The sequence below is a fragment of the Pholis gunnellus genome (genome assembly GCF_910591455.1).
Source record: "Pholis gunnellus genome assembly, chromosome: 7".
In the NCBI taxonomy this organism is placed as follows: domain Eukaryota; kingdom Metazoa; phylum Chordata; class Actinopteri; order Perciformes; family Pholidae; genus Pholis; species Pholis gunnellus.
The window spans coordinates 9097977-9242155 of record NC_136533.1 but is presented as its reverse complement, the minus strand read 5'-3'; the positions used below and the strand labels follow the sequence as shown (position 1 = coordinate 9242155).

Sequence of the window (144179 nt, the reverse complement as noted above, 5' to 3'; positions counted from 1 at the left end):
CGTCCTCTCTGTACAAGCTACACGGTGCTTATCATACATGCACAACTTGGGTTTAACTCCTCAACCGTTGCTAGCTAGTGTGTGATGTTATCATTGTTTGGTAACTGCGTGAACACAAACAAGGCAATGAAAAATGCATCAAATTCCATTATATGACTTTTATCTATCATGTATTCATAATATAAACCTCCCAGACTCCCCAGGGTGAAGAAACATCCTGGGAACTTCGTCACTTCAAATTGGCGACACTAATTCGGCGTGCAGAGATCAAGGATCTCTAAATACACTAATGGTCCATAAGCAGCACCATTGAAGCTGTGAAAAGGCGTTCGCTTCTCTGTGCATGTCTTTGATCAGAGAGAAGGACGTGAATGAATGAATGAGTGTCATTTTGTTCTGCACCATAAACAGTTGCATATCTGGTCTATAGTACAGAGAATATAATAAACAAAACCGCACTTTGATGCTTTACGACAGTTTATTAATGTAGTAAAGTTTACTATTGAGGAATAAACCCCAATGAAACGAGTGAGACGTGTGTTGACCAAATGTATTGAGCCATAATCTAGTAAACTGTGATTTGTAAGTGCCTTGTAACTAACTCTGAAAAATACAACTTTCCATGAAATGTGTCTGAGCTTATAGAGGAAGATCTTAAGTATCAAGCACTACCTTTTCTTATTAAAGACTACTATAATACTCTGTCGTATTTACTTTAACCAAGCAACCAAGCTACTTCCTGTTTACACCCTCTCCCGCCTGCCCAGTGTACGTGAATAGTCACGTGATATTTGTTTTCAGGCTTGCTCGTGTGGACGGAAATCATTTTTACAAACGATGCTGAAAGACCCGTGTGGACGTAGGTGGTGTTAGTGTGGCTGCTCTCCTCTGATGATGCAGTTTATTAGGACATCGAACTTCCTTCCTGCTGTTCCATATAAAGTTGAGTGCGTCAGCGACATACACGTTGCTGCTTTGTTATGAACTTATTACTCCTTTCGACACTGGGATCTTCAAGGCCTGGAGCCAACCATCAATCCAGACTGGAGGCCCCCCCCCCCCCCCCCCCCCCCCTCCCCCCCAGTAGCTCTCCCCACAGAGGCCTCACTCACAATATACATTTCTATCTCATAAAGAAGCAAGCCAAGTAACGGTCTCCTCTGGAAAATGCAGTAAATCCATTTGTCTTTATTTGGCTTGGTGTGACTGAGTCTTTGGGTGGAGATGTCTTTGAAAAGTGCGTTTGGGGGAGGGATAGGAACACTTGGGTGTTTATATGTGTGTGTGTGTGTGTGTGTGTGTGTGCGTGACATGTGTGTCACATGACCTCCCCCCCCCCCCCCAGTGCATCCCTCCTGTGCCTCACATCCATCAGAATCTAATAACTCATCAGTACCACGGCACACTCGCTCTGACATGTTTACGGTGACTCCGGATTGGATCGGGCAAGTGAGCGTGCTCGCACACAAACACACACGAGTGTTTACTGCATATATATATATATATATATAACACTCAGCGGGTCCTCGTCTGTCATCTGAGCTTCGGGTTGCACAAGGACACTAACTCAAGACGAACCTAAACTTTGAAGCTGCTTTGAAGGGAACTGTTTCTTGTCTCGTCCCTGCCTCTCCTCAACTTCCTCTTTCTTCCATTCCAGACATTAAAGGGGACAGAGACACTTTGAGCATGCACTACAGAATAAAAGTATAAGTATATCTCATCATATATATTTTAGAAATGACCAAAAAAAAATGCTTTTACCAACATTACAAATATTTCTTTATCCCATTAGTGCTTATCCACACATAAAAGCAAGTTTCTGCCATAAGAGGATGTGCGATCTCTGTTAGTGAGCTTTTGTACATTAACATGGGCCACTTCCCTTTGTTTTATTTGTACGGTCAGTTCTCTATCACCTTTCCTCCTTTGTTCTCCATCTCTTACCTGCACCCAGTTGAGCTGACGGTGATGCATGTGAAGTGCAACCTGCACACCGTGCTCCTGAATGGGCTGACTAGGCATGTGAATGAGTGATTTGGCTGGGTGTGCTGCCTGCTTGCCTAACTGCCGCCTGCAGTGAGTGAGTGAGTGAGTGAGTGTGTGTGTGTGTGTGTGTGTGTGTGTGTGTGTGTGTGTGTGTGTGTGTGTGTGTGTGTGTGTGTGTGTGTGTGTGTGTGTGTGTGCGTGTGCGTGCGAGTATGTCTGCATCTCTGGGGGCTCCTGTGATGACGCACATGGTGACGGGGGGAATGTTGGGGGTGGAGACGGAGTGGGGGCTGGAGGAGGGAGGGGAGGCGCCGTCGACTAGCAAAGCTCTTTGTTTCTACTGCACCTCGACCGGCCATGCCAGTGCTCGCACACTCCCTTCTTTCACGGGGGGATCGCACTGCGTTCAGTACAGTCGGGTTCACCTCAGCAGTACAGTGCATCATGTGCACGGTTATTTGTACTTCAAGCTACTTTCATGTTGGATCATTTTAAATGCACAAAAACACTCTCAAATGCACACAAGCACGGGAGGAGAGTATGCTCCGTCCTCTGTGTGTGTGTGTGTGTGTGTGTGTGTGTGTGTGTGTGTGTGTTGGTGCTTCGGTCAAGGCCATGTTTCTTATGGAAACATACTCAGTGTTCAGAGGAAGGTGTTAACATGTGCGCTGGACTCAATGAGGCTCTTTGTCCATCCATCTCACCCCCTTTTCTCACTCCAACCCTCTTTTCTCTCCCTCTTTCTTGTTGGAACTTCATCCCTGACCACATGTCTTCTCTCTTTGTGTGTGTGTGTGTGTGTTGTCTTCCAGACTACCTGACGTGTGGGTGAATGAAACGGAGCGATCTCAGCTGAAGTCTAAAGTGGTGCACTTATCCCAGTTACCACAGGACGCTGCCGTGCTGCTCGACCCAAACATCTACAGGTGAGTGTGTGACGACACCAGCGGCCTCACACACAGACACACACTGCTGCTGATCCGTTGTGTGTCAAGCCAAACACATGTTACCCATGTGTAAATGTTATCTAATGCTCAGTAGGATTCGTTGTGTGAAGCATTTAAGTGTTTGAAAGTGCTTCCACTGCCCTCCACACCTCTGTGTGCGTGTGTGTGTGTGTGGGGGGGGGGGGGGGTTATGGAACCCTTAAGGAACCCTTAAGGAACCCTTAACACGTTGTTCCACCAGGTGGCACCAACTCCTGATTTCAATAATTAGATTAATTAAAAACGGCAGCGCAGAGAAAATACTTTTTGTTTGTGTGTGTGTGTGTGTGTGTGTGTGTGTGTGTGTGTGTGTGTGTGTGTGTGTGTGTGTGTGTGTGTGTGTGTGTGTGTGAGATCAGAGAAACATTTTACACTGTACAACCTGATCAAGTAGGTCAGCTGCAGTTGCAAAACTTCACAAATCACAAAAACAAAATAGAAATAATGACCGTTACAGATTTTAAACCAGGAAAAATAATATCTTGCTTTCATGCAAGATGTCCGATATTTTTTCAAGTGCATGACGTTCCTCTAAACATTAACTATGATGTCATTTGAATCCCGTGCAGACTTGGTTCACTCATCACCGAGATGCAAAAAAAACAAGGTTAGCTTTTATGACGCACCATAAAAGGCTGAGAATGAATCCTGAAAGAGGAACAATGTGCCTAAAATAACAAGAGTGGTCATCTTACCGGAGATATATGGCTCACCAGTGCGCTGATCGGCACGCGGGCCGGCTGATTTTAATTAGACCTGAAGGCTCAGTAACTGCAGGGGCTGCCGCCGGACTCTGGTTTCATAGTTGAATATAACCGTCAGCACTCAGCCAGTTTATGTCAAGGTTGTCCTAATGCATGAAATCCCCAAACAAATGAGGTGGTCGGTGCCTGTGGCAGTAAACACAGCCGTGTGTTTGAACCCCTCTCCATGTGAATGGGGTGGCAGCAAGAGACTGACGTACGTAGTGGCAGTCTAGGATTATATTATTTCAACAACGTTTCCATGTTGACATTCTTGCACTTTGTCACAAGTCCTACTGGACTTAAATCATCTCTTCACACACCATCACATTGTGAGAGGTTTCTTTGCACAGCGGCCTCACAAACTCTTCCTGTCTTTGCAGAGCACTTCCTCAAAAGCGGCTGAAGCGCAGGTAAGCTGAAACAGTTCATCATAGATATACAATGATTTACATTTAAAGGTCTATTTAGATATCTACACACACACACACACAGTACAGTGGTGTGTGTGTTTAGCTGGAACACGGTCCTGTCGTAGCTCTCAGTCAACAATTAGACCCAATTACAGTAAGTGCACAAGTTATTTGACCTGGTTATTGATGCCGACACGTTTACCAACAAATGCAGAATTTAAAGTGGATACTTAACAAAAAGTACACAACCTCATACTGTATTGTGTCAGCAAGTCACACTATACTGTATTGCCGCCCTAAATACCCATTACAAGTATATCGGAATAGAATGTGTGCAATGCAACTATTGTGTTTGCATTTTTCATGCACACAAATGACTAAAATCTTCTTGATTTTGCTAAATATATATTTCTTTTATAAGGGCAGTATTTGCATAGTTTGTAGCAGCTCTAGTGCCGTCACTGGATGCACAGAAAGGGAAGGCTGATGCATAAAATGCTGAGTGATTTTTTTTTAATCAAAATCCGTGCACAGCTTTTCTAGTTCACAGTAACGTTGGCCTGTGTATGCAGACGACACAGAGCGGCAGCATCAGTCTTGCTTCACAGCTCAACTATCGTGCGTCTGTACTGTCGTACCGTACGCTTTAAATCGTGTATATTCTTTGTGTTCTAATGGAGATCAAATAATGCTGATGCCTCGATGGTGTGGTACTAATCGTGCATCCGCAGTATTACTCGTGGCTCTGGCTCCACTGTGGTGAAACATCGTGGTAGATGATTACTTATCGCCCACAGTTCCTTTGCTTCCTATGGACCGTGAAGCCAGTTAATTAGGAAACCGGCCAGTTTGGAGGCAGGACCCGTGGCGTTCCCTCGTCTCACTCAAAAACGAGGTCATCTTTGGCCGTTGTTCATTATTCCATTAATTGACCTCAGTAGTTGAGTGCGGCTAAAGCTCTAAAACACACAGTGTTAATGTGTCTATAAATGAAGCCAGCTCAATGTCTGAACATCCAGGATAACGCCTGTTTCTCATACTGTAATCGCTCTCATGACATACTGAGAACAACTCATTCTCTCCGTCTCTGTGTCTTTCTCTCCTGTCTTTGTGAGCAGCCTGTAGGGAGTCATCTGTGGACTCGATACTTAAGAGGAAACGCTTGTTCATAGGAGGTTTATCTGTATGGGATGGGACGCTCTTCACCCGTCTCTGAGCTGAGTGAAGTGGCGATAAAAGGAAACCAAACTGGGCTTTGCTGCAGATTTTTCTCTCTTCAGTTTTGTATTTCTGAACAAGCCGAGCGCGGCGGTAAATGGGACTAACAATTTTTAAAAATGTTGTGTTCATCAAAAATTCAAAAGTTCACCAAACTGAAAATATTCTTATTACCCAATGGTGTAAAAAAAAAAAGTTTTGTGTTACCATGTCAGAAAATACAGCATATTTTATAACTGTTTTTGTGTAAACTATTTATGCAGATTTGTAACTTATTTTTATACCATGAAAATGCTGTTATGTGGATTTTTGTGAAGGTTTTAAACGGAACCGTATTTACTGTGATAATCTATGTTAACTGTCACTTGTAGGCAGGATTGGACATTTCTAGTTGTAACTAAGCTGTACATGACAGAAGTCTTAACACATGATCCTATTTATACCTCCTGAATGCAGTACTTTTACTCGTGTAAATGACAATGAAGGGTGAGCTTGTGCCAGGCATAATCTTAATCTCAAATTTAAATCACCATAGAAATAACTAACATTTCATCACACACTTCCTCTTCCCCAAGTAACATAAACTGTGCATATCATCATAGTTGTGATAAACTTACGTTACTGATATTTAAGCACTTAAAAAGTTATTGTTAAGAAAAATGTGTTTTTTCTACTGTATGTGATGGAAATGGAATACTCTGTAATAAAAAGAGGGAAACAGATGTTGATGAATGCAAGTTGTTTGTACAGATGATGAGCATGCAAGGTGTTTGAATGGCCGCAAAAGCAGCAATGCATCCATTGTTGTACCAATATGAGTTCCTTATGTGTGCGTTGGAGGGATTTGGCCGGCTTACTTGGCGTCCATTAGCGGAGCAGCTTTGGGAGCGTGCTGTGGAGGAGCTAATGACTGGGCCGGCAGGGCAGGACCCCTGCTGGCCTCAGCTGTCGGTGAACATGCCTGCAGAGAAAACTGGAGTTCAGGGAGAGGTCCTTTACAATATGGCTGAACTGCTCCTCACTGTCTCATGCACTTACACGCTCCCACATGTCGTGGGGAGGCTATAATGAGGCCTTCAGGTGTTCCATTCTTTCGTCGGGGAAAGCACTGGACGTTTTTTTTGGCACTCTGTTGTTTTTTTCTGCGCTTTGTTTTATGTCTTTCTCACGTCGGCAATGGTCTGTGGCGGCTCTTAAACTGTTTTTGTGGTAAATTGATAAGAGATGAGTCCAAGATTAGCAGGAAACGCATATTGGGGTCATTACAATGAGGCCACCACGAGCCCGACTTGTGTCGCATAACTTTAATACTCTAAAAATAATGTGCCAGTGAAAATGCATAGCCGATACATGAGCCATAATGATAAGAAAAAATGTCCAATATAGATGCAAGTCCAACAAGAAGCTATTAATATAATCAAGTCAAATACATATTTCTCTCTACAGCACTGATTGAACCATATGTGAAAGAATGGAGCATTGAGATGCCTTGACTGTGAATTTCACTTCATTTTAACTGCCTGCATTTAACACGCACTTATTTTTTGCGTGCAGTTTTAAAAGTAGAGTGTTTGACTTATCACAGGATCACAGATCGGTGAGCAGGAAGTTCTCAATGATAAGCATGTACTGTGAGGTAAGAGTGCGCACAATTATTTACAACAATTCAGTAACTCATGAGTCCGAGTGCGAGACAGTTGAATAGGCCGGTTTCTTGTATCCGTGAGTGAATAACATTCCCACAGTTCTGTGGACAACACTCGATTAATCAACTGCAGACCATTTGGCTGTGACAAAGTTGGAATCGGGGTTACAAACAGGAAGTAGGCCACATCTGCAGTGCTTTCTCCGATTTTGATCAATAAGACCGGCTCCTGTTTGCAGTGTGCTCTCCTTGGTGTGCTCTTGCCTTGAGATCTCTTGTTCATACTTACATGAACCTTTACTGGTTGTCCCTTTTTTCAGGAATGTCAGGCATCAATGGATTTTGACACATCCTGTGTGCCTTGATCTTAAGTCTAGCAAAGAGCTTTACTTTTTCTTTTGTTACTGTCAGAATTACTGTTCGTAGTTGCTGTATTTTTCTTTACCTCAACGATCCATGTGTGCCCATTCAAACCGGCAGAAATTTCACTATTCATGTTTGTTTTTTTAAAGTAGTTTTTACATACCATAACCTAGAACTGGAAACCTCGAGTTTGATGAATATTATTGTATATCACTAGAACGCATCATATCCAACTTTGGAAGCATTTCAAGGTTCAACGATCCTTGCCATTGGAGTGAGTATCCGTGTTTATTTAATGTCTTCATTCTCTTCGGAGCATCGCATTTCCAACATTTTGCAGGATGTTTTAAATGAAACAATAGCGCATTGTACTCGAGGTTTTGTTCGAACCACGACTTCAGACGTGACATCAGTTGGAGCGGAGCAGAATGATGGATAGAACGACTGGCAGGCAGATTTAGAAAGTGGACAGCAGCTCTGCCTGCAGAACCTAATCCTGCCTCAGCCCGTCTGTGAAGGAAACGCTGGGACTCTACCCCGAAGTGATGTCTGTTCACTCAACCCATGAGATGACTTTCCCTCCTTCAGCTCCTCTTCTTCCAAGTATATGATGCCAATCCCTTCACCTCTATCTCACTGGAAAATCCCAGATAAATGGTTTTGTTTGTGTTTTGGATTAATTTTAGCATTTTTGCTGATGTGAATTTATTGACCTCACATTCTTTAATATTGATTTCACATATTACACCCGTAATGGAAGTACATTCTGTCCTGTGACGTGAACCTCATTGAGCCGGTCCATTAGTCATGTGTGACGACGTGTCTGTACGTGGTGTCCACGTTAGTTGTGTGGTCCGACTGCTCAAACCTGAAACTCTTCCATTGGCTGCAGCTCTTCTTACGCGTGGTTGTGAATCATCCGTCTGAGTTTCTCATTGTGCACAAAATCTTCCCTTTGCTTTGGCTACATGCATCGCTGTCTGCGTAAAGGAGGAAGGCATTGCGTCAAGAACAAAAGCGATGAGCTGCTGCTCCAAATCCTGGACTGAAATTGTTTTTTTCCACCCTGTTTCTGAAATTTCCGAGTAAGAAATTCATGCAAATGAATAGGACTTGTTCACTGGTACACCTAGAGAGTTCAGTTACAAGTATTATGTGATAAGCTGACTAATAATTGGGGCCTGCTGGGAAAAAAAACACTTTTTATTTGATTAATAATTGATAAATTGAAGTAATAATCGACAGATGCAGCCCTAGACTTGCATACTATAAAATGTCACTGCATACATATATGGTTTAGAATAACATATTGCTTTAGCTCCGATATTTCTATATGCCTCTGGTAAAGGCATCTCTTTTAATCAACAACATCTAGCTTTGATCATATTGCCAGTTTCACATGCATCCGTGTGACAACGACCCATATAAGGGATTTTTTTTGCAAGGACCTGGAGCAAGTTTACACACATGGTGCGTGTCAGCAAGAAAGAGGACAAGGGCATATCAGCTGCAAGGGTATTTGTAAACTGCCTCGCTCTTCCTTTTGTAGATATCGTTTTAATTGGGTTTCCGTCATGTTTCCGATTGTTCTGCTACAGCAAGAAGCCCTAATGGGCTTTTTATTGAGTGGCCTCTCTATCGCACTGTTTCTCTTTCAAGTCTTATTTGATATGCTGCGAGTCTGTGTTGTGTCATAACTGTTCATCCATAGCTTCGACTCCTTGTATTATTCATTGTGATAGGTTATTCAGTTGTTCAAGCGTTGTGCACAAATATATTTTGACAGCTTTGGACCATTCCATTAGGACAGACTGCATGGAGAAACGGTCAATAATCTGTCCTTAAGTGGCCCTGACTGTTGACCCCTCCTGTCAACACAGCGATCTGATCCTGTCTAAACATCTTCCAGCTGGCGTCCGTCTTGCTCCTGTCGTCGTGGTCGCTGGCTCGCTAGCCACCAGGTTACATTGTATCCCTTCCTTTCATTTTATCTCAGATTTTGTGCAGCTCAGGATTCTTCCTGTCCTCTTGGAGCAAATTTAACAAAAATAATGGTGGGAGGGACTCTTGCCACAAGTTACTTGAACTCTCTGATGCTGAATTTGCAACTGAAATGGCCGTAATGTGCCTTTCTTCAAGGGTAGGAGTCATCTGCGAGCGTTCGATGAGAAGATTGATACCACTCTCATAGGTCTGCATTTAGTAGGGAGCTGGGGGATAAGAGGCAATTAGCCTAGCTTAGCATAAAGACTGGAAGAGGGGGAAAAGAACCTAGCTCTCTCCAAGCACCTCTCAAGCACATTGTGTCTCAGTAACGTCCCTATAAAGTCTAGGACAAGAGGGTGAACTCATCTGTAATATTTTGTCGCTTGGGCAGAAGCCCAAGGCCGGGGACAGCCTTCTGTGTGGTATCTTGATGCAGGAAGGTTCGTGCATGATCAACGTTTTTTTAAACTGTTGCGGTTAACGTTGTGATACGGTGGCGGTTAGGTCAAGGCAACAATAGCACCTGATAAAGGAAAGGTTTGTAAAGTAACTTAAGCTACGAGCGTAACGCCATCACGTAGCATCACGTAGCATCACGTAGCATCACATGACATAATGCCGTACCCCTGAGCGGTGTGCTGCTGTCCTGTGTTTGTTTGACCCATCCTCCCTCCGCCCTTAGCAGACTTTCTCGCTCTTAATACTACTTCTGATGTGTCTAATAATGACGCGGATCTGTTAACATTGGAGTTAGTTGGAAAGCCTGGTGCGTCTCATACAGACGCTAAAGAGGGCCACAGCACTAGTGTACATAAACCTTTACTTAATCCATACACAAACAGAAATGTAAGCACAAGTTTGGGAGGACTTAAATGCTTGTTTTTCAAGAAATAGTTACGCCAAGTAACTCCCTGTAAAGCCACAAATTAAAGAAACAGGATACATTGTGTTCATTTGTTAGCTTTACAGGTGTTGGTAGGTGTTTTGAGCTTGGGACAGAGGCAGGCTAGCTGTTTCCCTCTGCTTCCAAAATGTAAGCTGAGTTAAGGTAATCACCTCCTGGTTCAAACTTTATACTTAAAAACAGAACAAAAATCCTTGTATAGACTAGGATAATAATCCCTCTCAACCATCACCACTAAAACACTAGAACTGTGTGGCACCAGGGGTAAGATCGTGAGCACGCATCCAAGTGTACTCTACGAAAATGGCGGACACAGCGCCAAAAACGCCAAGCGGGTGAAGCTCGTTCCAAAGCGAGAGTGAATCTGGGGCTGGCGAGCACCGTAAACCTCCTTGAGCCGGGGAGGAGGAGCCACCTTTGAATGTTGTATTTACAAACCGCAACCGCCAAATCCTACTCTGTGTGCCTTTAACGCACAGTAGCGATTTTTTGTCTTCTCATATAACTCTCGGAAAGATCATGAATAAGCGTATTTCTCAAAATGTCAAAGTAATCCTTTAATAAATAATCAGCCTGTCGGTGTCCTTATAAAGACTGTCCGGCCCAAAAGATGCACATGGTTGCTCCCTCAGTACAATCTGTCCAATAGACTCCGTTGACATAAAAATATCACAGCGTGACCCTCTGGAGTCAGTGTTTAGTGGTTATGTAAGTCATCATTACGGTTGAACTGCAAGCAATGGGAAAGCAGGCATTAATGAGTTAATGTCAAGCTCTGTCTTTGTGCTCTCCCGAGACTCATTCACTGCTGATTCAACATTCAGGCCAAAAGGACCATTCGACACTGTGGCAGACGTGCAGAGAGTCCGTGGCCATTTACCCAGCATCACACTCCCATCGGGCTGTGCAGCTGAACAATAGTACCAGCTTTGATGTACAGATGATAATATTTCATCAGACTCTCAGTGTGTCTTCAGCACAGGAGGAAAAACAGCAAGCGGTAAAATCACAGTATCCATGATTGGGGCATTATGAGTTTTCTATTTCAGCTCAAAATACTGTTCTGTGTTTGGATTTGTAGTAATAATATGTTCATATATCATACTGTGTCTGTTTTTAATGTTTGTTTTCTGGTTCTGGTGGGAATAAGAGACTTGTCTGGTTGGATTAGATTCTGCAGAGAGATACAACTGTCCGACCTCCAGCTGGGCATCATCACAAGAGAAATAATCACCAACATAAACATGAACCATTCACTCTCCACTTTGAGACTAAAATATATTAATGTGTCTGGCCTCTGCTTATGATTTACTGTTCTGATATTTGTCCATTTATTCTCATTTGTTTATCTGTAAATCAGGTTTTTCACAGTTGTGTACACTGCCTACAATGACGAGAGAATACATTTACATCCTTCAGATTAACAGAGGCTACACAATTCAGCAAAATGAGCCCGTGTGGCTACATTCCAGATTCAGTGTCGGCACGTTTGAGTCCATACAGAACTTGTCTCGAGTCGTAATGTTGACAGGTCGACGTGCTGATTCATGAGGGTCAAGGGAAGCGGATGGGATGATAGTGAATGCTGTGCGCTGATGACAGATGCAGAAATAAATGGTCCGGACTGTTTTCTGTGTTCTGAACTCAGACCCTGGGGGGGGGGGGACCAATTAGTGGAGGCACATTAGCATCTCTTCTACCTCATCTGAAATAGAATAAGTCTCAATCCTTAAGGTATTGGGCCGTAACATATTTCCCATGCATATACATGTATGTCTCTGGAGGTTGAATGTGTGTGATTGAGGCCGCCATATGTGACTAATATGCTTCATATCTGCCTTCAACCAATTCCCTCACGTCAGATTGCTTGGGATCGTCCTTAACCTCGCAGAGAACGTAAGCTACTTTCTCTGTTTTTCGAAGAGGACACATGACAAAGGTGCAACACTGTGCTGTTGTGCAAGATAATGTCAAAGGGAGTTCTTCACAGGAAACAAAGATGTGCGCTAATCATTGCCAGAGCAGTTCGGCTTACGCTCATCAGCATTATCTTCACATCATCGGCATCTCCGCCATTGTCACAGTACAGGTTGGTGTCAGTGGAGTCATTTGGGATTTGCTCTTGTATCTGAGCTCAACCTCCTTTTTTTTCTGATGATTCAATATATATTTGTCCTTAAAATGTGATTGGGCTGCTGCCTCTCCTCTTGCAGCCTCCCATTTTGCAGGCTTCAGCGATTTGTCAGAGTTGCTGCCCAGCTTTCTGTGTGGTGTCCCTCTCTCTCTCTCTCTCTCTCTCTCTCTCTCTCCCCCTCTCGCCCTCTTTCCATCCCCTACTCCCTTCATTATCTGCTTATGATATCCAGCATTACAGGCACTGACAGCTACAACTCTATTTCCTCCTCACATTAGGCAATTTCTTAGAGTTGGATGAAAGTCCATCAATCCCTTATGGATTTGGCAGGCCCACCAACAGGAAATAGAATACGACGTGTGGGATTTACAGTGCGTGAATTGCTCGGTTATTGTACGCCAGCATGTTTCTTTGGTTACACAGCAGTCGTGTACACATCGCAGTGAATGTTGACACATTGCTGCCATGTACACAACAAACAAAGCAGAAGACGTGCTGCCAAGATGTTAAATTAGGTCATGTTATGGATCTCAGATTGTGCAGTGATACAGCGCTAATGACAATAGTTTATTTGAAGCTAAATATCTCTGAGCTACTCATTTAATAATCTGTGTGATAAATATTGAAGCACACATTTTTACCTTTGTGATGGCAGAGCAATCCTAGAAACGGCAAACAACCTTTGTCTCCATTTAAAAGCACACAAGAAGTTACATTTCCTGGCAGAAGATATGCACACCGTACTGTTGACTCTTAATAAATGTAATTTAATAGAGCAACATTGCAAACCCAGAGAGGTCTTTGTCTTGTCAAGTCACCGTGCAGAACAGCCTCATTAGTCAGGTGCTTGCAATCTGCATAATTAATAATCAATCTGCTCCCAGACAAAACCAATCAGAGCAGCAGTAGACAACACTGTCTGATTCACAACCAGAGGATGAAAAATGTGCTTCTATAAAAGGACGACAAAAAAAAAGAAAAAACGTATTGAATCTGAAAGGGAGCAAATGTCATTGAAAATAAAAACATTAAAAGACAATTATAGCAAACAGGTAAACCAGATATATACGATTTATAATATACTCGTCTTACTACTTCATGTTGTTATGTTTTTTTTACTATAATTAAACAGTAGAGACGTCGGAGAGGTAGTCAATATGTAACCATCTTAAAACCAGTAAAAGAAAAACAAGTTCTGTTAATCACACTCGGCTTGTCACAGTCGGATCTCGTGCAAATGAAACCGTTGAGCTGCGCTTGTTAGATCCGGCTGACTTGCAAGTTTAGTGTTTAGATGCCTGTTCAGGTCAGATTACTTTATGCAGTGGTGACCAGTCTCCCTCTCTCTCACACACACACACACACACACACACACACACACACACACACACACACACACACAGAAGGAATGGGCATGTCACGCTAACTCTGGCATGGGTGCTACTGCTTTCATCTAGGGGCCAGCCCACCTCTCTGAACGGGCTCCCCAGCGCCAGCTGCATTGCCTCATATGGAAATAACTTGTGACTGTAAAACTGTTGGTGTGTAAGAGAAGATGCTTGTGTCTTTTTAAACCATCGAGCTAGCCTAATGTTGAAGACAAAAGTCTTGTTTGTGCAGCACTCTGAGAGACAGGATCATGAAGTTCTGTTGCCATGTAGTTTGTGTCTTTCCAAGAATGGCTGGGAGGGTTTTGTACTTGTCAGAATTAGCCGTGTTTGCACACAGGTAATAGCTAACTCAACCGTTAGCCTCTGATCTTTCTTGCTAGAAGTGACCACTTGACAGCTGTATCCTCCAGATAGCATCGCGAGGGCTCAGCTCTTCTTCCATTAAAGATTTTTCCTTGAACACAACATCAAAAGATATCTAATCTCTGATGACAAAGCTGTAAATTCTGAGCACTATTTCACTCTGCTTTCAGCTGACACTGTTGCTGATACAAGTCCGACATGGAGCTTTTAATGGACTGTCTCGACTGTTAAATGTTGCTCTTTTTATTTTCCTAAATCTGTTTTCCAGGACTATATGTCATGTTTGTTATTTGTTATTGGTCCCACTTGTGCTGTAAATCACAGTTGGTGAAACAATGGTTCAGCATGTGGACTGAAAAAATGGAGGCTTGTATAAATACCTGAGCAGGATTTATGTTGGCCATCTGTCAGTTTTGTTTTGGTCCGTGCATTTTCATCCGAAAGGAACAGCAACCAATCAGATTGCAGATTCCAGATCAGAATATAAACATTGACGTCATATTTGCTCTTTTAATGGATCCCAATGGAGGACACTGCCAATGAACAATTAATGGAATATTTGTACTCCGAAGGGTTTCCAGCTCTGCGCTCTCTCGTCATCATGTCATTGTTGGGGCCAGATGATCTAACCTTAGCCTCACGATGAGATACATGACATCCGTACATAGCAGCAGTGGCTAAAGGCATGATGACAAGCTGTCTGCTGCTCTCAGAGAGACTGAAGAAGGACATTGACGATAAGGGCCGAGCACAGATGTGTCTTTGTGCCGCAGTTGGGGACGACACGTGGAGAGCGGCCTTTGCAGCCTCCTGCCTCTCAGGGCTCCTTTGGCCTGTGTATAATTGATGAGTGGAGTGAATAAGGGATGAGTTTGTGACTGTCAGCCAGCCTGATGGGGATGGACAGAGCTCAAGTTTGGCTCTCCTCATCTGGCTGATGATGACAATGATGGCGATGATGACTCTGCCCGGGCTTCTTCCACAACACTGTCCTGGACTCTGCCCGGGCCGCGCATCACCACTATCGTCACCGCTACCTCTTCTGGATGGCAACACAAAGACAGAGGGACGTGCCAGAAAAGAAGAGAGAGAGAGAGAGGCAAGGAGAGGAGAAAGAGGAGGGGGTTGGCGTGTGGGGGAGACGAAGAGAGCAAGAATAGAAGTGGGATAAAAAAGGAGGGCAGAGGATAGGAGTGGGGGAGGGGAAGAAAGAAACGGCGAGAGAGCGGGGAAATTCACTCAAAAAGAGATGATATGCAGATCAGGCTTAGAGGGGGATTTGGTTGCAGTTGTGGCCTATAAACTGACCGGTGAAAGATATTTCTTCATTCTTCATCAATCTCTTCACTTGTATCTCTGAGGAAAGGGAGACAGTTTGGGTACATACTGGGGAGGTCTTGTACGTAGGACATGTCTGGACAGCAGCGGGCTGCCGTGGTGTGAATATATTACTGGGGTCGTCCCTCAATCATTTTCAATCTGTGTCCCCTTTTTAATAACAATTCTGCCATTCTGAGACAACAATTTACATATCAATGTGCTCCTTCGGAAAGGGATTAGCAACAGAAATTGAACTTGTTACAGATTTGATGGAAAGAAGCATTCCACAAATGGCTCATTAAGGAATGCAGTTTCTTTCTCCCTGACATGAATGCTGATGCTACGTTGTCGTTGTAGCGTCCAGCTATAACTCAGCTATGCACAAAGCTGCTGCCAGGTAGGTTCTGGGTCAAAACTGTGATTGCATTACATTGTAAGATGGGCTCTAAGCGTTAACGTATTTGAAAAAAAAAAAGAAAAGAAATGCATCCACCTGTAGAAGCTTGTTTTCGGCAACTAGCAAATTCGGGAGAAGAGCGAAAACATGTTCTTCATCCAGAAAAGCCTTCAGTGCTGTTCTTTGCTCTTCTATCAATGAAGAAGTACTTTCCAGTTCTGACATGACTGTTGCCATTGCCGCATCTACGCTAACCTCTTCAGAAGCCGCCATTGTTGTTTTGAACAAACAGTCGCCTCTCTTTGCCGTTGCGTCGCGCACCTAAAATGCCCACATTTTGTTCACACGATATGTTGTGAGCGAAGTAGCAGACTACCATCGGCACACATTTATTCTCCCAAAGTGATAACCCGTTCTGACTTCTATGAACCCGTGACCTTTTGTCTGTAGTGCTTTACACAGTAATTCTCTTTCCACGGATATCTGATGTTAGATATTTCTGTTCCAAATGGACATGCACGTATCATTTATAGCCGTCTGTCTGCCCCATCCTTTGAAAATGAAATGGAGACATGCTCTGGGATTCTGCTGGTTTAGTGGATAGCTGTGGTGGTGCCACGGAGAAAGAAAAGTCTGCCCTTTACACAACCGCTGGGACCGGGTGACTGACATTTCTGCTAATGCCATCACATGAGCCGTGCCATTTCAGGGAAGACATGGACAGATGCCACCCTCTGCTCACACCACTGTGACCACACAGGAAACTCCATGTCTCTCTGTGTTTTCAAGTGAAAGCCTGCGGAGGTAGATTCTCATGGCCATCTATGGAAGTGCGCCGCCTCCATAAACGTCACATGTTGAATTCTTCAAATGATCGATGAGTGCAGGTGACAGCACGGAGGAAACGCAGTGCAGTATAGGCTCGGCCATGGCGTGGCCGCGCCAAACATCACACGGCGAAGCTTTTATGTGTTGCACTTTACGGCTTCAAATGAACCTCAGACATGTTGCGTGTCTGAATGTCATTTACAGCCAGCGTTTTGCAATGCGTCGACTTCAGACGGATCCCGTTCGTTAACAATGCATGGTCCACTTTTACAGCACTCCTTGTGGTCTGAGGGGAGTAGGAGCTTGCAGAGCTCAAGGTCTCTCTCTGATAGACTGTACTCTCCCTCCTCTACTTTGTGTCTTTTGGGGGAAGGTGTTACTCAGATGTGAAGCAGGCGACTAGGCAAGCAGTGTAGCGAGGAGAGCCGGCAGTTTCAGCTGAGTCCAGCGTTTTTCTGTCCGCTCCCTGATGGCTCCCAGATGTTTTTTAAAGCAGCCGCTCTCTCTGCATTTGCTCTCTTTCTACCCCCCCCCCCCCTCCCCTGTGTCTCTCTTTCTCTCCTTTCACATATTTTGCCCCGTCTTTCTGCCTGCCCTTCCAATTTTCCCTCTCTTCAGGGATCACACCCTTCACAAAAGCGCTTGCTTCACCGTGTCTGATCGTAATCACCCCTCGTCAAATAAACAGTCGTTCTCCACACTTGTTCTCTTTATTTCTCTTTTGCTTCTCCCTCCTCCGTCTTTGCTTCTTCCTCTCCTCCCTCATCCTTCGTCGTTCGTCATTCGTCTGGTCAGCTCTTGGGCCTGTGCATTACGTTGCTACTACAATATACCGGACAATGTTTGCAATGCAGTGTTTGACTACAGAACCAACTGTCCTCACCATCAAATGCGTTGCCCATGCAGAATTCATGTGATTCAAATGCACTCGAGCGCGAGTAAGTTTCATTCACCAGGAGTCTAAAACATGGCAGACAAGGACCTCAGCCATTGTGTTTCAGAACTGAAAGGCCTTCGGTTCAGGTGCAGAAATAGCAGTTGTGCTCGACCTGTGAGTGCAATGTGAAAGCACCTCTCCTCAAGCATGAATGAGTGTGTGTGAACATGTAAAGGTATAGATATAGAGAGGAAAGGAAGAAAGGGAGTGAGGAAGTCATAAATAAGAAGCCGCCCCCCCCCCACCCTCTTCCTGAGCTCTCCTGAGAAAACAGGAACTTTACTTCTATCAATAACAACAACTGTTTTATTTTTCATTTAATTCATTTACTATAATTGTGTGCACAGTCTTAAAGGAATACACCAGTTTTTTAAATGGCTCTTAAATTAATTTACCTGCAAAGTAGTGAGGGAGCATCAACATCCCAATCCGGCTCAACTAATGCTATTCATGAAAATCAAAAAGTAAGAGTACATGAGCACAGCATCGGATATATACCCGATATACTAGTATTGGTATCTGTGCATCCCTATACGGTAATATGTTTTACTTCAACTCCACACCATTATTGGGCCCATAGTCATTACTGCTGTCATGATTTTCAAAAAACTGATTGCTGCAACAGTAGAATAATAAGAGGGACATCGCCTTCAGACTGCATGACCGCAGTTCCCCCCCCCCCCCCCCCCCCCTCTCTGTTCCACATGAGTGTTCACCGACAGACAGAGACGTTGACTGTAAACACTGTGATCTGTTTTGATGACGCACAACCCAGTGCAAGCTCAATGATATAGAGGGGGAACTGAGGGCAGGAGCTTCCTCATCAGCAAACACATTCCTGTGATGTTGACCGAATGGACTCCAAACTCTACCGCATAGAATTTAAACTTGTGTGTTTGTGTGTGTGTGTGTGTGTTTGTGTGTGGATATGCATTAATGACACAAGGCCTAAAAGAAAAGTAAGTTGACGTGGACAACTCAAGCTGTTTTGCTCCACCCTCATAGTAAATAGAGTACATCTCAAAAAAGGCTTTTGTTTTTGAGGTATCCCTGAGGTAGAAGAAAGCACAAGCATGTTTTTTTCATAGTTTTATTATGTCTAGTTTTTTAAATGAAGGGTTGTATATAAATGTTTGTTTATTTGGTTGATGTTTGGGTCCTCCCCAAAAACGCGTCTGCCTTATCGCATCTGGAAATAATGATCAGAATGTCACCAAATGTGGACTGTATACCAAAGACTGTTATGTTGAAACCATAGACTAAAAAACACAATATATTATAACCATATATTATAATATATATACATGTCTCTATCATTCTAAATTCATTCTTTCTTTACCTTATCTTTAAATAACAATGTGTATAATGTTACTCTGAGCCAACAAGCATGACACAATATTAGATTATGTGCAGTATATATACTGAGGTCCTCTGTATATCCAACTTATAGTCCCACATTTTGGAAGTTACGTTTATCCACCTACCTGCAGAGAGTTGGAGGATCAGATTATCCCCATATGCCTCCAGTCTTTACGCAAAGCTAGGCTTTTTGCCTCTTGGCTCTAAAGTCATACTTGTTTAGATCTTCTCATCTAACTTGCCGATTTCCCAAAAACTGACGTGGTGTGATTAGATTTATACAATCGGTGGCCACTTTTTTTAGGTACACCCATACAATTTATTGCAATTTGATTTAACCGATCACTCATAAATTGTTGTATTTGTAATTCTACCTTTACATGGTTAACGATGTTCAGTTTTTCCTGAGATTGTTAGAAATGTGTAAATTCCTGTTTGTTACTGAGGTAATTTCCATACACGAGTGGGGCACAACAAACCCTGCTGAGCTTGCTGGATGCTTGCGGGGAGTGACGAGGTTGCGGAGTCACTCGCTGAACTCTGAATTCCCATAATTTGTTTCGTGCGAGTTGCGTGTCTGAAATGGTGTCGGTGCAATTATGTATGTGTATTCACACAAATATGCAAACATACGAAGAGAAAAGGCTAAAATGTCTCACGCATGCCTTGAGCAATTAGCACTTTTTCTTTCTTTTGATTTGTGTTCCACATAACTTTATTCATATTTTTAATCCTCAACCCCAAAAACCGTGAATGAAAAGCAGATATGTTTGTGTTGATTCCACAGTTTTGAGCAATGTGATGGGAGAACTCCGTAGGGAGACATTTTCCTCTTCAAAAGAGACGGGCGTGAATGTAATTATCACACAACAATGCTTATAATTAGCAGGAGTACAAGCTGGTGCACAATGACGAACCTTGCTCCAGATTCTTTGAATCATATTGCTTTTTCTTCTTGTTCATTATCATATGATGAACTGTGGACCTGTGCTCATACTGCTCACACATCACTCTGTTTATTTCTTCCCTTCTTGTTCACTTCACTCCTTTTTTTTCTTTTTGCATTTCTATTAACAGAACCCTGCTGTTTTTTATGCCCTCTCTCTCACTGATTACCACTTACCGTAAAGAGTGCTTTACACAATCTCTCCCGCTCCATCCCTGCTCCTCCCTCTGTCCCTCCCTGTTCTTATTAAAAACTCTCCCACTTTAGTGTCGCCCTGGCCCAGGTCCCACTCACCTCAACTAAATCATCCAAGGCTTCCTTTCTATCCTCCTTCCCTCAGTAACTCCTCTCCTCATCCACCCTCTGTCCTTCCTTCTCTCTCTCTCTCTCTCTCTCTCTCTCTCTCTCTCTCTCTCTCTCTCTCTCTCTCTCTCTCTCTCTTGCTGGCTCGGCATGTAAGGAGTGACGCACAGCCCTGCTGTCAGGGAGAGATAGCAGACCTGACTCTGGCTGTGACGTCACCAGGTTATCTCCAAGCTGTCCTTCTGCAGAACTGCTACACAGGAACAGACACACTCACACACACACACACACACACACACACACACACACACTCGCATCAATAGTATTTGGCTTAAAACCGTCAAGAAGATTATGGTGCTTCTGCTTGTACAGTATATGAGAAAAATGCGCACACACACTGTCACGTTTCACTCCTCCAACCTCCGAACCAATTACCAGTACGCATGTTTTAGCGCCACACTCCTGCACGCCAGTCACAGAATATATGTGTAAATCCCTTACAAATATATGAAATCATTAACACTCAAGATTGATCCTTTTCCCATATGTGCAGCGACAGTGACATGCTCACAGTGATTCTTGGGCCTCTAATTCACCACCCATCAATAGATAGAGTAGGAACCGACATGCTGCAAATGCAAGAAGGATGACTTATTACTTTATACGACAAAATCTCAAATTTCCTTTTCTTTCTTTCCTATATTTCCAAAGCTTACTTTTATCTTCATGTTTCATATGATCATTATCATTGACCTTGAATTGAATCTTATCAAAACATGGAATAAATATCATTAATCACCAAACAAGAGAAATTGGAGAAAAGTTATGGATATTTGTGATTTGTCACTGGTTCTCAAAATGTCGTACATCTGACAAATATTAAACATACCTACATGCAGTGGTATTAGTATTTGTATATAGTTTTATGTATTTATTGATATATTGCAACTAACAATTTTCGTTATTGATTATTATGAGATTATTTTCTTAATTAATTGATCAATCATATTGTTGACAAAATATCAAAAGACTTCCCATCACAATGTCCCACGACCCAAAGTGACAGCGTTCGACTCTTACATGGGCGTAGTTATATTCTAATGAGCCTGCATGTGACATAGGAGGGAGTGACACATGTCAATGGCTTGTTAAATCACATGTTTTCTGATCCAGGCAGCCCACAAGAAACTGAGTGGGTTGTCTTATTTCACAGTTTGTGGGTTGGTAGTAGGGACGGGCATTTAAATCACAAATTGTATTCAATATTCACTGGGATCTATTCGACCCCCTTTTCATGATATGTCTCCTTTTAAGAGGCTGGTACCGTTTTATTTATGCTTTGAACCTGAATCAAGAGATTAATCAATGATCAAAATTGTTTGCAGATTTTCTGATGATCAACCAATCCAATAGTTGAATCTGTATCTTTAACTCTAACAAATGTTAAATAGTTCAAATGAGAGCAATAAAGGAACCAGTATGTGATGAAATTGTTCCATCAGAGAATACACGACAAGCTGTCAAATGAGGCCCTGCTCCATAATGGAAACGTATCCCAGCTGTTCCACCATTATTGGGGTTATTTTGGAACCAGTGAGCTCTATTGCTGCACCATCTCCTCCAGTAATGAGAGGAGAGCTGTGCTGTGCTGATGTGCGTTTTCACATGTGGGCAGTGGACCCAGACTGTCCATGATTGATGAAAAAGAGGCGTACCAACCGATGGACAGCTGTTTAAATAACACTCTCAGCTTGTAATAGGTTCTATTGGATACTAATGAGCATTTAAATTTGTAATTGTTTGTGTCTTGTCTCGTTGTCTGTTTCCCTCAACAAGTATAGTTTTTTACAGTTTTGTCCCAAAATATCAAATATAAAACAACACTTTTTAATAGTAATGGTTTAACAAGTCTAAGTGGGTCAAAATCTAATTTATTCGGCGTTCTCCTGGGGATCGGTCCCTTTTGTCCCATCCAGTTTGAACCTTCCCTAACATGTCCTGCTTCTGATACAAAGGTATCAGCGTTGTTCCTGTTCTTTGTTAATGTGACAGCATTTGTCCCTGAGGTGCTGTCAAAACTGCACTGGCTCCTCAGAGAGCTCCACAGGAAGAGAGAGAGAGAGAACAAAATGTGCAATACCTGAATTCACATTTACAGTCAGCCTTAGCGTAAAACACAACCACGGAGTCCCAAACCGATTGGAACCTTTACTGAAAAAGCAGGAAAAAAAAGGGCAACTCTCAAAGAATTCATTTGAAGTGGAAAATCAGGCGAAGTTCAGTGGGTTAGGGTGGGATGAATAAAATTGGACGGCCTGCTTTTTTCCATTTCATTGAATTCAGATCAGGACATGAGGCCAACTCTTAGATGTGTCGCAGAATTTGGCGTCGCCAGTGATGGCAGAGACAGCTGTATCCAACGGCCCCCACCTCCATTAGAACGAGAAAAAACTCAACCTCCCACCACGCTCCTGCCTTTTGATCGTCCTGTTCTGGATCCTTCTCCGTCATCCGATTCAGTCTCTGCTGCTTTCTTTGAAAAGAGTAAAGAGTGTTCCAAATGTCATGTTGCTGTTCTCATATTGCATACAATTGTTCTCTCTTTGTCATCATCATCTTGCCCAGCATTGGGCTAAAAGGGATTCGCAATCTTTCCAAAAATTGGGCCAGCCAGAGACCGGCAGATGTTTGGACTGGTGTCTGGGTGTGGCCAGGGACTGCATTAGGAGACAAATAGAAACCGCAGGACAGGCTTCCCCAAAGTAATGACGTCAAGCATGAGCCGCTACGCTTTCTTTTGTGTTCTCTAGCTTACATCAGCCAGCCATGATGCAACATGGCAAAGGATAGACGTTGCAGTGTTGCAGAATAGCACTTTGAACGTGAAGCCCAATGTGACATTTTGCAGCTTCTCCGGAGAACCCGTATCAAAGTTCTCTTTTTAGCGCCAATAGTGCTCTGATCTTTTAATCACGCTGTCCCTCTGTTCACCAACTTTTAGTTTAGTTGAGCTCCGAGGGGCAGAGAAAATGTTCAAATTTGTATGAATTAAGAAATGCTTGTAGAAAAAAAAGAGGTTTGTCACACATTTGCACTAGTGAAGAACTTATTAATAATCACATTTTTCCATTTAAAAGCAGAAACCTCACATCGCTTGTTAACTATGCAGGGAGACGAAAAGAGGCCAACATTCTCTTTAAATGAATGGTTTAACATTTTGGTAAGCATGCTTATTTACCTTCTTGGTGAGAGTTTGATGAGAAGATTGATATCACTCTCATGCGTGTGTGTAGAATATGAAGCTATCGGCAGCAGCCGGTTGGTTAGCTTAGCTTAGCACAATGACTGGAAACGGAGGCTAGCCTGGCTCTGTCTGAAGGTAAACAAACCTGACTTCCAAAGCTCATAAATGATCACATCAGTTCCTGTTTGTTTAATTAGTTCTCAACATGATGAACTCTTCCCCTCAGGTTTATGTAAATTGTAGTTCATTATTGGTCTTGGCAATAGCAGCTTTACAAAACAGTCTTACATTTTGAAGTTTTTCCGAAGCTTTTCATGGTCTTTATCCACGGATAGAGTTTGAAAAGTTGAAAATTTGATAACAATATATCAACAGTAAAGAATCACCACCTGTCACTTACATTCTTAATCAAGCTCTCCATTCGCTCGCCATGTGTGTCTTCAGTGTGTTTGTTTCTGTTCACTGTGTTTGTATTGTGGTTTGCTGCAGTCGAGCCATATTTGTGCAACACACAAGGGATGAATGAAACAACTCTTTTACATGAGTCATGTGCACCTGGGGTCCAGTTCTCTTTAAAAATGCAACATGCGTTGGTCTCTTCCATTATGGTCTTTATCAGTGCACCAGTCATTGATTTATAGGAGCCTATAAGTAATTCAGAAGCATAAACAATTCTCCACAAACAGTGCATGCGTGTTTCAACTGACAGAAGGGAAACAGCGAACTGATTAGACGGAGAATGGATGGGAGGAAATCACCTGAGAATGCTGATAGTCACTTCTGATTACATTAAAGCTCTCACCGTCATAATATATTCATCATCTTAGTAGAAGCAGATATAAAGACGTGACACTGAAAATAGATGTGTGGACTCAGATGGGGAATGCTTGTTCTTTCATGTTTTAATGCTTCACCTCGACATTCAAAACACACTCTGAGCAGTTCTGTCAGGATGGATTCAAGACTTTCCACAGAATTAGAAGCCAATCCCCCAAAAAAGAATCAAAGTATAACAATCCAAATAAAAAGTGCTCAAGTTTGATCTTCGGAGTTAAATGGTAATTTTATGAATTTGTGTCATCCAACTGTCCTGTCACGTCTTATAATGTGCAGTGCACCTTGATGATGAGTTGGATTCTGGCTCTGAATTGTGAGATACATACAAATAGCATTATTATAATGCATGCAATCATGCGTGATCTTTACTCTGGCCCACATGAACCAAAGAGAATAATGTAGGGTGGAAATGGGAATAGCTTCTAAGATGCACGAGTGTTCTTTCCATATTTCCTGGGCTTTTGCTTCCTGATTGGTCAACACATGTGACACGGCACCGGGCAATGTGCGGCTCTCACTCGCTCACTGCTGGCCTGATAGTGTGATTCATTGCTCCTCTGATAGTAAGTCAAAGGAAGGACAGAGCACGGAGAGGGACGGCGACCACAATCCCTCTGTGGCCTCAGATGTGCCAGCGAGCCTTCACTTCCCTCCTTTACGGTGTGAAGTGAGAACAGCGCTGATCTGAGAAAGGGGAGTCTGTCTCTTGCGCTCCTGGCTGTTAACCTGGCAGACGGCTGCGAGAGTGAAAAAGAGGTTCTTCGCAGTGATCAGAGGCGTCACAAAAGACACAGACGGTGCCAGAGCTGGGAAACAATCTCTTCATTTTCTCGACATCAAAAGAATGTAGTCTGCAAAATGAAACGACTCTAAAGAGGACAGGAGAGAGATTAATGCGGAGCTTAAAATGGGAGACAGATAATCGTGTCCTCAGTTTGCTTTGGCAAGGTGCTTTCCTCGCTGAGCCAAAAAAAAATCAAACAAGTCAATGAAGTATAGAGACAGATATACGCCCCAAAACAACCCCCAGCCAGTTTCAACTTACCTCTAACTGGGTTGTATCTCCATTCAGTGAAAGCTGTTGCCCAGTTCACTTCATGGTGACAGATTCAAAACCATGTCCAAACATTGTGTTCTGACAACAAGCCATTACTCCAATTGAAGAAAGATGATGTTTCTAAAGGTTTTTATTGACTATTGAAATGTCGCTGTGCTTCCTGTACTCCTGCTGTCCTGGGTCTTGGGAATTAGTTTTTTGGAATAATACTTTTATTGTTTATTACAGATGAATGACATATATTAGTGATTCAAACTACTGTGTAATTGATTCACAAGCTTCTAAATTATGGTTTTAGTACAAAATGCAAGCGTGTTAATATCTGTTCCAAATGGCCACATGCGAGGGTGTGACGAAAAGCCTGCCGTCGTAGAGAAACATTCAGTGAATAGTGTAAATGGGGATAATGGTCCATACTTTTGGGCAAACTCGCGTGTGCACCCTCAAACCTCCTCTGCAGCTGCGTAATTGGGGCTGACGCGCAACCGTGCGTGTGCTTTTTGAAAATTGAAACAGCCATCTGCAGCTGTGCCAACTGTTGATGATTGACTAGTTTGTCTGTGGAACTCAAGATCAAATCACTTTCTTTACACGTCCTTCCAAAACAGAAGTAACTAACTGAGGCGTTTTTATTTCTTGGTACGTTGCAGTTGCTCTTTTATGCGAGCATAAAGAAATACAAGAAAAATAGAAATATAAGACTACGTCAAATGTAAATAATGTACATAATGCTACATATACCACAATATATATATAGAGAATATAGGTAAATAAAAAAAGACATATAATATAGTTTTATGGTCAAAGCTCACTGTGATTTCTCAAAACATGTTTTGGGCCATTACTCAAGAATCAATGTGCTAACTATGACAATTTCACACAAACCTCTGACAGAATAAAATGTTGAAGTGATGACATTTTGGACAAACATGAGTTTAAACTTAACTGGTGGAGGCATGCAACTGCAAGCTTATACAAAAAATGTTGCATCTCTGTGACAACTGAGCAAAGTTCTCCCACTGTTGAAGACTCCAGGTGGACATTAAGTAAAGGTTTGTTTGTTCTTTGATCCAACTATGTAAACGGAGGATGTCTGAGTAATTTAAACAAAGAAGTCAAGCAGTTTTAAATCCTGGTTTTGTTTACATTTCGAAATGTTTACCTGAAATTCTACACGTTCGTGGGCTGCCACCCTTCAGGTTATCCAATGATCTTGTAGATAATCCCCTGGTGTTGACAGCACGACAGTAGAAGGCCAAACCCAGAGGTTGCTGTGATAGATTACCGTGGCGCCCTCTACACTGTTTATCAGACCTCTTTCTTTTTTACTGCCTGCATCTATCAGGCTCACAGTAGTTAAATACTGAAGATAAAAGCATATAGCGCAGGGCCCACATAAAAACAGCCACTCAGTTGATTTATTAGGTTGTCCTCCACCAAAGAGCTGTGATTCTCAGGGCCACAGTGCAATGACTGCCCTGTATAACGGGCCTTCTTGTGTTGTATCCACGGACACCACTGTGCCTCCTGGCAATAATCGTCACTGCCTTAATGGCTCTGTTTTTCGGCGTCGATGCGTTTTACTCATGTTGGTGAAACATGGAGCTACTTGGAACATGATGTTCTTTAGCTGGCCGGCTGATGTCCGCAGCCTAAATGCCAGCCTGTGGCACATGTTGCTTCACAGTCCGCTGTGCCACAAGTTTATTTTCTATTCACTCTTAGAAATTCAAAAATGTTTTCTGGATTTGATAGGACTTGAGGAAACACATCCCCCGTGTCCTGCCCGTTGGTTAATCTGAAGCTGACACCACAGCGGTTGTTTAAAATGGGTCGCCTGCAGTTCTTCTTCTCTGTTTGATTGACATTTGGAGATAGCAGCGGCTGATGGAAAGGTTCTGTTTGTTCACAGCGAGAGAGACGGGAGCAGATAGACAGAGAGATTGAGAGAAAATGGGAGAGCAGAGCATCCTGAACCACGATAACCTTAAGTCCTCCTCTGATGACACATGCTCCCATCTCTGACTGGGTTGATTATGGTGACAGCAGCCTTTGCTCATCTCAGTCGAGCCTCCGCATCGCATTCCTGTGATGAAGACACTGGAAAAGAAGCACAGTCTTTGTTGTTGCTCTGGGAGAAATGCCTCTGCGCATCGTTGCCTTTATTTCGTCTCGCTATTGAAGACGGGGCTCTTTTTTAACAGAAAGAAAAATCTGCTTTTGATTCCATATTTATTAAAACAACTTAACAAACAGGTTAAATCCCTTAACCTGAATTATTTATTTCGGAAAAATAAATAAAACATAGAAGAACAAAACAATTCATCACAACACCCAATTGACATGGATACTAGAATTGCGTAAGCTTCTAACAGTTGTACAGTCAAAGTGTTGACTTTTTCTAAAACCTGACGTTAATCTGTGAGAGGAGAATAACCAAACAACAACTTTATTTATAAAAGTCTAAGAGGAAGTGTGCCGTCTGACTGGAGTTAACTTTGTTTGAGAAAATCTGTACTATGGACTCGCTGAGAGCTTTATGATTTTATGATGACGCTACATTATTACTGTAATTTTCACTTATCTGGTTTGATCAAATTCCTATCATCTCAATTATTATGTGTTAAATAGTTAGTGTTTATTATCTACTGTGATCGCATGTGTGTCTATTGATCTCTTGACGTACATGTTGTCCTTGTCTGGGGCCAAAGCCTTCGTTAAAGGAGCTGTTTTTAACATTCTGAACATTAATATAGCAGCAAACAAGTATTATCTATGTAAAGATATAGTGGAGTAATGTCTACCTGAGTAGAGATTGAAGTCATCTCTCTTTGTGTGTGTTGTTATCCGAGCTTCTCTGAGTTTTGTTTACATAGCCGGGCTGGCTGCGCGTGCATGTGAGTGCATGTGAGTGCATGTGAGTGCATGTGAGTGCATGTGAGTGCATGTGAGCGTGCCCAGCGTGCGAGCACCCACCCGCCAGTTCCCCGTCAGGTAAACACTGTTAGTTCCATCAGCACTTTCGCCGCTGTTTGCTTGTCGTTGTTAGTGCTGTTAGTTCCATTAGCTGTGAGCCGAAAGCTCACGTTGTTGATAGCCTTTGAGAAGCAACCGAAATGCTCCCAACCTCAGATCTTGAATGAATGGCGACAGTAAGAGTTTGTGTTCGGCAAATATGTTGAATAAGATAGATTAAAAACATATTAAATGTATTATTCAATCATGTGCATCACTGTTTGTTACTGTAGCTTGCTGGCTCCATCGCATGACTGAAATGTTGTGTGTGTGTGTGTGTGTGTGTCATCATCGTTGTGAATATTTAGGTGTGTGTGAGAGATGGTTTTGTCTTATGTTTTATAGATCTTTTTCATTTGACTATTGAACCAGGATTGTTTCTTGGGATTGAAATCTCGGCCAAAACTGCATGTTACACAAACTTACACTCAAATATTGAAGAAAAGTAAGACGAGACTAAAAACAATGCGAGACATTATACGACGTCAATGGGGCCATTCATGTATACTGCATACACTCATTTGTGCGTGCAGTTGAATGTTGTTGCATGCACGCATGTCTCAGTCTCAAGAGATTCCTCACTGCCACTGGCATTTTTACATTGCATCATGTCGTTGAATGTTCATGTCCGTTACATTTAGTGGAATATGATTCTTGCATGCATTTCATTTCCATCTTGTTCCTCTTGTTATTGAGGACATTTGACGTACATGCTTTCAGCTGCAGTAGACGCGGCAGAGCCGGTATGTGATAAGAATCCTTCATCCTGACCACAACCACCACTGCCGTCACCACCGCTGCCACAGTGTTTCTAAGAAATAGATCACCTCCAAATATTGTGTTATGTAACCTTTAAACAACTACAGATTTCTCTCTCTACTTCGTTCTTGAGAGCCACGGGACCACAAGCGTGCCTGGAGGCCAGATGCAGATGATGGTCTGTTAGTTTGCGGACCCATGGTCAGGCCATCGTGATGACATTAACACTCCAAGAATGTCTGTAGCACTCACTCTCAACCATCTTTCCACCCTCAGCTCGAGCAGTGTAGGCTAATTCTCCCCTGCAGAATGTGGATTGTTATGAAGGATTGCTTGTACAGTATGTTTGTTAAACCGCAGCTCTCGCTCGTTAGGTATAGGGCCTGCCTTTTCTTTGTGGTGTGTGAAACTCCTCGACTTCTTTATATAGTAGGATGCACAGTATGGTGTAGGCTTTTTCTAAACCTTTAGGATGAAGCAAAATATGGAAGATTTTCCTTCAGTCACCAAGCACTTTTGATTTGGGGCTTAAACATCTACTGAGTTATGTGTGACATGGTGGCGACAGCAAAGCTATCAGCTAGTTTGGACCACTGGAGCAATGCCGTGCAGCATGGGGGAGTGTAAGTGAGGACACATGAAAAGGCATTTTTCATGCATCAAAGAAGTCCCTCTGGATATGCTCATGACATGCACAACAGCTTCAAATACTTTGAGGGGGGGCGGTCAAGCTCACTTCCATTGGCTCAATCTCACCGACCGATTCCAGTCTCCTCCTCCTTCCGCTCTCCCTCTCACTGACCTTTTTTTGAGATTGCAGCCGTGATGTGGCGAGGGTTTTGTGAAAGAAATATTTAGACAGATCATAAGCTTGCGCCCGGGCTTTGAAGCCCACGATGGCGGTGTTGACAGCAGCTACTGGAGCGCCTAATTAGGCTGCAGAGACTGCACCTCTGTGAGGGCTTCTCTGATGCAACTTGGAAGGCACCCAGCTAATGCGACCACGCTGCAACAGTGTGGAGATCAAGGGTTGCAAAATACCTGATTCGTGTTTGTATTGTGTCACTTGCATCTCAAAGCATGGATGTCCAGTCGGGCTGTAATCGCTGACCTTTTTTTGTGAATAGCCGGGTGAAGTTGTGGAGTTGTTGGTACACTGATCTGAAATTTGAGGTTGGCAGGGGTGCAAGAACAGGGCTTGGCGTATCGCTCATGTTAGACGTACAGCCTGCTGTGCTGGTCATAAATCTCGGCTCGGAGTTCCGTCTTGATAAAATGTCAGAGGCAGGAAACTGGAATGGCTGTCGCCTGTAAAGCCAGCTTTCTGTACGGAGCCCCGCTCTGCTGGGCTTGTATGAATTAAACATGGACCAGGGCCATTATAAATGACGGGGTCAGAACAGCCAAATAGGGATGTTGGAAAAACAATGCGACCAACAGAATCTATCATCTCTGCCAGCTCAGTGAAACTTTGACTTGTAAGGCCAAGTCAGCAACTATAAGACTGCAGCTCCAGTGAACAATCTTGTGCTGAAATGAACAGAGCCTCATGACAGTAATGGTTGAGGAGGGGAGGAGTGCAGTGACGTCGGCTGTGTACTGTGGTATTGCTTACTGGTATGTTGTGAATGATAATCTGATACAGGCTGTTCATCACCCTTTTATTAATCCACACAAAAACGAAAAAGATGATACACTCCAGTATATCCCTGACAGGCTGTCCCGTGTGTGCTAAAAACCTTGTAGGTCACCTACATCAGGTTTTGATAATGTAGATTAGGAGACAAATGTGTGGTTAAATATAAAGATTAGACTCGAATTTAGGTATTTCCATATTTACTATTAATCTCAATGTTTTCTAGGGTTGCAACCATAGACTGTTTATGATATGGACTTCTCCTCCGTGACGTCACCCATAGGTTCCTGAGGTGAGTGGCTCCAGCCACATGGAGCAACGTGGAGGTCTATGGAGGTTGACTTGCCTTGGAGCTTTAGCCTCAAGTGGACATTTGAAGAACTGCTAATTTTGGCACTTCATTGTTGCTCTCATTATTCAGCACGAGACGTTGCCGCTTAATCAATTTTTTCTCCACATTCTCAATTAATATTTTGATTATCTATAAAATGTCAGAAAATAATGCCCATCACAGTTTTCCTCAGATGTTTTGTTTTCTCTGACCAACAGACCACAACTCAAACACATGTATCATTATGAAATGCTTAAAGAAAATGCACATTATTGCATTGAAGAAGAAGAAACTGAATTTTGTTCCCTTTTTTCTTAAAAACCTAAATGTGAGTATTTGCTGCTTTGCTTTGTCATAAATGTAAGTAAACTGCTTATATTTGGGTTTTGGACTGATTTTGGCCAATGCAAATTAACAATAGTTTAACTTGACTTTATCTGTACATGGTAGATATTGATTGGGTCAAGCTCAGCTCATGTCCAAGGTGTTTGTAATATCTGTGCATGTGTCATTGTTGCAGCGGCCTTAAATGCACTGTGGTATAGTTTCCTCTCTGGACATCGGCTCCTCACATTCATCCAGCCTCTCTCCTGCTGATGAGCAGGACTCCGGGTGCCAAGAGTCTAGCCGCTACTTCCAAATCTCTCACCGGGTAAAACTTGGACTCCCTGTTTGTTTCATATGCCTGAGCTTTGTTATCTGGACTAGGAACAGACACATTGATGAAGTGGACCCTTGAAAAACAGTGGAAGTTGACCAGAACGCATCTGTCTCTCTAGTCGTGGAAATACACCAAACAAATATATAATTAACACGGAGACCGGGGTGATCCTTACTGAGCTTGGCTGAGCAGTAAACACTGTTGGTTCTGTTTAATCCTGAGACATAAACAAATTACAAGAGAGGAAAAGAAATCCTTCATAAGATACCACAGCATTTACCAGCTAAGTTAGCTTGATTTGATCCTAGATCCAGGTCTATCTGTGGCTTGTAGAGCGTTTTGCTTGACTTTAATGTGTATAAGTATAGGCTGATTCAAAGTTAATTTCATCATGACCAACATGGTTATGTTTACTCCATCCCTACCTACGTTGCAGTGATTGTGGTTTTTAGAGAAGAGAATGTGGGCTACCAAGAGCTACTCGTGTTTGAAAGATACCTGTGTTGAATAATAACTATTTTTTTTACAATAGAAATGCATGCACATGGAATATATTTAAGAAGTCAACAGAATGAAACAATGAGGAAATCATTAACAATTTAACTTCATGGCTGTATTGAAACTCTGGTAGCATTTTAATATATTACTTACATACTAATACAATATATTTTTATTTAGAGTATTAATTGTATTCAGTTAATTTTATTCAATAACTTTAACTATATGTCACATCCATCAATTTTAAGGTACATTAAAAAACGTAAATTAGATTGCTGTGTGTCAGTTTACACAATTAAACACACAGCTTTGCTCTCATGTTTTAATCTGTAGTTTAGAGTTCAGATATGATTTGGATAAGATATGTCCCTGAGTATAAGTATAATAGAATATAATAGAGTATAGAATAATGGTCATGTAGTGGCATCTCAGACTGTAGCTAGCTTTCACACCAATGATTCTGAGTCTAGTGATGAGCATAGCATTTAATTTGAGATAGACTACATCCTTTACATTATTTACAATCTATTAGCATTTCCTCAGAAAGGTGTGCTGAAGTGTCTCAGAGCTAACAGTAGAAAGCTCTATTATAATAATAATCCACCAACAACAAAGATCTCTTTTCATCCCTTCACTTTGTCTTCTCTGTTTTTATAAATCTAGTCTCTCTCTCTCTCTCTTACAAAACACTCTAAAAACCATCTAATTGTACATTGCTAACCGAACAGATTCCTTCGTTGATTGTTGCACAGAGCAGACACACGGGCCAGCTGGAAAGTGTCTCTTCTAGATTTGGCCCTGAAGTCATAGGAGTGGAAACATTGGTGGGGTAACATGGTGGCAGGGTAGCCTCGTGTTCAGAGACACCCTCCCCAAACCCAAGGAGCAAGGATTTAATTTTCACTCCACCGCAAATGCAGGATCACCCAAAGCCGTCTGTAAATGACTAGAACAATTCTATTCTATCAAACTATTGGAGTTAGATGATTTAATGTCTGATCATATGAAAAAAGTTGGCCAGGCTAACACACTGTCTTAGTTCTTATATCTTATATAGATTATTCCAAACCCTTATTTTCCTTTTTCTGCTGTAACATTGTTTTATATGTGCATCACACTGTGGGTGTCCTGCAGTGTTAGTATGACTGTATCTCTCACATTCTTCCTTGTCAGATAGACTATCGTCTAGTGTGGTCTGAAAGGTAAACAGGACCCAGGGGGGTCTGGGAGTTCCAGTCTGTATTCACTCCTCAGTGTCAGAGTCAAGTGTCGGCTAATGGAGCCTGTCAAAATCCCTGTAGCCTAAAACCACCTGCCTTGAGAGGCCTTGTGTGTAGATGTCACGTCACTGTAGTAATACCCACCAGCCCCGCAGCAAGACTCAATACTGTGCTGTCACACTTGATTTATACACTAAGTGGAGAGCAATAAATGCTACAATTAATCTTAATTAAGTCTTGGTAATCCTGACAGAACTCTATTAGCTGCGACTTGTGTGACCTCTAAATTGAAAATGCCTCTGTGCTGACTTGGTCAGTATGATAACAGGTCTGCCATAATTTAGATATGAGAAGCAACTATGTGGCGGTATTTTAATGTTTTTTTCTAAGAATTTATTTGTAACAATATATTTGATATTCTGTAATTATTTGATTTTGATTTATCATTATTATTGAATGCTTTATCAATGGCTGGGTAGATAAGATACTTTAACTGGTCCATTATCAGAAAATGAATTGGCAATTATTATATATTATTATATATTATTAACCAATAAATTGTTGATTTTTTTTTCAACAAAAATATCATCAATTACTTGTTTTTATGGCGACAAAAAAGCAATTTGAAGATGTGAACTTGGAGAATTGTTGTAAGCATTTTTCAGTATTTTGTTTATAGAGAAAAAGAAAAAACAATTGGCATATGAATCGATAATGAATATCGATGTTAGTTGTAGCCCTGCACTGGTACTAACCATTAGGATTCACCGCTGCCTTTATGTTTGAGGTGAACGAGCAACTTGGCTCAACCAAGGACTAATTATTCCCTCTGTTGTCTAAGCAGATTCCTGTGCTGCGTCAAATGTATTAGTGTTCATGTCATTCTTGTTTTAGCTTGTTTAGTTATATTACATTTATAGTTGTTTCACTCATAGGGACTTGTAGCATTACTATTGCTTATGAGTTACTGCAGGTGTATAATCCAACATCCCTAAACAAACACAAGTCCATGCTCACTCTCACATCCACACACATGCTCGCACACTCCACACAATTACATTGTTTTTTTCTTTTCTTTCTTTTTTCTTTCGTTGTTTGTTTTGCTGTAATGTAATGTCTTATGCATATTTTATGTTTGTAATTTTGTGAAATTGTAATATTATATAGGTGGAGGCTTCAAATACGCCAAGTTGGCTTTCTGCCTCTTCCTGCACTGTGATATTCATTTATCTCTGTTGTTTGTTTATTTTAAATTTCGTTGTTTGAATTGTGCAAAAAAAAAAAAAAATAAAATACCGTCGCGGTTTAAGGTTCGATATTCAGAGCATTAATATAGCAGCAAATCACTATATGTATGCGATGTAAAGATGTAGTGGAGTAATGTCTGCTGCTGCCAGTTACAGCTGAGTCACTGCAGAAGCGTAGCGTTCACTGTCAGATAAACACTGTTAGCTCTGTCAGCACGGTTGCTGTTTGTTTGCACTGTTTGAGCTGTTAGCATTGTTTGAGCTGTTAGCATTGTTAGCTGTGAGTCGACGGCTCTGCTGTCACCATTTGGAGAGTCATGGGTTGGCAATCCTTTTGCTCTGATCATCAAATTCAGGAACCAAACTATTCCTTTCTTACCTCACTAACAACAGCGAATAGCTGATGTGTGTTCTAAAGTGATTATCAACGTTGTAACAAAAGTAACAACTATTTGCGTTTGGAATATTTATCAATATTTACCACACGTCAACAAGGTCACGAATCAATATTAATGCACAATAACTAACTAGTTAATTATTTAACAACGTAAAGTATTTCAACGGTATTGGGGGAAGCCATATTACAAGGTAAACTATATCAGTCAACATCACTGCAGTGAAGTGCCATTAGCGTGTGGTATACATACAGTATATCAGCCCTTGTTCTTGTGTATTGGTGAATGAATGGACTTCTAGTTGCCTTTCAAAATTTTAGACCACACAAAGTGCTTTAGGCAACATTTACACACACATTCGTACACATGCTGCCATACAAAGTGCCACCTGCTCATCAGATTCTAAAGCACACTAACGCACACAGATTAGCCTTCGGGAGCAATTTGGAAGTCAGTATCTTGCCCAAGGACAAGGGGTTTGGAGGAGCCGAAGATCAAACCACTGACACAATATAGATCCGCTCTACCTCCTGAGCCACACCCGCCAACTCTTACCTTACAACTCTTTCTGTGACAATTAATCCACGAGTCAGATTATTTCCTCCTCAAGATGTAGAACATCTCTCTGCTCCTGGTGTTCACACATGCAGTGCTCATTCATGCTGCACACACACACTGCCGGTCGGTTGACTGAACCTGGCTCTCAACTTGCATCACCAGCAGCTGTTATGTAAGCTGTAGAGTGCGGCAAAGTAGCTGCTGCATGCTCAAAAAGTCGAGTAGTTGTAGCTGGAGAGTTTGCGTTTACCACTTAAGTTAATTGTATTTTCTTTTATTTATCCTGTATTAATTGAGGCGAGGTTAGCTGAGCACACATTCTATTTTACAGCTGTGCTCTGCTTACAGAATGGGAATGATTGTCAAAAGAACAGACAAAGATAAAGCTGTTATCGGTAGGGTATGGAGTGATTATTGCACATCTTGTAGTTATGGAATAGTATACATGTGTTGATTTTAGGTGGTTTTGTAGATTACTCCATGATGTCAGTGTGCTTACAGTAAAAGCTCTCTCTCCTATATCACTTCTAGCATGGGCTCCTTAAGCATCAGCCAATTATTGTAGTGACTTAACTATGGACCAGAGTTCCAAAATGGAGATATAAGATGGCAATTTTCCATGAATTTAGATGAATAAACACCAGCAGTTATCATGTCTCTCAGTCAGGGAGGACCAACCAACATTACTCTATAAAATGCAGTGGAAAGTGTTGTATTTATCTCCAGTAATGAACCTGGCCATGTCTACAAAAATGAGAGGAAAACTCCTTCAATAATAATTTTTTCTGTACAGAGGAAATGTAATGTTAGGTCAAGCTGAATGAGGAATAATCCAACAACAACCGTAATGATGGCAGAGAACTCAGCCGCAGAAAGAGTACCACCGCGACCAAACAGCAAGCGTTTCGTTACATCATGTAAACAAACCATGTACGTATCAGCTGTACCCTCGAGAACAAGACTGGAGAAATCACTGGAAATACAATATAGCCAACAGGAAGTAGGAAACTTCCAGACGATCTCCCTTCAGCCAGCAGCCACCTTATTTAGGTTTCTGTCGTGAAATGAGGAGGCATCGCATAGATAACATTTTAATTTCACGAAGTACCCGTTCCTCGTCCATTACAGGCTTTCAAAGTGAGCGAAAGGAATAAATAGAACAACAGCGTGCTGCGTCCATTAAGGCTGCTGTCTGCCTTCACCGACATGGACAAAAAACGTTCCTTGACGTTGCCTGGTGTAGAAACATAGAAGTGACTTCACACTACTTTTCTTACTACTGCTCTCTCTGTTCAAGATTGTCATACATAAAAGGGTTAGGTAGTTGTAGTAATCAATGCTCCCTGTGTTCAATCAAATGGATTGGTCAATACATTTGCCAATGCGCCGCAAAATCAAGCACACAGTGAAGAGTCAAACAAACAACTGAAGCGTCAGCTGAAGTGTATACTTCCACTTGATTGATGGACGTTGACCTCCTCTCATTTTTTAGGTGGGTAGAATAACACCTGGGTGTGTTTACGCTGAATACGTGTGTATATGTCCTACCACACCTTGGGTCAGCCCGCTGTCAATGAATGAAGTCACATGATGCCAATGTCTCCTACAGAGCACACTACACAGCAAGTGTTTCTCCTTCCTCACGCAATGGAAACTCCGTACAGCTTCTCTGCCAGTCATGATGGATCAGCAAAATATACAGCCAAGGAAACTTGAAAAGTGAGAGTGTGTTCTTCCCAGATGGTGTGCCTTCTGTATCAGCCAAACATGATGTGCGTGTGCCCTCAGCTGCACATATGAACATACATAAATTGCTCTCATGCACATGCAAATATGGCTGCAGGCTTGATTTGTCACACACACTCATGGTTACATACATCTATCCACAAGCATACGTTTCCTTAACAGACTTTGTCTTCAGATTCCTGAGCGGTTAGTTAGTCTGTAGGGTTATCACGGCTGCTGAGGCCAACATCCGGGCACAAGGAGCACTTTCCTCTTGCACCGGAGAAATAACAAGCTGTGCTGGGTTTTCTTGCCCAGCACAGATTAGATCAGTGCCAGGGCCTGATGGTTTGGTCTGTCTGAGAGCTCCAAGTCTTTGGCTTTTACCACTTGGACTATGTTTAGGCCCCCTCCCCAGGGAACTGTCCAGTTGAGGCCAAGCAGAGTGGAGGGCTGCAGGGAAAGTCCAAGTCCAACACACACAGGTCTGCGCACCAGACAGGAAATGACCTGGGCCTTTGGAAGTCATTAAACCCTTAATCTGATACCACAGGGCTAGGACACACTTCAGCAGCTCCCATCGCACTCTCCTGTAGATATTTTATTCAGTATTTCCAGTGAATGTTTCGGGGGGTTTTTGCATTAGAGACTGTATTTGTTTGATTTGATTTCTGACGATGTCTTGTCTAAATTATTAAATCCATTAATATGTTATATCTTAAAGCCCATAAATCAGATAAGAATGATCTTGTCGCCAACACACTTCAGAGAAAACATTATCATAATTATGTCAAATAAAAGTATAAGAATAACTCGCACATTAAGTCAGAATCAGAATTGTTTCCTGATGTTTTCCATTTCTTTAACTCGTCTTTTCATCTCTTTTCGGTTGTTGTGTGACAATGTTATTTGTGTCCTCTTGAAGTCGCTATGTGGCGCATCCCAGCATGCACATGAAACTGGTAGAATAGTGAGAGGAACAGTCCAGCGCACAAGTAAAGCAAAAGGGGGGGGTGTTTAAATTTTTAAACATATGCCATTTTAGCACTTTAATTATTGAAAGCTCCCAGTGAGCCGTGAATAACTTGTGCATAATGCAGACCCAGAGAAATGTTTCAGCAGCACCATATATTCTGAGAAATTTAGCTCATGTCTGTACTCAGTGTACTGTAGTACTTATTACAGTTTCCTGAGAGAGAGAGAGAGAAAAAAAAGAAGCAGTCAGAGCGTCACAGGGTTCACAAGTCAACGAAATGTTTTGTCAACATGAAAAAAAAATTCTTAGCAAAGACGACTGTGACTTAAAACTGATTCATTCATAAGAGCACTTGTAGTTGAGTGAGTACTATTGTAAATGTGTTGAAACTCATTACAGAGGACACACTAGGAGAATCCAGATGCCATTGATGTCTTTAACCTCACTGTAGTCCTACAGATTCAAACTAAATACTTACTGACTGTCTTGGAATATTTTGAGAGGAAGAGTACACAATGTGCAAAGTTATAACATTTTCTATATTTGACTTATATCCTGAGGAATGTACTACAGTGTTTCAGCTCGGGGCAACGCAGACCAAAACATGTGTACCCCTCGTTCTCAATCACTATTTCAACAATAACATGTATCTCCGCAGACTTTGCCTTTAAAGGGTAACACAGGGATCTGTTGGTACAGAGTGACTGTGCACACGGTTCTTATAAACACTCGTGTTCAGTGTATCCCGGGGCACACATGCCTTCTGTAAATTGAACCAAATCTCTTTTGCTCTCAACAAAAGAGGAGTCAGAGAAAGCTTCTCATCCAGTAACAGCGAAAGAATACAGGAAAATAGTACGGCTTTGACTCAAGAATTAAACATTTTGTGATTTTATGCCTTCAAAAGTAGCAATTTAGAAAACCTATTTAGGGGTTTAATACTTAACCAACTGAGAGAAAGTGACTTGACACGAGAACATGAAGAAAACAAATGTAGGAAAACGTGGGGAGGATAAAGTGCTTCGACAAACACGAGAAGTGTTTGCATTGTCACCGCCATCAGTTTGACATTTTAGTCAAAACATTCTAACTGTTTCCTTTTTCCTGGCCAGCACCTTTTGGGTTTTGTGACTCAGTAATGCTTGGATTGTATACAATTTAAATACGGGGGAAAGTTTGCTGTTTTACTCAAGGAGGAAAGGTGAAATAAAAATATAAAAGTGAGGTATATGCCCTCGCTCTGTTTTCTCCTTCAGTCCACCTCTACTGCACATCTGGATTTGCAAAGCTCATTATAAAATTGTAGCTGCTGGGGTCAAGCTTTCACTTATGAATGATGTTTGGATGTCTGAATCTATAACAGGGTGTTAAAGAATTATCGAGTAAGACGTATTTCATTCCTGTGTTATGAGGTACATTATTAATAGGCTTTAAGATTCTGTTGTGTTCAAACTTAACGCTTATTGCTTCATGAGCGGCAAAGATCACGTACGACTTTTCCCTGATGTTTACAACGCTCAGGCTTAAACCAAATGACAACTGTAAGCTGTTAGAGAGGTTTCTCATTTTTGTCAGTTTACTTAAGGCAGCCTTTCCTCCATTAAATGACGTCAAATAGCCACTGGGAAGACTAAATAGGGCTTTTTAAAGTCTGTTGCCGTCTACACAACTGCCGTCATGCAGTTCTTAATGGGAGACTTTTGGTCCCTCCTACTCAGTTGATAAAGGGAGTAAAGAGAAGGGGCGGAGATGCTTTATATTCTCAATTTAAGAGGCAAAAACGTTGCCTTAAAAGTCTCTGTTCAGTGTATCAACCATGTAGGTGTTTCTCATAAAATGTTATTGATAGAGAAGGGAACAAGAGCGGAGAGTGAGAGTTTGTAAATGGAGGCCTCAATCTGCCTGCTTCCTCTTGAGGGACCACACACTTTACAGATCACTTCCTCCTCTTCTCTGCTCCAAGACAAGCCTGACGTGTGCCGGCGCCACGCTCTGTGATGGCAACCAGGATAAACGGTACAAACAGCGAGGGATACATGGCAGCTTAAAAGCCTCTGTCCCAAATAAAAGTCACACAAAAAGCAGAGAGAGGGGCTGTCAGAATCTAGAGATGAAGACCAGCCATGTGAGATTGGAGCTGATCGGACAGAGCCAGGATGAGGCTGAGGGGACAGGAAGTCTGCTGTGGTGTCCTGTCTTCTCTCTGTCTTGATGCCAGTCTGTTGTCTTTGTATGTCTGCATTTTTTGAGCGCCGACCCTCCAAAGGTCAGCCAACATCGAGCTGAAATCTCATTCTTTCTCTTTCATCACAGGGCTAAATCGTGTTTTACGGTAAATCACCTGACAAGTGATTCAGAAAAAGTGACTTATGAATGTCTGAAGTTTGGAGGGTTTGGCCCCAGGAGAGGAAAGTTGACTTGCATGCTTCACTGAAAGCCCACAGCTGTTGGCTGAGTACTACCCTAAATTGTTCCGTTGGTTTTCATGCTTGATAATTGTTTGTGTCAGGCCTTTGAAAGACCAATAACATGTTTTCCGGATTCCTCTGTGAATGAAGTCCTCCCTAAGCCGCCTCTTGTATACCTACTGCACTGAATTTATTTGGATAATCCGCATGTAAGGTAACATGAGGCTGTAACGTCAAAAGACAACATTATCGAGAAATGGTGACATTCATTCACCATAAACTACTTTTTGAACCTGCATTAACATGTTTTGGTGACTTGAGGCAGCAGAAACCAGCTGTGAACACAGCATCAACAACTATAATTAACAACTGAAAACTTTTTCAGTTGACATGGCAAACATGTTGGCAAACCCTTACACATCCAACAGACACAGGGCAACATTATCATTAATTCAGTTGTGTTCACGTCCATGGTGAATATAAATATATCCAATATTAACGCTCTTTTATCTCTGTTTTTGGTCTCTACCAACTCCGGGGGGAAATATCTGCTCTTTAGCTGCTCAACGTTCCACTGTGTTTACCAGCTACTAACTTTCTTTGTCTGACATTTTGTGCTAAGCAGGTAGTTACATTTTAGAGTTTTTTTACAGTTGCCTTCTGCTGCCTGAAGCAGAGCGGACGAGAGCAGTGAGAGTGAACCAAAGCAGTAAAGTTGTCGTGATCCATTATTGATATTGAAATAGTTTGCATTAATAATACACGGTTTATGAGATTGTGTTGTCATAATGCATCATCCTTAGTCATGTATTTGACCATATCATTTAGAAAAATAAAAACAAACTCTAAGCATCTACATTTGTCTGTTCAACAGGTCTCAGATTATTCATCAATCACATTTTGTCGCTACGAAGTGAAAACTTGGGTCTCTAAAATGTCAACGGCTCAAAGCCTAAAAAACAGGCTTGTTTTTAGCTTGACAGTCATTTCAAGCTAAAAACAGTCTAAGCATTTTTGAATTCATCCAGTTTCATCAGTCCTGGGATTGTGTCATCCCTTAAAGGTCCTCGTGATCTTTCAGTTCAAGTAAATCATCACAGTTTCTCCCAACAGTGATGTATGTTTCAGGGTTGTTCCAAGTAATTAGTTATTTAAACATACAGAACAAGGCAGAAGTATTTTGCAGTCAATAGGAATCTGACTGATTGTTTGTGATTATGCTTTTGGAAAAGGTTGTCCATTACCCTCATCCTTTTTTTCCCGACTGGAAAGTTGCCGTGAAGCACTTTACCCATGACCCCCTGTTTCCTTAACAAGTGAATAGAGCCTAAGGATCTGTTTCTGGGCCTGAGCTCCCAGCAGCATTCCTCATGTTTAGGAAAACATGTAAACTGACGTCGAAAAAATAGAAGTGAGCAGTCAGCTCCCTTGGCCTTTCTCGCCTGGCCCAGATGCCCATATGAAAGCTGACTTTTGTGTGCTGGACAACTCTCATACAAGGTGGACGGCCGGTGTTTTTCCTGGCATGTCTTGAACAAACATGGACCAATTACACTGGGCTGTCTGGTGTGTGGAGCCCTGATCTACAGTTTTATTTTGCATTATTTGAGAAGGCTTAGGAAGTAAATCTGTACTCCGTAGAACAAGAGAGACAGAGATATATAATACAAGTTCCTGCAGTTTCCCCGTGTTAGCATAAATCCCAGGCTCAAGCAGATATCTAGCGTCCAAGACAAGCAGCACGTCCCACGCCAGCTAGCGGCCACATGGTCTGAGCGATCTGTGGTGGCAGAGCAGCTTTGAAAACTTTGACATAAAATATTCAAAACTCATACATGCAACTCCCCTGCATATATATGCAATACAATTTGTGGCTCCTTTCCCACTCAAACCTTGGAATTACATTATTCATCTGAGGCAGTGTTTCAACTTTCTCTCTTTCTCTGCCCGCAGAGCTCCCACCCACACCAGTGAATTAAGTACCCGTCTTCTAATTCAATCCCAATATTCTTCCCCGTCATTCTCCAAAAACTGAGCCCCACTAGTGTGCACACGTTCTGTCTGTGTGTGCACGGTGGGGACATATGAAACCTTTTTACCTAAGCATGCCACGTTGATGTAGGATGAGTTTGTCCATAACAAAATGTGTCTTACTTTTCTATTAATGAGACCTTGAGCTGCCAAAATAATTAAATTAGCTTGGGCTTTGGTGAAGAGTTTGTGTCCCATCGGTTGAATGTAATTTCAGACGAAATATTCAGGCGGTGACACTTTTTCTGCCATGAAAACGAGCAACGTTGAAGATACTGAATCAAAACCAAAACAACTATTCGCAGTCTCTGTACATAGTACAGAATTTTCATTGCCATCAGTTTTCAGAAATTCATCTGCTATATCCGTGTGTGTGTGTGTGTGTATTAGTTTGCATGTGCCTGTACTGTATTTAGACTCCTGTTTTAAAGTGACATTTTATAACCCTTCTTCTAGATACAGTATGTTACAGTTTGTCATGTCTAAAGAGTCAGCAGTTTTATTTACCAACAAACAGGAGACAGAGACAGAGCATTTCCTCTTCAACAGTAGACTATAGTGGACTGTAAGCAGCGGATTATTTTAGTTATTGGTTCATCTGCAGATCATTTTCTCGATTAATTGGAATTTCCCGAAGCTGATGGTGCAAGTTAATGCGTCAATTACCTTGTTTTGTATGACTAACAATTCAAAAAAACAAAGATATTCAGTTCACTATAATGTAAGACAAAGAAAAGCAAGTCCAAACATTTGATAAACTGGGACCATCAACTGTTTGAATAATCAAAATTGTTGCAGATTAATCTTCTGATCGATTAATCGCGTCATTGTTGCAGCTCCAGATCACATATTCTTGTATATTCTTGCCATAAAACTAGAGGAGAATTACAGTTTGCATTCATTATATTGACTTTGTGTCATCATCTTTGGCTCAAGCATTTTATTTCATTAGATGGAGGATTAATAAAAGTGTATCGAGACATCTAAATCCTGTAGCTATATCTTGTGCCAATGAATCCCTGGGTTGTACATGATTTATATTGGAATATTGATAGGAACATTTTGGCGGATGTTGAAATCATTGACCCAGACTCATGCATTATGCAGTTGGCTCTGCTGTAGGTTCCTGCTCCGTTATTGCCGTGTTTGTGTAACACAAGAAAGCACGGACGACTAATTACAGTTTGGGTAACAACGTAAGGTCGGATCCATGTCTCTAAAGAGAAAGGAAGCTTGGTGATTCCTGTGGGTGTCCAGCCTAGAAGGCCCCTGTTCTGTGGACAACTGTGTGTACACACACAGGGGCAGATAAATGACTGTGTCAGGAAGTGTATGTGCACGTGCATGTCTGTGTATATGGTGGCGGGAGACGGGTGTCCACAGCACCTTAGTGGAAACTTGGCCATGAGCCGACCGTTGCCCATGAGGGCTGGTAAAAACGCTGCGATGGATCTCACTATGCACACAAGTGCCAAACACAATGTAAACTTGTTTCCATCACTCTATTCAGCCTCTTCTGTCCCTCTGATTTAGTCTTTCAACTCTGAATCACGCTGTAACCTCATTACAATTCCTGCCAAAGTGTCAGAGACAGCTCCTCTTGATGGATAATTCTGTTTCAGATTATTGAAAGCTATTTACAACCAGATTTGCCTGAAGTGTAGATCAAGTGTGAGTTAGGTCATCAGTTCATTGTCATGTTGGATATGAGTACAGCATGGAGGGGCTGCATGGTGAGGGGGTTTAGTGGTGAACAACTCTGCAGGACATTCACACTTCCTGAGTATACATCAGATCTGTCAGGCGCAGTCCCAGAGGCCAGCGTAGGTCATCAGATGACTGCCCCCCCACGCTGCCGTCAACATTCAAACCACATGTTTGATTAATTGCTCCTCATGAAAAGATTCCTCTTTTACAATGGACCGTGACATTGCCAAATAGGGCACGACAGTTACGTGTGCATTCCCCAGTCGTTAAAATCCTTACGGGTAATTCAGAATGGCCTCTAGACGTGTTTGTAGGGACGACCAGGATTTGTTTTTATCCACAATGATCTTGTCCGGAGATGCTGCTTGCAGTGGTTGCTGAGAACTGTGGTGATTCATCTTCATCTGAACCACAAAGTGATGCTTTTCATAGGAGGAAGATGCAGGTTATGATGAGTTTCATGCATGGCCATTGACAGTTTGCAGCAAAACAAGGACAGCTGTTGGCTTTCACAGTTGACACACAGGTTTTGTTCCATATTTCACATCTGGCAACACTGTAATTTATTTCTTGTTTTCCAGCCTATAACATAACCTGCATCATTTCACATTATATCACCACACACTGATATAGTTATTTTGGACAACCTTTTGGCCCTGACATAATGGATTTGCCTCTGAATTGTAAATGAGGACCAACAACGTCACACCATGAGTGCACCATGGGATCCAAGAAAAATGAATGCTTGTATCCTGTTTTCTGGCTGACTTCAACTCCTCTCTCCTTAGTCATGTCTCTTATCTTCTGTTTGTAAAGGCAATGTTTCTGTTCCCGTCATCCATGAAATAAACCATTCAGATAAAGCAGTATTGTTTCAACTCTTCCAAAGAAAAGTTACCCATGGGCTTTGATAAGATGTAAAAAAAACAAAGATGTTGTCGCAAGAATCTGCTCCTACTTGGAGCCAGCAGCTTCCCTGTGTGATGCACTGCATTGAAAGAGCTGTCTGGCACTCAGTGAGCATGTGCTGAGAGGTGACGGACAGGACCTGGCCTCCTCCTGCTCCTATCGCTCCCTGTTAGCGCTTCTACTCCTCCCGTGCCTCCTGCTAATCACAACCGACAAGGGATACACAGGACTCTGTCTACACCGATAGATAGAAGGAGTCCCGCTGACCTGTCTCAGCCGGGAATGAGCACAGGTAGAGAACATCAGCATCACAGAAATGAGTCCTAATTAGCTCCTTCTCTGTTTTGAGGGTTGCAGCAGGATTTCCATAAATGAATGAAGGACTTGGGGTTGCAAAAGCAAGAGCGTGGCATGATAGAGCATTGTCTATTACGCTCCGACCTCATTTAGATGCTGAGAAGACCAGATGTTGAAAAGCTTCAGGGCTAAAGAAAGTCGAGAAACAGACTGACTACACAGTATGTGCGTCAGCTTCTTTGTGTTTGCATCAGCAAACGTGAGCGAGATTACATGTGCATGCTTGGCTGTAGATGTCTAAACTGTATATGTGAGAGGGCGTGATCCCATGAGAGCGTTGCATATGAGGGTACACACGTGTGCCTCCTGAACTGTGATGTACTTTTTGCCCACGGAAGATCTGCATGCTGAAACATTGATGGAGACCTTCCACTGTGACGCAACACATCGTCGGTGACACTTAGAGTGGGATGAATATTTCAATGACCCGGTAGAGTGGGGGGGCATCAGGAGTCAAGCTGGAGGGCAACCACAAGAATTTCACGGCAAAACAGTTTGCATAAAGAGGGCCATTTCTCTAATCAGCATCTATATTCTTCTCTCTAGTTAAAGATCAATTCATGGCAAGACAGTTTAAAGCCCTCAGTTTGGCTCGGCCACCAAAAGCACAAATCTAAATTAAATGTTTGTGCCTGAATACACCATTTTAATCCATTCAGAGTGGAACTCACTGGGAAAATATAGGTCAACTCCATTTGATACAAAAACAGGTTTTGTTGCAGTTTGAATAAAAATGTCAACAACATAGGAATATACGGGTGTGTGTGTGTATATATTTTAAACAAATAAGACATTCAAAAATGTTGAAGAGATAAAACCAATCTAGACCAAAGTCAGATGTAATGAGGACAACGCCTGCTGGTCTTTCTGAGGAAAGATATGAGGGGCTTCATTGCTGCTGCACTATCTTGCTCCCTGCGTGGAGTCGGAACTCGGGGGTGTGAATGAGCAGAAACTCGCGACTGGTTGGAGAGCTGGTGACCAGCAGTCCGGATTAGCGCCTTCAAAACGCTGAGCAAAAACCTGACGGACTCTAGGTCAAACTGCTTAAATTACTCAGCAGCGTTTATCCTCGAAAGAAAAGGGAAGCCTCTACTTTTTCAGGAGGGACCGGGAAGTGGTCAAACAATGGACAGGGAGAGCGCGTTTTATCGCTGAATGCTCATGGAACGGGACTGATGTTTTGTAAAGACTGCCGCTGCTGCACGGACCGGGCCGTGGAGGAGCCTCAAAGCGAAGAGAAGGACAGCAGAAGTCAAAGAGACGGCGCTCCACAAAGGAAGGAGGGCAACGCAGGACGCGTGTGTGCAGAGAAGCAGTGCCCTAGATCTGAATAACTTCTGAGTTGCTCTGTCATCCAGGGCTCCGTTCATGCCATTTTTCAACCCGCACCTGGAAAAACAAAGGGAAATGCGTTCAGTGGCAGCACATCTCCATGCGTAAATGGAGACCCGTCGGCGCGTATTCGCTGCACTTTTTCAGTATAATAAATTACGGCTGTCACTAACTCTTGTCCTGTCCCATGATCACACTGCTATAGATGCATTATAGACTTCCTCATACTTCATATCTACCATGAGTGATGGCGATGCCTGCAGAATCTGACAGTGCCGGTGCGCAGAGCGCTCATGAAAAAAGCTTCGGCGCACCGGATCGCAATGGTTATGTGAAAACATGTGTCATCCCACTGTGCAGTGACCGAGATTACGAGTCGTGGGTGAGGCTAATGTTCACAAAAATACGGAGTTCCCAGAGACTCCTGAGTGCGGTGTGTGTGGGGTCGCTCTCTGTTTTTCTCGCTCTGTTGGTCAAATGTGCAGACTGGAGAGCTGAAGCCAGCAGCAGCAGCGCGGACAACAGACCCTCGCATTCATCGTCTCTCCTTCACTTCGTTTCAGGCTGCGCGGCGGAGCTGTCGCAAACTTGCTGGAGTGTTGTTTCCTCTTTGTTCACCCTCGTATGTGCCTTCTTTTGGGTCGGTGTCTACTTAATCCGCTGCGGAGTTCTAATCCAGACCGCCCTCTCCCTCCTAACCTTGTGCCACCTGGGCGAAGCAGCGGCGTGGTCTCTCCTGGACGGGACAGATGAGCAGCTATTTTCATTCACGACAGCAGCCGTGGTCGTGCTCATCTGCGTGGCCACCGGCGCACTCATGGTAGCGCGGCTGAATCAGGGCATATCTGTGGTCGTTTTCATTAGCCTAGTCAGGACTATCTCACTTTTCTCGCTGCACAAAGTACGGGCCACTTGGAGACCGTACGTAGCGTACCTGGTTGGAGTGCTGGGCATCCTGCTGGCGAGGTATGCTGACAAGCTCCTTCCCAACCAAGGGAGACACAAGGAGGGCTGCACCCCCGTGACTGGAGCTAGGGAAGAGATCCCTGTATTTAAAAGGCGCAGGAGGTCCAGTTCTGTGATAGCCTCAGACATGGCACACAGTCAGTCCAACAGTAAGTCACATCGCCGGACCTCTCTGCCATGCATCCAGAGGGACCAGGTAAGAAGTTTCTGTCCCATTCAACTTTTCTATTTCTGCCTTGTTTTCTTCTTTCCAATGATGAGTTTTGTGTTTGAGGCGAGGCGAAATTCGGGAGCAGTGGAATGGCAATTTATAAATAAGGACTTTTATGACTGATTCGAATTTTCATTATTATTATTATTATTATTATAGCTGTTAATGCATATAATATTGAGGGTTGCATAATTTTTTTAAATGATGTATGTCACTACCATGTGTAGTGTAGCACACAACAACAACAACAACAATAACAAAGAATGAGAATAATCATATCAATGATAGTAATAATAATAATAATTAGCTATTATTATGTGTTTACATGTCATGCTCCTGTTTTACATTGCAGTGTGTATTGTACAGTTGTGATTTGATCTCTGCTCAGTTGTTTGTCTCTGATCTGCACAGATCCTCTTTGGACTGATCTCTTTTCATATTCTGTGGAGCCACTTGCAGCCATTTGAAGGCAAACATGGAATTATAACACTTTACAATGTTTTTTCTTATTATTTGCCTTCTCAGGAACATTGTTATACACAGTAATGCTTCATTAGATGTTTTTTCCTAAGCAAATGATACATCGTCTCCGACTAAAATGACCAATTAGGCCACATTTTCCAATTTTTTTCTCTAAAAACGTTGCACCCATTAGACCAAGGTGGTAATTTATTCATGTAGATATATACAGTATAATTTACATTTGGTATTTTGTAGCTGAAGGGAGGCTATTTTAGTAACAGCTTTCAAGTGCTGATGAGAAAGGGAAGCTGAGGACACGATTCCAATGATTCATCTCATCCCTAATTATTTATGTCAAACATTCTCCCCAGATGATCTCTGAGCCACTGCCACAACACTGACAAGTGCATTATTATCTTTCTGTCCTGGACTTTAATACCACTTGCTCCTCATCACTTATCGGGGATTGCAGTCCTTAAACTCCAGGAATGTAGCAGCTGGCTTTTAAACCTCCTGTGATACTGATACACATGCATACCTGTGTTAAAAGGAGGGGAGCTGACTCATATCAGCTCCTCAACCCTCCTTATGGAAAATCAATGAGCATGCTGAGTATGTGAATTGGAAACAGATTTTTGGAGTGATCAAAGCTCTCGTTGTGACCTGTGAGTGCGGTTAGGTTGGAGATGAGAGGCTGCACCGTCGGCCCGGCCACTTGAAAGATGCCCTCAGCTCTCAGGGCTGGTTAGCGTTGTAGTGTGCTTGTTTGTGTTTCTTTGTGGTGTTGCTCACACACTCCTGCGTACACAAATCAGATATGAAAAGATTCTTCGATATTTTACAGTTAACACTTCACTCTGATTTAGGTTTTGATGTCTCAGCTGAAGCTTGTTCAAGTGTCAATCATCATTCATTTGATATCCAGTCGTTGGTTTGCTGCAGTGGTGGAGTGAGGATCTTTGTTGTTTAAATGAGTGATGAGTTTGAAGATGTCCGGCTGTATAGTTTGCATTGAAGAGTTACTGTACGGCTGTAAACAAGCACGTGCACAGATAGATTGTTTTACACTCTGCTGTGTTTTAAAGATCAATGTTGCAAGTGATGGAAAGAAACAAATGCTCATAACTTACAAATATGTATTTACATACACAACGATAATATTACGTTTTGTATACTTCTTTGTATATATTTGTTGGTGTTGTTGCATTAGATAATAACGTTATAGCTTTTTTTCTATAATCTCTGATTACCCAATAAAAAAACAAGAAGAAAACTGGATATACGTTTAGAAACAAAGAAACATTTATTCCACTTCACCAAGTAATGTTTCCATTATGGTGAGAGCGAACATGGGCATTAGACAACCAAGCTGTAATAAATTCACTGCATCCCTCGCAACAACGCACTATTTCAAAGACACCAAATGTGTAAAAAACAAGAGGATGAATGCCATTGCTCTTGGATTCAGACTCCTTTTACTTTAAGGACTTCAAGATGGAGTTACTCAGAGAACAATAAAAACAGCCCTAAAATCAAGACATTAGTCGTAAACAGCTACTATTGATGCAACTGTGGAAATTCACACGTTTCTTTTTGTGCTTCAGATTTATTTTTTCCCAATAAAAGCCGAGCAGGATGGAACCGCCAGACAAAACAATGTAGACAATGTCATGCAAAGATGCTCAACATTTCCAGCATCTCTGACTCCTCTCTGGTCCGTCACCTCGGCCAGGCTGGAGCCCTCTGCTGCGTGATGATCTCTATTACATGTCTCCGTTGTGGCACATAAAGACAGTGCTCTGACATTCTTGATAGTACACGTGAAAGTTAAGAATCCATTAGATTTTCTCGAACGAAACCTGAGTGTTCTAGCGTTTGCTCTCATCTTTGGTGGCGGTGCTAAGCAGTTGAGCAGTCATGTCCTTCCTGTAATTGAGACACACATGGCGGACATATGCTGTCTTAACCGTGTCTTGTCTGTGTGGTCTGTAATGTGTAAACAAGCCCATGCTGACCCACACTAGTCATCACCTCGCTCACACGGGGCTCTGGCCTCCCTAAGGGGGGTCGACACACGTTTGGGGGGCCACCATGCAACCACCACATGGTGACGGGAGCAGCGCAGCATAACGTGTCCAACTGACTCTGCCTGGGGGCCAAAATGTAGGCTAACTGCAGTAGTGTGGCCAAAATTTCCCAAGTACCGCTTCTCAGCGAGATGATCTAAAGCGGCGGACTGACGTTTGTGTTTCTGCTGTGTTCAACAGAGTTACGATGTTTTAAAGAAGCTGTAAGAGCGCCGTGACAAGGAGTAGATCTGCACTTTGTTGACGTGACAATGTTTGCATTAGTGCTGTCCGCCTGAAGAAGTGTGTGTGTGTGAAGTGTGTGAAGAATAGTGCGAGGCCGGAGGAAGGATTACAGTTGATACTTAACTTTTTTATTCTAAGGAAGCTTCTCCCGCAGACCTTCGAGTGTTATATAAAGGCCCTTCAGATTGATAGTCACTGTGTAAAAACAGTTTATTCAGAAAATAAATAGAGCAAAGAGGAATCCTTCTGTCTCCTCTTCCTCACAGGCCTTAAAGCTGCCATGTTGCCCTCCGCCGCTCAGCCAAAAACTCTGAGGCTATGCTTCACTCTGCACAACTGTAGATTTAATAAACAACCATTTTCCCTCCTTTTGATTACAAATTGGCTGCCAGCATCTATCAGCTCACTTAGTCGGTGCATTTCGCAACGCTGGGGTCGTCCTTCCCATCATGAGCGTAATAAAAGAAAGTCATTCTCAGCTGATCTGATAGTGGTTAGTGGGGGCCTCTGTGGTGAGTTCTTCTTGGGTTAATACAAAATGACAGGCCGGTCTTCTGTATTTCAGCTGGCGATATTGAACTGGAGGAAGAGGTGTGGATCGCTTTTCACAGTGTGTCAGGAAATTTGAGTCCAAGGCTCTCCTGCTGCAGACATCAGCACTGTCGTAGAAATTCCGCTGCTCTCATGCAGAGGAAAGCGGTCTGCCATGTTACCAACACACATCGAATGTTTTTAACTCAACCTACCTGAGCTGCAGAGCTGATTAGCCAGGAAGGGGAGTCGACATGAGCAAGACACTTCTGCTTTTTAGCTGATTCTCTTTAGGAGGAGTTTCGAAGCCACTCCCTTTTCTGTCAGTAACTCCATCCCTCTCCCCAGCCCTCGACTCTCTGTCCTCTCACTGACACCAACACAAATATTATCCCACCAGAGGAGGAAATTCTTTCTTAACTTGGATGATGAAGATATTCTTGAAATCTATGGTAATGACTTCCTGTGGAATTGGATCCAAACACAATTACTGTTGCTGTTGTAAATGTTTCCTGTTACTCTATTTTTGCTGCACAGTCCATAATTGAATTGTGTTTTGAATGGAGGAGGTTGTTGATAGCCTGTAGGGCAGAGATTTACCACTGGGCCACTGCACACTCTCATCCCAAACAGCTTGTTTGTATTCCAAACACATAGCCTCGTGGGATGTGATGTGATGTTTTTTTTTTTTTTTGACTGGACTGGCCTCTGGGCTAGAAACGGTCTCATTGAGCCTCCCCCTACGTTTGGAAAGGAAGCTGATATCAGCATGGGGCTGTGTGTCTTGTGATTGGTCGATCCAGTTCACACTTTCATTCCCCATTCAGTCTCAGTCTCTCCGCTGCGCTGTGCGTGTGTGAGGAGGCAAAGGGTGGAGGTGCTGGGGTAGGAATGAAAGTAGGTCATTCAAGGTTTTGTTCAGTGGCCAGGCAATACAGCCAGGCTTACCCCCCCCCCCCCCCCCCCCCCCCCCCCCCCCCCACACACACACACACACAATATGGTGGAAGAGAGGGTTTAAACCAAAAGTGAGAGCACCTGGATCTATTGGCATACATGTAATACAGTGTTAATAAGTATGTTTTCTTTAGTGTATGATCACATGAAATAATAATCACTGTGTTTTCGAAGCATTAGAATGAGCGCTTCATAGCTACATAACTCCTCTTCACGGAGTCCACCATGTTTCTACAGTAGCCCAGAACGGACAAACCAAACACTGGCTAGAGAGGGACATTCTTATTTTCAAACTTTTGCCTCGACCACAATAGTTCTGCTACATGCTTGGCACACGAGAGGAGATTTAGTTGGTTGCAATCTGCAACCACACCGCTAGAAGTCGCCAAACCCTACACACTGCACACTTTAATGCTGAACCATGCCATTTTCTCTAAACTCTGATAAATGTTCACAACTAACACTTTCTTCCCAAGAAGTCTAAGCGGGCCTGTTTAAATGAATAGTTCGACATTTTGGGAAATATTGTCATTAACTTTCTTGCAGTGAGTCAGATGAGAAGTTTAATGTACAAAATCTCATGTCTGTACAGTCAATATGAAGAAACAGCTCGTGGTTTATTTGCTTAGCTTTGCATAAAGATTTGAAACAGGGAGAAACAGCTAGCCTAAATTGTAGCGCTGAAGCTGTGTGATCATCGAAGGAACCCCATTTGAACTCCTTTTAGTGAGTTTGCTGTGTTCCTAGATCTCAGCCCTTAACCGTGTGAGAACAATATTGTTAAAACCAATAGCAACAATGGCAAAAAAAATTAAATAATAAGACCCAAGTTGTAGTAAAGCGGAATTATCCTGGAACTCTACATAGTTCACCCATCTGTGTCCAGTTCCTTCATTACCTTAATTTAAAGCAACAAGAGTAGCTCGTATTCTGGTTCTTGCCCTGTGTTTCTGATCCCCTATAAGCCAACCAAACCAGAAGTCCAGGACTAAGCTGAGTGCCCCTCTTCCCTCTCTTCCCTACCCCTGGCGCAACCACGATCTGGCTCCCTACTGATTACCATGGAAATTATGGAAGGACGTCTGTGTGAGCATGTGTGTGCATGTAAGCGTGTGTGTGTTGCCAGCAGCTTGATGGCTGCCAGCTGCTGCAGGCTGAGAGGTTGAATCCGCTCATAGAAACACGGAGGGCCTCAAACCACAGACACAACCCAACGCAGCTGGAACTGCTAGACAGGCACAGGCCTCCAGTCCTGACACACAGCACAGATATTAACACCTCAGGACCCTAATAACGGCCTCACATTTGAATAGAACAGTATATCTGATGCAAATTATTGATGTGTGTGTGTGTGTGTGTGTGTGTGTGTGTGTGTGTGTGTGTGTGTGTGTGTGTGTGTGTGTGTGTGTGTGTTGAAGGGTAGATTACAAGCTGTACTTTTGTTCTTCTGCTGTCTGATCTAAACTATGTCACTCACGTTTTCTGTGTTATGAGACTATTTCAGTGATGGAGGTGAACAGAATGTTCCTGGCACAAATGTGTGTATCCGTACAGTACGTGGGTGTGTGTGCTTGTGCATGAGTGTGTTTGTGAGGCAACGATAGAGACAGAGAGGCGAGAGAGAGAGTGTGTGTTTGTGAAGAATTGGATGCATTTGCATATGCACATATATTAGGTGTATGCATGAATAGGGCTGGGTATTGTTACCATAATGATACATTTGTTGATATATTTTACATATTTTAGAAATGTGGAAGCCAAACTTCTCAAATGTTAGATTAGAAAACCCAAGCAGGTAGTAAATACATGAATAAACAAGGCTACATGTATATGCAGACATGTGGCGTTTGAAAGTCAATTTCAAGTGTGATATGCCTACAAACGGTTCTGAGTACTGTTAATACTACTAAACTACTGTACCTCTCACTAGCAAAAACAATCACAGCTTTATCAAATACAATAACAATATGCAGCACTCTGATAGGAATGCTGGATCGGACAAATGTAGAAATAGACGACTTTAGAAAACGGTGAAAACCGACTGAAAGATCGAAGAATTACACAGAAACTACACATCTAGACAAACAAGCAACACAGAACGTGACCACAGGAAATGTCGACAACAAGTTGCTTCTCTAGAGACAGAATACTGCAGCAGAAATACTGCTCATTCCAGCTTCAAATGATGGTTGTGTGTGTTGTGCTGTACTGGAGGAGGTAGTCTGTCAAGTGGTCTTCGCCCGCTGTTCAACTTCAACTTTCACTAGTTTCTTGAAACCTCTTGACGAGGTTGTTTGAAACAATGCATCTTTTGCAAGTTTTTAGTTTACCGAAGCACACTGAATATTTGTATACTTAAACAGTTAAACGGGTAGATCCCGAGGGCATCCCAGTGCGTAGATTGGACTGGATCAACTGGGAGTAGGAGAAAAAGCTTCAAAGAGAATCAAACATCTATTTATTTCTTGGTAGGGCTAAAGCCTTCTCCCTCCACCTTGGTGCCATCTATGAGCATACAAGAGGAATATGAATGTTGTTTTCTCCCAAACCCTTTTTCATTTAGCAAAATACACCTAACCTCTAACATCTTAACACAATAGCCTCTTGGGACTACAGATGAAAAATAGCCTCTTGGCTAACTCTGGCGCATTTACAGCAATGTTTTTATTAATGTGCATTGTCCCTTATCAAATAAACCAAAAAATAAATACAAACAGTTCACTGATTACAACACAGTCTGAAATTAAAAAATGCTCTTTTTAAAAAGCTCTTTGTACGCAACAAGCTTGTGTTTGCAATGTTGAAGCGGTGTTTTTTGGTCTTTAAAGGATGGGCAGGTTGATGGGTGCCAGTAGGTATCCGGCAGGGCAGCACATCCCTTTGGGGAACTGAACGCAGCATGTTCTGCTTTCATCTCTATTTATCCTCCTGAAGGGCTTTTTCAATCACACGAGGAGCCCACCTTTAAGACAGTGATCCTTTACATGAGGGGACATTCCTGTGCTTGCCCCGGCGCTAAATGAACTGGAATGTGCAGGTTGAGCAGACCCTGAAGGACAGGCCTGTGGGCCCATTCACCCAGCATCCCCCCCCCCCCCCTCCCCTCCTTTCCCCGTTCCTCCTCTCCCCGCACACACTGACCTGAGCCAACACCACCATCCTGGGCTGTCACCAGGTGTGCAGCTGGCCTCTGACGAATGAATGGACACTCTCACATCGCCCCGGGAAGTGTGTGCGTGGGTGTGTATGTGTGCATGTTTGTGAGAGGAAGGTAGCAGCAGAGAGAGGAGGGGGGGGGGGGGGAGAGTAGTCCTAGACGTAAATAGCTGCAGTCAGTAGATGTGTGAAAAACAAATGGAAGAAACAACTGTTAATTTCCCATCTCAGAGTGTTCACGTGAAGCGGTGTCCAAAAAATATTGATCTCATGTGATTGGTGTCGGAGAGGAAGTGCAGCAAGTCCCTCAGGTCCAGTCTGGCCATTTTGTCTCCATTAGAAGCAGAGCAGGCCACAGTCGCTGCTGCTGCTGCTGCTGCTGCCATCATATATTTAACCAGCAGAAACATTGTATTTAGTAATCCACTGCCTGGTTGGTTACTAATGGCTTAATCTTTATGAACAGATTGTGCATATGCAAAGTAGTCTGTAGGCAGCTGGACAAGATTTTGGCATCGGAAACGTTCAGGTTTTTGTTTGTAGTCCAAGTAGTGTTGACCAATCACGTTTAAGAAAGCTTTGTAGAGGCCTTTGTGGAACCCATCGGCTACGGTCTGACCATGATTTAGCTTTATATTGGCTTAAAGTTAGCTTGTAAACAGAATGCGTTATATTTTATAAACTGATCTTGTGTTTTGTATAAAATCTGGATCTGTAAAGTAACTAAAGTAACTCTCAATGAGTGGAGTAAAAATATATACATATATTTCCCCTCAGTCAGCAGGCTGCATGTCTGTCTAGCTCGATGGCGTGGTGCGAGGAAATGTGTTATTGTACCCTCTGCCTGGTGAGCCCCCCCCGTCCGTCCGTCCAGCCCGCTGCCTCACTGGCTCGCCATGAGCCTGTCTGTCCCTGCAGCCAACAAGGCTTCTGCTGTTCCCTGCTCAATGCCATGTTTTACTCTCTAAATATGTTAGAGAAAAAAAATCAGTCTGTACATCTGTCTGTCAGTCGGGTTATTTCGCCCCTTGCAGCGGCGAGAGTCTTAGGGTTTGGGTTAAGGGCTGTTTTCGTGCAGTCACTGTCAATTAGTCAGATATCAAAAGCAGAATGTATAGCTGCAGTGCTGTGCTGGGTGATGGTATACAGTGTCTATATGATTTAGACTTTTATGGACACATAGTGTGTACGAACAAATACCAATGTTGGAATGCTGGTTATGATGCTGAGGTAAACAGTGTGACGTTATTTTTGTACCTTGGTCACATTTCTGAATCTACTCTGCAAACAGAAGCCGCTTATGGTCGGCTCAAGGAAATGAGTTATTTTCATTAATTCAAAATAGCAATCTGCTTTTCTAACGTTTCCTATTTATCTGTATTTGTTAGCACCATTAATTGTAAAAAGGTCTGTGCACATTATCACTTATTGATATGCGGCACTAGAAAAAGTTTAGAAAAAGTCCCCCCCCCCCCCCCTCAATGTGCTCAGCTCAATGAATATTTAATCATATTTTTAAAGTGAATGTCGTCTCAAGTTAACTTCCACGTGTTAGGTATTTGGTTAGGACAAGACATCCAGAGGGCCCTGAGATATTCCCACCACACTTGCAAGAGTTCAACTACACACTGACTGTATTATTCAGTCTGGAAGTGTGAGTCTCTACTCGATTGTTAGAGAATCGGTGACATGAAGGCGGGAGCTATGGCTCGTTTCCCCTCAACCTTGCTTTGGCCCTCGGCTTCTTGTCCATGAGGAGTATGATAAAGTGGTGACCCCCCCTCCAGTTTTTCTCTTCTGTACACTGTAAACACCTGCTAATACACACACACACACACACACACAGGGTCCAGCAGACTGGCTAGGCAAGGCCTTATTGATTTGTTGCTGCTATGCTCTGCATTGCCTGGTGACAATAAACGATGTCAGAGCTGACGTGTTCTTGTGTAGGTGACATCCGTTTTATACTCGGCCACAATCGATGGCTATGAACAGCAGGCTCTTCTGTGTGCATGTGTGTGTGTGTGTGTGTGTGTGTGTGTGTCTGTGTGTGTCTGTGTGGTCAGACAAGTGCTGTGTAGTGGAGATAGTGGTCTGTTGGTTCCAAGCAATCATTCCTGCCAAAGATAGCCAGGCTCACCCGTTAATTGCTTTGTGGAGTGCTGTTTCAGGTCACATCTCTGCCCGGAAAACAAGACGTGAGAAAAGCCATTGTTTTCAGAAGACTTCAAATGGATCCGCAGCCCTTCGTCCACCCAGATAATTCATAGCCACATGCTGTATGTCTCTGAAGAGTCTCTCTGTGTTATAAAGAGAGGGGACAGAATATGCGTACTGAGCCTTTATTTTAATGCTTCCGTACCTCAGGTTTCTCTCTACACCATCTCTCTTTTTTCCATTAGCTCCTGGTCCATTCATACTCTCGCTGACCTTGCGTCGTGTCCTCCCGGGACTGGACAGCTTAAATTAAATCTCTACACCTACTGTAGCAGACCCCTCTTCTCTTTTTCCCCTGATCTGTCCTCTCCATGGACAGTGGAAAGAGTTTAGTGTCAGGTCTTCAGGCTCAAGGCGGTTCAGCAGCCTCAGATCCTGCATCACAGTGATGGCTCTGGACCACATTGCAGATTAAATCTTTTAGTAGAGTAGAGGAGTGTGTTGACATTTTTTTATCATGTTTTTTTTTTCTCCCCCCCCCCTCTGTTAATAATCAACCCTTCACCTTGTGTCTCGCTGTCATGGTCAGACCCACTTCAGTGTTAATATTTGAGAATTGTTAGAGGTTTGGCAGGTGATTCATCAAGGCTTTTTGGAGAGAGCCTTTCCATTGTCAGGACAAGGAATGGCATGCGGTGGTTTTGGCAAAGCTCCACAAACTGGAGAGGCAGAAGGACTTTTGACGTCATCGGGAAACGTGACCCACTTCTCAAGAGGCGAGGAGCCTTGGGCTGGTTGAGCAGATGTTGCACAGATGAGCCTGCGCACACTCACACACAAGCACACACACACACAAGCCCTCACACACACACAGACGCGCACGCGTGTGCACCTACACTGTGTGCACACTTTCTACTCTGCCTTTATGTCCCATTAAAATAGCCACAGAAAAAGAAGCAACCGCCTCATTTGGGTTTGTGGTTGTGCACAGGCGATTAACTGGTGTCGCCGTCAGCGCGTGCGCTTGCAAAAGAGGTACATCATGACAAAAGAGAGGGTGTTAGTGGGTCATTTAGGTCGTATCAGGTGGGTTTTCACGAAACGGGTCTCAGAGGGGCTCTAAGGAACCAGAAGCAGCTTAATGGCTTTCAGCTACATTGCTCCTGTTATGAATGGTGGATGAAGGGAAGACAAGGTGATGACGGGCCAGAGAGAACTGCTAGTTTAGTTCTCCACTGGCTCCTACTACCTGTCAGCCAGGGGTGATCTCCTCCTCCTCCTCCTCCTCCTCTCTGCCATCGCTCTGGCTCTTTCAGACGTTACATAATACCTTTCTTTCTGGTCTGTCACTTAGTTTGACGTGTGACGATAGGCTCTCTTTATCTCTCTGCTATTTTGCACCTTTTATTATCTCCGCCAGGAGAATCATGCAATCGCTCTCGTGTGTGCGTTTCTGCTGCAGCACACTGCATAATATTTTGGGTAGCCAGTTATGGCTGCACGCTCAAGGACCTCTCGTTATTGCGGTATAGCTCATACTTTCTCAAAAGACCTTTTGTTGCTCGTTTTATACTGGCATTGATGCCGGCTGTCTCCTCGCTCACTAATCTCAACCAGCCCCGGCCGGTAGGGCCTATGAGTGATCAAACAGCTGAGTGCAACGCCGAACCCCCAGCCGCTGCTCTGCAGCCAGAGACCAGTCTTTTTATTCAGCACCTCACATTCACACCTGTAATGTTTACAAAAATAGAAGCATTTAGCATTTAGAGAACCAATTATTTACCTCAGGATTCGGTAAAGACCAAAACAAAGATAAAAGTGTAAAATATGTACGCAACATTCGCAAACATGTTCAACGTATCAATTTAAATGGTGATAATATTTAATTGCTGTATTTACAGCTTGTTGCCCCAAGTGGGCAAAAAATATGCTCTTGCAAGATTTAGAAAAGATTCTACATTTTTTTTTGTCAGTTCATTGTTTTTTCATGGGCCACCATGTGGATCAGAACTCAGTCCCCTGTGGGAGATGATAGTGTTTCATCTGATCTAATTTCACCTCCTAAACCTGGTACTCACGTCACAATTTGTGGTGTAACCGATCTTTTATATAATTTGTGGTAATGAGGGGAAAAAACTCTCTGGCATTTGACACATTTCTGTTGATTAAATCAAATTGTGTATAAAGTATGTTCACAATCCTTGCAGCAATTTTGTCTTTGTTGGATACGGTAGTGGGCTGAACGGTCCAGCCTGCCATCTGAGAGTTCATGTGATTTGTATGTGAACATCACAGGTTTGACGTATTCTCTATACGCACACCTAATTTCAGGGCATTTTCCCTCGAATCTTTCTTTACAATCATTTGGAGCACTTTTGCTCGATATTTTTGGATTTCATCTTAGTTGCATGTAAGTCTCTTTGTCCATAATGGGGTCAGAGTATTTATCCATTGCAAAAAAAATGCATTTCTTGCACTTTCTGCCAAGCCGCAGCTGGCAGTCCCATCCTGATTTCTGAGAAAAATCGGATGAATATCCCGGATCTATGGAAAAGGGAAACATCAAAGTCTATTGCTCTCAACCGTATGCTTGGCTGTGTGCTATTTATTATATGTTGGTATTGTTTCGTTTTTTATCTAGCTCCTTTTGGCAGCCGCGTCCTCTTCGTTTGTTTTTTATTCCCCAGGGACAAGTCAAAGGCTCTATCGTTTCAGGCCCTTTTTCTATGTGTTCAGAATTCAGACAAAGTCCCAAAAAACAAAATGGTGGCTCCTCCAGTGAGAGGGTGCTCACGCTCTCTATGATGAGCTCATTATTTCTGAAATGTCAGTGGTAATGAAGATTGGTCACCTTCAAGAAGCAACCCAATTTACTGTGACTGAGGCCTTTACGTTTCTCGTCACGCCCTGATCCTCGCCGTTGTGTACTCTGTTGCCGAGGCACAGTGAGCTGAGAGCGGACCCGACAACATTTCATGCTTATAAAGATTAGCCCTGCTTCATCTCACATGTGCCGATATTATTGCTTGACGGCAGGAATGCGCTTGGATGTCGAAGGAAGTAAAAACATTCATGAAACACACATTCATGAAACACACACACACACACCTGCGTAAAAAGGGGCCGGAGCCTGTGATGTTGCCACAGATGTAATAAGCACTCATTCATTTCCACGTTGGCAGAATGTTAAGACTGATTCAGGGGCCGGTAGATGAAAAGGTCAGCGGGCTTGTTTTGAGTGAGTGTAAGATTTCCATCATCACGCCGCACGCTCTACCAGGCCCAGTCCAAACTACACAAACAGTGTCTCTAAAGCCCTCGACAGCCTCGATTCTGCCATTAAGTCAATAATCGGCCCTCGCTCTCTCCTTCTCGTCCTGCTCTCTCCTCCCCTCACGACTGACCTGCTGTTAGTTTACGTACTTCCCTTTTTACTTACCCTCAACAACGCTTGTCCAAACAGCAGCATAACTTTCCCCCTTATGTGTTTCACTTTCTCCCATCGTGCCATTTTCCACAATTCTTCCACTTTTTCTCCCCTCCCCACTTCTCACCCAGCACCGTTCATTGTTTCCAGACAGTGGTGAAACATATTGAGGGAAATGTGTGGAACCTTCGAGTCTGTTTGCACGGAGAAAGACAGACACACACACACACACAGGAGTAATTGTTCCAGGAAAGTGGCATCTGTGCAGCCCATTAGACAGGGATTCAGTGGACCGGTGCGGGCCTTTTACATATGGTGGTCAGCTGCTGGAAAGGAACTGGAACCAGGGGTCACATTTGAGAGAAAACATTAGGGGATATGATGCATGTTGGACACAATCACACACCCACCCTTCAAAGTCCTGTAGTGCCCTTCGCCGCGTCCCCGGTACTGTAGCGTTGCTCTGGCCAAGTCGTTCATATCCGCAGGGCCTGGGCTGCAGGTCGGAGCAGAGAGCTACCCGGAGACTTGCAAATAAACCCTCACTCGCTCACATTTGGAGCCTCAAAATATTCTAACACTCATCTCGTCCAGGGTCACTCCTCGAATCAAAGGCCCTGAAGAGTTTGACGTTTGTTCATGAGTAAAGGGTGTGGGAGAAAGTGAACTCTGAGAGGGCCTCATCAGTAGCAACACAGTTATTATTGCAGCAAAAACCCACCCTACTGTAATGGCTGCTGAAATGGCTCTCTAGAGTGCAGGTCTACTTGACTTTAGTGAGAGAAGAGGAGTGATTGAAGAAAAGAGAGTGAGGGAGTATTTTGTAGAGGTTTTTTTTTTGGGAAGTTAAGTAAGGAGGAGTCTTTGTCTTTGGATGCTACAGCTGTGATTCATTAGTATATTTGTGTTGCTAGGTCTGAGTTGACTGGACCATGTATGGACCCAGGCCAGGATACTTCCTACTGGGCCAACTGTTCTGCCCCCATATATTTGAACTTTCCTCACTGTTTTCATACCAGAGTGCATAGAGACATTCCTATTAAATGTGTAATGGATAAAACATGATGATCTTTGCACTGTATTTATGGCTCATAATTGAGTTTAGCTTTTCTCATCTACTGAGCATGACATATTCTTTTTGATATTTGATGTGACATATTTGTTGCTGCACTGGCATCTGGTGAAAGGAAGGTTCTTGTCTCTCAGCTCAGTTTTGTTTGTAAATATAATTGACTTGACTTCTTGTGGGGCAGTGAGTTACGTGGTGATATTGCAGCATTTAACTGAGCAGATGTTTGGTTCCTCCTACATTGGTTAATCATAATGAAATCATTTCTCTTGAACGGCATCTGACATTGATCTTGTAACCCATGTGAAATGTTACACTTTTTAATGCAACATTTTCTATGCATTATTGTTGAAGCGAAAATCCTGTTATTATAACATTGAATTGAGTGTCCAGAAACATAAAGGCGCTGATTAAAAACATTATAGACACACCACATTTGGCATAACTTCACATGAATATGGTGAGCTTGGTAGTAGCAGTTTGAGTACTTTAAATAATTTCACTCCCATGAAATTGGAATAGATTGCCCATTTAACTTGAAATACTACAATTATAAATGCAGTTGAAAGCAATATAATCGTATGCAATGTGGTTATTCTTCTCAGAAGTTAGTCAGTAGTAAATTACTTTTGGAAAGGTAACTCAATTACCCTTTTTTCCAATCATTTTTTGTCGAGCCGGCAACATTTTAAAAAGTTAGTTATGGTGAGGTCATGTTATTAGACCGAAGGTCTAAAGAAAACTGCTCCTTCTGGGTGGTATGCAGTTGGTCACGGTGATATTACGAGAGGTACAACCCTCTGGGAGGATCCTGCTCACGTTGTTTGAATGTGTGTTGTGTCACAGCACCTGGTCAGAGCCTCAGGCAGCGGATGTGGCTGCGCATGCTGCATGAATACGAGACTCATTAAGTTCACTGGCCTGCCAGGTGGACTGCAGCTTGTTCCAGCACATACACACACACACACACACACGCGCGCACACACACACACACACACGTTGTGCACACACACTCGCATGCAGCATGATGCATGGATGTGTACATGTGTGCCTGTTAACAGTTGCACAAGTAAGACCCGTTCACACACTTTGCAGGGACAGACGGAGGGAGGGAGAGCTACTGGGCTTGTAATCAGATCAACTCAGATATGGTATCATTGTAACCAAATTAGTGATGATGCAGAGTATAGTATATCAGGTTTTGGCCAGAGCTCAGTCACATTTGTGGCAGTGAAGTGACACGGAGCACTTGTGCCAAATGCAATAACTGAACTTGCGTCATGCACATTAAGGACAGTTGAAAATAGAGATACTGCAGAGGAAGATAGACTGACACTGGATGAAGCTCACTTGTGTAACTTCACGTACAAACAGAGAGAGACCGATACTTCTGACTGGAGCTGCGGTTGCAATGTGTCTTTTGATCAGTGCTAATCTGAAAAAAAAATGAAGAGTGTCATTACAAAGAGAGGCATCAGTTTGCAGTATTTGATGTGTTTTTACTGTAAAATGACACTCAAAGTTGAAATAGTATTGATGTCCTGGCGAGACATTTGCTCATAATTAGAGCTCATTATTGTTATTTTAGCGTTTAAACAACTGTGAATATCTCTGCATTTATTATAAGCACCGCACTTTAAAAAAACGGTGAACATTTGTGTTAAAAATGGTCGGACGCGAAGCACTGATGTGGATGACCTTAAATATGCATCTTGTTCGTCTTATTAAGAACAATGTAATACACTGGTTGATTTTTGTTTTTGTTCTCTTCTCAGTCCCGGACGATAGAGCAAGAAAAATGTCACAACCACACTAACCAGCAGTTGTTTGTATTGGCGCCGAGCTGCCCATGTCATGATGTCATTTTGTTTGTTTTCAACAGCAAAATACGTTTTAAAATCCATCATTGAATCAGCATGCGAGAGAACAGAGAAAACCTCTTCTCCCTTCATTTCATTACTGTTCAACTCACTCCGAACAGCTGTTTATCAAGATATCATACATGTGCAGCTGTTTAAATTTGGGGCACTGTGCATCAGAGAACATTATTTTTCTCGACACCAGAGACACACACAGTAGACATTTAGGGTGAAAACACAGTTAATATGATCACAGCTGAACTTACTGGAGCCAGTCTGGCTTTTTGGGTTCTGGTGACCCTCGCCGTCTGTCTATTCCCACCTAATGGTCTTTCTGGTGGGAAAGCGTACGGCCTCAGTAATGGAGTCTGGATCACTGTTTGTCTCGGCATACTCTTCTCTGATAGGCCCGTGGTTCTTAATTACCAGAGTGACTGTTTATCCACACTGTTTGCCTGGATCCTTATCAGCCCTAACAGTGTTTTAACTCCCAGTGGAGAATGTGTGGGAGATGGCGAGAGGAAGTGAGCGTGTGTGTGTGTGTGTGTGTGTGTGTGCGTGCGTGTGTGTGTTGTGACGCACAATAGTGTACATGTCAGCGTGCATGCTCGATGTACTTTGTCAGACATGGGTCAGAGTGTGTGGAATGCAGAACACGCAGATTCTGCCAGCGATATCTTGGTTGTGCCGATGAGTTTGTGTTTGCACTCCTCGTTGTCGAGACGGCGAGTCAGACTTGCGGTCTGCAGTCATCGAGAGGACACTCGTGTCGAGGTTTTAGCGCCGAGGGATGAGTGTTCAAGTTTTTGCTTCATTCCTCAGCACCAACGGTATCAAGCAAACAGTGAATTTGCACGTTTTGCATTCCAAATCAGGAGCCCTTGTAAAAGTGTGACCAATTCACTGTGTCTGGATTGTAAAAATGTTCATGCAGTTTATCAGCGGTCTGCTTTTCATTAAAGGTGGAGCTGCTAGAATGAGTTGGTACTTTGTGTGTGTACACAAGTGTGTTTCTATATGCTTTTATTTGTGTGTCTAGTGTGTGTTTGTGTGTGTGTGTGTGTGCATATGCAAGCATGTGTGTAACCCGAGCTCTGGCCATCTCCCTGTGTGTGAGTAATGGTCCCTGTTTTATTGGCCCGCTCCTCAACAGACTCTATGAGTAATCACATAATGCCTGCTTTGACGTCAGAGCAGTTTCCATGACAACACAGTGCTCCCCACTCTGGGGAGGTGCGTTAGTTGGTCTTTTTTTTTTTTTTTTCTTCTTCCCTACATCTCGTCCTATGTGCGCTCAAAGCTCCGACACATTACTCCTCGAGCTAAAATCACCTCCCCCTAATCTATAGTTTCACAATGTGCTCGTATGATTCGAGCGGCACACTTTTCTCCTTTTTTTACCTTCCACTTTTATTATGGTCCATCTCTCTGTGTCTCTCTCTGAGCCTCTCCCTCTCTCACTTCACTGTCCCTATTTTAGTCATCCTCTGTCTCCTCTTGCCTCCCAGCTCTGTCTCTTTCGTGATTAGCCCCCATTTTACTCTCCGTCTTCTCCCTTCCCCTCTCCTTTCTTCTCTTCTCCAAACTCTGTCATGCCCGACAAACCACCTCTCCTATTTCCACGCCAGATGTATTCGTTTTTCTCCCTGCCTTTCATGCACTGTTGAATTCCAGTGAACGGCCGACCCCTCTCTTTTCTACAGGCTCTTCCTCTTCACAGTTTTGCCTTTTCCTTTCTCGTTCCTCGCTCTGGTGAGAGGACAGGCCCGGATGAAAAGGAAACATACTCCCTTGTGTACCCGTGCCTACATACGATTAATACTGCTCCAGCCATCCCCCAGGGAGCCAGAGGACAATATAGCAAGTTCAGGTTTAGTTTATTACTGAATAGAAAAAAGGAGCATCGTTACAAATGATAACTTGCTAGAGTGCTCAGATCTATTAACTGCACTCTGTTCATTTGTTTGTATTGAGTTTCACCAGGGCAACTCATTTTTAACACAGAAAATAGGGACAGCACCCTAGTCTCTTCAGCTGTATGTGCGAGGAGATTCAGCTGTCTAAGCAGAATTCAGACAGATTGGAGGTCATCTCTGAAAGTAGAGATCTGTGGAGGGAATAAGCACAAAGGTCCAGAAAAAACAAATTCTGAAAGGGAAAGAATGGATGAAGATGCAACCAGTGACTTGTTGGATTCATTTTTAAAGGTTCTCTAAAGAGCATGCACGACTGATATTTTGTATACCAGGACTTGAGGGGATACTAGAATTTTGTCTAGTTTCTGAAGTAAAGATTTTATTCTGTTACTTCACATGTTCATGAATAAGCTGACATATAACTGCAGAGTATCTATTACTAAAAATATAACAAAAATGGCAGCCATATTTTCAGCTACGGCAACCAAAGCTGATTGCCAGCGTGGAAACCACTTTTAAAGTTAGTATTAAGCCCCGATTCCACATTGAGTCAGAAACATTTGGATGCACCATTCCAATAACCATCGTACATCCGTAATTCAAAGTTCAGCTGAAGCTTTGCAAGCTTCAGCTGAACCAGCCTGAAAACCATCAACATGTCAATAATAAGGCCAGCCTCAATCTCTAGCTAGCAGCGGACGGTCTGTCTGGCTAGTCAAACACTCACTCAGTGAAGCCGTTAATGGCTCTGTGTTTTGTCTGTTGTCGTTGCTCGGAGAGGCCGGGGCTGAAAGCATTACTCGGCCTATTTCCGACCCATTTCCTCCCCCTATTGAAAGTGGTGTATGGCTGTTCAGGAAAGGGGTATTGCTGTCTCCCAAACCAGCGGTGATCTACCGCCCCTGCCGCTCTGTCATGTAGATACTCGTCTCTGTCAGTCATCCAGTCAGGAGTGTGATTGGTGACTTAACAATGAAGACAGACTGGTTGTCTGGGTGATGTGTTTGGGTCGGGGAGCAGGACCACTGTAATAGACTTTGTGTCTCTTCAGCAGGGCTTGCCTCGTACAGGCGTCCGTCTTCATTTTACAATCAATTAGACCCCAGTGGAAAACAGGCCGTCTGACACAGGTGCATGCGTGTGTGCAAAATGTCCCTGTAGATGTGTGGATGTGTGTTTGAGAGAGGAAAAAGAGGCAGACAGAGGAAACATGAGGGGTAGCGCATGAGTGTGTGTGATTCTGTGCGGTTTGCCAGAAAGGCAGCCTTACCAGGTGACGGCCATAAAAAAGTGCCGCCTTGCAGCTCAGCCCCGATGTGACGGCTGGGCTTCTGGCTGACTTGCCCTTGACTTGTTTCTGAGGCCCAGGAACAGACAGAGCCATACCCATTAGTGCGTTGTGAAGTGCATGTGACTGGAGTTCTGACCCGAGAGTCTGGGAGCACTATCGAACCGTAACCCTATGGGCCACAGTTGAGAGCGTTATTGCCCGGGGCGAGGTCCATTCTGCCAACACAAGTCCCCTGGTTTTGCACAGTTTAGCGTGGCACTGCCAGCTCAGCAGAGGGATCGAATCCAGCCAAGGACGAGGACAAGGTGAGAGTCAGAGCCGGGCAGGGTGGACTTTCCCACTGCAAAAATGTTTGAAAAGTGGGGGAATCATTGTCAAAGAAATGGTTAGACATTCTTGAAAATACAGTTATCTGCTTCCTTGCCAAGATATTGATCTAAAGATCTGTAGAACTCTTATGTTCGTCCGTTAAATATGAAGCTACAGCCTGAAAATAGTTAGCTTAGCTTAGCATAAAGACTGTTAACATGTGAATCTGCTATCCTGGCTCTGTTTGTCTGCAGCATCTCTTTAACTCATTAATTAACCGTTCAATCTAATTTGTTTATTCCATACAAAAAACACATTTTCCAGTCTTCATGCTAAGCTAAGCTAACGTGTCCTTGTTGTAGCTTCATATTCAATGGAAATATACGAAAGCGGTTCTAATTAAAATTCTCTGGAAAAAAGCAAAGTGTTTCCCAAAATACTGAACTATTCCTTTAAGTGAACCCGTCTCATCAGCAATGCTGTCTCGTCAGAGCCCATCAGTGTTAATCCACCAGTTTGTATAACAGTGTAAAAAAGATTGGAATGAAATGTGACACATGGAAAATGCACTGTCCTACTAAAACAATCGCCCTTCGACCTGACAAGAGTCACTTAGCTATTGGCTGACAGCTCGTTATTGTTGCTGTGATTAGTTCTGTAATGTTGTAATCACTGACAGCAAATGTTTTGGATGTGAGTGCAGGTCGGGCGAGATCTGTCTCCAGTTTATTCCTCCACTGTTCTGCAGTGACGGCCAGATCTGAGACCCCTCCGTCCACACCCAGTCCCCCCCCCCCCCCCTTCTCTTTATCCCCGCTTGTTGTCTGCACAGATCCATCTGCTTCAGGCAGCTGTACTAATCAGGTTATATGGGAAGAAGTAATTCTGTTTGGGGTCTGTTTTCCATTAGATTAATGCACACATACAGATAATAAACATGCAGATTTTTTTAGATGGAAAAAAAATAACCATTTGACCAAATTTTCACAGTTTTTAACTCCAAGGTGGCCATTTTGTATTTACAACTCTTGCACAGTACAGCCTTATCAACCGTGCCGTTGTAACTGTTTATGGCTCAGTTTTATGATTCCTCTCTTCTAGTCTACCTCCCTAATTAATTGAACTACTTCCCATTATACTAGATTATCCTTTCCAATTGGGCATTTTCGAGCCAGGATTGTGAAAACAATCTTGGCTGATGGTCATCATTTATCCAGAGTTGCAGCAGACATTATTTGTTGCTGCTTTTACATGGTCTACGGAAAGTGCAATTACAGCAATTACAGATGAGGAGTCACACTAGCTTCAGGCTACAGACCCATTTTGTCGGACTAATACGGGTTGTGAACCTCTGTTGAACACGATGTTAAAACCAGGATTAATCTTTCTTTTCATTGTTTGATTAATTGTACTGCCACCATTACTGATTGGCCAATTAAGAGTATAACAAATGAGGATTTGGACAGTGTAATGGCTGAGTGAGGTTAACCGCAGCCTGCATCACACTCTCCATCATGTTTTCTCTGCTTCTTCAGATGGTAGCAAGATGAGCCCGCTGTTCTGCGGTGTCTTTGGATCATGTCGAGGAGAGCAGAATGTGAAAGGCAAAGGTCTCAGCAAATTGTTTCCTCAGCTGTGCTGCAGAGGGGACTGTTTAGGATAGGCCAAGAATGGAGAAGCCCTTTTAAAGTTGTGTTGTCTTGAACTTTCTCTGCTGTGAGAGTTTTTTTGTGGCTTTCAGTAACAAATGCAAAGTATGCCACCATTTTGTGAAGGAGAAAAAAAAAAATGTCAGGAGAGGGAACTAGATGTTGTTATCCAAAGAACAACACCATCTCAAACTGGTGTTTCCTGTGTTCATGATCATATGTCATACACCTACATATTACCAAATTAAATGAATTACCTTTCTATGTCACACATTTGTTATAGGATAACAAATTACGATTTGGCAATATTTTGGGAAAAAGGAGGTAAAGGAGGTGCTACAAAGACCGGGGTTTACCTCCTGTGTCCCGAGTGGATTTGGATTTGGCAACAAAATCACTTTGTTTAATTAAGTTTAGTTGTGTTTTTTGTGTGATGTTAAAGGAACAGCATGTCGAATTTTGTTGCATTTAGCGGTGTGGTCGCAAATGCCCCTCCGCTCACCTTTCCAAGACTGCGATAACGTGATCCGCCAAGTGCTCAGAGGCCATCCATACCATAATAACACTACTTTAAGATCATCGGCAGTCCACAGTTTTCTCTGTGGCTCATGTTCTCGTACTAACACAAGCGAAAGAAAGATGCTGTTGATAGAAACATGGCGGTGCAACGTGGTGAACTCAACAGTGAAGATGACCCGCTCCCAATGTAGATATGAGGGGCTCATTCTAAGCTAAAGAAAACAGAACAATTCTTAGTTTCAGGTGTACCCCAATGAAAACATAGTTATGAATATTATAATCCGTTTCTGCAAATAGATCCCCCGAAATGCGACACACTTCTCGTTTAAGTAAACACGTTGTGTCTTGCGCTTCAACTCACTGTTCACTTCTTCAGTATTAAACAAAAACCACCATCTGTCCCTTATCACTTCTCACTTAAGTGCTACGAGTGCCTGAACCGTTGAGCTATGCCTCACATGTTACAAGTGGATATTATATTGCAATAGGGGATAAGAGCAATTTCCTTAAAAACATATTTAATGTTGCAAAATTAATGTATATACACATACGTTCGAGACGGGGTTTTTATGAGCACATGGTGCAAAGCTAAACCTTTTAGCCAACAACAAACAAAATGACATCAAACACATGACATAACCTTTCACACTATTCATTCATCTAATTTTAAATGATTCACATATTCACATATCATACATTATCCTACACACCTTATTATACTGTAAGTTCCTCATTTCCACTGTTGTCCTCTATAATACACACGATAAAATGTAACAATAATCCTCAGACACGACACCAAACAATACATATTGTAGTTTAGAACTGAAGCGTTCATGCATATTTATGTAGTGAGTTGTTTGTTCCCTGTATCCATCTCCTGACAGCAGTTTTGCAATTATTTATGGATTCCATGTTTTAAGTGGAACAGGAAGACTATTTCAGGCAATAGCTTTTCATGAGCGCACAACTGCTTACGAAAACAGATGGCAAACACAACGCAGTGCTTATTTATTTTATCAGCAAAGATGAATATAGCAAACACAGGCCCGGTGAATGATTGCTGCTTTTATAACGTGTGATCTCTGCTCCCTCTGTTCTGCAGCATCTGAGACAGTATCAGTGAGAACAGAGACTGATGAATGTGAGGAATGTAAGCTGACGTCACTGCACGCACCGTAGCTTCAGTCACATGGCTAGGTAAACACAAGTAGCCGTTTGGCCTGATTTGTGTGTGTGTGTGTGTGTGTGGGGGGGGGTGGCACTAGTGGCTCTGATCAAGAAGATCCAGGAGCAAAGTGTTCCTTCAAGAGAGTTTTTGCTCCGTGTTTTCGAAAAAAGAAACAAATACTTTGTGTATTTTTACTAGGATTCCTTCTGTGTTTGAACAGCAGCCCAACAAAGTTTTTTAACAATGTTTTTCTAACTTGTGGTTGGCCTAAATGCTGTTCTAGATCCTGAGCACACATGCATACATGGACACTATTACTGTACACGTCTGTATGCGCACGCAGACCTGAAACCTGAGCCATGCACAAACATATGTATCGTGACATACTTAATGTTTATTGTACATGTTTTGGAGATAAACTTGCAGACATGCAGTGTAAACATGCACAACTTTCTTATATACACAGAGATGTACTGTAACACACAAACATGCATTCAAACTCAGTCATTTGCTAACAACAGTTGTAGAAAGTACATTTACTTGAATAATTCAATGTTATGCAACATCATATCTCGGCTACATTTCAAAAGGGAAATATTGCACTTTTACGACATTTATCTGACACCTACAGTTATTAGCTATACTACGATGATTAGGATTTGTAAATGCAAAACATACATGGAGATTGTAATGTCAGATGCAAATGGTTCCAATTAGTTTGCTCATTAATGCAACAATGTCACAGCGCTGGGGAGGTGAACAGCAGAAATATGCTTCGCTGGACTGGCCTCATTCAAATGAATGAGAGGGCTGAGTTTTTTCACGCTGAGCTTGAGTTGATTTTAACGTGGCCTCAGTGCGTTGTACTTACAGCCTTTTACTTAAAGTAGTGCACTAGTTCATATTTTTATATTAACAATGTATCAAATGACTAAGTAATGTGAAAGGTGTCCAGCTTGTCCAACTTGCCCAGCACCAAATGGCAGACAGGCAAAGTAAGTTACAAGCTGGTCGACATAATGGAGCATTTAGATATCTTCTCCAAAAGTTGGTGAAGACCAAAATAGAGCTTAAAGGAAAGTGAATTTTGGACTCACATTCACCTAGTGGCATCAAAACATTTGAAACTTTAGCTCATAAACAACTTCTTAAGATGTCAACATGTCAGTGATGTGTTATTAGCCTTTTGTGATCCCCCCCCCCAAGTGGCGAAAAAAAAGCCATCACTTGCTTGTACACATATAAAGCATGTGTCCATTTACAAATTCACAGTTTGAAATATTTGTGCCTCCACAGCGAACAATCACTCTGGGTGGTCCAGTGACAGAGCTGTTGTCACTTTTCAGTCGAGCTCTACTGAAACCATACATCCTGATATACCTTTGCCAAAGGCATAACTGCTGCACGGCACAGTGACAACATATTATTACTGCTGTATCTTTGGTTATTATCACATCATCCATCACTTAGGTGAGCAGGACAGAGAGCTTTTCGATAGTGTATGGTGTGTGGTGCTTGCTGATGGCTTTCCTTTCACTCATGGAGCCTGCAGCCTATTTCCCCAGAGGACAAACCAGCATCTCCTATATATTATCCCCCTGCTTGATTTACTCTAAGCCAGGCTTCGAGAATGGCTATCAGCATGATGGTCCATTCCAAATGGCTCTATGTTTGGCCCCATCGAGAGAAGCCCGCCAGAGTGTGTCAGAGAAGGCCGTCTCTTGTTCTCCCGTACCTTCATGGTCCCTGCAGACCCCTGCATTCCTTCTACATGGGGAAATAGACCCCTCTGGGAATTTCACTGACAAAGCAAGCGTTTAACAAGCTAATGGTGGAAAACCTGCCCATGGGGCTGACCTGAGCCTCTTCAAGGGGAACAGGCTCTGTAATGCAAATCCGTCCACCTGCAAAAAGAGGAAGCAGAGATTTATGCTCGCACACAGGTACACATGCTGTTTATTAGCGGCTGGCATTCACACACTTCCATGCATGCACACGCAGGCTTTGAGTACATCAGTCATTACATGGGTGCTGTCTTGATTGTACATTTACATTTCTACAGCAGTGATTTATGAAGGATGTAGGGATGTGATTTAAAGGCATATGCTTGAGCGGGCAGTCGCTGTCTGTTTGTTTACTGGAGTCCTGTGGGAATCTTGATGGGATTGTAAATGTTCTACGTGCAGCTGAAATAGTGGGGGTAGATGTGTGATGTGTGTGTGCGTGTGTGTGTGTGTGTGTGTGTGTGTGTGTGTGGTCTTCTCTCTGATGAGCACAGACAAAAAACTGAACACAGACCTAGCTGAGCAGACCTGTGAATAAAAGATGAAATAACGTATGCACTGGAGGCATGCATGCACGAATTCCCATACTGCTTTCATAATGTTGCCGTTGACTGAACTCTGTGTTCTCAGAGTCTCATTCCCGACTCACTGCATTATCTTATAACAAAGATTAAGTTAGATGCTAAAGCTAGAATGGTCAAATATCAAATACAGTAGATTTCAGATGTCACCATTGCGCCAAAACTAACTCAAAAGTTCAGTGTGTTTGCTTCAGTTCTCATGTCAAGATCAGGTGCAAATTGTTTTGTTATTCAACTGTTCATTAACTTTAAAATCCCCTCTTGACGTAGGTCTCCTCCTCCAAAATAAATATTGCCTTCTGTCCCAGTTAGACTTATGGCTTCATAAAAACATTTTAACACCCAGCCCTGTTGTCTGAGACCTGCGCTGTGCACTAAACCAGCTCACATCCATTTCTCATTGCTTAAATAAGACCAATGAGCAGCAAAATACAGTAAAATGTGGCTTAACCCTGTTTTTTTATCAGCCTATGCTCCTTACCCTCTGGCCTTTCATAATGTAATTCATAAATGTGACAGAAAGTCTTTAAGAAGACTCATAAATCGATATTACCATTTCCATTTTGTAATGAAAGCTCAGCTGGAAAATACCCAAGTGGCTGAAGCAGGCTGAAGGGCTGAATCACCGAGTTGATGGATGATGGGGAAATGCACTCTTTATCTCAATGCTGTCCATCAGTTTTGATGAACATGTAGCCGGGCCAATGACACACACATAAGAGAGAATCTGTTGTCCCCTTGATGGGTATGTAATTAGCCAATCAACAAGCAGGTGCAGTCACCTTTGGGGAAATGTGTTGAACACAGAATGAGTTACAGCGCAGCCTTAATATATTAATAAGAAAAGTTAGCTTGCATTTAGTAAATGACTTGCAGCGTCACAAACTATTTATTGTGACATAGCTTTTCGAAACAAGTGTGCTGTGGCCATCGAGTAGCCACTTGTGTTGTCACAGTTTGAAGCAACTGTGAATTAAACCACACAAAGCCATACTGGCACCTTGCAGACTGAACAGAGCAGAGGCCTGTAAAACAAACAAACTAGTGAGTGCTGTGTTCCCTTCTCAGCTTTCCAGGCCCCAGCAGTAATCCTGACTGGACTATTATACACTAATGGCGTTGGCATGCTGTTTAGAGGTGGGCTGCCAGGTCTACCCAGCCAGATCCCCCCTTTCTAACCAAGTTGAATGTGCGAAGCTGTGAACCTTGAGGAGGAGTCGGTCAGAGCTCATAAGCTAGGAAAAGCAGCGTGTACACAAATAATATTACAAAAGAATAAAAGATTATGCTTTACATGGATGAGACTTTAAAACAGAGTTTTAGTTTAGTTTAATAGGAGATTTTTGGTTTGTCATTGGCACATTTCAGGCCATCGTGTTTGATGATTTTCGAGGTCAGAATATGGGGTACTCCCATAGAGGTATCCTCTGGGCCACGTCATCCTTGTGGCCTGTGCTTTCACCCTTGGAGACTGACAGATCCATCTCTGGTAGAGCCTCAAACACTGGGTTTCTTCTAGGATCAGGCTAAGTCTCTCCCAGGAAACGTAAAGATGAATCCCATCAGTCACACTTCTGAAATTAGCCGAGTCTGAGTAAGAAAGTGTTAAGAGTATGGGAGGGCTAAACAGAGTGCAAATGCAGTTCTGGTGTGTGAACTATATCATGGGATCATATGTATGCATGTGAGCATTGTTAATGCACATGCAATTGCGGTTTTTCTCATTAAAGCATGTTTGCTTTGCAGGCCGGTGCATGAGACAGAGAATGTGAGAAGTGTGTGGATGTCAAACAGCTTTTAGGTGTGAGTGTGTGCTAATCTTTGCATTCACACAAGTGTGTTCCTCATTCCCTGCACATGGCCCGCTCCGCTTTGGCAGCCCACCTCAATAGTTCCCTTCCCTCCAGCGATGACGCAAATGACCCACGATGACTGACCCCCACGGTAAAACCTGTAAAACATTAGCCAGCTCGAGTAGGAATGACTCTCCATACTCTACCCTCAGCATGCAGGCACTGAAGGATTTATTCAATTATTTATTTATTTATTTTAAGTGTCCTCCCGGCGGACTGCTGCCGTGCTCAAAGAGGATGTGGCAGAGGAGAAGGAGTCACCTGGACAAGGAGCAAGGCCGTTTGTATCGCAAATGTGTGTCTGCCTGTACTTGAGTCTTTCCACACTCTTTTCCTGCAGTGGATAGTGTACGGGGAAAATACCCACCCCTATTAATTCAGAGCACTTAATGTCTTCTTTCCTTTCGCCTTATAGCATTACTATTGCCTTGTGTCCAATTAAATTCAGAACAGCTTATGAAGAGAGTTTTTCAAGGAGGACGATAGTTTATTTAGTGAAAAATTCAAGACAGGGAAAGTATACATTATGGATCAAAAGTTTAGCTTGTTATAATGTCAGTGAAATGTATGTAGCCGACATGGGCTGTTTCTGGAGTCCAAATGCCTAATTCAGATATCTGAAGGGCTGACAGTTATAAAGAAAATCTGTATCTGTCTACACCTCAGAGAAAGAAATGGATGAAGAACACCATGGTAGACCAGAGGGTCCAATTATCAAAGCTCCCTGCACTCAAAGCGTAGGTAGCAATTAATGGAGATGTTAAACATGAATGTACACTATTATACTACATAGGTTTCTCCAACTGCTGCAGAAAAAATGCTTTCATTAGAAGGGATATCCTGTAATTATACATTGTCATGATTCTGGAAAGAAAACTGTATTAAAACAAACAGACAGTTTCCCAAAGGGTGCTATATGGCACTCATCATGAGAATACCTCCACCTGCGGGTGCAAAAGAAGATTACAGCTCACTTTCAGAGCTGTGATGAGCAAGACAGAGTTTACTGTGGCTCTAACAACCATGAAAGTGAGTACAAGAATCTTTGATTGTTGCTTTGATGGTGTCCTTACAGATAAGCCGCTGTCATTTCTGAAGCCTTCCTATAGTGAGGCTTAGTTGAATCTGACCTAGTTTCTTTTTGTCGACTGAAATGAAAGTGAGTGCGGGGATGTCTGAGTCAAGCATTGCAGACGTCAGAATATCTTAGACAGAGAGCAGTGATAAAAGAACAAAGGAGGAATAAGTAAGAAAATATTCAGAGACCTCGAGGCAGCGAGTGTCAGTCTGAGTGCGTGCGTGCGTGTGTGTGTGCACTTATGTAAGTCGGCATATGTGTGAATTCATGACTTTGCAGACCTGATTGTAAGTTAGAGCATAGTGAGTTTAATTGGACAGAGAGGTGGTGCATTAAACCCCTTGGGTCAAGCTGATTTGGAAATCCTGCGGACTGATCTGCTGGCCCTTAATTAACCCGACCATATACCGTAAGATCAGCACTCGCTCTCTTTCTTCATCCCTTCCCTCAACCAGGAGATCTTTAGTTGCCACTTCTTGTAACCATGTCCTCAATTGAAACTGCATTTGGGTCCCAGTGAATCCAGTTCACTAACAAGCTAGCACAGCGACTGAAGATCCAAGTAGACACACATCAACTCCACTCATATGAAGCCAGTAATGAGGGTCGGAGTAGGACGCGGGAGGCGGAGAAGGAAAGAGGGAGGCAGAGAAGAATGAAGGCCTCGATCATGAATGAATGATTAAGAAACACTGCTAGCAGTTATCATGCACTGAGCTATATTAGGACGAAGCAGTTTCCGGTTCCCTTTTTCCAGACACATTTAGAAAAGTACTCGGTAGTAAGTCGATGACAGTGGGTCAGACTCATTGCGAGGCTTCAGAACTATCGGTGTGAAAGTGGAGCTCCACTATGGGTTGCTGTCCGCCACTTCACACTTATAGGGAAGTGGTTCTCTGGTGGCAGCAAGTCAAACAACAAGCATATTCCAGTAGTTTGTTTGTGCTTTGACACTGTGGTGTTTACCCAGCACCTCAGAGGCACGGCAGCTTGCTGTGGGCCGTGGCTCGGCGCCATGGTGGTGGACAGGGCATGGCTGCATACTGGCATCCACCCTGCTGCCCTCTTAACACCCTGGGTGAGAGGAAGGCTGGGAGTTTACTCGCCTGGCACTATTTCATTTTGAGTCATGAGAGTGCAGCTCATTTTCAGAGGGAAAAGGGTGTATTTTGGCTGGCTGCTTTCATCGTATGTGTGACCGTTTTTATATCATCCACTGTACTTAGGAGGGCCCTTTTCATTATTTTCCTTTGTGCCTGAAATCTAAACAAACTGTCATCAAGCATGGAAGTAAAAGACAGGACTTCTTGTCGTGACGCAGGTTATAATCTAAATCTGTAAACATCCCTCTTCTCCTTAAGCGATTCCATCAGAGTGAACACCGTAAGAAATTTGGGACAAGGGACAGTCCTTGTTTGGGCAAAAAGACAAAAATCACCCGAAACTAATATGAGGTTTCAGTCTGAATCCAGCCTGAATCTTTGTCCTGGTAGTCTTGTGAAGGAGATTTCTTATTGTTTTGTTTCTGTAAAAAAAACCTATGTGTAACTACAGGAAGAATCCTTCTGCCTCAGCTTAGCAATGAAACACCATCCAAGTTGAAATAAAGAGGGAATTTTGCACTATAAAGACTGTGACATTTGGAAAACACACTTTATTTGGCTAACTTGCTCAGACTGGAGTCTCCCTCAAGACGTCAGTTAATCCAAATGAAAAAAAAAGAAGTAGTTTAATACTTGTAATGGTATGTAGCCATGCAGAATATACTAGTTAAATTTGTCGGTGTTTAAAGATATAAATCTCTGAAATTTCTTCCTTCACCCCATCACTTTTAAAAGTTCAACAGCAACATCTCTTTCAAGGACCAATGTCTCGGTAACTCTCTGACTTCAAAAGCAGAAAACGGTTCCAAAGAAAACTATTGACAGTGAGGTCTTTGGGCTATCCGCAGTAAATGGGACGCTGTTCCTGGAAAGACACATTGTTGTTGCAGTTTGAACCCTTGAGGGTTCCTCTGCAGTTGTAAATTGAGAGAATACAAGTGTGTGAAAACTAGTTAGCAAGTAGTAAAAGCAATGGAAAAATAGTTTAAACTTCCAGTCTTGACACTCCAAGAGGGAGTATGAATGCAAACTAGGCCAAAACTATCGGGAAAAAAAGGAACAAAGGGATCAAACCTTAATGCTGACAATGTTAGAATCCTTATGCCTTTTAATCTGTGTTAAATAACATCCAGTTTGAATTTGTCTGAAATTAATTCAAATTGACACATTTAAAACATGACCAGTGGTGCAGATGAGGGCTCACATGAGCTCAGTATGATTTTATCATTTTCAATTTAGTTCATTGAAATATCCCTGACTTGGCTGCACCTTCTAGTATCACTCTGGATCATGAAAGTACAGCAAATCTTCAGAATGCGTTCACAATGGAGCCGGAGTTCCATAAAAATGCCTTTGACCTTATTGAGTGTTTCATGTTACTCTGGTAGCTATTGCGCCGTGATTGAAAGACGTACTTCCACTTTCAAAGACGCAACGCATTTTTTCTCTTGAAGACTGGTTTCAGTCTCTTATAAATCACCAGTATTGCCATAAGTGAAAGCCACTGCTAGACCTGAGTTATGGGGCGGTAATGAATCTAGCAGAGGGTGAAACAAAGGGCATAACTTCTACAAAGTTGTTATTTTTCCCAGTAGGTGCACATGGAGCTTTAGGACAAAAACAAATCCATTTGGAGATTTTACTGCTTCGGCTGCGTTGTGCTGCCTGGAGGGTGTCCATGAAAAACCAGGAGATCTCTAAGAAATCATTCATGTGTGGTTTTACCTCTTTAGACATAATATTGGCAGAGAACTGTCATATGTTTTAGGTATAATCTTCGTTCTCCTGAAGCAAAACAAGGTAATAAAGTTTGAACAAGTCTTTTTGTTACCAGCCGCGACAGCATGTGGCTGGTATTGTTTTCATCTTGTGAGTCTGAGTCTGAGTGTGTGTGTGTGTGTGTGTGTGTGTGTGTGTGTGTGTGTGTGTGTGTGTGTGTGTGTGTGTGTGTGTGTGTGTGTGTGTGTGTCATCATGGCAAAATATGGTCATGGAGACACCTACTGTAGCAGGAATTACTTTCCCAGGTGTTTATATTCATGTCTCTCTGTCTGTGGACAGATTTGATCAACGTGATAGTGTCACAAGTGCAAGATGCAGTCACACATCAAAAGGAATACCAAGTGTGAAGATGGGTGTGGTAACAAGGTCGGCGGGCGATGGTCTCCAGTTTTCCTTGTTTCTTATCAATGTTTATTCTTCTTTGGAAAGGATTAACTAGCTGGAAAGGAAGACGTACATCCTCTTTGTATCGTCATATTTGTCTTTGCTCTTTTATTGGCAGTGTACAATTCAGCCTCTCTGAGGTTATTATCCGGTTTTGCTGGGTTTCTTTTGACTCTTGTGACGGAAATTTCAGCTTTTTGTCTTTGAAAAATGTTTTTGTTCTACAGTACTTTCTTGTTTGTTATGACACCGGTGATTTGAGGGCTGGAAGCACTAACACCAACATTCTTGTTTACTGATTTTCCAGCACTAAAGAACATTCAAACACAGTGGCACCAGACTGCATCCACTGTTTGGTTTAGTAAGTGAGTAGCACACCATCCACATGTATTTGTTGATGAAATGTTTTGAGCCGGTCTCAGAGGAAATTAACTCCACTGTGGCCTGTAAAGTCACTTTGTGCAAATTTTATGCTCAGCTTTGATTTTGTGTGTTTTTTTCATTTTGGCACATCAAAGGCTGCATGTAGACTTCTGTGTAGTCTGGGTCTGTCTCTCAGAGCATGGAGATGAAAGGGTGGGTTACATAAGACTGTAAGACCGAATAGGCTGTTTACGTGTGTGCGCCTGGAGAGCCTCACTGATACTAAGACCTTCTAATGGAGCCGGACTCAGCCGTGACCATGGAGGAGCTGCTGCCAACTATACTTTAAAAGCGAAACCCCGTCGTCAGAGCAGTAAAACAAGACAAACAGCTCACTGGACGGCTAATATTATCATTCACAGTAATTTACATCTCATACGTGGGCCTTTTACACAGATGATTGCCTGTTTGACTTCCTTTTTTTATGGAGTATGGTTATTTTAATGCATGAGAAGGTACACACACGCTTGACGGAGCTTTAAAGTGACTCACAGATATAATCATGCTTATGATAGAAGAATCCAGGCTCTTCAAAGCTGCAGTCCTTGGGCTAGAGAATGGAGCATGGAGTGAAGAATATGTTGAGAAAGGGCAAATCCCTCATATTGCATTTAAATAAAAGAAGATCCTTAATGTCAGACTGTGGAAAAGCCGTTGTGCTTTATGAATGGATGTGCATGGTGTTGTGTGTGATTGTAATGATGCTGCCCTTGTTTACTTACTGTCAGGGTCACCAACGTTTTGTGGAGCCATTAGCAAAATGGCTCCTCAATAAAATTCTTACTGCGACCGATCAATATACATGCAACAGTATGCAAGATTAGCCGTGGACAGACACAGAGATGCACACACACTCAGTCACGCAAACACAAGACCGAACTGATGATCACCTGGCAGAGATGATGATAAGGCAACAGGGGCAATTTATTTAGCACTAAGCAGCAACAAAACAACACTTCTGTCCAGACGGACCAGTAGCACAGGCGACCAAAACCAATGTTTTCCTAATGTTTTCTCTCACAGCATGACACAACTCAATGACCTCCTCTGACACAGTAAATTACACCTGAATTATCAATTTGGCTCTTATGCTGAGCCCCTTGCCTCAGTGTGTGCAGCCACAATTTGTCACAGCGACATGCTGGGTTTCTCAGGGCTTCTCATGTTGACTTGGCTCTCCTGCAACGTGCTCACCAAAAACCAGTGACAGAGCTGCACTAATGCATTTGGTGACTCCCAAGAAAGTGGAAAACGGGTTTACGAGGCCTGTGGGAGGACACAGTGGCTGGTAATTAGACAGTGTAAAAAATGTAAACCCCCACCAGACCCTTAGGCAGTGAATAGGAGCTAAAGTAACCCAAACCTGACTGTGAAATTGCATTAGACGTCTGCGCTTAATGGAAAGTGAATAAAGTGAAAAAAAATAGACAAAACCCATTTTTGCATTTATGAGCATTTCCATCCCCCCCCCCCTCACACACTTCTTCGACTCTTTGCATCACCATTCCTGATCCTCCGCTTTTTCGCTACAGCACAGAAAATCTCAACTATGGTGTTGCCTTTGTGCAGAAGTTCTGCTGTAGGACGCTAACAGGAACAGGATGTTCATGACTGTGGTTTGAACATGTCTCTCTTTTCCCACAGATGCTCCCCCGTTCGGATTGGGACCACAAGAGAGGCTCCCGGGGATCACAGGTTAGCACTGTCCACACAAAAAGAGACACACTAGTAATAACAATAATGTTTAACAGCTGACAGGAAAACGCACACACACAGGAACTAGTTCCCTGATCTCTGTCACTCGCCTACACACACCTTATAAATGACGCAAATAGCAGAAATCCCACCACTAACAGGCCCGCTCGCCCACTCATTTCAGCCCTGGTTAAACAGCATGTCCAGAGGTGTCACTTCCCACCAGAGTCCTTGTTGTACTCTTTTAGTCTCAAGGACGCAGGTCTGTGATGTAGCTGGAAGGTGCTGCACAAGCCATTAAAGGCCAGGGAATTGAAACTAGAGGGACTCAGGTGGCACAGCTCGTAGAGGGCAGATACACACAAACACATCCCTGAGATTACCTTTTTCCATCTTTGGGGGGTGAGAATGTGTGTGCGTGTTTGGGGATTGGTGTATCGAGGTGCCACAGGGCAGAGCTCTGGAGTACATGAAGAACAAACATTGCCCTTGGTGTTGACATGGCCATATACAGTATGTTCTGCTATCAGGAGGATATCCTTTAGAAATGAATAGACAATGCGTTCGTGCTGACACTTTATGCTGGGGTAGCAATAAAAAGTTGTGGTTGGGGGGTGAATTGGGGCATTTTTTATGAATAGCGTTGGTAACTGTGCAGCGCAGGATTGGCCTTGAAATCAAATTACACACTGTAATTTCCTAGAGATGCTAAGTCCCATATAGCGGTATATCTGTTCCCAGATCAGCCTTACAATATGATCCTCTTTGAGCGGAGACATTTTCAAATAGCATGTTACCCTTTTGAAATATTGTCCAAGGCTCATATCAATTTGTTATATGGGGTTAGTGCTGTAGTCAAGCACATATTTTTTGATTGATGCATTCCCTAAGCTGCCATTTAGACTCAGTGGTCAGCTCAGTTTTTTTTTTTTTTTTCATTTGGATTGGTGCTCTGCGTTCGTCAGTGGAATCCTGTAATAGTCCAGAGACTGACAAGACGTGTAAGAAGTCAAGGCTTATGTTGGCATCCCTCTCCATCTCATGGCTATTTTCCCTTGGCTCTGCTCTCTTGGACCAGGTTGTTGGTCAGAGAGGCTGGTAGCGCTCGACTACGCCATGGCACCTCGTAGAGTGTGTAAATCACACACTCTGCTCTTTAGCCGGTGACCAGAGCGTTTGATTGATCTCCACTTTGTCATAGTCGCCAACATGCACACATTAGCGGGCTCATTTTCCAAACCGCTTTTTTTTTTTTCTTCCCCCACCCGTCCGAAGCATGCGGTGGATGTTTTAGCCTAGGAATTGACAGTGAAGTTATGTATGGAAAGAGCTATTTAAATATTTGTATTCGACTTGAAAACACATTGGTTTTGGAACATTACCCGGGGAGATTATCCGAGAAAAGAGTGTCTGTAGGCCCCGGATCTCGAGACTGTTATTCTAAATTATAGAAAGGCTGGAAGAGTGGTCTGTGAGGCAGACAAGCCATGACATTGCAGTCATGTTGAAGATTTCTCAAAATCACTATGAGCACTTCAAACACTTGAGACCAGCGTTTCTTAAACTGCGGGTTTTTCAAGTTGTTAAAGGTCACTGCCCTTCTTCTGGTTGGCCCCGACATGACAGTCCAGTAGAGTATTTTCTCATTAAATTGGGTCCTGTGGCATGACATGAATTTAAGGATGAAAGAGACTGAAAACATTCAACTACCTGAGCTTGTGACCGTCCTCTGCCTGGTAAACAATTGTATCTGCAAACGATACAGAAGCATTAGCAGTTTTCAAGCTCCTACCTTCAACACCTGGTGCCATTTTTCAGAGAGTAAGTGATGAATTGAATAACATTTTAACTTGGTTTTATTTATAGCATGTCTGTTCAGTTTGCAAGTTGTTTTAAATCTGCATGAAGGATTTATGTTTAACCACTTGTATCATGTGGTAAATCCTCGCTCAGTGTATGCAAACCGTTTTACGTTTGCCCGGTCCTTTATGCCAGGATTTCTTGCTTGCTTCTGCCTCCACCGGTCTGTTTGTGTGTCTCTCTAGCTCTGTTTTTTTAATCTTACTTGGTTCCTTTGTTGGAATCAAACCCCCTGAATTATGTGTAAGGAAAAACAAGCCTCTCCTTGGAGATGAGATGGCTGCATGTTAGGGGTCAATTGGCTTGACCTTTCCCAGTAAATCATTAATGAGGCAGTTATTATTGTTTGTTTTGTGTTAATACCCCTCAGATCCCACAGCACACCCCCTTTAATAAAATATGTAATAGTGTGTAATTGTATCCTGGCTGCAGCCGAGGACCTGGCTCAGCACAGCTTTGGTTTGCGTTGACAGAGGGGTTGTGAGGGGAGTTGGGTCTTGGTGGGGGTTTCGTTGGGAAGTGGGAAATACAGTTTGGGCTGCAGGAGCTCAGGCGAGGAGCAAAGAGTGTCTCAGTGGAGTTTTCTGTTACCGTTCTGCTGTGATTCACACTTTATCACCACTCCGTTAATTCAAGCAGAGAACATCACCAACTCCCAGGCTTCTCTTCAGCTAATCCATCTGGACAGATGTAATCAGGGCCATTACTGCACTGCCACTGAAATAGAAAACTGCACGGTAATGATTTTTCAAACATGCAGAGAGTTCTGTGTAAATGAAATCAAGCTAAGAAAAATTAATTAATGCACTTAAATATTCTTTATTTAATATATATTCCCCAGCTTCTTGCTCAGCAAATTCCTGTATATCTCAGAGTGTGCGGGGGGGGGGGGGTAATTGCAAACAAGCACCAGAATGTGTGTATCCGTGTGCTTTATGAAGATCCAGATTTGCTTACATTATTGAAATGTGTTTACTGAGAGAATCAAGTACCTTTCGTTCTCCAGTAGGCCCCTGAGGCATTTGTCCAGTCTGTAGCTCTCCTGTGGGATACATTATATTCTCACCATTACACAATTTTAAGAAGCTTCACATATCACGGGTATTTTACTTGAGGCTTAGAGGGCTTCATGTTTATATGAGGGAGCCAAGGGGTTAAAAGTGCATTCAGTGGACCGTCTCAGAAATTGCAAAAATGTGACCTCTTTGCCTGTGTATTCCATTAATAATAATCATTAGACAGAAGGATCAGTGATTTGTTTGTTGCATCAAATGCACTTCATCTGTCTTCTGCAGAGTTATTGGCAAAAACATGTGGATGCAGCAGGAACACCAGCAGTCATACTTCAAACACTCAGTGTTTTTGCAGCAGTCATAGTATCACTTGAAAAAATGTGTGCATACACATATCTGAAGTTTAAATATTGTAAATGCATGGATGCATACCAGCATTTAGCAAAGCATGTACAGCTTTTTTTATGTATATAAATACATATAAATATAAATATATAAGTATATTAATTCCTCAAAAACTTTCATATTAAATGTTTCTGGTCAATGACTCTCATTTCATCGATCTGGTACAATATCCAGACTAAACCGGCACTAAGAGTTATTTGTAATTATTATTTGGTGCAAATTACTGCAACTAAAGCTACACATTCAGCAGAGTAGGGTCTTGAGTACAGAGAAGCTGTGTGGACAAATAGCTTTTCACTCTTCAGGAGTGATTGCTGGTTTGTTTTGACTGGACCTTGGTTTGGTTTACATGAACTGCTGCGCGGGTGTTAATCTATGGCATGTCTATTGACGTAGTGTTCCAAACTGTGTTATTCACTTATACACTGTTGTTATTCATAGTAAAATGTCATAGCAGCATGTCCACGCAAGGTTTAGTATACGGCTTGGCTCGTTGAAGAATCATAAAAAATGTTTGTTAATGCTGGTAGTCACTTTTATCAAATGTAGCATGTCAACAAATGCTGGGGGCTTGTGACCGAATATCACACCGACTTTGCGGTACATTTGTGACCAGGGGTGCTTGGCACAGGGGCCGGATTAGGAGGATCAGGGGGTGTGTGTGTGTGAAGGGCTGGCATCAGTCGAAACAGGAACTTTCTTGCCTTTTAAAATCAACATGACTCCTGGCAGTTAAATGCAAAAGATCGGCCAGCCACAAAAATACCAAATGGCTGCAAGCATGACAGAATCCACATGCTCCAAATATATTACTTTTTGAATTGAAATAAGTATTTTTCGAAATGACTTGAGCAATATATTTAACTGCTATGAAATTGTAACCATCATTCACTTTTCATTCGTTAAGAACACCAGCCCACAGGCTAAAGTGCAGCGCATAGTGTTGTATGACTGCTTCATTTATTTAAAGTGGAAGCACACAACTTTTCAACTTCCCCCCTAGCGTTTCCGAGTGGTTCTAGACAACACAGGACGCACTGCATTTTGTTTTCCACGGTTACTTTGGTTGTTACATCTTCTGGAATTTCCGCTGCTAGTGAGAGTACCTGCAAAGAACTACATCGATACTTTTTGGCAACTGGGGATAGCTAATGATAGCTTCTGGGTAAAACAAAAGTGCTATCCATTTCCTGTTTTAGTTGCACAATGGTTGCACCTTCTTTGTGCCGTGAATCAAGCCTTCATTATCCCAGGAGATCGAAAGCTGTTGGCAGATAGAGTTGCATAGTGAACGCCAGGCTTATAGGGAGCCAATCTAAACGCAGATGGTGTCATTATTCTGTAGCCATTGCATTGTGCAATCATCATTTACTTGATGATGAAACATTGAAAGTACAGTTTGTAGTAGTTGGTGTTGTTGCAGATTGCAATCAATTGAAAACACCTTTGCTCACTCCTCCCTTTCCAAGACCTGAGCCGCCAAGTGCAGAACCACCTCGCTCAGAGGCCTTCCATACCATAATAACGTTACTTTAAGAGCAACGGGAGTCAGACGGCGGCTGGTGGTATACCGCAGTTTTTCACCCTGCGACTCAGTTACAGTTCACGATCGTGTAGGGGGACTAGGCCCTCTTTAGTGTTTGGTTTGTTTTGGGCTGCTGTAGAAACATGTTACTCAATGAAGAGGACCTGCTCGCTCCCTATGTAGATATGAAGGGCTCATTCTAAGCTAAACTATTCTTAGTTTCAGCTTGTTATACACTAATGAAAACATAGTTAGGAAAAATATATTCCATCACTGCTAATAGATCCACGAAGGGCTACACACCGCCCCTTTAATGTCCAAAACTTGTTTATTGCCACTTTAAAAGCAATAATGTAACATGTTTGGAAATACCCCTGCTACTGCCAGCTGTTTTCATGGCCACCAAGTAAGATTGATACATTTGAGTTAGACACAGAAGAATGATGAATCATTTTCAAACCAAGGATACTGTTGTTTCGATGATCAAAGAGACAACCTTTGTCTTTTTACTCTATAATTTAAGGTAGTTACTCCCAAATCTCCTCTACACAACTCTCTGAGGTGCTGGATCACTGATTAACTCTGAAGGGTCCATTTCTCAGAAAAATCTCTACAGAGAGGAGTGTGAGCCAGACAGTTGTTGACAGTTCCCAGATGTGAATGTGTGTTGCAAGGGCTGCATTAAAAGAGAACGTATGCTTATGGAACCATTTAGAGAAATAATTCATGAAACATATTCAGTATACAGCTTCACTGGAAGGTGTTTAATGGAGTTTACAAACACTGCAGACGTGACCGAGGAAAGAACACCATGGTGCTTTCAGAAAAATGTTACAAATTTTGAAATGCTCCATCATAACATCTGTCCAAAAGCTTTTTTCTATGATACTCACAATGCTGCTTCCCCAGACAGGGGTCAGTGAGTGGGGCTTGCATGAGATCTATCCTTCCACAAGTGGAGCCGCTACAGAGGTGCCTGTGGCTGATGGATGAAACCGATCATCTTACCTGAGAGGAACTGCTTATATAACCTTATGATATTATGTAACTTGCTCACAAGTCGATCTGTTACAGGACGTCCATTGATGATTCTTAAGTTTTAGTTTGCAGATTGTTGGAAGATTTGGAACATCAGGACTTATCGTCCAGCCAAGACCAACTTGCGCCAGGGATGGTCGGGACTTTACCTTCTTAATCTTTCCCTGCAATCAGCTTTGTTTGATAGCTCAAAGCTCTTGCTCCTCGTCTCACAAACATTCTTTAGATACCTTTAGAGGGAGGGTTTTTAAAGGTCGATAGACAGTGTTTTTTGACAGCATGATCTTTTAAATTAAGCAAGGTCTTGGCTTGTTTTAGCAGAGCAGGTATTGCCATTTTTTCAGGTCAATAAGAACAGTACAAATTCAGTGGAAGCAAGATCCCCACCGTGTCCCCAAATCTCAAATGCTACTCATTTACCTGGAGCCTTTCATTACACTTTATTTTCCAATGTCATGCTTTGGGCATTAAGTGGCTTGCCCCCAGTGCAAAATCAAACCGTGCACATCCTTCCCTCCTCCTATATGGCCACTTCAGTCCAATCTTTTAGGTAGTCAAGCTCAGTGACACTATGCTCATCCTGCATAGTGTGTTTAACTGGGCGCACACATGTGTCTCTGTGCTGCATGCTCAGGATGATGCCATTTTCCATGTTTGTGTGTCAGTCTTTGTCTATGCAGCGTGTGTTTTACTTGACTTTCGTGTTGACTGTGGTGTGAGAACTAGGGGTTAAGTTTCTAGAAATTGCACAACTTGTTTGTGTGTGCACGCATGCGTGGTTGGAGATGCTCTGACCAGACAGATGTTCTCCAGCAGCTATATTCTGCTTAAACCCTCTCTTAAGCAAACTCCTAAATCAGCCTATAAATGAGCTGAGAGAGACAGGTGTTTACATCGTATGCTCACAGCATGCATTAAAGCAGAATATGGGAAAGAGGAGAGGGAGGATAAGAAGAAGAGAAGTGGAGAGGAGAGGAGGGATGAAGGGGGTTACAATAGCCTTCTGTCCTGAAACGTTCCATCAGCCATCCCACAGGACGTCTCCTTGTCTTTAAAAGGGATTAGCTTGGTCCCAGTGCTGACCATGTGTCAGATTTATCAATAAATGTGTGTCATTATCATGTGTGGATCACCACATGTGGAGGAATGGCCTCACACCCGCTGAACACACGGCTTTTGTCTTTTTGCAGACTAAAAGAAAAAGTGCATAAATACAGTGACTTATCTGATATAACTAGGAAAATAAAACGCGAAACCTTCACTGTTCCCACAAGTCGAGACGAATGAAAGGTGTTCACACATGTGTTGTTCAGGTCAACCTCTTGCCACTTAGCCAGTGTAAACAGTATAATTCTGGGTGCCTGGCAGCTGGTGTCAAGGTGAATGGGACACGGGGGGAGAAAAATCTGATAACATTCTTTGGAAGAAAAGGGAACTCGTGAGCTTATTAGATAAACTTGTTGGCAGCCAAGACTGACCTGTGTTTAGTTGTGGTTGTTCAACTGCTCTAGGCACAGCAATTAAGAGCGGGTTGTGAACTTTTCACTTTACCCTGCAAAAACAGGGCCGGCTCAAACTGCGCTGCTGCCTTCAAAGCGCAGGGCAGACGGTCAGAAACAGACGAGGGCTGTTCGCCGTCTCAGGGGTCAAGAGTGAGGAAGTCAAAGGTCGGATTCTAGCTGAGACATTGCTAACGAGTCCATTCATTAAGCCTTAAGTATAGCACAGCTGTGCTGAACATGGTTAACCTCATGTTGTTGTTCACATGTCTAAAAGTATGTCAAGTCCTACAGCTGTGAAGTACCACTCCCTGCTCCTCCTCACGTTTAGGCTTTCTCTGAGCTGAAAGGAGCCATATAAGGTGTAGATGAAAGCCTTTGATGTGTGAGTGGATGGATGTGTGCATGTGTGTGTGATAACACAATTAAAATACACTTTACAAAGCTTGGCCGGATCTCAGTCTGACATGAATATGTCTCCTATGATAGTAAAGAATGACTAATGGTGAAAGACGTATTCAGATCCTTTATTAAGTAAAAGAAGCAATACAGCAATGTAATAATACTCCATTACAAGTTCTGCATTCAAAATGTTACGTAAAGAAAAGTATGTCAGAATTATCAGCAAAATGTAAATTTAATAGTATCAAAAGTAAAAGTAGTCACTCTGCAGGCGGAAGGGCCTCCATCGGTATTATATTATTATATAATATGATATTTGATTATCATCACAGATGCATAAATGTGCATTTAAAGAGCAAATTAATACCTGGCTAAAAAGCAGTGTGTATATCTAACCACAGTTAGCGTTACCAATGGGTGTAGTAGTGTGCTCTATTGCACTGTAATCTCATCTAACAATGACATCACTGTGCACTGACACACCCTGGTGTACACCTCTACATCACTGCAGCCAGATAAGAATTAAGTTAAACCCCTGGAAGTCAGCAAAAACCACCAGAGTTTGATCTGCTGTTGAGTTGCTCTTTAATCTTGAAGCCATTTTATTTACTTGAAAACGTAAACTTTATTAGAATCAACATATAAAACAGGTACATGCATGTGAAATTTGACCTCTGCATTTAACCCATCCTGGAAATGTAGGAGCAGTAGGCTGCTGTAAAGCACCCAGCGAGTAATCATTGTCTTTCTCAAGGACACTTCGACATGCAGACAGTAGGAGCAGGGGATTGAACCGTGTGGTTAAACGACGACCATGTGCTTTTTCTGGGCACATACACTGATAAAGTTGTTATTGCAAGTCCAATAAAAATTCCTGAATCCTTGTGGTTCCATCTTGTTCTCCAGTGTAACATATCTGGCTCTTTAGCTGCTAAATGCTCCACTATGTTCACCAACTAGTCGCTAACTCTGTCCGTCGGTGGTTTGGCGCTGGGCAGGAATAGTACAGTGGGTTTGTTAGAGCTAGCAGCTTTTTGCCGATGGGAGCAGTGAGACTGAACCAAAACAATAAGGCAAAAACATTGAGCTTAAGGTGCCAAAACACTCTATAGAGTTGAAGGAAAATGTCGAGTGAATTTATAATTATTTGTGGGTTTCCTTCTATGGTCAACATCTTCTAGTAATAAGTGCAACTTAAAGTACAAATACCTTAGAATTATCCAAAATTAATTAAAGTATTTGAGTAAATACACCAGTTTCCACCACTGAGAGAGTGAGACCTGTTTGTCTCTACGTAGAGACATAACTTCAGCATAGTTTGACTTCCATTTCGGTAGAATTAACAACACAAGTGACGCCAATGTCACCTTTAAACACATTATGCTCTCACACACGAGCTGCTGACATAGTTTACACACCTGCTCTTCACACCCGCCGCCAAGAAGCTGCACACATCCACTATCAGATCCCGCCATTAATTAGCATCGACTCACATTAGCCACAGCAGCAGTGATGTTTATTTCTCCTTTGTCTTTCTCCCCGTCACCCCACAGTCATCCGGCACCACTGTCATGGTGGACATAGCAGTGATGGGAGAAGCCCACGGACTAATCACAGACCTGCTGGCTGACCCCTCTCTGCCCCCCAACACCTGCACCTCACTGCGGGCCGTCAGCAACCTGCTAACCACCCAGCTCACCTTCCAGTCGCTGCACCGGCCGCGCCCTGCTTCACTGCTTAACCCCGGCGATGCCTACACATTCTCCGACTCAGAGGAGGGACCAGAGAAAGGAGAGAAGACGTCCATCCATAAGGTAAAGACATAAATCAAGATCATGTGTCATGATTTTATAAGATATGCAGTAACAGGAAGTCTTGATGAAAGTGAGGATATTTCATCCACATATCAAAAGTCATAATTGTTAATCAAAGTTTAGTAATACAACTTTTTAGTTTTTTGTGAAACGGCAGAAATAATGGAAATGCTGTTCCCTTTATTAGGGCCAAATGATTTACACACCACACAGCGCTCCACACACATGTTAATCTTTTAGCCCATGTTGCAGCTAATGAGTGCTTCCTGCTCTCAGAGCTTTTAGCATCAAATGAAGGAGCGTATTTTCATAGAGTTGAGTGAGGAAAAATAGAGCGTGTCTACTGCTCCGAGCACTGTTCTCCCTTTCATAGCCACAGCTGTGTCAACATGACAGATGTGCAGAGCCAGACAGTGTGTATGTGTGTGTGTGTGTGTGTGTGTGTATAGTCGAGAAAAGGGAGAGGCAACATGAAGGTGAACGCATCTCTCAAAAGGTTACAAAGAGGGACGTCTATGTGTCAACAAAGCTGGACACCTCACCACAATTACAGATCCAGGTATTAATCTGAGGAAGATACCTAACCGGCCCGTCTTGGAAGCTGGCGTGTGGTCGATGGCTGCCATGCCATCAAGCCAGTAATTTGGCTGACAGGTGTTTTTTGTTTTTTTTACGTCGTCTAAAATTTGTAAAAGAAGCTAAGACAAACTGTGCCTGTGGAGCGGCCGGTGAGGCTGCCCTCATTAAGACTCTGCTCCCCAGAGATGACGTGCAGCCTCTGACTGCCCAGGAGGAGAATAGCAGGAGGAGTGAAGGTGGTTAATGCAGGAGTGGAAAGCCCTGCGCTTGCTTTTCTGCCTCTTGGCTAAGAGTTTGATGTCCATCGTAGTGCATACTGATGCCTTTCAAGCACTTTTCCTAAACCCATTTTCTGTCCGACAGCATGTTCTCCATGCTGCAAAAAAGGAGAAGCACATACTGTACATGAATACATTCAGAACTAATTATGAAATATTTGAAGTTTCATCAATCTTGCTTTTTTTACTAAACAATTATAGGGATAAGTTCAGTTATAGACTTCAATCAACACTGACATTTTTTGTGAGGATGGCCTAGTTTTTGCCATGCTGTTACCGATGGTGATGCGTGTGTTTCTGTGATGTGTTTTTTTTTTGCTTTTGGTGTGAAGGGCATTCATTAAAGAATGGAACTACGGTGCTGCAAAATCATACCGAGGAACCATTGTTCCGCTTTCAAATCAGGATTTAAACGTATATTTTTATATACTTATAGTATAGTTTTAGTATACACTGTACTGTGCAGAACACGTGTGTAATACATTTCTCTAATCGTAACAGCATCATACACAGGATGTTTTGGGGACAACCCTGGTATGTCATTTTAAATGAACTTTTGCTTGCACAAGTGTGTCAGTGCTGTCTGTGTGTGTACATGTAGTACACGCTAATTGGCCATTGTTCTTTTGTAAGTGTGTGTGTGTGTGTTTTCTATGCATTTGCCTGCCAGGTTTAGCGCTGCTGTGCCAAGCTGCTGCATAGCACCGAACAGATGGAGGCACCACAAGGGCACAGACCACTGGGAATCCCAGAGAAAGAGCAAAGACGAGACAGATTAAAGAAAGAGACTGAGAGAACCAGACAAAAGAGACTTACGGAGAGAATAAGAAGCAGAGAGGCAGAATCCCTGTGATGAAATATATCTGTGCAATGCAATACTGACATTGTATCCAATAATGTACCGTGAGGGGCATCGTTACAGCTGCCAGCCAATATCTTCCCTTCAGTGATTACTGTGTTGATTCTCTTTTGGTGCCAGATTAAATATTGTTCCTTGTTCTATCAGCTGCATCATTTGTTTTATCTTCATCTACGATCAATTTGACTGCAAACGAAGTAAATAAGCATTAACCTTATCTCCCAGGTGGGAGTACTTTAGGAACCAACACAATTACAGCCATGTTTTTTTCTTTCCTGTAGTTAGGTATGCCTGAGGATTTTATTCATTTTTAGTAAACGGAAAATGTTCCTGTGTGTGTGCAGCGTCTGAGGCGGAGTCTCCACCCTGGTCTTCTGAGGAGGATCTCTTCCACGTGGACCACCACCACCTCCGCCACAGGCCTGCCCACCATTGAGCCTGGGCCCGTCCGAAGGGACCGCAGCGCCAGCATCAAACCCCACCATGAAGCACTCACCTGCAGGTACCTGAGCTACAGCTGAACAACTGATGTTTCATTCTTCTCTCAGCATCCTATCCTCAGAAACGTACTTTTACTTGTGCTCCAGTTGCTCCCCAGAGGGAGCTACATGGAAAAAAAGAACAATTGTGTATTTCAGTACACTAATTAGGACCTACTGTGCAACATTCTACCATAGTTATACATAACTATGGTGCAACTGCTTTAAGGAAGACTCCTACAATGGCTAGCACAGTATGACACATCACTCTCAGGGTTTAGAGGTTTATTCCCAGCAGTGTGGCTGTAGTTATACCAAAGACAGCTTGAGTGAACAGTAATGGCGCAGCAGTTCGGAAGAGGATGTGTGTGCATGGGAGCCAGAATGGAAATATGCCCCACAGGCGAACGCATTAACCTGAATAACTAAGACACACAAAAACTCTCTGCACGCTGTGCTGAAGATAGCACGAGACTCAGGCTACACAGAAGTATCATGGTTCAGAAGTAGATATGTATGCATGTGATATCATTTTTATTTAGTTTTATTATATATATATATATACTTGTAATGCAATAAAATCATAAATCAGTATAACCACAAAATGTCACATAGATTTACATGTATTTGCAATTTCTATTATTATATATAAATAATGCCCTACAACGATATACATAGTTGACTGACATTTCTTTTGCTCATGCTCAGGATCATAGCGTTTTATTGTAGATCATAGTGTATAATTCCCATAGTTGTAATACATTATAATCACTTGTGTAATGCATTATAATGTGATTATCAGTTACTCTAAGTGGTGACTGTGTTTTCAAGTAAAGTAAAAATATATTTGAAGATATATATATATATATATATATATATCAAATGTTGGGGGGGCGTTGGATAGGATATGTGTAAGTACTGATGAGCGTTTGTGTGCATTCATGGGTTTGTGTGTGCATGAAAGCGTGTGTTTTTGTGCTGGGGTTTATGCTTGGCTGCATTTTGTTTTGCGTAAGCTGTTGAGAAAACCTGGCCTCAGACCGGAGTAATACAGATGCAGTGAATCAGTAGAAATGTCAAGACCCGACAGACCCATGTTGTTGAAAACACAAATAACAACAAATAATAATGTTATGTTTCGCTCGAAAATCACATTGATGCGTTGAAACTAGAATAAACACAATTTATTAGAGCAGTTATGATTACTAAGTAAAACATTTCAGCATCATTTACTGTGATCAGTGCAGAGATTGCATTCCAGACAATTACTTCGTGATTACTGTGACGTTATGTTTGGATTATCTTAGAACAGCTCATGTTTTTTATGAATTTCAAAAGGGGCAGAACATTGGAGATTCAACTTGAAAATGTTCAGCTGTGCATGTTCGTGTGTACTTGAATATGAGTTATCGTGCACACAATGTTTTTTATGATGTGGCTGCACAAGCAGTACCAGACAGCACATGCTCCCTGTCTTTAAAATATTAAGTATCTCTCAACAAGAAAGAGTCTCTTCGTTTTTTTCATCTACCTTATTCAGCTTCTCCCTTGTGGAGTTAGTGTCACAGGCATGAAAGTCCTCAGATGAAGATCAGCGTTAGTCTGTAAATACAGACGCTGCTGGGCGTCTCTGTGCTGCCAAGCAGCGCCACGGATGCTTGTCATGTGTCAAATACTGGGACAGTTAGTACATGGTGTAGGTTTGTGTGTATATGTGTGTACGTGTTGTTTAGTTTGTTTGATTTTCAAATGTTGCAAAATAACTTTTGTCAGATCTCTAAACTGAAGCTGGAGCTCAATTATTAATGGGAAAAGAACTTCAGAAAGCCACGTCTGATGCCTGACTCAAAGACACGCTGCACAGCCGGCTTGGATTCAAACAACACAGTTTCAACTGATGATAGCCTTTGTGTTGTTCGGTTGCATTTGTTTGGAAGTGTACGTGCAGACATACAGAACAACAATTGATGTATCTTGTTTCTCGCTTACTGTATTTTAGGCTAGTATTAAGACATATTTAATTCTAATAAATGAAGATTTATGCATAATAAAACCTGTCAATTTCAGACTGAATACATCTCACTAGATAAGGAGGATAGTGGCTCAATGCACTATTAACTATAGTTTGTATAGCTTACATGCTATTGCTCAGTTTATGATCCTTACCTGACCCTCAAGCAGTGTTGGATTCAAATATTAGGTGCAGTTATATTTCTGGCTTTTTTACCTTATTGGCAGTACAGTACTTACATACAGTAGAAGGTCCTCTTTCTAAATGTTCCCTGCAAACTTAGTACATTCTTCGCTGACCACTAAGAAAGCACATTACTTGCAGATTCTGGGAGTTCAGGTGAGATTATTAAACATCTCTCAACACGCTGCAGACAGCTATCCAGACACGTTTCTCTGTATTCAACTTACCAGAACGTATTCTTTGAACGTGTGACATCCTCATACTAATAAAAACTCCTACTAATGATACAGCACTTTTACAAAGACTCACCTACCAACTCACTCTTAAGATCTGTGTTTTAAATTATTTATCAATATCTGTTACTGAACAATTAAATATAAAGTTAAAATATCTCAAGAAAACTTTCAACAAGGTTACAAACTTTTAAAATTGCTTCAGTCAGGGAGGAGTCTTCAATACACATTATGTAACTGTGGATAATATAAGTGTCACATTGTGTATCTGCTGGTTGATAAAAAGCGAGTGGTTTGGTTGTTTTTTTATTCTCTCATAAACAATCAATACATAACACACTTGTTAAAATATTTACACAACAAAAACGTGGGACATGGAGATGCAGAGGCAAAAATGTAGAGAAATAAAACAAAACAATAATTGCACATTACACATACAAGGTGTCATGCATACAATTGAGCCCTTAATGTTAAATTGCCATAATAGAATAGATTAATTAATAGAAAAACTGATAAAAAAAGTCTTCTTCTGTTGACTACAGTATATCCAACCTTCAGCTCAAAGTTGTATAGTTTACTGCGCTTAGTAAAAAAATGACCTGCACACTGTCTTGTCTTGTGTCTTGAGCCCTCCAAAGAATTGCGTCCGTCGGTGACCTGTTTGGGTCTGTTTGCACATTGACAGTGTGATACTTGAACAAGTTCTGTAAATGTAAGCACACTGAGCAGCTTCTGTACACAAAGCCCTGTCGCCTGGTCTTAAAGCTCAGCCCAGCCCAGCAGCAGGCCCCAGCTATGGCCACTTATGGTGGTGCGAGTATAAACAAACACCTGGGCCTCTCCCCAGTCACCGCAACCTCACAATTAACACACACACACACACACACACACACACACACGCTTAGACACACTTTCACAGCTGCTTATTTTGGCAGGGGTTATACAGACACAATTGGAGAGAACAGAGAGTCTCTGGGTTTAGTTTACTGCAGCTGAGAGGGATCTCTTCGGAGCAACACTTCATTTGCATTTTGTTTTAGGCATTTGGCTCTTTTCCAGATGCCTAAAATTAAAAACAGAGCTGGTTAAGGCTTCCGTGACAAACTTAAACAGGACCAGTGCCTTCTGACAACCACTTGCCGTTTTTTGGGGTTAAAACTGTGATGGTTCGATGAGCAATCGGCAACCTGCCAACACATCATCTCTTAAGAGGGCTTTAACACAACAATCACAAGCTTTGGAAAGTAGTAGGGAGTGTTTTTTATGTACTTTAACCTGTATTTATTATGCTTTTCGAGAGCTCGCCAAGACGCAGTAATATCTAAATGTATTCACAGATCAAACAAACCACCAATAATCATTCATGATATGTAATGAGTCCCATCAGAAAAGTGAGAGGCAGAAATAGTTGGGTGAAGGCGAGAGAGAGAACACATGGAGGGGAGAAAATGAGCACATGGCTTCAATTGCCTTCTCTCTGCTCCATCATCATAATCTGTACAATCTTAATTAGGACATTAGGCTTCTTTTTTTCCTCCCTCCTTTTTCCATCATGTCAGCTTTCAGTGACGTACGTTGTTAAGATGGAATAACATCAACTTCAAAGCTACAATATCGCCTTCTTTATCACACAGGCCCGGTAAAAAGGGGGCGATTGAATACCTTCTATTTCCCTGAGCTCTGGCCACTGTGCTGTTATCTTCTTCACGTCATCTGGCTTGAGACTAGGTAGATTACTGGAAGCAGAAATAATGACTGCTGTGTTTATCCTGGCTTGGACACTGTCCGTTTGGGCTGTGAACCAAAGGTAATCTGTCAACCTGCTGTGAGTGGTTGAGTATAAAATCTTGGAGTAAACTGCAGCGGATAGGGGAGCGGTCAGAGGCCAGTCGGAGCTTTATTGCATGGCTCGAAACTATTCAGATAAGCAACATGGAAAATGCAGACAATGTTGCAATTCACACAGTATTTCCTATTGCAGGATAATTAACTTGATGAAGGTTTATTCTGGAGAATACCAAGGTGCTTTTGTATGAGAACAGGAGTCATTTTCTACTTCAGAGAAAAACGTAACTGTCGACAATTCACATTGGCAGTATATTAAATTGTTAAATATTAACATTTGTTAAAATGATGTGTGAGGCAAGAAAGCAATTTTGACCTTTGACCTTCGCATTATTAGCCTTGTGTGTCCGACACATAATGTTTATATTCTTCAAATTGTCTACAACACAATAGCATGTTTTGAATAAAAAAGTTAATTACGTTTTATATCATTATAATGAGGACATTTTTACTTAATAATTCATTTACTTAATAGAATTATCTGCAAAGTCACAAAAGGATTACAACAAACTTATCTAGAGCTGAGAATTAATTTGTCAATCGACAGAAATGTCATTCACAAATATTTTCATGCCAGATATCAACTCTATAATGCTTCTCAAAGGTGAATATTTGCTGTAATTAATAGTGAATGTAAGCGTGTAGGTTCTGTTGGTAGGTTGTACGCACAATGAAGCATTTTGAAAATGTCTTTTTAGACTTTGGGAAATTGCTTTTTTTTCACTATTTGCTAGTTTCTATTGATATTTTATAGACCAAACAGTAAATCGATTAATTAAAGAAATAATTATCAGATTAATTTATAATAAATCAAATTAATAGGTAGTTGCAGCCCTAATTATATCTGCAAAACATTGATTGACAAAGTTTTTAATTTGTTAAATTCGGTAACAACTTATAGCATCAACATCATAATTAACGTTTTGTTAAGTTCGTTAAGGTTGGAGATTGTTGTTGTTGGTTAAAGAATGAAAGACTCCACACTGACTTGAAGCACAAGAGAGGACATGTTTTTCTTTTTTTCAATATCTAACCAAAATGTTAACCTTTTTGTTGTCGAAATCTAACCACACAACAGGATGCAGGTTGTTTGTTTGACCGAACAAACATATTTGCAGACAGCAGTTACATTCTTCCCAAAGTTATCAGGCCAAAGAAATGATTTTCTTTGAGACACGGTTGAAACATAAACAAAGCATAAGTGTATTTTGTCTTGGTACTGTAGGTACATCTCACTGGGACAGTTAAATTACTGTAACTACAGTGCTAACCACTGTAACTACTCTTCAGAAGATTTTCTGTGATAAAAGCAGAGTCACCCGATACATGACTGACAGATTCCTCGAGTGGAGGCGGCCGGCTTTCTTATTTACATTCAGTGCCGAAGGCTCAATGTCAGTAGCTGAGGTTATTCTGCTGCATTAGCAGAATAGGAAGAGTGTCTGCCAGTTCTTCAACTTTCATTAAAAGTAAACCTTTTAAGCCAAGCGCTGCTGCCTGCCCAGACCCCCCTGACAATAATGTACTAACTGTTCGCCCGCCAAACTATCAAACTATTTTATATTCCACACCTGCTAGGCATTACACACAGTGGTCCAACCTGGCCATGCAAACACAACAGAACTGCCTTTGTTGGGGCCTCAGGGCCATTAGGCAGGGTGGGTACAGCTCAAAAGTGTTCAAGAAACAATTTATCAGAAGGAGATAGACACACTATGGGACTTTGTGCTCCCTGTGACACCATGCTCTAACGGCAGGCATTTCCTGCCCCGAAAAGGCAGGTTTTACAACATTTAGAGAGAGGTATTTTAATTGGAAACACCTACATGTACAGCTTGACAGTGGCCTCAGTGGAGAAACATGGAAAAGCTGTTGAGAGCAGCTCGGGAGGCTAACAATAATTTGTCATAAAGCTCAAAGAGGGTGGGCTCAATTTCTTATGAGTCATGTATAACAGCGCCAGTACCAGCAACTGTTTCAAATTGGTTTGGTTTATTCTCATTGCATTGTGTTAATGTGTGCATCCATTAAGTTCATTAATGAGTATTCTTCTTGAAGCATCTGTACAACGTCTGTTTCATGTGGGGACAGCACAGTAGGAATCCCATTAAAAAATGTTTCTTGACAACTTCTGCCAACCGGTTAGACATCAAAGACAGATGTAGTGAATGGCGTTATTCCCAATTCTTTGGCGCAGCTACAGACAGCAAAGGCTTGCACATTTTGCTCTCTACAAACAAACACACATGTACAGTACCCGTCTGCATTTGTCCCCCAATGTTTTTTATTTTAACATTTTCTGTTTATTTTGGTTTTTAATCATCTGTTCTGAATTTTATCTCATCCTACAAAAATTACTTATTCTAGCATTTGATTTACAGATGTTTTAATACACATTTGGATGCAATATGTCTTAGAAGAAGATAAATTTGACCCAGAAAATGTGTTGTGTAGTTTCATAGCATTGAGGTTGAACATGTTTTTCTTTAAAGATCATTCAAATTGATTCATTCTGACATATATATGCAGTAGTCTGAGATGCAACACAGCGCCAGCTGCAAATACCACAGAATTACAACAGGGAACGTCAAATATGACATTTCCCTTTAATGCACTTTATCTCTAACCTGTGACACACCTCTCGTCTACAGCTGTGGGAGACCATACATCAGACTGAGCCATGGAGAGGGTTCAATAGACAAGGGAGACAGGATACCACGGTCAGGTATGCTCTCAGTCTACTTCCCTCCTATCACTACCACCACTTCCTCCCAGCAGCAAAGTAGGCACATATCAATTATCTCTTCTCAGGCTGCCTGCACCCATTACAATGATACGAAATCAGACTTCTGTTTAAAGCACTTCTGCCATCGGACACACTATAAGACATGTTTTGATTCAGAGGCGTGGCAGCAGTCACTGAGACGTGTTGTGAACAAGAGCACCCAGCATCTCTGGGAGTTTGAGAATTGCAGAAAATAACCAGCTGTAACAAAGTGGGATTATAGGATGGGGATTTACCAGAGAAGTAAATTCAACACCCCCCAAAAAGCCGGATGATATGCATCAGTTTATCAGTTTTCCTCTAGGCCGCAGTGTGACATCCCTTTGTTTTTGTCTTTTACTAGCGGAGGACCAAGTGGTGGCGTCATCAGACTATGACAGCACCCACGAAGCCAACCACAGTGACAGCAGTGATGTAGCACACACAGAGGAGGACACAGAGGAAGGAAAAAACCCTGCCCAGAATGTCATCCTCCACCCACTAATACCTCCTGAGGTAAGGCGAGGCAGAACGACTGCTCCTACAATAGAACTCTGTTAATAAGACACAACAATATCGGGACATGCATTATTAACATTGTATCTATTTGTCTCAATGCTTTTCATCACTTGTCCACAGGACAAACCAATTCTGGCTCCAGAGCCGTTAGTTATGGTGGACTTAGAGCCTTTGATGAGTCAGCTAAATAATTGGAACTTCCCCATCTTCAGTTTGATGGAGAAGACAAATGGGAAATGCGGACGGATCCTCAGTCAGGTGAGCACATCTGAGAACACCAACGACTAAGCTCAGAGGTCTGCCAGAGTGTCAATAAAACTATTGATTGTTTGCATAATGATGGAGAAATTTCCAGCAATAAAATGCTTGAAAGTAATAAAAACTGCTGAGTAACATTATGTTTGTTAGCATTTATAAATGAATAGACTAGCGTGTCATTGCAGAGATGATTATGCCCCTCTTAAATGTGATGTGATGATTATCCGAGCCTTGTGATGTTCACAGGCCCTCTTTTTGTCTTTCAGGTCTCCTACAGGCTCTTTGAAGACACTGGCCTGTTTGAGACCTTCAAGATCCCTGTAAATGAATTCATGAACTACTTCCATGCCCTTGAGAATGGTTACAGAGACATACCATGTAAGCTTGAACCACTCTCTCCTCGTGTTTTTGAGTTTGCTTCAGTTTTCTTGTAGTCTTGTTTGCAGCTGTAACAATGAAACCAGCCACTAGAGGGACATGTAATACCGTCATATATGACTGTTTGCAGCCTTTATGTTGTGACAAGAAACAGCCTAACAGTGCGCCCTGGTGGGGAAGATCTGACAGACTTGTTAAAATATATTTTCTGACCCAGATCACAACCGGGTCCACGCCACAGATGTGCTTCATGCGGTCTGGTACCTCACCACGCAGGCTGTGCCTGGTCTGCCCAGCCTCATTACTGACCACGGCTCTGCCAGTGACTCAGGTGTGTCCGTTAGTACATACATGCAGCCATTTGCATGTCCTGGTGGGAGTGCTGGTGTGTATGTGAATCCATCACTCACTAAAAGTCTGTTAGAAGTTGTCACATTAAGAACATGTGAGCTCTGCATACCTTTTTGTCGAGTTTTCTAACTTTTAATAAGCCATGTATTATCATAAAGACTGTCTATATGTAGGCCAGACTTCTTTATTTATTTTTTTACCATCTGCCTGCAGCTTCACTGTGAGCCATCTCATTAATGTCGGAGCATCAAACCTGCAGGAGTGTGTGTTCTTATCCTACTCACAGTTTGTCTTATCTTACTCAGGCTTTTGGCACTTGCAGTTACGTACCAAACACTATTTGAAGTCTAGAACTCCATGAAATTGCAGGCAGATTAGACTTCCCTCTCACCCATATTTCCATAACCTCATTTGTATGCCTTACTAGGGCCATCCCTTTGATCCACATATAAGTGGATTTGAATGTTCAAGTGTGTGTTATTGCGCGTGTGTGTGTGTGTGTGTGCTCCAGAGTGCGTGTGTATTTAGGCATGTGCACATGAAAGTACATTGTGTGTTTGTGTAAATTATGCCACCCTGCTCTTCAACCCCCTCTCTTTGTCTGGTCCCCTGCGGCTAGACTCCGACAGTGGAATAACACACAGTCATATGGGCTTCCTGGTTTCAAAGACCTACACTGTGTCAGAAGATGGTTACGGCTGCCTGTCAGGCCTCATACCTGCTCTGGAGCTCATGGCCCTTTATGTGGCCGCTGCAATGCACGACTACGACCACCCTGGGCGGACCAATGCTTTCCTCGTGGCCACCAGTGCCCCACAGGTACTCGTGCTATTCAGCCAAGAGAATGTCATCTGATTTTGAGCAAAGTCAGTAGAAGTCCAATCGCTTAATTTACTGTTACACACTCAGTGTTTCGTTGTAATCAACAAGTTGATCATTTGATTGCCAATTTTCTTCCACTTTGTCTATTTCACTGCCAAACTGCACTGGCAAACCTGATGCGAATCATCAACCTTTGACGGCACAATCAGACAATCACCAGTTACAGTAGCTTCCCGTGGCTTTTAGAAATTGACAAGCAAAGAGGAGGAAATGTCAGTGTTGGATTTGTAAAAGTATTTTCTGTCTAGACATGCGTACTAAATGTAGGTAAACACGCCGTCATAATACGAAAAGATTGCTTATCAATCAGAAGGTAGCAGTGTAGTGCAGTGGCTCTATTCCTCTTGACAATACGAACACACTTGAAACATTTTAGTCATCTACATCATCCACTCTCTTGAGTAGTGTATATACAGGGATGCTGGATTCACATACAATAATTTGTGTACTTGTTCATGTAAATGTAAAGTGTTTGTGTGTTTGCAGGCAGTGCTTTACAACGACCGATCCGTCCTGGAAAACCACCACGCTGCCTCAGCCTGGAACCTCTTCATGTCGCAGCCGGAGTACAACTTCCTCGTCAACCTGAACCACGGGGAGTTCAAGCGTTTCCGTTTCCTGGTCATTGAGGCCATATTGGCCACTGATCTGAAGAAGCACTTTGACTTCCTAGCTGAGTTCAATGCCAAGGTAGTTCTAGAATCAACTGTTTGACATTAAATGTCCAAATATGTGACTTTTAGATCCGAAGACTTTATGAATGTAGTGATTAAATCCTATGAAAATGTTAAGTTGACAACATCATGAACTTAAAAACTTCTCTGATTGTTCATTGACCTTTGATTTAAGTCATTTGGGGGGTTTTGGATTATAGGTCAACTCTATGAATACCTTACCTCACATAGTAAAATGTTTACGTTTTATTTTATTTTGTTGTCTTTGGAAACTGAATGATGAATTTTCCGGACAAACTCTAAATTGTATTATTCAGTTGTATGAGTCCAAAAGTATGAGAGGTGCTTGTCTCGTACATTCATACCTCAGCTCTCTTAATATTGAAAAGAAAAGATTTATGAGAAATGTCCAGTGGTTTTCGAAGAACAGGTCTGTTTGTGCAGAACATTGCAGCACTTGGAGTATGTTCCGCTCAAGTTCATGACACAAAGTGCCCTGCAGCTTTTCAAGAACTGCAGACAGAATGTTGGCTTTGGATTTGAGGTTTTTCCATTTTGAGTATTAGTACAGTGGTGGTGCTCGATGGCCAGGGCCTGTCAGCTAGCACTGAGCTTGCTGGCTTGGCAGCAAAAGTAACAGCAATGTCTCTTACCGCAGAGCACCCCGCTCTGCTCTTCCTTGAATCAAATTAGCTTTCTGTGAAGTACCCATCAAGTTTCTCACTTGATCTCGTCAGCTTCTTGAATTATTAGGTGAGAATGATAAGACTCCTGCTCCCTCTTCAGATCTGAAGCTCATAAAGCAAAACTAGAAATAACAAATTCATTCAAACAGTGTTGTTATCAATGCAAGCGTTAAGCTCATGTGTTTGAGCGCTACGGCGTCTGTACAAATAAGTTAATAATCAAAAAGTGCACCGATTTAGTTATATCTTACACAAACTGTGAGCGGTCAAAATGTATTTAAAGCATAGTAATAAAAACCTTCATGTAACTCATAATAAGAGTGGGAGGTACAATTAAAATGCCTTAAAATAAACCTTTTACCTGAGACATTAAAATGAATACACAATCTTTGAACAACAGGTGAATGGTATCACATTAACATAATATCCACATATCAAATGCTGACAACATATTTGAATATGTTAAATATTAAATGTCTGTCTGTCGATCCCTTAGGTGGGTGATGATCCATCCACGGGTATTGACTGGTCTAATGAGAACGACAGGTTGCTGGTCTGCCAGATGTGCATTAAACTGGCTGACATCAACGGGCCTCTGAAGCACAAGGACCTGCATCTGCTGTGGACCGAGGGCATCGTCAACGAGTTCTATGAACAGGTGTGTGAACTGTCTCCAATGGAAACTTAGACCTTGTTTGTATTTGCTTAAGTAAAGATCAATCTATTGTCATGATTACGTGAAGAGGGAAACGAACACGTGTTCAGTATAACACACTGTCCAATGTGGTAAATGGTTTTGGTGTCAGTGTTATTGTAATTTCTGAGGACGTCATTTTAAATTTTGGTTTATATAAATATTATAACATATATGTTATTCCAACCCAAGCTTCTCATCGTTTAAGTTATGGCATGAAGAATGTAACACTTTATTTCATTCTGAAAGCTTTTAGGTTCAGTAAACAAGAAATAAACAGTTTTAAATGTAACACAATATCAAGTTCCAGCAGCTGTGGTTTGGAGCTCTCACGTGACTTGAAACGTAATCATACAACACAGACAGTACAAGAATGAATGTGAAACTTGATAACAATGCGTGGATGTGCATGTTTGTATTGATGTGCTTGTGAGGATCCTCCTTCACTATCCACACACCCTTACCTTGAAGGATACGTCTGATGTTGCTCTGTATGTTTATTGTCCATGAATCCCATTAACAGATCAGAATCTACAATGACTTGATCCAACTAACAAGTGGTGTCTGTGTTTCTATTAGTCTTATGTATCTGATGACTTTGTGCCATAGACCTCCATTGCTGACCAAATACTAAAACTCATACAGCCAATGAGTCTCACTATTGCACTTCATGACATGTTCCTTCATTACTATTAGGACAATTTTAAGTCGATCTCACATACGGTACACTGTTCTTAAATACTCACTAACCCACCAAATGTGAATTATTCCATAGCTGAAAATAAACCCCAACAAATACACATATATTTTCCTGTTTTACACTTGTTTAGAAATTATTTGTTATTTATTTTAACATTAAAATGACATAAGAAATGTAGGTATTTGTGATGTTTTTTAAGATTTACATTTTGTAGAAACAAATGGGCAGAACACATTTATAGTTTTGATCTTTTCATGGGATTTGTTTAACAAAAATAAAGACAACATGTAGAAAATGTGGTAAAACTATACGCCTTATCTTACTCTTAACATGCATATGATACCCATAATTCAAACTTTAACCCTGAAACCAACCTCTAAACCTCTTCACTTTAATCTGATCTCTAACCTACTACAACTTCCTCACTTTGCAAATGTCCTCATTCTTCAGACCTAAAAATATAACTGGTGAAACACAAACAAATATACACATTCACATACAGAGTGGGTAAATATACTGTATTTAATCTACTTGAATTTGCCTCAAATAAAGTAGAGGAGCTGAACAGAAGGACTCCTGTCTGTGTGTTTCAGAAGTTAATTATATTTAGTCTCAAAGAAGCCGGTGGCTTTATTGTCAGTGTAATAAAATAATGTGTAATTGTGGCCTCATGTTGAAGTGACCACCTTATTAGGTACACTTGTACAATCTATTGCGATTCAACACAACAGCTCTTCCATCATTTTCACCTTGACTAAGTTCATCATGTTCAGTTTTTGTTATATACTAAATTCAAGTATATGTTTATTACTGAGGTAATAGTTAGAGGTGGTGTTGTAATGGACTACATTACTGTATATTGTGTTTGTATTATGCAGTCGAGTACAACACCACTACTAACTATGACCACAATGCTTAACAGAGTAATTCAATTCAATTCAATTAATTCAGGTGTACCTAATAAAGTGGCCACAGTGCTGCTACTGATCAACTGAACCTAATGCCATGCTCAGTGACCTTTGTTACAGTACAGTAAGCTCAAGCTCAGGCCCTTATGTACCCTGCTAGTTCAGATAGGTGACACAATCAGCTTGGTACAAGCCTCTCTGAGGTCTATGGGGGCGGACTCACAGACCCTGGGCGCCTCGCGGAAGAACTGCTCTTCAGTGACAATAGATTCAGGCAACCGTCGTTCAGGTGGAGCAGAAGCCTGCGATTACACTGACCTCCTTGAAAGTCCAACAACTTTAAAAAGTAAAAACAGCGGCAAAGCAATACAACTTCTCGTCAATACAGAACATGTTCAGGCATGCATACAAAGCATACACGCCGTCAAACACATACACAAACACGCTGTCATGGAGCGACAAGAAAACATGCCGACAGAGCCTCGAGGATAAGATTTGTTCGCCATGCTGACAGAATCGCTGAAATTGATTATGATGTGTGAACTGGGATCTGGGTGTCTTGAATCTGAAACGCAATGCTGGATGAATCTCTGGGCTTACAGTGCCTTACACTATACATATAACTCCCAAATATGAGCAGTCTTGTATTTATTTAGATAGCTCCATGAGAATACAGCTGTTTCTTAAACATATCTCATAGACATGAGATAGCTTACCTTGCAATGCCTCTGAATTCCACCCAGCTGTTTAGGACGTAGTAATGGTGGCAGCTGGATCTCAGAGCTCCGCCTCCTCTTCTTTTATGTACGCTCACCTGTCGAGAAATTCCAACAAGTGGCAGATCCATCTCAGATCCCTTCTTTTGATGACTCTCATTGTGCCTAACATGAAAAGCTCACCGTTCTGCGGCAACAAAAGCATGCTACTGTAAAGTGTATGGGATGACACTTGAGGTCAGTTTCCAAGGGAACCAGGAAACCTCTCTATAGCTGCTGTTTATTGCCATCCATACAGACGTCATTGACACATGCTGCTGCCCCACAGCCTTCCCAGTGATTTCTATATTCATCGGGCCTTTGTGTGAGTGATATTCATGGATGCTTTTGACTCATTTCCATACACAGCTTTAAAGGAGTCACAGTATGCTGATTCCTAGGTTCTTTCATTTTATTATTGGTTTCTAATAGAACATGTTTACATCCATTAATGTACAAAAAGCTCTTGTATTCAGCCTTTGTCTTAACATATCAATTGCCCTGCTGGGCAACAGCTTGGGTCCATGTTAACTTCCTGTTAGCTGATGTCCTTCACACACTCTGCAAACGGAAATAAAACGGGACACATTTGCAATGTTTGCATTGAAAACTGTGAAATGGTCGATATATTGTATAGTTGTTACATCAAATACAGAAATCCTGACGGCTCGCTTAAAGGCACAGTTTCTAAATACGGCCTGTATGTATTTCCCCATGGTTTAAGCTTTTCAATACTTTCACTGTATTTGTATGGCAATTAGACCTGCTTTATAATATAAAAGACATATAAAGCACACGTTTTACATTATGGGACCAGCTTCCCCCTTTTGTTCCACCTTTAGATGTTTTGAGAGCTGACAGTTCCTCAAATAATTGTCTTTGGTCTTAACTCTCTGATGCAGTTGGCGCTGTACTGCACTGTTGAAACTGTACCATTCTTAATATTATAGTGAAACAAATAATTCAATAGACATTGGCTTGACATCTTTCCCACTTATGCATTTCGGCCTGAATGACTCAGTTCTTTTGCATGTTGGAAGGTGAATCATGCCATGTCTTGACATTCACGAACTAATGTGGGCCATGCTTCATGTAGGGCGATGAGGAGTCCAGCCAGGGCCTCACGATCAGCCCCTTCATGGACCGAGCGGCACCACAGTTGGCCAAACTCCAGGAATCGTTCATCACACACATTGTGGGACCGCTGTGCAACTCCTACGACTCGGCCAGCCTCATTCCTGGACGATGGGTGGAGCCCAACCCAGAGGCAGAGGAGCCAGAGATCACTGAGAATGAGGAAGAGGATGATGAGGACACTGCAGAGGAAGACACGTCCACCAGCTCAGAAGCATCACGTAAGAACTTGTCTAAAATGAAAACTATAAACCTGAAGTAGTAATGCAAGCATAAACAGGAAGTGATCAGAGACATGTGAACTTTTGCATGAAATTGCTTGTTATAGCCATGTGTTCTCTTTAATTAAAGGGATTTGATTATATAATATGATCTTCTGAAGGACATTAAGCAGTGGTTTCTCATGTGAACGATGGGAAATAAATTGAGCAGATTTTTGTAACTTAAAAAAACATTGCAACATTAGATTGCAAAGCCTCTGATCAGAACACTGTATGTTATTAATGCTAGTGAGAACTAATTAAAAAGCCAAAGGGAAGTGACGTTTTTTAGTAAGCCTCTTGACCAGACTGGGAGTAGCACTGTACATGTTGTCGTGTGTATTTGTACAACACATCAGTCCCCCACAGTTTTAATAATTATTGGTGAAGATTGGTGATTGACACTGGTTGAGCTACTTGGAGCTGCTTTTGTGTTGTTGTTCAGCCTCTGTCAAAAAGGTCCGGCCACACAGTCTGACAGAGAGACCAATCACTTGAAGCTAGAGGCGGTTGGTTTGCTTGCTGATGAATGACTGCAACTGTTGGTTACTTTTCCATTCGGACAAAGTGTAAAATCAGTTGAAAACATTTCTTTTCCAGAGAAAGGAACATCCAAGAACAGAAGGAAAGTCTTCACCCAGATCACCCACCACCTGCTGGAGAACCACGAGATGTGGAAGAAGGTAATCGCAGAGGAGGCCCAGAAACAGGGCCAAGGAGCAGAATCTGTCCATTTAAACAATGTAGCCGAGCCAATCCTGGCTATTCACGAGGAGGAGGAGGAGCCAGGCAGCCGAGAGGAGCTGGTAGAAGGAGAGGATCCAGAGGAGGGGGTGGAGGAACCAGAGTGGCCCGTTTCTCCGCAGGAGGACTCTAAACCTCCAGTGGAACTAGCGGAGGGGGACCCACAGTGAAACAGCCTATTGGAGATATGGCGCCAGTTAGGGCAAGGACATGAAGAAGTATTTCTTGTTTTCTTATCCTATCAACTGACTCCTGTCTTTGCCAGCACTTCACTTTGACACAACACTGTAGATGTTTGGGAAATGTGTGCCTATACAGAAAAAAAAAAAACAGGGTGGGAAAATTTGTGCTTTACACATTTTATCTGAATATCTGGTTTCACCAAACAGTTAAAGGAGCTTTCCATTTTGCAATACAGGATTATTTGTGTACTTTGGGATACAGACTCTTTTGCTACTGTCAAGAGAAGAGGAAAACTGCTCGCACAGACCTCAACCCAATGTGGTAACACAGGACTGCAGAAATTTGCTGCCAATTTATACATAATTATTTTCTGAATGCAATTATATATATAGACATCACAGTTACTTGTACTTGTGTTTCAATTTTAGCAAGAGTTTTTGAGGTCTCACATGGGCCGTAATATGTTTTCTTTTTCTATATATGGATTATAAAGGGAGTCAATCAAATGAGGAACATTGGCGTATCATTTATTCCTTCCAACTTCAGCCAAAATGAATCACTCAACCATAGGATGTAGCATATGAAATCAAATGATAGCACTTTTTTGTCTTACATTTGTTGCCAATTAAGTACTTTATACGATTTGGTGTAGCCGTATTACTTTATGGTTGGAGACTCGAGGCTCCTTACACTCTGTATTTGCGTGTGTGCGTGTGTGTGTCTGCATGTTTAAATTAGTGCGCTCAAATGCACAATCCTTCTGCAGAGGACATAGATAGATTTAGCAGATTTATCCGTGCCATCTCTGGTCTCCAGCCCCAAGGTGAACATAGTGGTCATTACAGGGTTCACTGTTTCAAATGTAGTCCAGAGGCCTGCTCTGACGAGGCAACAAAGGGATGTTGGAAATGAATCTGGGCTGAATACAAAACCAAAAAAGGGAATATTGTACACAGAACATACAGTAATACTACCAAAGTGTTAAAGGACGAACTAACTAAATATATTCAACAAAAGTCACTAAAATAAATGAGATGTAAAATCATACAAAGTTCTTTGAAGATGGCCATAGGTAGACTAACTAATACACTGTCCTACAACTTTTTTGTCTTTTTATTTGTTGTTTTTTTGCAATTTTTGACTCTCTGACTATGTATTTGGATTCGGTGTGCTGTATTATAGTCTTTATTTACTGGTTGTCATTATGTAAAAACCTGCAAATGATGCTGACCTTCAACCCTCAGGAAAAACTCAACTGTTGAAATTCAAAGTAAACATCTGTATCACCTGTGAGACAGTATGTTACAGTTACGGTTACAAATATGCAGGGATAGTAAGCTAGATTTCAATATGTTCATAAAAGGCCAAGAGCCCTTTGACTATTATAACATCTTTGCATCTAAACACAGTGCATCTTTCTGGATTCTTCTCCTGGCACCTCAGGGAGACATTTATTCTCCCAGAGTTAAATGCAGACAGGACTCCAGAGGTCTTCTGCAAGTGTAAGTACAATCTGATAAATCAAATCTGTTGCTCTAATAATACACAGGGAAGTCAAGGTTGATAAAAGTGTGTTGGTGCAAGACTGAGAGCTGCAACAATTCTCTGAGGCTAAATAGCTGTCTGATGCCAGTAGAAAATATTGCTCTTATTGAAATGGATATACATTGTAGTAAAAGTTACATTTTCAGTAATGGCCAAGACGACGGTGATGGCATGTTATTTAACTTTTACTCTTTGAAACATCAAGTTTGTCATTTGGATTTTCTCCCAATGTTCCGTCTCTTATACTTAGTCCTTGTGAATTCATCCCAACATTTGGCCCTAAAAGTTTGTGTTCCATCCCTTTTTATGGTGGAAAATAAAATTAGTCGCACAGTGTGATTATATTCAGAGTTGACATTGTCTACCTATAATGCACATCTTTGGGTCATTGTTTTCTTATTGCTTCACGATCACTGTGATAATAAGAAAAAAAAGGTAGTGAGTATGTTAGTTGTAGCGATCGTCACCCCAGACATTCAATTGATTAAATCAATGAAGCAAAGAGAAAGTGCACTCCAAGAGATTCCAACAGACATTAAAAACATTGTTTCTAAAAACATGACTTGTAACTCTACATGATAACATTACTGACTTCAAGTTGCATGATATCCCCTAAGTTCAACCAAGAAAAAAGCCATCAGGTAAACCAATTACATAACTGACTGCACTGTCGCTTGAGTAGGATGCAAAATGTCACTGAAGAATATCCCACTTTGCCTCAATAATTCACATTCACATCGAAAAAGTGTTTGAGAGACCACAACTAGATCTTGAGTTGAACAAGTGAAGTGCTCTACACTGAGTCACACACGAGTGCAGTAAGGCAATATGTTCTGATGACCTACATGCACATTTGAATCTCTTGTGCGCTGGTATCTCAGCTCATATTGTACCACATCTCTCCTCCACAATCTCATTTCTTTACACTGATCTATAAAAGGCTGCACAGAACACAAGTCAACCTGTAGACAGGCTATGATAGAGCTTTCCTGTGATGTAAATTACAATGGTTGTAGAGCTTCAGGCCCCTTTGTCCTGCATTGACATGTTCTAATACCACCCAATGTTCCCAGCTGAGGTGACTACATCCGTAATGGCCTGTTAACTGCTGCCCTGACGCGGCTCTCTGCTACAGTGTAAAGGGGAAGAGGACGAACTCAGGAACTGCAGCTTTTAGGCTAAACAAGTTGAATATAATTGGTTGACCCACTGATTAGAAAGGCATTAGACAGCAAATCAGATCAAACTTGAGGCAGCCACTGAATCAGACACTGAATGCGTTGCCTCACTCGTATTTTAAAATCCCTCCGGTTGTCTCTATGTTGCCTGCAATTCATCCCTAATGAGCTATATAATCATCATTACATATACAATAAACACATTTTATTCAGCATTTAAAAAAACCTGATGTGATCAAACCAATGTAACATAGGCAAGCAATTCAATACAATACCACTAAAGTGGTCCAGAATTATAAATATATATAATTACATCAACTTAAACTCTTAAACTCTTTCAACCTCCTGCTTTGTGAATGTATAAATAACGTATACAGTGTGTGTGTGTGTGTGTGTGTGTGTGTGTGTGTGTGTGTGTGTGTGTGTGTGTGTGTGTGTGTGAGTGCGTGTGTGCGTGTGTGCGTGCGTGTGCGTGTGTGAGAGCAAGATAATGTGTGTTTGTATCTGTGTTTGTTTGATTTCTTCCATTGGCCTCTCTAATGTGACTTTATTTGGCTAGCGTTTACTGTTGAGCAGAGGCTCACTCACGAGTAGAGGTGATGAAATAACGAAGGGTAAAGTGATGCAGGAAGTTGTTCTTCAATTCTTCTCAGATGCTCAGATGAAATTGTTATTCACAGAAGGTCCTATAGCATATTTGTCCTTGCGCTTCCTCTTTGATCTGCCAAGTGCTCAGTGTGCAGATCAGAGATCCTCACTGGCAACAGCAGTCGAGCATGCATCCCACGTCTCTCATCTTTAAAGGTGATGAGATTCTGTCCACTGTGTTAGTTTGTTGGGGGTCTCTCTCTCTTTTTTTTGTGATGCATTTTGTCCCCTGTCACATCAGTCTGAAGTCAATACTTTTGAACTGATCCAGTATATCAGGTCTGACAGTGTATTCTTTGTGTCTTAATTGGTTTTATTTCATTGTCATATACTTATTCACACATAAAGCATAATTGTAACCATGGGAAACAAACAAGCTTTACAATTATGTAAAACAAAATGAGATGAGTATTTTTATATAGTTGACACATGATTAAATAATTGCTTTCTTCTCACTAGTACCTTGCACTTATCACATGTACTAATACTTACACAAGGAAGAATATGTCCAAATACACAGTATTTGTGAAAGTAAAATAATCTTGCAGGTTGACGCTCCATTTTGTACAATATACATATATGCTGTACAGTAGAGAAATTTTAAAACTACAAAAACTCTTTTAGATATACATTATTTATTTTTACCATTTTGTAATTTAGACACTATACTGTAGCTTCAATATTGCCAGACTTACTGGAAGTGCCTATATTGGTATTATGTATCATACAGTGAATATATTTGAAGATCATTAGAAGTTGTCACAAACTGAACCATGTGGATGTTGTAATGTGAATACATTGAATTACAAGACTATAATTTCTGTGGTATCCCCGTGTCTGTGTTGTGTTTATTTTCCATCTTTGATTTAAGTTTAGAAATGACTTTATATTAAAATCTACAAGGTACATCATTTCCTTTGAAGATCTAGGTGTTGCGCTTCATCAAGAGCACCTTTGTGCTAGAACACAGTTTAAGTCTAGAACCTATAGAGTCTTATCCATTTTCTAATCATTTTAAAGTGTTATTCAAATGCTTTTCAGAAATATTTGGCTATGTTGATTTGGTCAGAAGCAGACCAAAGATACTCCACAAGCCCCTCACAGAATGAGTAAGTCAGTCCATTGACAAAAACAAACATTCTGTCGTGTTTGAAGATTGTAGTTGATATTACCCAGTGCTATGACCACATAATAATTCACTGTTACCAAGGTAACAGCCAATTTAGCATCTAATTAGGTGGTTAAAACAGTAGGTTATGTTTACCTGTATAGAGAGAGGTATCATTCATAACAAGCGGTCTGCTGTACTCATGGCAACAGAGAAACTTGGAAAATGAGGTCTGACCAGCTGCTGTGTCTCAACAGAGGAATATTATGATCTTATCTGTCTATCTATGAAGCATTAAAGATGCAATGGCACCCACACGTATTTCATCTGACTTTCTTTCATGAAAATTGTCTTTGGGATGAATTAAGAAAAAGCTGAAACCAACAACAATCCAATTAATGCAAAGAACTTGACTCCATTTTGAAATTTGATTGAACCTTAAGGGTTTGTTAGCCTTTATGACTAATTTTATTGACTAATTTTATTGACTAATTTTATTGACTAATTCCACGGCTTTCCACAAAGTTTTGTGACTTGTTAAATTAGATAGATATAGAGCGCGGAACTCACTATATTTGAACACAAGTTTAAAGAAAGGCGAAGTCCCTATTGACCACCATGGGACCATGTTTTGGAAAAATTAGGTAGGGTCATCAACTGCGAGAGAAAAATAATTTTTTTATGCTGTTTGAATTGCACCATGAATTACACATTTTCGTTTTTGTCACAAAACTGTTGAAGTATAAGACTGTAAAAATATACGTTATTCAAAAGACTACACAGCCAAAGGTTACATAAAGCAACGAGTGTTTCGTAGCAACGGGTCCTGCTTGTTCTCTCTCTTCCCGGAGCATGGCTAAGCTAAATAGCTAGTTATCTGATGTATATTATATGAGAGATGTAGTTGCATGCGAGAGAAATATGCCTCCAGTGCTTTCTTCCGGAAAGAGTTTATTTTAACCCAAAACTTGATCTATTCCTAAACCTATCCCGGTAGGTTTGTCACCTTAACCTAAGGAGATTTCTGACAGAATGGGCAAATTTCTCCCATGTGCATTATATTTAGTTCACTGAGCAGTTTCACACAAAAGGTACTTCGACAAACAAACTGCGTCATGTGTAAATCATGCCACAATTCAAACGGGATCAAGAAACTAATAATCTCTCGCCATTGACTACCATACATATTTTCTCTCTATAGCCATGGATGAGCAAGAAATCTGCTACATTATTACAGTATCTAGATTTTTGAGGATAATTGATTTGCTGATGGTTTATGATTGAAGACAGTTTGGCTAAAAAAGCTTATCAGTTTAATTTTACAGTGAGTGTAGAGTTTAAAGGTCCCAATGCACTCCACTTAACTGCAACAAAGTCGGCAGTGACTTAACAAGTAGTCCACCTATCTCAATCAGGATCATATTTTTTCTGTTGACATGAGTCAAATCAATCTAAATGACATAGTTATGCCATCATATCTTGTTTTTTTTATAAGTGAGACACCCTTGAAAGCTGTAAACACTTCATACTGTAGTAAGCAGAGGGTGAATAACAAATCCATGCATGTTGTCTGAGCTAAATGATACAGTCCCTCTAGTGAATGAATGCCACGTGCTGCAGGTCTAATATATTCGTTATTTAATACGGGAACTGAATCATGGCTTTGTGTTGAGGGTATACCGACACATTAACACTTCACCGCTTAAAGCGTAAGTCTGGCTTATGCTGGATATTAGTTTTCGCAGCTCTCGATCTTCATCACATCACGTGTGCCTCCCTGTGAACACGTTGCTCCCTGTATACACCCTGTCGCCTCCAGTGTAACCGTCTTCTCCGCCGCCGAGGAGCGTGTCGGCTGCAGTGTGAGTATCGGTGCCTTTATTAGAAGAGGATCGCTGTCGGTGAAGTCTTTCGAGACAACAGGATCCTTCTGCCTCAATTTGTATCTTAGAATAAGAAGCTAGAGACGTCTTTGAGGGAGAAGGTTGAAGCTTCGAGTTGGGTAAGTAGCATGATTTCCTCTGTCACAGAAAAAAAAAGCACGCGCCTATTGTTTTCTTGACAGTTTATTTTCAGGACTAGAATTAAGTAAAGTTGCAGCGATGTGATTTGAGATGACTCGTAAAAGCAGGTGATCGACCGAAACTGCCCCAGTTTAGGTGCGTTTTCGTCCACCTGTTTTAATGTTTCAAACATTTTAAATTTGAGCATGAACACCTAAATGAAAACGCCAACATTTGTGCAACAAACACTGCAGGAAACTTTTTACGCTTGGCTGATGTTGAAATGGTGTATCGATTAAAAAACGAACAATATAAAAAAACGAAAACAGAGGATTTAATCATGACGCAGCCTATACGAAGCATGTGACTCACTGAAGAGACGAAACATGTAAACCAAATTAGATCATATAACTTTATGTTTATGTTTTTTTGTGTGTATCAGATCTGTCTGGAGCCATGAGCAGACTGTAAAACATCAATTACATATTTACATCATATTTGATCATTTGTAGGTTTTAATGACATCATGACACCACAGTGCATCCTTTTCTTCTGTAATGTTTTAATGGCACAGGAGAATTCACTTCGGTCAAAGTTTTGTGTTTTTTTTTATATTAAATCTATTAAAAAGGCTTTATAATAGGCTGTATAATATTTATTTGGATGGAATCCTGGCTAGTGAAGCATCAACTCTCCATCAACAAACACTTAACCAGCAGTGCACAGATGTACAGATGCTTATCACATTACTCAATATGCATGGACCAATTAACCTGAGTGCATGTGGTATTACCATTGGCCATAATTCAAAAGAGATCATGTGATTATCTTTGAACCCAGCACAGGTTTACACCCTGTTTCTTGGTGTATTAAACATCAGAGTGTGTTCGACGATAATCTGCAGTCGTTATCAGTCGCTTTCAAAGAGTTTGGCCCCCTAAAAGATATTGATTTGCTTTCATGCAGCTGATTCTCAACAGCGGCCACACACTTATGGATTACCCTGTCAAGAATCTTGACAGGTAAAAAAACATTTCTAATATTTAGTGTTGAATATTCAGCTTGAACACCAGGATTATAAGAGTGGGATTTGTATTCACAAAAAACTCCCTCCTGTGTGGACTTGAATAGGTAATATTTCAGTGGCCCTGGAGAGAAGGCAGTTTAATTGTGTATACAGAATGTGGGTCATTAACAGTCTTGGAGCAAACGGCTCAGTCGGATACAAGCTTCAGAACAAACTGATGAAATGTTTTGACTGTTGTGTTTCAAATACTTGGCCCAGAGTCTCCACATGTGGGCTGCAGGTCATAATGGTTTACGGTCTATTGTTTACAGTTCTGCTGAATGTCCATTAGATGAGCATGAAAGCCTTTGTGTCATCATCTACAGCTACATTTCTTTATTGCAGAGTTCAAAGCTACGCTGTGGTTTGGTGTATGGAGGAGGAGTCCATTGGGAGTTTTCTTGTCACTGAATAAACATTCTGGCTTTTAAACGGTGTCACAACTGCTCTACTTTCTCTGACTCTATATTCCTCTCTCTCTCTCTCTCTCTCTCTCTCTCATCATGTCCTCATTCACAAGCAGACTAAACTAAATGAATGCAAATATCAGTTATCTCGTGCTGACACTGCATTCCTAGTTTGCTCTCTATAGTAGGTAGTTACAATTTGTATTTCCGATTTATACTTTAAATATCACTATGTTTTGCAATGTGTTGACATTTGTCCGGAAACCTGTTGGCTGTCACATTATTGGTCAGAGTAGAATTTTAGACCTGTGGAACTCCAAGCTGGTGACAACCATGGCCGGAGGCATTATGTTTTTGGGTCTGTCCGGTCCATTCTCATGAACCCGATATTTCAGCAAAGTCTGGAGGGAATGTCTTCAGATTTGGCAAAATCGGTAACCTAGACTCAATGAGGAACTGATTAGAATGTTGTGGTCAAAGGTCAATGTGTTTGGTCATAACTCCAGAATTAGGATGATAATTATGACATTTTCACACAAATGTCAAATTGGATAAAACGATGAAGTGATGACATTTTGGACAGACGTGGATGTAAACTGAATCATGACTGGTTGGTGGAGGCATACAACCGCAATGCGCAAATTCTAGTTTCACCTTATTTTAGTCCAAGGAAAAATGCTATCCCCAATACATAGAACTTATAATGTCTGTGAATAATAGTGCTGTTCTAAACCAATACTATTACTATATACTATACTAATAATTGTTGTTGAGCAAAATGGGCGTGACAGATTTCTTAATCTAAATTCCTTCCAACAGTTGTGAGTGAGGAGACGCAGTCAATCATCTAAAGAGAAACCACAGCTCAGGCAAAGTACAGTAGGAGGCAGCCATGAAGAAAATGGACGACGCATCTACAGGCAGCTGGACTCTAAACAACAACCCTACCTCCTCTGCAGGGAAGAACTCCTGCCATCCCAATCTGAAGGTACTGCACCCGCCTGACAAACCCTTGGTTTGACCTTTTGCCAAACCGTATTTCTTACAGTTCTTGAATATATAACAAAATCTTCTTTTGTTGTGTACTGGTACATTTAGTCACAACTGTGGCATATTGTAAATGGCTTTCCCAGTGGTGTGGTGTCAAATGTGTGCTGGAGCTCCTTTGTTTTCATGTTTTGTGTAAAGACAATACAAACCTCCAATAATACAGAAAAATGATATCTATATCAAACTTGTTTACAGTATTTCCACAATTCATATTTCATATCTTGTAGAATGTGTTTTTTTTTAAGTACTAAAGTTACACAGGCAAATGGGTTCAGCGTTATATACCAGAGAACATTCATAAGCACATGTATCATATGAAGTATTTCAGCCTGAAATGATAGAAGGACCACATGTCTGTCATTTGAGTGGCCTCAAGGGTGGCACACAAATATCTCTCCAATTACTGGGATCACATGTATGTGAGCAGCACAGAGTGCACATGTTGATGAATGTACCCTCCTGTGTGTGAACATCTAAAAGCTATCCATGTCGCCATTTCTGCTGCAGCGGGATCTTTTCAAGCAAGTTGTTTAAAATGTCTAGCTGCTTAACTTAAGACCGCTTAATTGTGTGTGTGTGTGTGTGTGTTGATGCAAAGTGTTTGAACACTTACTGAGTGTTTGAGTTGAGCGTGCTTCATGTTAAGAGGCCTAATGGATGACCATTCAGCTCTCTCTGACCTTTGGACTGGGTATTAAGTTGCTCTGAGAAATTCCATAGACAAAGTTTGTGCTTGAGTAAAAGAGGTCAGATTGGACCTCTTTATTGGATTAGAAAGCACATTGGAGAAAAATGTAAAAGCTGCTTAGTGAAATACCAGGGCAACTACAAGAAACATGCCTTTTTATCCATGTGTGTTCTCCCTCCGTGTAATCTTACAATGAACCTCTAAGCGAGGTGCTTTGAATACAACATGCATTCTAGAGAAAGTGGTTTTGTCTCTTTGTTGCACACACGCGTTGCCTGAAAACCGAGACGAATCTGCAGCCTCATGTTTTGTCTGACTTGAGTCTGGCAAATTCATCTGGTCCCCTTCCGCTTTACACAAATTTCCAGCAAATTGCGATGTGACGGGCCAATCACAACTGTGTCTAACATGCGGCGTGTTTGCGACGATGACCGTACAGAAGAGTGCAACACTCCTTCAGTTAGCTCAGTGCCATGTCACATGTTTTGTTGCTCTAATTGGTTGTAGTTCTATTCAATTGTGTTGAATATATATACATTCGATTTACGCACATCTTTTTGTAAAACCACATCATGACAGCTAAAAAAAAGCAAAAAAAGATGAGAAAAGTACGTTTTAAGATCTGACATGATGTTCCTCACACACCTCACCATGATGGTGGTGTCAGGTTTCTACATCGACATTATTCATGCGGTCATATGAGACACACCGTGCTTATAACCACTTATATTCTGTGGTATGAATGGCAAGTATGCACTTGACATTAGAGCGAAGCCAGCCACCGCATTGAGAGTTTATTAATCAGCCGCAGACCACCCAGGTGGTAGCCATAGCAACACTGACACCTTGTCATTTACATAATCTATAAACAAGAAGTGTTGAATGAATGCTGAGGAAATGTCATTCCACACTTCCCGTTTTTTAAGAGTCTTGCTCAGCTCAGGTTGGACGAGCTCATGGGGTCACAGTTCACGCGACGAAGTTTGAGTGCATTGCCGTCCGCTGTACAGTAGCGATGCTGACAGATTTCAGGTGACTTGAGATTTCCATAAGCATGCTGGTTTTTGAGCCACTCTTAACATACAATTAAGCCTGGCTGAGGGTCATTACTTATGTTATTTAGCATCTACTTAGCCAATATTACATGTGGTATGTGGCATGCTTGATTCTTCACCATCTGCTAATTCATTTGTGCTTACATCTGTTTTCAGTGTTATTTGAATGGTGTGTCTCTTACTGCAGCTGATTATAGAGTCCCTCACTCACTCACCTGTGAATTGTATTGAACATTTTAGAATACATTTAGATTTTTTTTTTTTTGGTATGTATCTTTAAAGTAGATTATTAATTATAACACCATTATTGTCAGAACCAGTGGTTTGTGAAGTCATAGTTGTTTATTAAATGGCAATGGAATAAATTCATTTGACTGAAAAAAATAGGTTTTTTTTGCATGTGCTTCTCTTCCAAGCTTGGGCTATTTTCATCCCTCAGAGTGCAGGCTATTGTTACCTCTCACAGGCTATTGTTACCTCTCACCTGTTTCCAATTATGCTGCATGTCAGTCGGTCTCAGCTCATAGTGCAGTGGATGATTCTGCATCCCAGTGGGTTTGGCTTCTCTAATCCTCTCTTTGTTACTGACTCTCAGTGTCCACAGGTGGCTTAGCGCAATACACTCTCTGGCCAAAGCTCCAACAGACAGCTTTTCCTTTTACAAATGTGTATCTGCCTTGCAAATTCACATCATACAGTTCAAACATATACACTCACTCACTCGGAGAAAAGCATGCACAAAGCCACAAGCTACTGCTTTTTTGTTACAAAATCCCAATATTCATTTTTCTTTCCAGAGTTTGACTTTCCTACTTTTTGTGTTTCCTTTCCACTGTGGCTCTGAGGTGTTTGAACTACAGTGTTTGAACGGCCTGAACTAAATCTAAAAATAATAATAATACAGGTTCATTTGTTCTTTTGAAATTAGAAGGTAGAGGAAAAGTGCGGACCACATAGTTTGACACAACGTCTTCTCTTTCTGTATCTCTCTAGATGTTTCTTGCAGCTTTGTCCTTTGCTTACTTTGCCAAGGCTTTATCTGGCAGCTACATGAAGAGCACAATTACACAGCTGGAAAGGCGATTCGACATCCCCAGTTATCTGATCGGCATCATAGATGGGAGCTTTGAAATAGGTGAGTTTCTCAATTCTAAATAGTTTTGAAGCTTTTCGAATTGATGCATTTAGATCCTTTATGTCTAATGTTTATAGTTTGTTATCCTTTGTTTATATTGTTATAGTTCGGTATATTAATCGTGTACTGTTAAATATTCTTCATGTTGTTTATTCTATAGCTGTATATCTCTCTAGTTGATATGTATATGTATAAATCATTTCCCAATTTGGGATTAATTGAGTACATTTTTCTATCTCTCTATCTATCTGGAAGCTACTGTAAGACAATAATACGTCCCCAGCATGCCAGCAAGCTTGACACCATAACATATATGCATCCCCTTTGAGCTTTGAATAGTCACAGTGGTCGCATACCTAATCAACTCCTAATGAGTGAATAATGCTTTTGTAGGCTTTGAATAAAGGGATTTTGTGATGGTTTTAGTAGTTGCACAACAGACTACGGACAAAACATATAAAAATGTCTGTGCAGTGATCAATATACAGTGTGTAACATGCAGACACATAAAGAAATATCACAGAGCCCACCCTGCAGGATAAATGTGTTTCATGAAAAAGCTGCAGACTGTCTGCTATTATATCCTCAGTTCAAGCCTGAATATAAAGACCTTTCCTCTGTATTTATATGTCCTGAGGGTAGCGATCTTACAGCTGTCAGCGTAATCAAAACAAGACAGTAACCTACTGTACACCTCACAGATCTATCCCTCCATGGTGCTTCTCCATATCAAAGATGGATCAGGGTGTACAAGAGATTGCATCCGTCTATAATGTATCATAGAGGATTGATTGAGAATTTTTTTTTTTTTAAATGAGTTAAATGTTCTTAGATACTTTGTATTTCGCAGACCTTTTCTCATATATATACAATCTTTGAAGAATACTACACTAATTAAAATGCTCTCAACAGAAGGTTTCATGTTTTATGGCTTTTCTGATCTTCTCAACCTTGCAGGGAATTTGTTGGTCATCGCCTTTGTGAGCTATTTTGGTGCCAAACTCCACCGACCTAAGATCATCGCAGTTGGATGTATCTTGATGTCTTTTGGGACCTTCTTGATCGCCATGCCTCATTTCATCATTGACCGGTAGGCAAAGTGTCATGTCTGTATGCAATCACTGCAGCTGACAAACTTTTTGTCTTCAAGCATCGTAAACACAATGTAGTGACAGTATTCCTTGCACTTTGAAAATGATATATGTATTTGTGCTTTACATTGTGAGTATGTAACGATACCGGATGCTTTCACCCTTCCCTTGTTTAACAGTCAAATTGGTATTTTGTACGCAGCTATAAGATCGAAACATCAGTTAGATGGTCTGTGAATTCAACCAATAACCTCTCTCCATGTCCAGCAAGCTCACCTGAGTCCACCAGGGCAGGTGACAGACCTGCTATACTGCCCTCTAGAGGTAAGAGTGGGATTAGCGTGCTTGGTAAAAAACACATTGCTTATTTCTTTATTCACAATTTGCCAAATTACCAATACTATTTGTGCATTATTTCCAATACAATGCCAAGACAGGATTTAGACCACCACAGTAAACTAGTCTACTTTGACATTGCTGGAGTTGTCTCGATGTGATGTGTTAGACCAAAACTAGCTTTCTTATCATGGTTAATAAGAATAACAAGAATGTAGCAATATTGACTATACAGAGGCAGGCAAAGAATGCATTAAGTTCATTGTATTTTTGTTCATATTTAGTACATTTTTGAGGTTTGAATTTTAAATTAAAATTTTTCCTATTTGATTTTGAACTGTAGGCTGTGAGCGAGAGTCCAGTGTTTCGATGTGGGTCTATGTCTTTCTGGGAAATGTCCTGCGTGGGATTGGAGAGACTCCAGTGCAGCCTTTGGGCATCTCCTATATTGATGACTACGCACAGTCAGAGAATGCTGCCCTCTATATTGGTAATGCATTTTACTCACTGGCTATAGCGTTGCACCATACCAAGATTACTTCAAATCAATGTAATTCAGAACGGATTTTCTTTGAATTTGTATAATTGAACAAAAGGGTTTTATATTAAAGAATTGTGTTTTTCAGTATGTATTAGTAGGCATATAGGATGTACTAAGGATTCAGGTGACAACATGTTTAATACATACAGGCTACTGCTTAAAGCACTAGAATTACCGCCTCATGGTTGTATGGCACCGCCAACAAGTTATGTTGCTGTTTACATTCATGTCTGTCCAAAGTGTCATCACTTCATCATTTTCCAGACATTTATGTGAAATTGTCATAGTTAGCATCTGAATTATTGAGTTATGGCCAAAAACATGTTTTGTGAGGTTCCAGTGACCTTTAAAGTTCAAAATCTAATCTGTTCATCCTTGAGTCCAAGTGACTGTTGAAGAAATTCCCTCCATCGTTGCTGAGATATCACCTTCACGAGAATGGCATACGGCCGGACGTCCAGACGGACAACCTGAAAACATAATGCCTCCGACTGCGGCTGTTGCCAGCGGGGAGGCATACAAATAGACTTCAATTGACTGCATTATTCAATGGAATGTCTTAAAATACCAAATAAAAATAAATCTTAAAAGTCAAAAAATTGCTGAATTGAGTCCAAACATGTTATGCTTTGTTTGTATGCTAGGAGGTGTTGAATGCGGTTAAATGAAAATACACGTCTTTGTTGGCTATTCTAGGATGTGTCCAAACTATATCAATCATCGGTCCCGTCTTTGGGTACCTGCTGGGATCGCTGTGTGCCAAGATCTACGTTGACATTGGATATGTGGACATGGGTGAGTAAGCTGTCATCTCTCTGATAAGTTGTTCAGAATTTGTTCACACTGCAGAAATGCACTCACACTCCTCCGTGGAGAGTTGGATTTAGAAATTGGCTGTTGTACACGACGGTGTTAAAGCTGTGTACGACACAATACACCTGGCAAGAGGAAATGAATTAGGGCAGGGTAGATGCTGTGATACAGCGTAATCTGACTGGGAAACACTTTGAAGCTGTTGTAAATACAATACAAGTCAGGAGACGTCTATTTGGTTCTGAACTGCGGTATTTGAATGTCTACCGCGGTCTAAAGTTTATAGCGTATATGAAGCGCGTTGAAACGGACTCTGTATAATTCACCTTGCCTTGCCGTAAAAAGTAATATAACTAAAAACAATTTACATTTTTTGTAAACATACTTATAGTAAATGGTAAGCAAATTAAAGAAATGTAATCTGCATCCTGTCCTGACATGGTTCTTTTCTCGTCCCAGAGACGGTGACCATCACCCCTGGTGATGCCCGCTGGGTGGGGGCATGGTGGCTGGGCTACCTGATCGCTGGTACCATCACCCTCATGTCTGCTGTTCCTTTCTGGTTCCTGCCTAAATCACCGCCCATGCCTGTGGACAAACACGATACCAGCTGCACTCCAGAGCAAACCAGGTTTATCAAAGATTCCCCAACCATGGAGCACAAGTTCAGACCCGAGGAGCCGGCTAATTTACATCAGATGGCCAAAGGTATGATTATAGTCACAGCAAGTTGTAATGTTGGAAGATTTGAATGTTAAGTAATGGCATCGTAATCTGAATGCAGTCCGGGGAATCTTTAGTGATGTTAAAACTTTCCCTTTTACTGCTATCTTTTGCCGCTACTTTCTATATTTCCTTTATTAACCCACAGTATTCTTACATTCCTACACCAACCCAACTTTTTAAAGAAATGTTATTTCTTCTTATGAATGTAAATTGTCCTCAGAACAATCCAATTAAACTAAAGTTTCGTCCTTTTAAGCATGTTTGAGGGTGTCATTTTGAAGACCATATGCTTGTTATGAAGGCAATAATCTGTGAATTAAGAAAAACATAAAAGAAATTCTCACATGTGTTTGAAGAGGAAAAGCCTACATTTCAAGTGGTTTTCATAAACTTCCCCACACAGAATTTGTGCCCACGTTGAAGAGTCTCCTTGGAAATCCGGTTTACATCACCTTTTTATGCGTGACCATCATTCAGTTCAACTCTCTCATCGGGATGGTCACCTACAAACCAAAATACATCGAGCAACACTATGGCCAGTCAGCGTCAAAAGCCAATTTTCTCATGGGTGAGCAGAGTGTTTTGATAATTCATAGTGTTTACCTTGTTTGGATGACTTTTGTTGGGTCATTTTATCCTTGTAGATGAGTCACATGCTTGTCCAAAGCCTGTGTTGCTTCATGGAAAGAAAAGTATTAAAGGATGCAAAGTGATATGATCTACATGGTCATCATAACAGTTTCATGAGCCAGCTTTTGATGCATTTTTTTTATCTTCGATGGCTTCGATGTGCCAGTCAGGTTTACTGAAATCATTGGACAGTTTGGCATTCGTTTTTTTTTAAAAGCACACAGATTAATGAGACCAGTTATAAGGTCAATGTTATGGAATTGGAGATGATGTAATAACAGCGTTTTCCTCCACATAACAGAATGAGTGAGGAGAGTGCTGCATGATGAGAAATGCATTTCTATCCTCTCTACCAACAAAAGTCATTTTCATCTTTTACAACATGACTGCAGTACACTTTACATGAAATATGAATGAGATTACTTTCATATGAATGAGTGCTCTTTCTTTGATCCCTTTTGGGGAGCGATGTTGCTTATTCCTGATGTTTCTTGACAAATCTGTTTATATTCTCCGGCTTGGCAAGGCACGATCAACATCCCGGCTGTGGCCCTCGGTATGTTCTCTGGAGGGGTTGTCATGAAGAAGTACAAGCTGGGTATCATGGGAGCAGCTAAATTTACCTTTGGGACCTCGTTGCTGGGCTACTTCCTGTCGCTCATTTTCTTAGTCATGGGCTGTGAAAACTCCAAGGTGGCAGGCATCACAGTCTCATATACCGGGTATGTGGTGTCTTGATGCATTTCCCTCATATGTGTAGTGTAAGGTAAACAAAGGTTAAAAAAAAGAAAAGGTAACATTCAAAAGAAGGAGCTAGGTTTGGATATAGGGAAATTCTACAATAAATCAGTACGGCTGAGACACTTTCTGTGTCTCTATTTTCATATTCCATGCACATTGATGTGGTTGTGGCTTCCATATTTGATACATTTTTTAAGAGAGCTGTCAATAATATATGCATATTCTTCATGTTGTCCCATGCAGAGTGGAAGGCTTGTCTTATCAGGAACAGTCTCTCTCCTCTGACTGTAACTCGGGTTGCTTGTGCTCAAGAAGGGAGTGGGATCCGGTGTGTGGAGAGAACGGGATCACCTACGTGTCCCCCTGCTTGGCTGGATGCACCTCCTCCACCGGGGCCGGCAGAAATACGGTCAGACACCCACCGCTGATTTCATGCCACATCCTTATTTCTCAGTTTAACTGTTCACTAACAAGTGCAGCTTAATATTTGGGCTTAATTGCTGTGATTCTTTCCTATCACGCCTACGGATGCCAACAGAGTAGCACATGACATTTCAGTTGTATTGGCGTGACTATTTCCCCTCAAGACAAGAAGTGTTTCCTGCTGTGCTGCAGCTCATCTATCATTCTTCTTTGTCAGGTGTTTGACAATTGTAGTTGTGTATTTCTGGCTGACACCCAACAAGGCAACTCAACGGCCACTCTGGGCCAGTGTCCACGCAGAGACAGCTGTGACAAAATCTTTCCTTACTTCCTGGCTCTGTCTGTGCTCAGCTCCTTCATCATCTCTCTTGGGGGAACACCCGGCTTCATGCTGCTTGTCAGGTCCGTCGACAACCCTCCTTGTGGAGACACTAGACTCATTACACATGCAGCCTGTTGTTGGAGCAATACATCATGTTGGCATTCTTGGAAAGATGACACTTCCTGCCGTATCAGCACATTTTAATCATTTAGTATTTTCAGTGGAGATATTTCCAGAAGTTGATGTATTTCCAGAAGTTTGCTTTATAATATTTTTACTTTTTGCCTTCAAGTGTAAATCATTGTTTTTCTCAAAGTTTTTGCAAGGTTTAAGAGTTGAGTCTCCTTAAACCCCTCAGTCTTGTCTCTATAGGTGCATTAAGCCTGAGCTAAAATCCCTTGCTCTTGGAATCTACACGTTGGCCACTCGTACCCTCGGTGAGAACCATGTGTGTGTGCGTGTAGGTGTGTGTGTGTGTGTGTGTGTGTGTGTGTGTGTGTGTGTGGAAATTATAAATTGAAAATCATCATTCAATATTTAAAAAAATGTTCAGGATCCTATGTGTGTTTTAGAAACCTATTTAAAAAAGCGTCACTATAATCTTTACAATAAGTACACCAATAACACCCTTAATGTGCTCTTTGTTTAAAGTAACACGTTATTTTTAATTTTGAACAGCTGGAATACCTGCCCCAATATACTTTGGAGCCATTATCGACACAACATGCCTCAAATGGGGAATCAAGATGTGTGGAGGAAGAGGGGCATGCAGAATATATAACACCTCAGCTTACAGGTAATTTGATGTGTAGGGCTTTTGTTATAAAATGCTGTATGTGATATCCACTAGGATGCCTTCTACAACTAAAGTTTACTTTCAAACATAACAAAACCTCTATAACCAAGATGCTTGCCCTGCATGGCTGCAATGCTTATAAACAAAATGATTAGATGGACTAAAAATAGAGAAACATTGTTGCTATTGTTAGACCCTTACCACTAGTGGTACACATGTATAAAGCATACGTTTGCTGCCACTGAGCTTGACTCTTTCCCAGTTTGTCCCTTAACAGTACAGCCTTTTTTTTTTTTTTTTTTGCAGGCTAGTGTACATGGGCCTGACTCTGGGCTTAAGGACAATCTCCTTCCTTCTCTGTATTTCAGGCTTTGCTCTACTCAAAAGACATATAAAGAAGGAGGAGAAAAATGCTCTGACCAATGGGAGTGCAGAGTTGGAGTCACTAAGGAAAGAAGAGAAGAGTTCCATACACTGTGAGCAGTTTGTACTGGCCTTGGACTGCAATCCTGACAGAGAGACTCACTTGTGAGCCTCAGCACCAGCTCTTCTCTTCTGACTCCGCTCCATGGAGCATCTCAGTCAGATGCATAGAGAAACACAAACTGTGGACACTTTTAATAGCATTCAGAGTATATATTTGAACGGGATTTGTGGAGATGACGAGTCATTTTAAAAACAAAATATACTATTTCTGGAATGTATATATGTGTTTTTCATGATTGGAAGACTTTTGTAGAAAAAAAAGAATGTAATTGTGCTGTATTTTCTATGTTGGTCTTTGTTTTTATGAATAAATTTGATGAAATACATTTTGGGATTCAACATATATATTAAAGGTGCAGTGTATAGAATCTGGCGGCATTTAGAGGTGACGTTGCAGATTGCAGCCAAACGTTTAGGAGAACTACGTTGGCTGATGCAAAAATGCAAAGTTAGTGTCTTCTGTGAACAAATAAGGTCAACGAGCCGATCAAAGCTTAAGCAGCACAGCAGCAGCTAAAAGACTTTCCCGTTGGCAAACTGGGAAACTTCCTGTACAGATGTAACAACAAAGCATCCCTTCACTGAGATTAAACCATTGTTTGTGTTAATGTGGTATCAGCCTTTTCAGAGACATCATTTTTTACATCAAGAGACACACTATCTGGGGTTTTCAATGTTTATTTTTCATGCTCATGTTCATATACCAACCAAACTGTCACAAATGTCAAATTATGCATATTAAGGTTTTAAGGTAGATCTGCCTTTCCAGGATGCTTAGTAAAGTTAAAAGGCAGATTACTTAAATTATTTCATTATTATCTGTTATCAAAACAGACACTGATAATCAGCACATCAAGTCAAGGGACAAGTGTGCTTATCTCACTGAAAGAAATTAAACAACTTTCGTTGCAAATCTTTGCGGAAACTGGTGCACAATCTCTCTACATTGCAATTAGCATAATAAAATAATAGCATAATGTATTTCTGGGATGTTGTCAGGTATTAATCATAATTAAGAGTTAGCATAAGCATGAGACCCTGAGCCAAAATTGAAATTCGTACACTTTTAAAACTGAAGAGTAACAAATACATATTTCATGTTCATGGCAAATACTTTAGTAAGATGATGTTTTCAGCATGTGAGAAGTTGACATGCTCCTGTTTATCCGATAGCTTGGCCTACTGTCTGTTTAATCTCATCAATTAAAATATGTGACTCAGTTTAAACTTAAAAAGAATTTCACATTTGTAAAAGATAATACAAACCATTGCTTCTGGTGGCCCACTGCATATGGCACACAGTTTTAGGAATATGAAAACAATTGTCACTGTGTTCCTGTGGTTACTGATCCTTTTTGTCTGCAGGACTCTGGCGATTCTGTGGATCAAGTACAAGATTAAAAACGCTTCATACACTCCAGTATTAGGTGGGTTAATATACAATATGTAGCTTGTGATTGTGTGTGTGTGTGTATGTGTATACTATACCTGGAGTTGATGATGTTCTGTCAATAGTCTGTCATACTCTTGTGCTAAACCTTTGGCCTGCCTCCTCATGGCCTCCACTTCAGCACGAGGCTTGCGCACAGCTACACACACAAACGGTACTTCATCTATCAATCTACCTTAGAATTAGCTTCTAGTGCTTTATATTTTTAATAATCATAGCTTTTCATGAACATTTTACTATAAGAACATTTCTTTGTTTTTAAAAAGTTGAACTGCAGATCAACCCGTATGAAGGAAGTGATGATCACTCACCCTCCTCAGCAACCTTCACTTGATCTGCCAGCTTCTCAGCTTCCAGCTTCAGTTGCTGGTTTTTTACTGACATGGCTTTTTCCTCATCCAGGAGAGCCTGAGCACAACATATTCTCCTTGATTACCAACAGCAGACAACAGAGCACATATAGAATACAAATCACTATGTCCTCTGTGAAAATACAGTATGTAACAATGCCTACACACTTTAAAAGGTGTACATGAGTCACAAAAACGCAAAGTAATGTTATACTAAATGTACAATATGAATTGCAGTAGATATTACACATTGGGGAAGTTGAGGAAAAGAACAGGCTTTAGGACTACTGGACAAAAAGAGTTTTAGTTCTGCCGTCAGACTCTGATTAACTCTTACTTTTGTGAGCATCAAGTTGGCGTCCTGGTGCAGCTTGGCTGCTTTGACAGCACTGTCCATCTGTGCCTGAAGTCCTGCACTGTTCTCCCCCGTGACGGCAACCTGGTTTAGCAAGGTGACAATCCGACGCATGACACTGTGATGGAGTACAGGAAGAGATGAGAACCGGAAGAAAAGGCAGGGCCTCAGAAAGTGAAGTGGACAGTTGTGTGGAATGGTAATGTTTGTCTTTGACGAAGGCCCCAAACACTTAAGCTGAATAAATGTGGAAGGAAATAACACTAACAGCCAGAGGAAGAGAGAGAAGCCAGATATGTAGAGGTTCCTCTGGGCTCTGAACAGCTTCATGTGGACATTGTCGTACAAATTTGGGTTCACCTTGGCATCGTGCATGGGCTCAGGACCTGAGTACTTCTGTACCTCACGGAGAGCATCTGAGGGTGGGCAGGGGGACAGAAGCATGAATGAGCTGGACTGACAACATGCTGTCAGTGTACTCAGTGTTATTCGATGTCAACCATGGCAGGTTGCTTACCCAGGAAGAGAACAATGAGAACCATGATCATGGTAAAAAAGCATTTGTTCCAATATGGAGATAACCAGTTCCATATTCTCCAGCTGAAAACGGAACGCCATCTACAAAGTAGGGAAAAAGGCCATTGTGGGTGAAACATAATACACATTAGATCTACCCTGGAAGGACATGCATGCACTCTGCTGGTGATTTGTGTGAAGTGGCTCGTTCATTTTTCTTATTTACAGTCAGACTCTTGCATCGGACCTTTTTTTTAAATTATTATTATTTGTTCAGAAAACGGGCCTGTGCACAGGAAGCTGAGGACGAGTTGCTGAATGAACTTTTGATCATGTTTTGGGTTTGTGAGTTAAATTGCAGTACCTCCGTGCTGATATGAAGGGTATGCACAAGATTAGGTTGACTGCTATCTCTGCATAGAGGAAGAAAGCCACAGCAGTCCACTGGAGAGTCATTGTGACTGTGATTTCCTGAGGAGATATACAGGTTTCATTAGCTCCATGTACACAATGTATTACATATCTGGATTGCATATTTCAAAGCACAAAAAAAAATATTTCCATATCGTTCTATTCCTCCATTAGATAGTAGCAACTAACGTTAAATTACAACAGCAATCATTCCCCCATAAACAAATGGCATTGGAAGAATACATACTAAACTATATACAGTATATTGTACTATATGCTACTCATATTGTAAAGTGACTTTTTTTTTTAGCACACACAAATGTTTCTGTAAGACTGCTGCATGAAACAGGCAATCTGCAGCAGGCATTCACAGTCCATTTGCTATTTAAAGGCTTTTACCTCTAAATATATTCTTACTCCTCAGCATTAGTACGAGTGGCGTATTCTGTTTAACAGCAGGAGGTGGTCAATCTATTCCAAAGCAATGAACAGAGTTGCTGCCTTACCAGACAAAGTTGTGCGATCAGAAGAATGGGAAAGTCCAGACACGCATGCGCTCACACACATTTACAACAGCTGCTGGTGAGCATATAAGGGGCTTCGGCCCCTGAAGAATTCTCCACTGTCGATATCATTGGTCTGCCACTTTGGATTTGTTAAAGATCACAACTTAACAGATCAATCTAAACAAAGGGTTTGATTTCAGTGAGTGCAAGACTTGTCTTACATGATGTTTTCTTCTTCTCCACTTTATCTTTTGTCTGAGTGTGTTTGTTGATGTCTTCTCATGTTTCATGTCATGGTACAAAAATAGTCATGTGAGGGAGGGACACTCAGTCTCTTTTATTAAATAATAACTAAGCCTTGGTGTTCAATACTTATCCCTAAACCACTAAAATAAACAAGCACATCTCTTATATACATATATACATCTCTTTGGTTATGCTGTTATTCGGACTGGGCTTTTTCTGCCCAGAAGAAGCCAAACAAATGTCCACAAGAGGGCGATGGTTATCCAATGACATAATATAGCTTGAGCACAGTGGCTGGAAGCAGCAAGTCCTGTATTTTCTGCAGTTATTGCAGTGAATTCAATCCAAATATTCCCTGTGTGTCAAGGAGATATACAAACAGCTGACAGTGTGGATAAAGGGCTCACTGTGTACACACCAGCTGACTATAAATAGTTGTCACTGAAATAGCAGATATAAACTCATTACAAAAGCGTATTCATTACAAAAAGACTTGAAAGGATTGCTCTTTTTGTGTCTTTGTGTGCCTTTTGAAAAGGAACACAACCCTCTATTGGCTGGCTCGTCTTGCACATAAACAGATAAATTGCATGGGTGTTGCGCATCAATAACAGAGACCGAGGGAATTCTGGAGTGCAGCCTTCAGTACACTCTTCTTCCTCTTCAAAAATGAGTTTTTGTTTTGTTTTTTTCCACCGAATTCAGCTCCGATGACTGTTCTGTGTGTTTTCCCCCTCTGCGCTGTATTCAGCTTGCAGAGTGTATTCACACGGGCTTCCTCTGTGAAAGAGACTGATAGCTGCTATCCTCTTTGACTGCATGTCTCAGGAGTGCTGAGGAGCAAAATGTTTACAGCTGCACCCTGTGATAGCTTTTTGAGAGTGGCCAAATGACTGTAGCAGAAACTGAATGCGCTTTGATTGCTCCCCTCTCCTCACCATCTCTGAGGTCGCAGCTCAGGAGACTGAAGAGTCATTACAGCAAAATGCCTGCAATAAGCAGATGGTCAGGCTATGGTGATGGTGTGCTCGCTGGAGTGTTGTAACCTGTGAGCTCCATTCATTTTAGTTATTGCCTGTCTATACACATTTGACAGGTACAGCAGTCAATGTGACAATGCATATGGACTTCATAAATGATCTCTTAAATATTACATGTACGGTTGTTTTCATATTGTTTAGTTTTTTTCTTTTGATGCAGGGAAGTATGCATAAACTCCTGCCTGATTTGTGAACCAAGGGCATTCTGCCAACTGAGGAAACATAGGCCCTTTTGAGTATTTTGTGTGTAACATGGGCTCTACACTGTGCTGCTTGTGCCCAGAATGCCTCCACAGAGAGGCGGCGACCAACTTTTCTCATGTATATCACAATCCCTCACCTTGTCCCAGAGGAGTAGCACACTACCCTGCCAAGGATTTCTCATTTCAGTGGCTTGTATCCTTGGATCTTATCATCCCAGTCACTACACAAACTTGTGACTGAAGGTTGGAACATAAATCAACTTTTAAATTGAGAGCTTTGCCTTCAGGCTCAGGTTCTTTTGCGACTATAATGGCATGGCATCCTATACCTCATGCAATTTGGTACTATTCTGGTCTATCTCAGCCACTATGTTGTGCTCATTTGTGAGCAACTCAGTCAACATTGTGTGTGAGGCAGCACCCTCATGTTTAGTTTAATAACAAGAGCAGTTTTCTTGTGCAACATGGTGAAATCTGGTATTATAGAGGAGGCAGACTGAAAATATGAATAGAGGATGAATAACTTCATTTTGTGTTAGTTAGAGCTGCAGTATCAGCTGTATACTGTACACTGCATGCCTAAAAATGAGTCAATAAACATAATATTGAAGCCGTATTTTGTTGATGCCAATCAACAAGCTACTATGAAGGACCAGTGTCTCTACCCGATCGCTATATTCTAGCGATCGGTGTTAATTATTTAAACTTTAGTTTCAGCTCAATGTTGGCTGCACAACAGAATTTCAAGTAAGGAGGTTTGTTGTTTTGTAAGGAAATGCACATTAGTAGTCGGAGTGTAAGAAAATATAGATACACTTGAGTATCACGATATTATGTTTTATGATCCTCTATCGATTTTGAAATCAAATATTTTCAAAATCAAATATTTTTGGCAAAGGGAGGCGTAAATAATATGCCTCCCTGTGTGGAAGGACTGGGATTGTTATTTTACTTGTGCTTGCTTTCATAAATTTGTAGAACAAAATGTAACAAATTAATAAATAGACATACCTTTATTATATTTGTATTTGTTTTCAAAATAATGAATCGGACACCAGCAACTTGATAACAAATGTAAAAAAAATAGCAGGAATTACAGTTCAAGTGTACATATTTTTTATCTAACAACCATTTGGTCAAAACTTAAACAGCAATTAAAATCCAGGAAGTAATGTACATATCGTATATGAACATTAAATTGAAAAGATCGGCCCCATTGCCACTGATACTCGGTCCAGCTTTTTGAGTGTATAATGGCCCGATAGCGGTATTGGTGCATCCCTATATCGCGGTTTGTTCTTTATACTATAACAGTTTTCCAAAAATTTGACATAACAAATCGGAATATATCGCCTTGCTTACAGTATCGCAATACATTGAATCGTAACCCTTGTATCATGATTCATATATCGCCAGATTCTTGCCAATACACAGCTCCAGTTGGTAGTCGGTTAACTTTTCTTTTAAAGTTTTCATATATTCAGGCTTGTGACTTGTTCATGTTAAAGAGCCAGCTTGTGCTCACCTTTTATACTGATGATTCAACCATAATGAGTTTTAAGTCCATTCAAGCCACACACTGTCTAAGGAATAGGACCTTTACTTCAGTAGCCCTGGACACTCAAAATAACTTCTGCCACTTTGCAATTCTATTGTGACATGAGGGTATTTGAAGGAGAATGGAATATATTTAAAATGTATTGGTCTCTTTTGGCTTTAATAATACAAATCTTGTAACCTTGTAGTGTCTCCAGCTGCCAGGCTGTGGTAGTGAGCTCTGTTGTGGTGGTCCCATTCATATCTTTTCATGTGGAGAGAGAGCTGGAGGGCAGCAATCTCCTCTCTGCTGTGTCACCTCTCACACCGATGGTTGACACTCGGTCACTGCCTGATAAAACAATTGGAATGACACATAGCTGCATGCACATATACTGTTTGGACATAGCTGCACTTGCTGGAGTATGCACACGTTGCTGAATAGATGCACACACAGACAATCACACACACACACAGGGACTGGGCATCCAGCCATGTCGGCACTTCTGACTTTGTTTTGTCCTTCACATTTTTTGGTTTAGTGAGATAAGACTATGCTAGGCGTTGCCTTTGTCTGACTCACATTTCCTAAAGGAGGATTTCACAATATAATGGCACATTTCATCAAATGTAACATTCTTACACACTAAACAGTCTCTATTACCATGCTTCATAACATAAGCATTTATTGTGCTATGGACAATTTGTGTACATATAAATTCCATGATTTTTCTTTTTTCTATTACAATACAACAATATTTTATATCGTCCACTTTGGCATGCATGTAAGTAGCCTTTTCGTGTTTGCCCAGTTGGATAAAGTTGTTCACTGATGTAGACTGCATATTAAAGAAGAACACTTCATTTATCATTAAACATCTGCGCTGGACTGATACTGACAGAGGGGAGTAATTTACACAGCATTGATTCAGACCAGTGTGTTATTTTCCTCCAACACCACACAATGATGCCATTAAGGTCACAGGAGGTAGAGGTTATACCCCGTTGTCTGCCTCTGATTCCTGGTTTCTATCTGAGCCATAGATTTTCTTGTACAGAGCGTGTATGTTGTGGATCAGAGTCATATATCTTCCATCTCTGTAAAGTGTCCTTCCATCTCTACAGTACATGTGGCTTGGTGAGAGTAACATTTGGAAAATGACCACGAGCAACAATTTGTCAAGCTGCGCTGGCTGGTGTGCTCGATTCACTTTCTTCTTCTCTACGATAGCAGAATTACAGTTGAGTGTTTGCTGACCTAATGCAATAGAGGCTCCATACGGACGGAGTAATATGATTTCCCAGGCTTTTATTCTGTGTCTGCGGCTGGATAGAGAGGAGCCCTAAAGAGATGGCATCTGAATCTGGGATGGCTGCCTGGGCAAAAGGGGGAGGGACATAATGTATGTGATGGGGACAGCAGTAAACACCAGCCTTATTGTGGAGTATAGGGGAGAAGGAGAAGGACACATCAGGGTCAAGTGATTCTATTAAGGCTCACAGTAAAGCGTCATTGAAGCTTTGTTATTGAGTATGGTAGTATATTGACCTATTTTTTTTCTCTGCAGGTCACCTCGGGTTAGAGGTCTAGTGGCAGCCTGCTAATCCGTCCAATATGCTAACCAGCAGCGCTCGAGAGATGGCAGCCGTTTGTAAATGTCTACATTAAAGTGGTCCCGTGTGGGCCAACATGAAACTACACACAGTCAATATAATAGCAATCATAACAATAAGGGTAGATGATGGTATCTTCTGCTCAGTTCAGAGTATGAACATAAAAGACAATGTTGTAAATGCTTGCCCCTCACAATATTCTTTTATTTGGAATGATATACATATTAAAAGGAGACACATGAGATTAGACGATGGTGTAAATTGTACAACTTTTGTTTAAGTTATTAGACACATGCTTAACAGGGCATGTTTATGTACGTCACGTTGATTTTAAGCTTCACTAACCGATATTTTACAACATTATAAGTCCTTAATAAGCCATTAACTCAATAAGCATGTCAACGCTCTGTTGCATTTTCTTTGCGTTGGATGGTCAATATCAATAATTCCTTAATGCAGCTTAGAAATGAAATGAAATGTTCTCATGATAATGAGATTGAGACAAAATGAAGGTCACTGGTCATTGTCTAATGTCCTAAACAACATTTTACAATACAACTCTAAGCTCTGGATAACAGTTTGGTAGAGATCCGGTGTTTAAGCTGAATATTTCAAATGCGCACTGGAGCACAATGAGGGCTATTTTAAGTAAAAGCGCATCCACTCTGATATTGAATCAGTGTTATTTGTGGCGTAAGAGGTTTAGAGTTGTTGCTCTCATGAACGGATTTTTCCCCAGTTGGAGAAACTACTGAGCCTGTTGGTGCCTTTTATAGGTTGGACCAAGGTTAGGTACGTCATCTACCTCTGCCAGAGCCAGAATCCAAACAAATATAGCGACAAGCGTCAATAAAAAAGGTGGAGCTATCCAGCCTGTGAATAAAAACAGTTTACACCGCCATGCGTTGAAGGCATTTCTTTAAAAAAAAAGGAGTTTGTGCCATTCTCCCCAAGAGAGTTAAGTAAAAGTTTAGTGCTACAAAAGATGTAGTACTTTCAAGCTAAAGGAGCTGACAGGTTTGGCGTGTCATGTAGCTCGGTGTGCAAAGTGGCTGTAAAATAGCAAATAGTTAACGTTGCTCTAAATATCACAAAAGCATCATCTGACATTAATGAACATGACAATGTTGAAGCTAACTGCTCCTATCCAGTACTCACACAGCTTCAGTTTTGACTGAAAATGACATCAAGAGAACGGATACATCAAGCTCAGTGATTAGTGAGAGCAAAATACCCCCCCCCCCCCAAACAGAAAAAGACAAGAAACAAGAAGCGAGTGTCAGACTGAATAATGCCGTATTAACAACGTGGCAGTTCAGTCAGAACATCGTGCTATGTTGGTTGTGCTTGTGCTTTTTTTTGTTTAGCCAGTGCCGGCTGCACCCCATGATAAAAAACAAATTGTGACCTAGATAGTGTAAATTGTATTGGTCTTTGAGAGGTCATTTTAAAAAAGGTAATCAATACAAGTGATTTTTTTTCAGTAGCACTGATTAAATTTGGATTAGAACTATTGGAGCAGAGGGCTAAATGATATATTCAGTAGTGGAACACAGCTGTTAGTAGTGAATCATTGTTATGTTGGCAATGGGAATAAGTCTATACATTTGTATATTGATGCACCGCCTATGACGTTTCCCCACTGAAAGTTGGAATCATACTGTTTACATGTGTTTGTTAAATCTATCCTCTGGCTCAATGTTTCATCTCATAGGTTATTTTCCCTCCCCTGTCGACTAATCTGTTGCTGGCTCTCATCCCATCTCCTCTCTCAATCACAGGCATGCCCTCAAGGTACCGTGACATCCACACTGCCTATTTACTGCAGGGCCATAAAGAACCTTGCCTGCATCAATATTCCCATATCAGCCCTCTCTGTTGTGCTACAAACCACACACTGGTCTGGCAGCCAGAGAAGCATCTGATCAAGGTTGTGTAATCGCTCTGGTTGCCAATAGCCCTGCGCTCTTAGTATCTAAAGGGCTCTTCAATTTTCTTTTACTGTCCCTGAGACAGCAAAGGCGTAATGAGCTCATTCCTGAGATAAACTGTGGCATACAGTGTGCATATGCATTTGTGTGTGTGCTCCTTTATGCGTGCATGTGACTGCACTGCACAGTATATATCCACATCTTAGAGAGAATGTAATACTTGACCCAGGGATTGTAATGAAGTGAGCTGCCAGGCTAGCTGAGCATGGCTTTATATGCTAATGGGTATTGTAACTTTTCATCTAGATTCGGTATTAGAGCGCAGCCTGAATGTAATAAGCTGACAGCTTTTTTTTCTTGTTATTACCACTGACATTTTTCTGCATTTTTCTGAATATATTATTCCTACTTATTTAGGACAAGTTGAGCCGAAAATATCAGGCTGGCTGAATTATAATCTACCCGCAACAGCCACCTGGGAAATACAGTTTCACTATCGTATTCCTTGATAACCAAAGGAGGACACGCACTACTGGTAGACATACAAAGGCAGGGAAGAAGAACTTCATTATCTGTTATTGTGGATTGTAAACAGAATCTTTTATAAGGCTTCAACATTTTTGCAGTAGTTCTTTATTGCAGTTATGGATTTGCTTATTTGGAGAGCATTGTTGTTCGGCTTGTGTTATTAAAAACAGACACTTTGATAATACAACAGTTTTCAACATTTTCCTCTAGTTTGATTAAATAACCTCTTTATGAAAACATAACCTCTGAGGATTCACTCAGGTTTAAAACAATATTTGTCATCATTTTTGTGCACTGTGTTTAGTATGTGCTCTCCCTGTCCCAGCGTAAAGTCATGCTCAATTCATCAAACCAAAATAAGGCAACTGTATATTTTCCACTTGGCTCAAAGACGCGACTGGTAAAGTAAAACAGACTATGCTTTGATTATATCTGTTTTTTGTCAAAGAGGTGATGAGAGCCATGGTCTTCTGTTGTGTCTATGGAATGCGAGTGTTCTTCTTTAACTCTAAAAGCAGTGATTGTGAACAGTACCCCATAGCTTTACGGTTATAGCAACATAACATACATTACTTTTGCGGCTTCCTCTCCATGCCTGTCTCTTTCCATGTTTGACCTGTCTGCCTTCCCTCAGAGGGCTCCCAGGCAATAAGGTCAGTGGTCACTGGGAATTGCAGGTCTGGTTCTCAGAGCAAGTGGCATGGTGATGAATGGTTGTAATCTCACAGTTGTTACAGGAATCGCAAACACTGAACTTGGGGGAAGGTAGAATAGGAAGCTTTTTGCTGCGTTGGGTAGGTGAACACGATATTTATTATAAATATACATAAACATAGTACTTCCTACTTCTTTCTCTCTATTTAAATACCTTGTTTACCCTATACTGTACATGTATTATGTATGTACACAATGCTCTGTATGTTGCTACCATTACAAAAAGCCATGCAATATCTACAGTATATAGTCTATCTATGAAACCTACATTTGTTCTCAATAAATAGTAATAAATTATCCACCTCTTGTCTTTGTACATTCTATTGCACATATTATTTACATTACTGCTTTGGATTAACATGTTCCCTTTTTCATCATGACCTGATGTCAGTTTTAGCTGCTTTTATTGACTGTATACCATAAAGACAATGAGATCCTTCACCCCACGTCCTCAGACGACAGACACTTCTGTCGAGCGTCTTTGTCCTCAAATGTCACCTTTTTGTTCCTCTTTGGGTCGATCCAGGAGTTGTGAATAATGGCATTGTTAGGGGTAGGATCCGCCTCAATGATCGAAACCACTCGCTTCTTCATCTTGCTTTTCAAGACTTTCTGGAACTTCTGCCTAGTGAAGGCATAGAGAAGAGGGTGAAAGATAGTCGTCCCATAAGCCATGACCAGGAAGCCCAGTCTCAACTTGACCATGAGGTCACTGGGGCCCACACTCAGGATGACTGTGTTGAGCACTGTGATGGGCGTCCAGCACAGCATGAAGGTAGACACGATCAGGAGGGACATTCTGAAAACCCTCTTTTGGCGCTCTCGCCTTTCTCTGTGGCGCTTAACGGCCCTGCGCAAGGCGATGATGACAGAGACGGAGGTGCGCATGCCCAGTGTGGGCATGCGGCTGCCACTGCTCTGGGATGCATCTGTGGCCTCATGCTGTGTTGTCATGGCTGTCATGGATGGACTTTTTTTCCTGCGAGCCTTCTTCTTCTGTGAAGCGTGGAAACGTGTGCCAATGCGAATGTTGAGTGCCTGCAGGATCTTTGAGTAGGTGATGAGCATGACAACGGTAGTAAAGAAGAAAATAGGAATCTGAGCAAGTAGGTGGTAATAGAGGCCGAGTTCTGTGTAGTACTGGTTAGTGTGGACCACATTCTCCACCACTGTCTGGTTCAGATCAGCCTGGCCCTGGGCGAAGAAGCCCACCTCGATAAAGGGTACGAGGAAACTAACAAAGGATAGCACCCAAATGGCAGACAGCAGGGTCAGGGCGCGGCCCATGGTCAGCACCCGGTTGGCTGGTTTGACTGAGATGTCGTAGCGATCGAGGGTGATGGCAAGCACGTTCGCAGCAGTAGCAACGCTAGCAAAGGAGACGCAGGCTTCATGGAAGCAGCAGACGAGTGCAGTGTCTCCCTCCAGGGAGAGCAACACCACCACGATTGTGAGGGGGATGCAGCACACACAAATTAGCACATCCAACACATGGAGGTTCATAGTGACGATGTTACTGACAGAGCTAATGAGGTTCGACTTCATGCAGTAAAGGGCAAGGACTGTGAGGTTAGAGCTCATGCCCAGGAGGATTTCCAGCATGAGGAAGCCAGTCAGGGAGACCTGGAAACTAACAGGATAGGGAAACGGGCTAGGGCTTGCCGGACTCATGGTGCGGCTGATGGGCTCAGTGTTGTCGGTGACCGTGACGTTACTCATGGTGGCTTCTTGTTCAGGGCAGGGAAGGATATGCATTATCCTGCGTGTAGAGAGAAGAGAAAAAGAGAATTCATGAAGAGGAAAACGAAGAGGTCCATGTTCATGTGCATCCCTAGAAAGTCGTAATTAACACACATCTGAGAAATCTTGTCAGACGTAATGCTGCCAGTTATCAAATGATAGGAAGCGTAATGAGTTTTGAATAAGAAATGCTGAGATCAGACTCTCAGACACGGTGCTAGAACCTTTTTCCTATCAAGCCCTGCAGATTAGATTGTCTCACTACGTACGTGGCATGACTAACTAGTAACTATCTTGCCTCAATCAGCTTCTGCTTTTGCTATCACCATCCTTGATCAGACAGTTGCATCCACAGTGGAGGCACATAACAGAAACACTTTGGAAGAAATTAAATTCTAATAACCTCATAGCCTTAATGGCTTAGTATGTTGAGGCTTTGTGGTGGCTTAGCTGTGGCTTAGTGTTCTTTTGAGCCTTAGCTGAACAGCACATTCAAGCTGACATAGTTTTTTTGCATTTACCGTATACACACTGAATATAAACCAGAGGCCATGAAGGCCATGATGAAGAAAGCTTATTTTAGCCCCAATTGGCTGTGATTAATATGATAGGGGGGGAGTTAGGAAACAGCATACTTTATATGGTCCTTGCTAACTAAACTCGTCGTTTCTGGCAGCATTTCAGCCATTGCCAAATTAAAGGAGGTGGTTCATAACTGACAAGAATATTCTGCCAGAAGATTATGTTAAGTTTGTCTACAGCACTCGTCCAACTCTAAGAGATGCACTTCAGAATACAAGATGTTTGTTCAGACAGAACTTCAATAATTGGAGGATCAAGTAGTGCACCAAAAAAAGAAATGTATTTGAAGCTGTAATCAATAATTGGTTAGAGGAGATAAATCTATTACACATGCACTCCATAATAATGATACTAATAAAAGCTGACAGGGAGAGAAACAAATGTTTTTTTTTAAACATATTTACCCTTCCCGCCAGCACTATCTGAATACCAGGGCTGTGTAATCAGGCCATAAAGTCCATGTTGCATCCACAGAGACGAGCATCACATCCAAACATAGCCCTTGGAAAAGAGTTTCCGCTCCAGCAGAGCCCCCCAGCGAGGCCTTTCCTTTCACTGCTAGTCCGTCCCAGAGAGGCTGACAGCCAAAAAAACACCTGTCCGTCTCGCCAGTCTTTTCTTCCTGACCTCAGTGACAAGAAAGCTAAGGAATCGGCCACCTGCACCCAGTGTATTTTAGAGTATATAGGCTAATGTCCTCTACAAACTTCTTTTCAGATGTCTGGTCCGTCTTCTTTGGTGATGGTGGGAGCTCTGATGGATGAGTGGAACAGGGATAAGATGTTGGAGCCACCTCCTGTTTATAATGTCATGATATTCCCAGGCAGTAGAGACGCAGCCAACCAAGAAAACATAGACACACAGTCTCTTTCCCCAGCGCAGGGCTGGAATGTACTGCTCATTGTGCGACGATTCAAAGCCTTGCCTTTTTGTCTTCAATGAGAAGATAGTAGTCAAAAACAGTTACATCCATCAGCTTGTACTCCAAGAGGCAGAGTTTGTCAGTCGGCCATGTAGAGTCCCCCGGTGTACACCATAGTATTGTCCAGAATCTGTCCAGGAGAGGTCAGTGTGTCTGGGCAGCATCCAGGCCCATGTCCATCCTGGGACCACTAATGGAACAGACCTTTATTCTCCACCTTTCTCATCAGTCTCTGTACGCCTGGCTCCAGCTGCCATTGACATGTAAATCGAGCACAGGTCTCCAGTTTTCCCTCGACATGCTGAACTCTCAATCACCAGAACTGGCGTGAGTAGAGCAGATTATTAGAGAGCATGTGCGTGTCCAATCACCGTGGCACGTGTGATCACTGAGACATATGTGATCTCCCCTTTTCTTTGTACGTACAGTGTAGTGGGGGGGGGTTGATTCAGGAATTCAGGAGAAGATCATCCTCCTGAGGTAGTGGGAGCGAGTTCATGAATCTTGTGGATTTGCAAAAAGATCCCGGACTAAGAAATGGACTTCAGGTAGAGGGAGCTGCATACATCATCTGTCTGTCCGTCAAGTCCACATCCTTCTCTCACAGCGACCTGAAGAGAGAGAAAGGATAGGGTAATGGAAGAGAGAGAGAGTAGGAGGAGTAGGACAGGGATGTGTGGGGGATGCGTTATTGAAAATAAAGATACCCTCAGCAGCGAGGCGACAAGGAAACTCTCATTAGCATAGCAACAAGCCTCTGATGTCTTATCATGTTCCTGCGTATCGCCTGATTCACTTTACATTTTTGCTATTGCATTAACATAACAGTAGCACGAATCAAGGGCTTGCAATAAAAGCAACTGGTATTAGATAATCCCACCTTCCTGTTTTGGGGATTAACTGTAGTACTTTGTTGCTATTCTTGTTGTTTTTGTGTAAAATATTACAGTAACATGCTTAGTGGTAATTATTTTGTGTCACTTGTACAGCAACAGGGGTGCTAAAAGGGTCAAACGATTTTCATTATAGGCCAGACTTGCTTGGAGCTTTAGTGCCGTGTGA

At 41.8% G+C, this 144179-nt stretch overlaps 5 protein-coding genes across 7 annotated transcripts in view; 3 read left to right on the top strand and 2 right to left on the bottom strand.

Annotated features, from left to right (window-relative positions):
• LOC306698631 (zinc finger protein aebp2-like) overlaps window positions 1–5976 on the top strand; it is a gene marked incomplete at its 3' end in the record, with an annotated part of 18454 nt that extends 12478 nt beyond the window's left edge. Inside the window, exons 7-9 of one of the 2 annotated variants that reach the window (XM_079163027.1) lie at window positions 2802–2915; window positions 4102–4131; window positions 5250–5976. In XM_079163027.1, the coding sequence (XP_079019153.1) occupies window positions 2802–2915; window positions 4102–4131; window positions 5250–5256 (151 nt within the window). Of the gene's footprint in view, window positions 1–2801; window positions 2920–4101; window positions 4132–5249 lie in introns of those variants that run through there. The other variant, XM_079163028.1, reaches the window with a different exon arrangement.
• A 41402-nt stretch (window positions 5977–47378) lies between these two features.
• Window positions 47379–109833, top strand: LOC306698173 (cGMP-inhibited 3',5'-cyclic phosphodiesterase 3A-like; the record flags this gene model as incomplete). Its single annotated transcript, XM_079162381.1, has 14 exons — window positions 47379–48293; window positions 81722–81772; window positions 91068–91328; window positions 93389–93546; window positions 100447–100520; window positions 100924–101075; window positions 101199–101336; window positions 101603–101714; window positions 101932–102045; window positions 102685–102884; window positions 103434–103637; window positions 104804–104965; window positions 108461–108719; window positions 109359–109833. The coding sequence occupies 14 exons, from the start codon at window positions 47379–47381 to the stop codon at window positions 109670–109672; spliced, it is 3114 nt and encodes a 1037-aa protein (XP_079018507.1). The 3' UTR covers window positions 109673–109833.
• Window positions 109834–121426: 11593 nt separating this feature from the next.
• On the top strand, window positions 121427–128519 carry LOC306698186 (solute carrier organic anion transporter family member 1C1-like; the record flags this gene model as incomplete). Its single annotated transcript, XM_079162398.1, has 13 exons — window positions 121427–121568; window positions 122526–122658; window positions 122862–122983; window positions 123339–123485; window positions 124233–124331; window positions 124809–125057; window positions 125479–125643; window positions 126232–126427; window positions 126690–126855; window positions 127087–127271; window positions 127564–127628; window positions 127870–127987; window positions 128294–128519. 13 exons carry the CDS (start codon window positions 121427–121429, stop codon window positions 128517–128519), a joined length of 2013 nt encoding a protein of 670 aa, XP_079018524.1.
• Window positions 128520–129144: 625 nt separating this feature from the next.
• Window positions 129145–132204, bottom strand: LOC306698224 (B-cell receptor-associated protein 29-like). 2 transcript variants are annotated; one of them, XM_079162443.1, is made up of 8 exons: window positions 132062–132204; window positions 131509–131615; window positions 131146–131246; window positions 130897–131044; window positions 130611–130746; window positions 130235–130331; window positions 129962–130062; window positions 129145–129851 (listed from the first exon to the last, which is right to left on the bottom strand). In XM_079162443.1, exons 2-8 carry the CDS (start codon window positions 131598–131600, stop codon window positions 129816–129818), a joined length of 711 nt encoding a protein of 236 aa, XP_079018569.1. In that variant the 5' UTR covers window positions 131601–131615; window positions 132062–132204; the 3' UTR covers window positions 129145–129815. The 2 variants fall into 2 exon arrangements, with proteins under 2 accessions (XP_079018569.1, XP_079018568.1); XM_079162442.1 differs by having other exon boundaries at window positions 131955–132076.
• An 8107-nt stretch (window positions 132205–140311) lies between these two features.
• Window positions 140312–141628, bottom strand: LOC306699239 (G-protein coupled receptor 22-like; the record flags this gene model as incomplete). The annotated part of the gene is made up of 1 exon (XM_079163786.1): window positions 140312–141628. The coding sequence occupies one exon, from the start codon at window positions 141626–141628 to the stop codon at window positions 140312–140314; it is 1317 nt and encodes a 438-aa protein (XP_079019912.1).
• Between the last annotated feature and the right edge of the window lie 2551 nt (window positions 141629–144179).

Coding starts and splice junctions, on each gene's coding strand:
- LOC306698224 (XM_079162443.1), bottom strand. CDS start 131,600: ATGACTCTCCAGTGGACTGCTGTGGCTTTCTTCCTCTATGCAGAGATA. Junction 130,747..130,896: donor TTCTCTCTCTTCCTCTGGCT/GTTAGTGTTATT, acceptor ACTCCATCACAG/TGTCATGCGTCGGATTGTCA. Junction 130,063..130,234: donor AGTGAAGGTTGCTGAGGAGG/GTGAGTGATCAT, acceptor TTGTGTGTGTAG/CTGTGCGCAAGCCTCGTGCT.